The sequence below is a fragment of the Odocoileus virginianus genome, chromosome 5, assembly GCF_023699985.2.
Source record: "Odocoileus virginianus isolate 20LAN1187 ecotype Illinois chromosome 5, Ovbor_1.2, whole genome shotgun sequence".
Classification (NCBI taxonomy): Eukaryota; Metazoa; Chordata; class Mammalia; order Artiodactyla; family Cervidae; genus Odocoileus; species Odocoileus virginianus.
Window position 1 is genome coordinate 6,257,623 of NC_069678.1, and position 144,179 is coordinate 6,401,801.

Consider the following 144,179-nt stretch of genomic DNA (forward strand, 5'->3'; position numbering starts at 1 on the left):
CCCAATGCTGCTCTGGGGCCAGGGCTGAAAAAGGACAAAAATCACTGCCCAATGGAGCCAACAGCCTAAGGCAGCAAGTGAGACAAGAAGTAAGAATAACAAACCCTCTTGCTGTGTGCCAGTCACTGATCTCACTGCTTTCATATTTCATTTGCACCACTCTGTGTTGTTTGCTGTTTTAGTCACCAAGTTGTGTCCGACTCTTTGAGACCCCATGGACTGCAGCCCACCAGTCTCCTCTCTCCATGGAATTTCCCAGGCAAGAAAACTGGAGTGGATTGCCATTTCCTTCTCCAGGGGATCTCCCCAACCCAGGAATTGAACCCACATCTCCTTCATCAGGTAAACAGCCAACAGGGCAGCCTGCCCACCTATGAAGTAGGCACTATTGTTAAGTACAATTTACATACAAGAAAAGTGAGGCACAGACAGGTCACGTCACCTCCCCAAGATCAGCAGCCAGGAAGTGGAGGAGTCCTGGATTTGAACAGAGCCCAAGCTTTGGGTGATCACTCTCCACAAAATAAATGTCAGTTATATGTCACCGTAGGAGGTGATAAGTTCAGTAGGAAAGAAAATACAGGGAAGCAGGATAGGAAGTGCTAGGGGGTATGTGTGGGAGAGAGTGGTTTGCGGTTTTAATGATAGGGGTCAGGAACATCCTCATCATGAAGGGGACACTAGAAAAGACTTGAAGGAAGTGAGGAAGTGAGTTATACAGACATCTGGTGGTGGGGAGAACATTCTGAGGAGCAGATAGTGAGTGCGAAGGCCATGACGGGGAGTAAAGATTCTGCACCCCATTTCAGCATGGGAGAGTGAGGGCTTTCCACACCACCCAGCAATTCCCTGACACCAGCTCAGTCTTGTAAAATTCAACTCAAACCTGACACTATCTCTGCAGAGAGAGCCACAGAATCCATAGGCTAAAGGTTCAGTTCTACAAGACTCCTCTCCCCGCACAACCTCAGACCCCATTCATAAAACCAGCTTGTCTCCTATGCTTCTTCTGACCTATAGACAGGAGATTCCAACGACTCCTTCACTGGGTTTGATTAATTTGCTAAAGCAACTCACAAAACCCTGAGAAACATTTTTAGTTCCTGGATTATTGGTTTATTATAAAAGCCTGTAACTCAGAAACAGCCAGTTGAAAGAGATGCACATGGCAAGGTGTAAAGAAAGGTTGCCAAGCTTCCATGCCTTCTCCTAGGGTACCATTCCCCTGAACTCCATGTATTCACAACCAGAAGCTTTCTGAGCCCATCCTTGTGGGTTTTCATGGAGGCTTCATTCTATAGACATGACTGATTAAATCCCTGGCCATTGGCAACTGATTCAACCTCCAGCTTCTCTCCCCTCTGCAGAAGTCAGGGGTGGGATTGCAGGTCCCAACCTTCCAATCATGAGATTGACTCTCCTGGTAACCAGCTTCCACCCTTAGGTGGGATACAAAAGTCATCTTATTAACAAAACAAGAGACACCTTTATGACTCCCATCACAGGCAATTCCAAGAGTTTTAGGGATTCTGTGCCAGAAATGGGCCAAGGACCAAATATACATTTCCTATTATAAGTCACGACGTCACAGGGAGCCTGCCTGGAGTGTGCAGCAGCTGCAGCGCAGGGAGAAGGAAAGTGAAGGAGTTGAGACAGAGGTAAGGGGCTGGGAAATCACACCACACAGGGCTGGTGAAGGCATGACAGGGGCCTGGGATACTTTCTGAGTGGCGGGAGTTGTGGAAGCCATTATCAGTCAGTCAGTCAGTCATGTCCAACTCTGAGATCCCATGGACTGTAGCCCACCAGGCTCCTGTCCATGGAATTTTCCAGGCAAGAATACTGGACTGGGTTGCCAGGGGATTTTCCCAACCCAGGCATCAAATCTATGTCTCTTGCATCCCCTGTATTGGCAGGTGGATTCTTTACCACTAGTGCCACCTGGGAAGGCCGGGAGCCATAATGCTTTCTGACATATATTTCCCGTCTGTCCCCTTCTGGCCTCAGGATTACTCTTCCTTGTCCCTCTGAAGCTGTGTGTGGCCTTGTGCCTTTCTCAGTCAACAGAATGGGAGCGGAAGTGATGTGGTCACTTTCAGATAGAAACTTTGAATAAGAAGTAAGCTTTCTTGGGTTAAGCCACTCAGATTTTGGTGTTGTTACCTCAGTATAATCTAACCCAAACTGATGAGTACAGATTCCAAGAGGGAAGACCTATTCTGGCAGGATCACTCTGGCCACAGCTGATATTCAGAGACAGGTTGGAAGCAGAGAAAGCAGTTAAGGGAGCATTGTATCACCAGATGAGAGATGCAGATGATGGTCAACCAATTACCAGTAATATTGGAAATAATGAAAAGTGAGCAGATGCCAGATACATGCCATTGAACCATCAGAATTTGCTAATGAATTTGATACTAGCGGAGAGAAAGAAAGTTGAAGATGACCCCAGGGTTTATGGTATGGTCAACTAGAAGGACAAAAAAAAAACCCTCAACCCTCCAAACCAACCCCTTTGTGCAACACACACACGTTTCAAAAAAGAACTCTATTTTTCTTTCGGCAGGCAGATGCCTGAAATTTCACTATTAAAGAGTCATTCTTCTTGGATAAGCTTTTCCCTTTCCAGGCAGTTTATTTCAAAATGAAAATATCCACTAGAGAGGTTCTTTAATGTGGATGGGTTTATTTTAGCAACTCAGAGACACCCTTGAAATCATCTAGTCCAAGCCTCTTATTTCATTTGAAAAAAACAGAGGTCCAAAGAAGTAAATGATCTTGCCCAAGGTCATGTAGAAAATTAGAATCCAGCTGAGACCTGAAGAGAAGGACTCCTGATTCATAGCTCATTGCTTTCTCCTCTGCCTCTTGTCCAGGCTGAGTATGGGGCTTCTGGCTATGTATGCACTTTGGGGGGATACAGGGAGGAGAGCCAGTGGCTCTTTCACTATTCTGTGTGGACCAGTCCTGAGCAGGACTCAAGAGCATCTTCCTTCAAGGTTGAGAATCTTTCCGTCACATTAACCTTGACTTTACTGGTACTGAGGCAAAGCCCATACCTGAGAAGAAAAAGTATTAAAAGGAACTGAAAAGAATACATCCTGTTCAACTCTGCCTGTGAGTGTGTCTGACAATTAGCAAGCATGGAGCACGTTCAAGTCCCTTCTTCCCTCTGTCTTGTTTGCTGTTTTCCTGCCCTGCCAGCTTTGTGCCACTCTTCTTACAAAGCATTCTTTGCGCGGCTCCCCCTGGGTCGGGCACAGCTAAAAACAGACAGCGCCAACACTCCTCTTGGTATCCTGGCACATTGCATCCTGGCACGCTAACTAGAATCATTTGATGCTGCATTTTTATGTCAGGCTTTAAATCTGCAATGTGCCTGACTATAATTTTTATTAGATTTTTATTATTAGTTGTACCTTTTAAAACAGCTATTTGAAACCGTTACCACCGAAACTCTTCCCTGACTTTGGCAAATCTTGGACCATGGCCATTTTTGGTGACTTCTGTCTTAGATCCAGCCCAGGGTCTAAGGAAGCCAAACCACCTTTTTAGGTAGTTAGTGAAATCAGCCATTTCCCACGTGTGGCAGAGTGGTGAGAGTCAACAGGCAGGATTGGACCAGAATCTCTGCTTCTAAGAAGAAAGTAAAGAATAACACACACACACAAAGAATAACCCAAAAAGAAAAACATGGCAAAAGAGATTCACAGCTTTAGAGGCCAAATAGCAACTCTCAGAGCCACTGGCAGTCAAGGGACAGCTTGTAATGTTTATCAGGTCCCAGTATTGAAAAAATGTGTAGAATAAACTGAAATCATGTTAACTTTTCCTTCTGAAGTTTAAATGAATATCTGTATTATACAAAAGTGCCGAAAAGTATATCAAAGCCTATAAAAATAAGGCTAACTAAGACAGTGTTTCCAATGATTTTGCTTTCAATGGAAAAGAAATGTCCCCATAAAAAGGCATAATTTGTGCCTCATTCTTCTGTTGAGCGATCTACAAACACTGCACTTGACATCCTGGATAAACTTCCCTTTCTTCCAAGCAAACCAATTTTGTCTTTCCCTGCACTCATGCAAGAAGTTTGGAAAGATTACTAAAGCCACACTTGGAACAATGTGACATTGTGTGCTGCTCCTGGACACAGGGCCTGTTTCATATATTAACTGCTTTCTAAACTCCACTAATGACAATGCCATATGTGCTGTCTTCAGTTTTTACGCCCATTTATACCTTTATTCTCCCTCAGCAGACCCCAGCTGTTATTAAAGAACAGTATTTAAGTCCCATCACAATAAAGATTTCTCAATAAGAAATGATCCCAAACAGTGGCCCGTTTCTTGGAATAATTTTACCAAATTCAATTTGGTACAGTGTATACTCAGATCTGCCAATGGATGCAGAAATTAAAAAAAAAAAAAAAGCTGAATACCTGATCTCAGAAGGCTTGCTGTTTGAAGTGACAAGATTCCAACATAACCTCTTGAACTCAATTCTGATGGGACCACATATAGAATTCCAAATGGGAATGATGGCTTGGTCCTATAGAGATTTTAATGGGTTGTTTTTATTTCCACTCCTGCCACTTTTTGTTCTAGGCCTTGATGGATCCTAGGTTCCATCACAAGGATAAGATAACTTCAGCAACTGCCATTCCTGTGACAACAGAGTCTTTTCCAAGGGGGTTCAGGAGGACTTCTTAACCACACAATCACCTTACCCACACAATCACCTTACCGGCACAATCACCTTACCCGCACAATCACCTTACCAGCACGATCAGGCCTGACAGTGTGATACTGGTATTGACACTAGGTGGCTTAAGGAAGATTTACCTGGACCAAAGTACACATCAGAGGCAGAGTTTAAACCAGCTGTTTGCTCATCCTAAGAACTTGGTAGCAAAGTAGCTCCTTATTTCATCTCAATCCAGAGGGACGACATCACACATAAGATCTTTTCTTCCTAGGCCTCTTGGGCAAGCATTTTTCCCCTCACCACAAAATGCTTTTCTTTTTTTAAAAAAAAAAAAAAAAAATGAACTTGCTGCTCCAAACCGGCTTGGTATCTGGCTCTGGGTCCAGAACTTGAGGCTAAATGGTGAGGTTGCAATGTGTTTCTGGATTCTGTGGTTTCAGAGTTACTCTTTCCAAACCAGGGTGGGCTCTCTGAACAACGGTCAAGTTGGCGCACTCCGCATCTCCCTGCTTTGTCACCCCAGCTTCATCTGGGTAGAAGGAAATGTGTCTGCAGAAGCAATGATTCCCTTCACTGAGCACTCATCCTGTGCCAACAAACATCCCCAAGTGCTTTCCCTCCATTGTCTGGTTTAAACCTCCCAGTGTTCCCCTACACCCACCAGATCTTCCTCCCCCAGAGGGCATCTCCCTCCTCTGAGAAGTCTGATGCTCAGAGAGGTTAAGTAACCTGCCCAAAGTCACAACGGTAGTAAGTGATTGAGGTAACCTGGACTTCATCCTAAGATAAAGGAATTTTGAAGGTCACAGGCCCAACTCTCATGCCAATACAGTCTTCTATCAAACATCAATCACATGCTTTATGCTACCTAACACAAACACAAGCTACTTTCCCAAAAAGACAAAGAAGAAAATTTCTTAGAGAACTATCTAACTCAGCTTCAGCTAAGGTCTTCCCAGTCCTCCCATGACATCCTGTAAGCCCAGGACTGACTTTCTCCCTCGGGCTGGGACTTGAAATCCTGACAGGCAGCAGGATGTATACCTGCTCAGTAGGGCTGCAGAAGCCTGTCTGTCAGGAAAACGCCTTTCCCTCCTGCACTTCCTTCTTATTTAAAGCAACATTTTGAAAGTAAAATTAACCAGTGTGTAGCATAAACAGTACAACAATAGCTGTGATTAATCTGTCGGAGATGGTATAATGTGATGCTAATAGGAAGAAATAAACTCCTGCTGAAGATCAAAGTCAGCTCTGCACATGGAGAACTTTTAAAATTAGAATGCCAATAAATGAATCTCCATCCTGGGGAAAAAAAAAAAAAAAAGAGCTCTGCAGGCTGGCAGAATGAGGGAGGAAAGACTGCCCGGGGAAGCAGGAACCCTGAAGAAGAAAAGTTCCGGTCTGCAGCCCGGCCTCTTGTCCTCTAGTATCTGGCAGCCCCTCTTTCTCTAACTTTGTGATGGTCACTCAAACCTCTCCCAGGCCTCCCATGTACTGTTACAATCCATCCAGCTCAGCCAGGGCATGTAGGAGCAGCGCGGGGCGTGTCTGCATGGAGTGTGTATGCACGCAGGAGTGGAGGAGGGGGGATGCACCCAAGTCTGCGTTGAGCACCCACCTAACAGAGCTCCTCCTGTGCCTTATCATAGGTCCTACAGGGTCTCCCAGGTGGCGCTAGTGGTAAAGAACACGCCTGCCAATGCTGGAGACCTAAGAGACAAAGGGTGATCCCTGGATCGAGAAGATCCCCCGGAGGAAGGCATGGCAACCCACTCCAGCATCCTTGCCTAGAGAATCCCATGGACAGAGGAGCCCAGAGGGCTACGGTCCACAGGGTCGCAAAGAGTCTGACACCAGTGAAATATCTTAGCATACACGTGAGTGTTAAGTTACAAGTGAAGAAACTGGAACTGTGAGCCCAGATCCTTCAGGTTCTGAAGCCCAGGGGATTTTTTGTGTGTGTGCTTCTCTTTGGGAAAAGTATAAGCTAATAAAGAAACTGTGATGATGCATGTTCCACTTACATCCATGGAATGGCAAATGAAGAATTGAGGAGCATGCAGTAAACAAGCAGTTAAACAACAATGAAAAATGGAGTGCCTACTGTGTGCAGGCAGAGGTTAGGTGCTGAGGATGGCATGGCCCTTGCTACTCTTGAGAGAAGCTTGCTGGGAGAGAAAGAAGGGAGACTGACAGGCAGACAGGCCTTTATAATCCAGTGCAGAGCTGCAGAGCCGCAATCAGAGGGGATGAGGGGGCCACAGAGAAGGAACCTACGCAAGACTTGGGGAGTCAGACTGTCTCCAAGTCACGTCTGCGCTGAGACCTTGGAGACAAGGCAGGGTCAGCTTAGTGAAGGTGACACAGAGCAGGAAAATGTCCCAGGAAGAGGAAAGAGCATGTGCAAAGGCCCAGAGAAGTATGATCCATGGATGCCTATACAATATCTCCATGAACAAATATGAAATTATTTCAGCTCCCCCCACCCCAGACCTTGGGTCCCCTCAAGTATCCCCTTCACCCAATTTACAAGTTAGCTCTGCCATGTTCTGAGCCGGCTCTGTTGCCCACTAGAATGCAGATACCCCTGAGAGAACCAATGGATTTTAATCCATTTCAGCTCAGGGCTGGTGACTGTCCCAGGCCATTTCCTGAGAGTAGAAATGGACACCTAAGTATGACTGCTGGTCCCCCAAAGGGAGGCAGTGTGGGGCTGCTGGGGCTTGCAGGCAGCCCGGACCTGGGTTTCGGTTTCCCCTGAAATGGTGGGATTCCCCGCCCCCATCAGGTAACCTGGAGCCAGCCAATCAACATGCGCCTAGCAAGAAAAAGGGAACCTATCAGGGGAAAGCTGAAAAGCCCGCGAACGCCCAAGTTTGAAAAAAGCCGGCGAAGGTTTGGCCCAATAAGATTACTTTGCAAACATGCAACCAATCTGCTTAAGCCAGCTACCAACTGCTTATGCACACCTTATAAATTGGGTAACAGCTTGAGCTCAGCGCTCTCTGACCCCGTACCACTGCGTTGGACGCGCGGCGGGAGCCCTGACTTGAGTCAGCAATAAACTTCCCTTTTTTTGCGAGTTGCATTGTCTTGGAAGCCTTCTCTCTTCCTGCTCGGGGATTCAGACATCGGGCATAACAGGCAGGTTTTGCCAGGGTCACAGTCTGGCAAACATGAAGTCCTGCTGCCACCAAAACTCTTGTCATAAAGGTGCTACCAGCAAAGGTGATGTGTGTCCCCACCTGCTGCATCTCAACATCACAATGTTGCAGGAAGGGGGACCCCTTCCAGGGTCCCAAACTGGGCTCTTGTCTAACACTCGGAAATGAATTGTCCAAGGAGACACATGTGCTGACAAAGCAAGAGATTTTATTGGGAAGGGCACCCAGGTGGAGAGTAGTAGGTGAGGGAACCCAGGAGAACTGCTCTGCCATCTTGGGTTTTATGGTGATGGGATCAGTTTCTGGGTGGTCTTTGGCCAATCATTCTAATTCAGAGTCTTTCCTGGTGGAGCATACATCTCTCAGCCAAGATGGATGCTAGCGAGAGGGATTCTGGGAAGTGGAAGGACAGGCAGTGTCTCCTCTCAACCTTTCCCTAACTCTTCCAGCTGGTGGTGGCTTACTAGTTCCATAAGCCTTATCAGGATCTCCTGTCATAAAACAACTCATGCAAATGGTTACTATGGTGCCTGGCCAGGGTGGGCGGTTTCAATCAGTGTGCTTCCCCTAACAACAACAGGAACTCCCCGTCACTCCCACACTGCCACTCACTTAGCAGGAATACAGTCCAGGACTGAGTGTCTAAGGGAGCGAGACCAGGGTTATGGGGGAATTAAACTGTTAAACGAGCCAGCACACCTGAGTGGTCTACGGTTTTCTTAGCTTCTACCAGACCGACAAAAACGACTTGAAATACTTAAGTTTTGTTTTCTTTAAGGATTTTCCAAAATACTAGTCAGTAAGGTGCAACGGATTACTCCAATACTTGGGCCACCTGAAGCAAACAGCCAGTTCAGTGGAAAAGACCCTGATGCAGAGAAAAACTGAGAGCAAAAGGAGAAGAGGGTGGCCGAGGATGAGATGGTTGGATAGCATTACTGATTCAATGGACATGAACTTGGGCAAACTCCAGGAGATGGTGAGGGGCAGGGAGGCCTGGTGTGCAGCAGTCCATGGGGTCACAGAGTCAGACATGACTTAACAGCAAAAAGGTACAAGGATGAGGGCATGGATTTTGGAACCCACAAACTAGGTGTGTGACCTCAATCTGGTTATTTAAACTCTCTGAATTTCAACTGATTCATTCAATAATATGCATTTGTTGAGGATCTACTATATTCTAGGTGTTATGAGGAGTACTAGGCTCTGACAGTTCCTAAGATTTTATAGTTTAGTGGGGATGGTAGACTACTGCCTATTATGTGAATGTAACAAGGATGGGCACATATACTTTCTTCTCCACTCCCAGTATTCGACTTCCCCCTGTTCTTCCAGAGGCATGTGGTTTTCATAGGAGACTTTTGGGATTGTTGCAGAAAGGATGCAAAGAGAAAGAAAAAGCCAATATTCAGCTTTCCATCCAGAATAGGATGTTTGAGTCCACAGCAAAACAATGGTTTTGAAAGCCAAGCATTCTCAGAATCAAAAAGGAGGGGTGAGGGAGCTTTCTGAATTCCTTAAGCTCCATTAAAATATCAAAAGCCAGACTTGGAGCTCTAGATCCTAGCGTTTCACTGTAGGCCTAAGGTGTGGAGAGCCCAGGGTGTGACCTGAGAGGAGACTGGCTGAGGGAAGAAGGAGGACACAGATTTTGCCTTCAGCCCCGCAGAGGAGAGTGGGCAGGGGAAAGACAAGCCAGGCAGGTGACCACTGGCCAGGGTCCTCATTCTCCCTTCTTCTTGGGCCTACCCCAAAGGGTAGGATGAGTATTACAGAAAGGGGTAGGAGAGAACCAGAGAATACTGGAGCATGTGGCCTACTTCCCTGGGTTCAGGCCTCTGGGAGATCCCCCAGGTTTGTTTTGGCGCCAAAACAGCAGAGAAATGAGAGTATGGCATTGAGGGTGGGGAGTCCTCAGTAGAGACTTTGAGATAATGCCTCTGGCTCCCTTCAGCCTGCGTCCAGGGTGCAGAGATGGCCACTTTCCTGACATCTTTCCTGACCTCCAGACTTCTGTGTTGCACATATGCCCCTAAATGTTCCATAGGTCCCCCCCCCGCAAAATCCTAAACTGAAGATCTCAGCTTCCTAGCCTACCCACAGGCTCCAAAATTAACACCATCTCTATAGTTGGCACAAACATTTATTTGGTCAGGCAAATCGGAAAGCCAGGGGACATCCAGGAGACCCCTTTCTCTCCCTTTCCCCCTCATCCAACCACTCCCACATTCTGGCAACCTTATTTTTGCATTTATTTTGAATGTGTCTCCTCTCTACACTTAGTTCCTAGTAACAGCCTAGGCCATCACTGTCACTGTTCACTTGCACGTGAACTTTAGTTTCACTCCAAGTAGAGCAAACTGGGAGGAGAGAGTGGAAGACATTGGAGCATCAGGTTAACACTGTGTATGCAGCACAAGGTACTGGTGCTGCATACACATTGGGTACCCCCCAAGGTACCCCAAGTGCCTCAGATCTCACTATCCAGGTGCGTGCTGATGGCCTTTCTTCTACAAGCAGCTGGGGGCTTTCTCTGGCCGCAGACGCATGTTCAGATGAGAACAAGAGGCAGACTACTAGTGGTGGGGGACTATTCTCCCCTCTCCCCAAATAGCCTTCGAACAACTTTGAATGGGGGTTGGAGGATAAATACCCTAGCTCCTTCCCTCCTCAAGAGAGGTGACATTGAGGATGACCATTTTGCTTGAGAATGACTGTACCCCCAGGTGATCCACACCCTCCTTGACCTCACCTGTGACTCCTCCGGCTTCATCTCCTGCCACTTTGTGCCCCATTAATTTTGAACTGGCTGCAGTGTCCTGAATGTACCACACTGTTCCTGCACACCTTAGTTCAAGTTTTCCCTCTGTCTGCAATGGGGTGTTTCCCAATCTTCTTCCCTAGCTCTTACTCATACCTCAGCTAAGCCCATTTACATATATTTAAGCATTTGTCATGTGCAATACAGAGTGCCTCAGAAGTACCTAGGAAGGGCACTCAGTCTTTGCTTAGGGGGTCAAGGAAAGCACCCCATTAGAAGTATCATCTAAGATTCAAAGAGGTCAGTCTCAAAGGAATCGAATAGAAAGGGGCAAGATGGAACTGGGGGAGTGATGGGTTTTTGAAGCACTGAAAAAGGAATATGGGGCCCAGAGATGCCAGCACAGCTTGTTAAATGAACTGAAAAAAAGTTCACCAAGGCTGGAGCTGTAGGAAAGAAAAGGAAGCTGCAGGAGGGGGAGATGAAGAGGCATGAGAGGCCGGATGACACAGGGCTTTAAGGAACAGAGAATTTATGTTACTGCAATGGATGATAATGAAGAGACTCTGAAGCTCCTAGCTGGTCAAATGCTTCATTCCCAGAGCTTCCATATCTTCCCTGGGCTGTATCTTATCAGTTTACACATCTGCTTTCCCACAGGATAGCGGGTTCCTGTGCGGCAGGAAACACTTCTCCATGACCTCTGTTTTCTTGTCCCTCACACAGATTCTGCCCCAGGACAGGACTGTAAGAAGCTCACTGAGTTGGGCCACTGAGGTGACAGAGAGCCACCCAGCCCAGACTCCTCCACGGGAGCATCACAAAGAAGGCGTGAGGCCCCGGCCTTAGCATCACGGATCCTAACTGTCAACACGGCACCACGTGGCAGGAAAGAGCAGCCGGAACGCTCTACAGACAGACTTTGGAAGGCGCCACCGCAGAGTATCTCTGCAGTGACCCCAACAGAAATGCCCGACACCCAGGCTGGTGGGGGCTGAAGAGTGAAGACCCGGGCGTGGGCTCCAGTGCAGCACAAGACGTGGGGGGGCTCCTGAGGAGAACTGAGGACTCACCCTGGTGGGTGGGGAGCGGGAGAGCCTCAGAGGGCTCTGAATACAACACCCACGAGGAGGAGATCTGGCTGGACTGCGTGGCGGCCGTCAGGTCATTGAAAGCCCTTCTGGGGACAGAGCTGGACCATCTGCGAAGTTGGAGTCTCACAGTTGTTTGCATCAGAAGAGCAGAAGGGAGACTCCAGTCCCCTAGGAGACTCGCTCGACCTGCACCTGAAGAGGTCACTGCCTGCTACATCGTGGCTGATTTCTATGTCTGTCTCACACTCCTTTCCAAATCAGGCTCAACCAAGTGACAATTTTATTTTTATGAGCCTGGAATATAATGTATATTAAATAACTATTTAATAAGGCCTTCCCTAGTGGCTCAGGGGTAAAGAATCCGCCTGCCAATGTAGGAGATGTGGGTTTGATCCCTGGATTGAGAAGATCCCCTGGAGAAGGAAATGGCAACCCACTCAAGCATTCTTGCCTGGGAAATTTCATGGACAGAGGAGCCTGGGGAGGGCTGCAGTCCATGGGGTCACAAAGAGTCAGATAGGACTTAGACATGACTAAACAACAACAACAAAAGTGGGTGAAGCAACTTACTAGCATTTAAGTTCCACGCAATTAGAGGCTATTTTGTTTACTTGCTTAATCTCTGGCCCCTAAAACAAGACTGGCCCATTGTAGGTGTTCAGAAATTACTTATTTAATATATTTAACTCTATAACTACAAGTTATTATACTTATGGCTCAAAGAGGATAGATCTTTCTCCCAAGGTTGGGCCACCTTAGAGAAATGAAATCTTCCTAGTTGCAAGCTGGTGGCTTTCCTGGGCTGCGGTGCCCCCAATGGAGAAGAGCTGAACTGCTCTGAGCCCAGCTAGGCTCTCTGACTGGTTCCAAGGATGAGATCCGTGGGGCTGCTGCAGCTTGAGTTAAGAACAAAGACTTTGGATGGGCGTGCTGAGGGGGCTGGGGGGATGGCTGCAAAACCCTTGCCAGTGTCAGTATATACGGTCTAAAACAAGAACCCGGGGAACACCTGGCACGTAGGGACACTCAGTGTCAGTGACTGAAGGGCGTGCGTGAGAGGTCAGAGTTGAAGAAGGGGGTGGAATCATAAAACGAGGAGGGGACCCCTGCAAGAATGAGCGTGGGGAAGAAAGTAAAGTCATGGACTAAGCCTTGGGAGGCAAGTTGCATTTCGAGGGCAAACAGAGAAATCAGAGAGCTAGATGGCAAGCCAGGATGTCGTCACAAGAGCCTGGAAAAGAAAATGTTAGATGCCGGAGGTCATTGGAGAAGCCAAGGACTGGCATAGTCGGCTGAGCCTGGCCAAAAGGCGGAAGAGGCATGGCGTTTAACAGCAAGCGCAGCACAGGCTTGGGCACATCTCTGCTCAGCCATTGACTTAGGCCAAGCCAAAGAAGTACCTCCTAGGTCTTCAGCTTCCTTATCTACAAATGGAAGATGCTTACTGATTCCGGCCTGGGTTCAGGCCTGAAACACGGATGCGCTCAATCAACACTGCCATCATGATATTGGTGGCGGGGTGGTTATTGCACCTGTGACCTTGAAGAAGACAATATCAGCTCAGTAGGGGGAGGGGAGAGGGAAGAAGATGGGAACCAGACTGCAGGGAGTTAACGGGAGCCAGGGAAATGGTGAGTGTCGATGACTTCACTGAGGAATTTGGTAGTAAAAGGAAGTTGAGAAATCCAGTGATTCTGCCGCAGAAGGGCCAGTTGTTTCTTTAAAAGAGAATAGGCAAGTGAGTGTTCACAAGCAAAAGTGGAGACCTTGGAGATGGAGAAAGTGAAGAGATCAGAGAGGAAGAAAGGAGATATCAAAGAAGAGGTAGACAATAGTCCTCCAGAGGAGATAAGGGAGCTCCTCCCACCTGCAGTGTTCTCTGCTCCTTTATCAGCCTCCCCACTCCACGCAGGGTCGGGAGGTCTTTTCCTCAGCCAGAAAGTGTGATATCAAGAAGACTTGCCTAGAAGTCAAAAGACCTGAGTTATGGTCCTGACCCCAGTTGTTTGTACTTTGTCTACACCCTAGTTCTTCTGAAACGTGTCCTCCTTCTGCATAAATGAGGTGGCTAGAGCGATCATCTCCATGATTCTGTAACTGTGTCATCTCACTCAGCATTATAAGATGTTTCCTCTTCTGAAGTGTTTCTCCACTGATCAGCAGGAAGGGGAAAAAGATCTTTGAACTGAAGCTATCACTTCCTCCAGCGGTTGGGATAATATTTCTGTTTCACCCGTATTGCGAGCAGATCCAGTGATTCCATCAGTGCTATAGATCACTGATCAGCCTCCTGGTGTTTTAAATAGCATATGCACTTTGTCCTGGCCTTCTGGAATGAAGCAAGGGAGAGACAGGAGCTTTGTGCTAGGCTGAGTGTTGCTGTTGACAAGGCACTCAATGGCTGCAGGCTTCTGCATCCTCAGAAATAACAACAATTACTGTGCACGCCACAATCTGTCCTCCGAGGCAGCAAACGCATCAGCTGCTAGTTATTTTGATACCCTGGATAAAAAGCTTTCGAGAAAATCTAGTACAGAAAACATTCTTATCCTCTGCTTGTCTGCACCATTCCTTCTGCCTGCTGCCCTCTCAGCTGTTTGCATTCCTATAAATGTAGCTGGTCCAGGCTTCAAGGTCCTTGTCTCAGTGGCCAGGAGGAAGTTGTTTCTGTTTGGATCCTCATGAAAGTGGAAGAAGCAAGAGAAGAGACATCTGGTTCTGTGTCTGGGTGCCAAGGCCAGTCTGACCTGGAATCTGCTGGGAACCAATGCAGTGCGGATGCGCTGACAGCCGCAAGTGGCTATGAGCATTGCAGGCTTCAAAAAGCATTCACTGAACACCTACTGTGTGCCAGGCCTGGTGCCAGGACCAGGAGAGATGGTGATGAACACAGCCAGGATCTAATAACCAGCCCCCACAAGAACACGAGTGTCACGGTCCAGCCCCGGCAGGACCAGGAATACCCAAGAGATGAGTGGTGTTGGCGAGGAAGAAGACAGACAGACACACATACACAGAAGGTTGCATAGAAGAGGTAGCTTTTTTAAAAAATTATTTTTAGGATAGCTCAGTTTTTATAGAATGAGCGTTACCTCCCCCTAAAGTCACCACATATTGCATCAGATATTGGTTTTGTGCTTCCGTCAATATTTTTTCCCCCATGTTTTTCCCCTATGCATTCATCTAGAACGTTCCCGATAACAGAGTTTTTTCTTAAATGTCCCGTACATAGTCTTCTTACCTCAATGGCCTAACATTTTCACTCTAACAAAAACAATGTTCCATAGATTCCAGATATAGTATGAATTCTTTGGGTAATAAAACAATACATGGGAAGGGTCACAGTAACATGTTTGATGTTTCTGAGAATAGTACCATGAGAAAACCCTGATATTTTTCTTTACCTGAAACCACAAAATCTCAATTTACAATGATTAACTATTAAACAGCAAAACCACCTCTAAAGCAGCAAAGCACCTCTATTAATAGTGAGGTATTGGCAGTGAAGCTGGTTAATATAAATCTTCTAATGAAATCCTATGTACCCCATTTCCTAACTCTACAAAAATACCCATAATCTCATGTTGTTTAAAGAAAGAGAAACAATGAACAAATAGCAAGGAAATAGCAATGGTGAAAACCCTCTCAACCAAGGAGCAAGTAATCTGAAGCAGTACATCTACTTCTAAATCTAAATGCCCCTACTCTTTTCTGTTCTAGAACATTGTCATCTTTTATGCAAGCAGCCAAACTATGCCTGTGGCCTTTTCTTTTTTGACCTGATGTTTATGGTCGTGTCCTGAGCCAGAGCAATCATGAGCATCTCCAAAAAGGCTTCGACTTTTCCAGAGAGGCCTTATTACTATATATTATATTTCCAAAAATTAATAGAAAGCCCAACAAGAGTAAGACAAAAGGAGGAGAGGGACATACTGGGCCCCCGGGAAAACCTCGAGGGGAAGAGCTGCCTTGCAGGTTCCTTTCTCGTCCCGTGACCTTGTCACGGCCCGGGCACGTCCTGGAGGCTCCCGACACACAAGCTCTTTGATCAGGTACCATGGTCATCTCACAGACTCACACATAGTTGTTGTTCAGCCACTAAATTGTGTCTGACTCTTTTGTGACCCCCATGGCCTGTAGTCTGCCAGTCTCCTCTGTCCATGGGACTTCCCAGGCTAGAATACCAGAGTGGGTTGCCATTTCCTCCTCCAGGGGATCTTCCTGACTCAGGGATCGAACCTGAATCTCCTACTTGGCAGGCAAATTTTTTACTACTGAGCTACCTGGGAAGCCCCTGCACATGGTAGGTGCTCAATAATCAATCTCTGCAATGTGTGTTTGTTATTTACATGTTATAATTTACTCAAGATCCTTAAAACTCATGGACATTTAGGAATGGAAAGGAGTACTTATTAAACCAACATGTGCCATCAGAATAAGATCAACAATTTGGGGAATGGGGTATCCAGGCTTGTATCCTGTTTACATCACTTTTAAATCTCCCTCTTACATTCTACATAAAAAAGAACCACAAGTGCCCCAAAACCTTTTATCCTTCTGGGTGATAACACAAGGATACATACAAAAGGTCTGCATTCAACAACCAAATACTCTGTTATTCTAAAAATTTCAACTTCATCCCTGAATTCTTGGGCAGCGATTATGTAAGGCTTAGGGCTGGCGCTTTCAAACAAGTTTATACCTGACATGATTGATGAATGAATTTGTCCTATTGTCTGGAAATTCCTTTGTGTGACTGACTGATACATTACCTAATGGGTCGCCCTACTCTGATGCCACGTCTACATAAAGGGCCATTCACGGTGGCTCTGGTCACTTACACTCACCTCCTAGGTGTGTTCCTCCAGCAGTTTGTATCTGAACAACTCAAGCGGATAAGCCTTTGCTGGGAAATAACGAGGTCATATCAAAGCTGAAGCTCCCTTCCAAGTCTGAGGCTTTCTTCCTACATCATGCTTCTCAGGTAAATGGGTAAATCTAAGTATGGAGGCAAAGACAAAAACAGAGAGACGAGGTAACCTCAGGTCAGTGTATGTCAAGGGCCAAAGCAGAGCCTCACCTCGTTCAAGGGCCACCTCTGGACTGAGAGCAGGAATCCCCATGCCTCACTACGTCTGGCACCTGTGGGTGACCTTCACACTGATTGCGGTGGCATGGCTTCAGCCATAAAGGGAGACTCTGTCTCTCCCTTTCTCTGTCTCTCTCCTCACATGCCTTCCTCCTTTGTGGTATCAGGCACAGAGTAGGGATTCAGCATTCAATTTGCTCAAGCAAGAACTGAAGAAACATGTCTACAGCTCAACACCAGAGGGGTTGGTGGAATGAATTTCCAAAGACATATGAATCCCCCAGAACACTATTACAATTAATGATGCACATTTAGTGGAAATCTGACTTGGGGGTATTTCTGCCTTGCTAGTATGAGCCATGGGTCAGACACGCCTCCCCCGTCAAGCTCTGACTCCACAGAACCCAAGAAATCTTGGAGGGTAATCCAGGAGATCCCATCCAACAGAAAACACAGATGGTGGAGGAAAAGAAAAATTTGGGTAAGGCTTGGGGTGGGGTGGAAGGCTGTCTTCCTAGGTCTGTTTAGAGTCACAGAACTCTTGCAACATTAATGAAAGCTGCGCACCCTCTATCCAGAAAAATGCAGGCATCACACACAGACAAACATGCCTACAACTTCTGAAGGATCAGGGACTCCAGGAAGGAAGCTTCCTGAGTCAGGGCCTTAAGTGAAGGCTCTGATTCTAGGTCCTGATGCCTAAGTGCTCTGGGCCTTTTCTCTACAGAGGACTTGCCCTTGCCCCTAGGGTTTTTCTAGGGGGATAGGGTTCCCAGGGCCACGGTTCTCAGGGCCTTGTGTCAGAGAAACCTCTGCTCCTTCATCTTGCAGAGCTCCCCTGGCTGCTCTTTTTCTCCCAGGGTGACAGGAGGCGTCCCAGGGTCTCTGGACTTGTGTCTTTTGGCTGCCAGGAGCAGGAGGAGCAGAAGTCTAGGGCAGGGAAGGTGACGTCCGGCGGACACTCCCGCCGGGCTCCAGGCGCTGGCTGCAGGCAATGCTGGAGTCAAGCGTGGGGGAGGTGGGGGGTGCGTGGTCAGCCGAGCAAATCCGCCCACCCCGAGCCTGTCGGCCCGTGGGAGTCGGCAACCAGTACCCCGGCCTCAGAAAATCCCCAGCCAACCGGGTTCTGCGCGCGGCCCCTCCAACCGCGTGCGCTTCCTTTTGACCTCTGGAGGGTTGAACCCCTCCCAGGCCGGGTCCAGTCAGCCTTCCCGGGGCAAGATCTACCAACCTCTCTCGTCCCCAGGAGCCCCCGCTGGCGGGCACCTCCGCCTGGCCAGAGCAGGTGCGGGGCTGGGGCCGGGGAGGGTTGGAGTGGGGGAAATGATTTGGAGTGGGTGACTCAGGGAGGAGGGGCTAAGAATTCAAGAAGCCTGTGTTGAGCAGCTCGGCGCTCGGGCACAGCAGAGAGCGCTGGGAGCCGGAGGGGAGCGCAGCGGTGAGTCAGGCTGCCCCGAGCTCAGCCCGAGAGGGGTGCAGCGCGGGCACGGGCGCGGGCCGGCGTGGCTAGGCTCCCGGGGGGAGAGTATGCAGGGATCGCGGTCTGGCGAGATCTCCGGGCACCACCGTCCCCGAGGTCCCGCGGGCTGAAGTGCGGCGGTGAGAGGAGCGTCCCGAGTGGATGCGGGAGCGCGGGAGCCTCTGCTGGCGGGCGAGTCATGGGGAGCAGCGCTCTCTCAGGTCGTGGAGTTCCCGATCTCCCGATGGATGGTCGGAAGTCCCGGAGGCAACCCTGGCGCCTGCAGTCGCGGCACCGCGGTGCCAGAGACTAGCTCGAGGGTGAGAGGGGGGACAGCGCGCAAGTGAGGGAGAGTACAGGAGCCGGGCGAGAGGGATGCGCGGGCTGTGAGTGCGCGGGGCAGCAAGAGTGGTGGTCTGCACCGCGGAGGGCGAATGTGCGATGTGCGCCCAGTCTCGCGTGTGCTACGCTGCCCCCGGGACGCCGCTCCCAGGTTTGGGGACGAGCCGGGCAGGGGGGTCTGGACTTGGTGCAGCGAGTGGAGCCAGGGTCTCTGGGCTCCTCTGCGGGTCGCTGGAGGGCTGGGAGTCCAGAGTGATGGCCCCAGAGGTTGATAGAGGAAGCCTGCTGGTCAAGGGACTCCATGGAAGGTCCTGCTACATGGGTCACACGCCTCAGCTCCAGCTGTCTGCTGCCAGGTGTAGGAGAAGCTGGCATGAAGGGGTGAGGCGGGCAGCGCCTTAGGTCCGGGAGGCAGACACCCAGAGGAGGGAGAGACAGGACTTGGGGTCAAGGAGCGGCATCTTTGAGCAGTCATAAACAAGCGGCTTCACTCTATCACAACTCTCCTTTTGCTTTACCAAAAAAAAAAAAAAAAAAATTCTGAGATTCTCATGGAAGGTGTTTTCTGCCTGAACTTTCTCTTCTCTAGTGACTTGAGAGATTAAAAAAGAGCGTGCTTGCTAGGCTGGTTTTTCCAAGTTGTTCCAGGTTGGAAGTTGTAACAGTTTGTCGGATAATTTATGGGTGTTTCATGCATTAAAGTGTATTACTGCAAAGCCTTTGGGTGCTATGGGTATTAAGGAAAACTTAGTGCACGTTCCCAGCTGGAAACCAAAATAGGACTCTCCTGGGTATCTCTGCCCCCTCTGTCATCTGAGGCCAATGGAAATCCTGGAGAAAAGGCACTTGATTAATTGTCCTGGCTCCATCCTCTGGGTACACCCACTGCAGTGCCAACCCCCTCCTTCCCCACACATGCATGGCCAGCTGCATTCTTAAATTCAGAAAGGGCAGTGGCAGGCCCACCAGCGTCTTCTCTCCAGGGTCTTCAGATTCTTGAAGCTGTCACTTAAGTCTGCTGAAGGGGACTGTTTCTCCTTCTCAACGTGATGCAGAAGGACAACAGCCGTTGGGCCCTGCCAGCTCTTCTTGCGCAGTGTTTACAATTTCCTATCCAATGTCTGAAACTTTCCCCTTCTGAAGACCCACTGAAGAAAGACTCCATTAGATCTGGAAGGGTCTCTTTTGTGGAGAAGTCATAGGTCAGCCTGGGCAACCCGACTGTCAATCCGCCATGGTCAGTGTTCCCGGACATTGAGGTAACAGAGGACTGGGGTTGGGGGGTGAGTGACAGTGGTCTGGGGTCTCAAGCTGGCCCTGCTGGTGTTGACTCAGAGAGGAAATGAATGTTCCTCAGACTCTGGTCCTTGAAGGGGGTTGAGATTAACATCACATGCCACCAAAATCCTCCCCCAGGCTTTTGCCAACGTTTTTGTGCAGGTGGGGAAAAGGGCAACTTTGAATGGAAAAATGTTAGGAGGCACCAAGGGAAATGGGGAACCAAGGTCTCGGGGACTGGGGACACATGTATTGATAGGACTGTAGGAGTATCTCAGAGGATTTTCTGGCAGCCGCTGGTGCCACACCATCCCTGGACAGCCATCTCACCCTCAAGCTCCCCAGGCCCACTAGAGAATTGGAAAATTGTCTCCACTTGGGGCAGCCATCCTAGTACTAGGGACTTTCCATATCCTTAACCTTTGTCCACGGGTGAGGTTCTCACCTTCTCCTACCTCCCACCACAGATCTCCTCAACCTGGAGGGGCAGAAGGCGCAGGGAGTGAGGCTTCACACTCTCCTCTTCCAGAGAAAAATCTGTGCAGTGGCCAGGAAGGGGGCCCCAGCTGCCGACATCAGCAGGGAGGGTAGGGCATGGCAGGGCAGGGCTGGAGCCCGAGGGAAGTTTCTCATCATTGCTGAGATTAAACTGATGAGAAAATCACACAACTTTCCTTTTAAATGAGTGCTGAGCACTTCGGCTGCACATTCATGGAGTGCCTTATTTCAGTGGCAGTTGCACTGGAGCCACAGAAAAATGACACTCTGCCCTCAGCAGGCGGTGGAAGGCTTGCTGAGGACTCATATAAAGTCTGGATATCTCTGAGCAAACAACCCATGTTCCCAGAGGGTTTCTTTCTTTGACTGGCACCTCTGAACTTGCAAACCATCAACTAAACTGTCAGCTCCTAGGCTCAGTCAGTCCTGAGAAATCAACTCTGTGATGGGCCAGTTTCACAGAACAGCATTCGGTGGCCTCTAGCAAATAAAGGAAGAGGAAAAGACCCTTGCCCAACCCATTGCCAGGGACCTTGCTTTCTGATAGTGGGGAGACGGTTAACATCCAGTCTCCAAATAGTAGCAAAATCGAGATGGCCCTGAGGCAGAAACGCAGCTGGAGAAGCTGAGGCTTTGTGGTCATTGACCTTTAGGCTGGTTATGCATAGGGATGGAATTGTCCTATTGAAGCAGAGATGATAGACCTTGAGCCACAAAATTTAACCAAGACCAGAAGAGTGAAATCATATAATAAAAAAAAGATCTTATGCTTTGTGATTTTTTTATTACTCTTCTATGGGTTAATGTCTTACATGTTTTGCAGGAATTCCTAGAGGTTGTTTTCCTCAAGAGGAATTATACTGAAATGATCTCTTAATATTTCTCTCCTGTATTTTGAGTAAACTTCTTGTGGTAGTTTTTGAGTTGTAAGACAGAAGGGAAAATAGCTTTGTGATCTCGAGTGAGTCACTAAACTTCGCAGCCTTCACTTTCCCAATCTATGGGAGAAGGGTAGTGTATTAATAGTGTTTCTCAATGGGGCTCTTGGCATTTGTGGAAGATTCTTGGTTAAGGGTGCCTTATTTCTGTAATGCTGGAAGTTTAATATTCCTGCCTTATCTACCAAAATGACAGAAATGGTGACAACCCGAAATCCCCTCCCCACCATGAAATAGGCCAAATGCTTATTTAAAGGGTAATACGGCTCCCAGTTGAGAATTCCCTTGGCAATTTCCAATAAGGACCTTTCTTTCAGGCCTTATGGTCGGGCCATCTTCTACTTAATCACTGAATTGGGGTTTCAGAGATCCAGCCCTGGGCTTCATCCTCCAAAAGCCAGTGTATCAGGCTTCAGGAAACTCAGTGCTGTGGTCCTGCCGGGCATCATCCTTTGCTTTTGTCAGTGGAGTGTGACTACAAATGGCCCACATGAAAAGAAAACCAGAAAGAGTTGGGGGGAAGGGACCGGTGGTATCAGAGCATGGCAGCTTCCTTCTCTGCCATATGCTATTAAAAATACCGGCAGACTGCCTGCCCCGGGTGTCCACAGCACTGGGAGGAAATCCTGCTCTCCTTTACTAAATGGATCACACTGTAGCACCAGGAGGTCCCTTCTCTGAATGAGAGAACGAGGAAGCTGAGCCCTCCCCGTCACTGACAACACTTAGTACAACATGGGCACATGTTGACATCAAATTAATACAGCCGTGCCCAAGCTGTGAGAGTAAATGGGAATCAATAATGTGACATTTAATTGAAAAAATAGGCTAGCAATGTACACTGAAGGGATGGTGCATATAGCACTGGGTTTATTCTCACTTATCCTTACCTCTGCCACAAGGTCTCACTGGATGACCAAAAATAGAGCCGTTTGGGTTATTCATAGTGTAAAAGGCTAAAACGAATAATTTCTTTGAAGGAGTTTATTGCTTGCTACCCACTCCCAAACCCCTGGAGTAGGGAATGGCAACCCATTCCAGTATTCTTGTCCTGGGAAATCCCATGGACAGAGGAACCTGGTAGGCTACAGTCCATAGAGTTGCAAAAGAATTGGACACAACTTTGTGACTAAACAACAACAACATCCCCAAGTTGCAGAAGAGAGAAAACTATCAAAGTAGTAGAACTGGCAGGGTTTGTAGTTGATTCCTAATGAGGCCAAAAAAAAAAAAAAAAAAATGGACATCAGAGATGGAAGGAGATTCCCAGATGAGACTGAGATGGGTCTGGTGATGCAATCTGTCAAGTAGGACTAGCAACAATGCTTTTTGAATTGCCCAAGTTTGGCCAACCTCTTTCACATGCGGAAAATCTTTTTATTAGTAGTAGTATTAGTCAGTCAGACAGTCAGGGTTTCCCTGAAAATTCCCCACTGGGGTAAGCAGATGGAGAGGTTTTGGCACTGCCTGCGGTGGCCTCGGCAGGTGGAGAGTCTGCAAGTGGAATGATCTGGCTCTGAAGTTGGTGAGGATGAGAGGCCCAAGCTTCCCCCAGAAGCTGTCCCACACTGAGGGCAGTTTAAATCCACTGCCACAGAACAGGCTCCCAGTAACCACAAAGTATGTGCTACTTGGTACACAGATGGGCTGATTTTCCCATTTCCTTTGGCTGTCCGCTCAGTAGCCAGGTTGGTGGAATATATCATCTGTCTGAACACCACACACATTCCCAAGTGAGCCCAGGGAGGGCTGCCTGCTGGAAACCATGAGGGCTCAGCCCGGGTCCAGAGAGGGAGGTAGTGTTCAAGTCCCTAGTCACTGTGGATCTGACGCGGGGTTAAAGTGACTTGCATTTCTCACTTGTCCAAACGCCATCCCGTGTTTGGACCCGAGCAGACCTGACTTGGAAAGATCCCCTGGAGAAGCGCAGGGCAACCCATTCTAGTATTCTTGTCTGGAGAATCCCCATGGGCAGAGGAGCCTGGCGGGCTACAGTCCTTGGCGTCTCAAAGAGTCAGACATGACTGAGCGACTAAGCACCACACAGCACAGGCTTGGCTTGGAGGTGCCGTCTCATCCTTGTCAATAACCAGGTTCTGAGCCCCCGTGCGCAGGAGATGCTGAGAGAGGCAGACTCCCTTTGGACTGTGATTTCAAAGGGAAGGCGGTCGTGCTCCTGAAGGCTGCTGGACTCAGTAAACAGGGAGGAGGGAGATGAGCATCGGGAAAGCAGAAATGCAAGAGGGCGTCTCTTGTACCTGGCGCTCCTCTTCTGTGAAACAGAGGTGACAGTAGGACCTGCTCTGCTGGGCCGGGCACCTCAAGCGGGGTGATATTGGGGGCACTGCAGCACAGGCCTGGCACACAGCTGAGCAGGCACTCAACAGACACAAGTTCTTTTCTCCATCCTCTCTTTCCGTGGTACTGATCTGAGGCACGCTTTTCACTTCAGATTGAGCAACATCATCTTTGCATTTTCTTATGCCTCTGTATGTGTACAGCTTTGCTGCCCTGGGAGAAGAAATCTTTCTGGAAGCATCGAACCTTCCCTAGGAATTTACCCACCTTCATTTTGACTTTCTGTAATTAACATTCTCATTGGGATAGAATTGTAACCAAACATTTCATCTTCTGAACTACCTCGCCTCATAATATCAGAGGGAAAGGAAACTCGGAGATATTCTTCTGCGATTTTCTTTCAGAGGCAAACTTCTCAGACTTGTATCTAAGAGATGTTATGTAATGCTCTCTAAATAAGGCATTTCTTGAGAATGGCCATTTGTACTGGCAGCTTTAAGAATGTTTCAGTTCCTTACCCCACATAACAACTTCTCCTCCCTCCAACAACTGGTTTCCTTAGGATTTTATGTGTCTTATCAAGTTCACAAGAGAAGGAAGAAGAGGAAGTGAAATTTTCTATGTCAGCCGGGCATTCCTGCTCTCCCACCCCAAGGGTCAGTGGCTGGGCAGCTGTTGCTAAATAGGACATAATCTGTGGTTAAAGAGGGAACAGTCCCCACCCTGGGAAGGCAACATCAGGCCATGGATGGATCTGCCTTCTCCCAGTGAGCATCTTGATTAATATGCTAACTAGGGGCCTGGGCCCTGTGGAGAGTCATAATAAATATAAATCCTGCCCAAGGAGCTTGCTCTCAAGTCAAAATTTAAATGGCTTTAGAGGCTCATCAGATAATGCAAATGAGGCAAAACTTAGGCTGGTGGGGGCTGCAGAAAACTAGAGAGGGCATGCCCCATCGGAAGAAGACAGGCAATCATGTTGCTTTGCAGGTTTGTAGACCCAATGTGGCCAGATCTTCCAACTTTTCCAAGAATCCAAACTTTGTGCTTGAGTGTATAGATCCCTCACTCTTCAAAACATCCATGCAGATCAACAAAACCTGCCTGCAGTTTCATCTTATTATCCAGATAGACACACATGGAGAAATTGAGAGCACTATCGAACTGAAAACTAGCTGAAGAAGTTCCCATCAACTCTCAGAGAAGCCTGGATGACCAGTGTCCTCTAGGAAGGCTTCCTAGAGGAAGGGAATGTCTTGCAGGCAGGTAGGATTGTATAAAAGCAGCCCTGGCATAAAACAGAACCAGCTTCAGACCCAGTCTCTATCTCTTACTGGCTCTATAACCACATGATGACTCGAAACCTCAGTTTCCTCATCTGTAAAAAGGACTTATAATGCGAATCTCCGGGGACAGTTGTGAGGGTGAGAGAAAGGAGGGCTGGAAAGCCCCTACTTAGCCCAGAGCCTGGAACATTGTCAGTGCCTAGTGAGCCTGAGTTCTGTCCTAATGCTGGGCAGGCGGGGTTTAGTCAGTCCAGAGGGCATGAAGGACCAGAAACACGAAGAAGGGCCGTTCACTGAGCTTTGTGAACAGTGGCTTTCCGAGGATTGAGATTCAATTGCTTTTCCTGTCCCCAGAAGAGAACAGCGTTTGTAGGCTGTTTTTCTCCCCTCCTACCCTCTTCCTGCTTCTCCCCAAGGCCTGAGACTGCGTTCCCACTTGGTCTGTCAGAATCCCACACTTTAAAAACCTGACCTGGGCCAACAGCAGAAAAACAGAACTCTACTCCATAAGAAGGAAAAGTACTCCAGGAGGCTGTATAGACACGCATGGCAAATATTCAAGGAATTCTTAGGAATAAAAAAAAAAAATTTGTAAATCTGGATTTTTGCACGAGGCCATCACAGGAACATGTTTTCTCAATTAGCATGCACATTGTTTGGAGTGAAGTCACTGAGTCTGTGGCTCCTCAGGGCTGACTTGTGCTGAAGCCACCTGATCAGGACCTTACTTTCCATGATCGAAATCTGATTTGATCAACCCTGTCCCTGCCCCTAGCTGCTGAAATAAAATCACCCTAAATTCTAAACCAGGGTGGAGACATATGCACTCCACTGCAAAGCAATCAAATTTCAGATCCTGGGTGTACTCACCCAAAACTGAGAAAGACAACACTACCCTTGATGATGGACTGACAGTCTTCACAGACCCTTGCGTTGTTCTTTTCCTTGGGCACTTATTGTTAGATGGTGACTGTGCATGGCCCCGTCAGAGCAAATGTGTCTTGTAAGTTCTGAAAGCAGAGAAAATAGTTTCTTTTGCAAAAGCATGCATCAATTGCTTAAAATATTACTAGTCGGTGCCTGAGATCAGCGATTATGTTTTCTGGATGGTTTCCTGGACTGACTCTTTTCCAAGCAAACGGCTTTGTCAGATAGTTGTAATTTCTGAAATATTTGATTAATGATGTCCCCTCACCAGAGGGATGGTCCAGGGTACATTATTAGCAGCTTGCTTCAGAAGCAGAGATACAGCCTAGCATCCAAAGGGATCAAGCAAGAAGTTGAAAAAATTTCAAACCCACTGTCATAGAATAAAGTAAGGGAAAATGGTTTTCAAACTACAGGTTGGGACCTATTAGAGAGATGAGAAATCAATTAAGTGATACAAATTTTTTTTTTTTTAAAGAAAGAAGTAGAGTAAATTTTTTCAAAATCAACATGTGTTGCATGGAACAAGGGGAAATATGTGTGAAAACTTTAATTGTATATAAGTTTACACAATATGTGTGCAAACTGGATCATGAAGGAAAATGTATTTTTTCACTATGAGTCATGGTTAAAAAAGTTGAAAAGCTCTTGGCACAGACAACAGCATGGTTTAGAAAAGGGCATTGCTCTGAAGCCAGACAAGCTTGGGGTTAAGTCCCAGCTCTGTGATTCCTAGCTGTGTGATCTTAGGGGATTTAAGTTCTCTAAGCATCGGTTTCCTCATTTGCAAGGTCAGGCTAATTGCCTCCTCTTAGGGCTATTGTGTAGATTAAAAGACAAAGGTGTATGAAGAGATTGGTACTGGGTCTGCCGTCAAGGAGATCTCAGTGAGCAAGAGCCACTGTCATCAATGGTCTTCTCCTTTCCCCCTCTGCCTACTCCTTCTTTATCTTCTTCTTTGAGATTACTCAACCTCCGTAGAATGACAACCTCCCTAAATGTTTTTGTCCCCGAGATCTCTGGCCAGACTAGCAAAGGAACAATAGCATGGTATGTTGTCTGTATCCCTACCTTTCTACCCTCTTTCTTCTATTTCATGTTGGCAGAGGCATCTTACTGTGATATTGTTCCCTGGACATCATCATGACAGTAATTGTCCCAAGGGCCCAAGACATCCCCCTCCCTGTCACTGAGAACCATCAGCGGGGTATCACAGCATCACAGCCTTCCCCAGCCTTGTGACCGGGACAAATTCTTTGGTCTTAATGTGGTGGTACAGTGACTCTGGAAGGAGCTTCTGTTCCCACAAATCACATCCTTTCCTTCTCAGTATATTTTTATAAGGACAACAGGGCTAAGATACTATTAAAATGTTGACATTGTCAAATTCTTAAGAAGTCCCTGCCCAGAGCAGGGAGCCTAACATTTTCTTGTGAGTGAGGCTCCAGGCTGCCCCAGTGCGGAGGATTTCAATTTCTCTCCTGCTGTAAACAGCTTACAGGCTCCGAGTGTCGGCCTTGGAGCTGACAGCTTCAGGTAAGCCAAACCCTAATCCTGACTCCAGCCCTCAACCTGGCCCACTGTCTGTCACTGACCCTAGACCTCCCCTCTCCAGAGGGTACGTGGAAGAATGACCCATACCAGGGGCCACAAAGGTGACATGTCCCAATTTTCTTGAGAGCCTGGCTAATGCAGTCCCCTGAGGACAGATCAGCGATGACAAACTGCTGCCTCTTTATTCAGGCGGAAGCTTCACCTTCTCCCTCTTGTGTTTCCCCGTGCTCCCCTGGGGCTCATTCCAGTGCTCTCTCTGTAAAGTGCAACTCCCCACCCCCACCAGGGCCCCATTTTCACCACTCAGATTCAAAGAGGATTATTAGTGACATCTCCTCAAATGCTGAATTCCTGTCCAGACCAAAGATTTAATGCTCCTTCCTAGGCAGTTGTTTCTAGGCAGTTAAGACATCTCTATTTGAGGTTGCAGGGCAGGGGGGCTTATGGGGAGAAAGTGGGCATGTTATAATTTTTGTCTCTGTAAGAGTCTTCTTTACCACAACTCATCCCACCATTCCCTGTAAAATTCGTGCCATCAAGCCAGCTGCACATGTCAAAGAACATTTATAGGGATTTCCCTGGCGGTTCAGTGGTTAAGACTTCGCCTTCTAATGCAGGGGCTGCATTTTCCATGGGAAAATGGTTGGGAAGCTGAGATCCCACATGCCTTGCGGCCAAAGAACCAAAAGAGAAAACAGAAACAATATGGTAGCAAATTCAATAAAGACTTTAAAAATGGTCCACATCAAAAAATCTTTAAAAAAATAATAACATTTATAGCAGAAGAGAGACATTTGTCACGTCATATACAGCCCCTTCTTCCTTAAGCAGGTGGGTTATATTGAGCAAAGCATCGGGATCTTGACTGGATCATAAACAAAGCAGCTAAGAGGCTGTTTAAATCCATCACTGTTGCACCTGAGTTGTTTTGTTTTGTTTTGTTTTTAGGAAAAAGCAGATGCTGACTTACATTTTCTGTGCCCAAAAGGGGAGGAAAAAAAGCATATTTCCACCCTTTCTGAAACTTGCAATGACAAATGGAATCAATTGTCCCAGAACATGACACACCACCAAGAATGTTTCTATGCATGAAATGAATTACCTTTCTTTTCATCTGGGTTCAAGGGTATTGCATCTGTCCTTTTGCGGGGAAAGTGTGAACATTTAGAAATGTTTTCATTTTCTTTTTCGAGGAGATCAGACACCAAAACCTGACTCCAGATTTCACACCCATGTGTCAGCACCTCTGTATCTTGGAAATGAAAGAAAATATTCTGGGAGTGGAACTTTTAAGTATTGTTTTGAATTTTTCTAAAAAAGAGTGGGACGTGTCAAAACTAGAGGGCTTAATAAAGCAACAAATATTATTTGTTGTAGGCTATTTTTAAATCGCCTTTATGATTAAGCATAACAAAAGTAACTTTAAGTTGGCACAGTACACAGAATATCCGCATTCTACTCATTTTCACTTCTTTAATGATTATGAACCAGAATTATGACTGGCAACACTCATACTCGTGAAAATTCCAGAAACCTGTCTGAAGCTTATTTCTTTTATGGATTGGGAAAGTTGTTATGTAAGAAAGAAATATGGTTATCAGATATAGATAATTTATTTCAGCTCTGTCATACTGAGAGCTAGGAGAATGGGGATTTATTTCTGGGTCAGCTTCTTCTTAGCTGTGTGACTTGGACAAATCACAGAGCCTCTCTGAGCCTCTGCTTCTTAATCTGTAAAATGAGAATAATAAGTTTGCCCCTGGATACCGGAACGACCTTCTGCCTTGAATACGGTTGCCAGCTGGGGAGACACCTTGACTGTAGGTATAAGAGGTGAGATGTGAGAACCCCGGAAAAGAACTTTGAGAGTCCAGGCACCAGTGTTGTCTCTGCCCTGAATTAGGTGAGGGACTTTGACCATCACTTGCTCTGTGTGTGCCATCCCAGCTCCCACCTGCCTGTCTCAAACGCAGGAGCCGATGTGAGAGCACTTTACATGATCCTGGGAAGAAATGAGCTGCTCCTGCCGTGGTGGGAACAGAGGCCTGTGCCAGGCACTGAGCGGGCTCCTGCGAGGCGGAGGCCAAGGGCACCGTGGAAAAAGCGTTAATGTAGAATCAGACTCTCCAAAGCTGCAGGCCCAGGAGTGGGGCTGAAAACACATGTGACCAGGGCAAGTTCCAGCAGCTCTCCAATTTCTAGTTTCCTCAGCTGTGAAATGGGGCTAGTAGCACGTACTTCTTCGTGTAAAGATTAGACAACGTGACTCCTGCCAAGTCCTTGGCTTGTCCAAAACTTGGCTTTGTAGTGGTCCTTGGCACTAATCATGGATGAGTACCTGAGGGGCTCTCTGCTTAGCTGGTGACCTGGCTGAGGACAGTCCAAGGCAGATGTGGTTGCAGGATGCTTCCAGGACATGAAGCTCTCCCAATGTCCCCTCTGTCTCCTCTGCCAGCTTTTCCTTCTCCTGACCTCTAAATATAGGAGTGCCTGGAGCTCAGCCCAGGGTCCTTTCTTCTTTGTATTCCTCTCTTCCTAGATGGTCTATCTCAGCCTCTCCAGGCATTAAATAGGTTCTACAACTTCTGGATGTCTATTTCCAAGCTGGTCCTCTCCCCCGGGCTCCAGGCTCTCAGGTTCTACTGTCATGTCTACTTGGACATCTAATGGACATCTCAGATTTAGAGTTGTTGACCCCTGAACTACTTTTCTCCAAGTCTAATTTTAGTCTTCCCTATTTTAGACAGTGATGTCATTATTCCCAGTTGCTCAGACCCCAAATCAGGAAATTATCCTTGATTAGACCTTCCTCATCACCTTTAATTTTTCTCATTCACTTGCTCATGTTTATTACTTCAACAAACATTCTCCAATGTTCTTTCTGCTAGCTTGTAGGGACACAACTAGAAACAGTATATGGTTTCTCCCTTGGAGAAGCTTACTCTTAAGCCTACTAATATTATATTCTCTATAGTTCTTGGCCTATTTAGCCAAACAACCTGAAAGTGAAAGTCTCAGTTTTGTCTGACTCTTTGCAACCCTATGGACTGTAGCCTGCCAAGTTCTTCTGTCCGTGAAATTCTCCAGGCCAGGATACTGTAGTGAGTAGCTGTTCCCTTCTCCAGGGAATCTACCCAATCCAGGGATCAAACTCAGGTCTCCCACGTTGCAGGCAGATTCTTTACTGCCTGAGCCACCAGGGAAGCCCATCCAAACAACCTAGTGCTTTTTTAAACTGGAGTTTAGTTGCTTTACACTGCTGTGTCAGTTTCCTCTGCACAGCAAAGTGAATCATCCATACGGACACATTTATCCCTCTTTTTTGGATTTCCTTCCCATTTAGATCACCACAGAGCACCAAATAGAGTTCCCTGTGCCGTATAGTAGGTTCTCCTTAATTATCTATTTTACACGTAGTAGCTCATCAGCTTTTCTATTCAATCGACCAGCAAGTCTTCTTGGTTTCAAACTAAATACCCAACCTGGGCACTTCTCGCATCCCACTACTGCCTCTCAGTCCAAATTACCATCTCTCAGCCAGATTACTGCAGAGACTTCCTCCCGGATGCCCTGCCTCCACGCTTGTTCCCCTACAACCTTTTAACCTAACAGCAGAGTGCCCTTTTAAAGATGTAAATCATGTCACTTTATGTCCTAGCTCTTAACCCTCCAATTACACATAGAATAAAATCCATACTCTTGCCATGGCCTTACTTCAGTGGTTCTTAACCCAGATCTTCTTCACATAGTTAGCTTTTGATCATCATTTAGGTCTGCTTGGGTGTTACACCTCTTGAGCACTATGACTTAATACATCTATCCCCACTCAACCAAACCCTGCCACGGTAGGCTCTCCCCCCTTGCCCCGCCCTATTTATGTCATACTACTTAGTTTTATTATTTGTTTTTTGTTTGTTTGTTTATTATTCAACTCCTCCACAGGAATGTGAGAATGGGGACAGGGACTTTGTGTGTTCATCAAGGGCTTCATCACATATAGAAGCTCAAGAAGTATTCACTGAGTGAGTGAATGAATGGTTGATGCATATGGCACAGACAGCGATTACTGCAGAAGGTTAGGAAAGGAGACCATCAGTGGGATCCGGCTTGTGGGGAAAGGCTTCCTGAAGGGCTGTTTTGCAAGTTTGTGGAGTCCCCACCTGTTCAGCTAAGCTGGCCCAAAATGGAGCAGGGCATTGGAAGCTTGGCCTCCTCTGAAGCATGAATATACCTGGGAGCACCTCTTACAGATTAGAGCCAGCCGTGGACTTTAATATTCAATAGGATAGAGAGCAAAGTTGGAGAGCTCAGGGGTCTTAAATGAACGATTGAAGAGAGGAGCTAGAAAAGAGAGGCAAATGGGAGAAAGGCAGCAACAGGAAGGAGAAATCTAGGCTCAAGTTGGTTCAGATCAGGAACAGAGGTCAGTATAGAGGGAGGGAGGGGGTGGGGTGGGGGAAAGGGGAAGAAAGGTCTTCTTCAGGGGAAAGTCTCTAAGTAGCTCATCCTGAAGGGCTGATTGTATTAATAGTTTCTGGAGAAGAAACTGGAAGTTCTTCTGCTATCAGTTTTCCAGGAGCCAAGTGAGGCAACTGTTGAGTTGGGCCTGAGAAGCTAGAAAGGCCAGTAAAGGGTAGAATCAGATTTCGCAGGCAGAGACTGTGCCCTGAATAAACACTGTACTGCCCCATGTAGTATCCAGCTGATACTACATGAGATAATTATGAAAATCGTGGCTCCAGGACAGTCTTAGTTTCCAACATTCTGACCCATTGCCAAACATTGTTCTTGTGCTTCAATTAAAAACAGCAAATCCCACAAGGCCACATGCGATGATGTACAATCTGTGTGCAGCACATCCAGGTGATGAGTGGGTGCCCCTTGCCCCAGGTTGGCCTCCCCATGATGCCTCACAATAAGGATGATCATGTCCAGTTCTTGAGAGGGGTGGGTTCAGATTGTGGATTGGTTTTCCAGGGTCTCAGGATTCCAGGGTTTGTAGATTATAGAGCCTTTGAGGAGGGGAATGCTTGGTCCCAGTTACACAGCTCCACTCATCCTAATGTCTCCTCCAAGTGACACGTATGGTCAGGGTCTGTGCCCTCGGGGCTACCTCAGGACACTTACTCATAACTCTGGTTCATTCTGCTGCCTGGATACTTCCGAGGGTATGACTACAGGGGATTAGCCAGCCAACACCTTATTTTATGAGTCTGTTAATGTAGGTTTAAAGTAACACACCTCAGATGTAGACAGCTTACTCCAACCTACCAAAAATATCATTAGGAACATTTACAAGGTCTAAAGAGTGATTTAATGGTGATGAAATTCAGATGTGTTGCATTGCCATGTTGAATTTAGCCCTGACTCAGTCCATAGAAATACGGATTTCCCGCAGACGTAGTCTCATAGCCTCCTGGGTCCCATGTGCCTTGTGGAGCTAAGGTGATGAGCTTGTCTGTCACACAGCCTCAGAAGTCATAAAACACCCCTGAGCTAACCGTATCTCCCCTGCTTCTTCAGAGAGCCACTGACACTCAACTTTCACTTTTTGGTCACACAATCTTTCTGTCAACTTGTCACTGGAGCTCCCTTCCATCATTAAGTCTCCTTGGTATACAGAGGCTTGATGCTCTCAAACTTCTACTCCATCAAAAGGTGGTCTCTGACCCTTCACTCACACTAGAGATACATAGCTGACAAAGACTCAGACGGATGCTTATCCGAGGGGCAGATGCTCTCAGCGGCCATCAAATTCCCTTGGTCAGAAGGCAGTGAACCACTCACAGACAACAGAGCAAGCAAAAAGAGAGCCCTGGCCCTTCTTTCCTGCTGATTGTGTGACTTCACATACATTACAAAAACTCACTCTGATTCTCGGCTTCCTGAACTGTAAAATTGGAATAATAATAATACTTCCTTTGTAAGGTCTTCCCTGGTGGTTCACACGGTAGAGAATCAGGAGCCCCGGGTTCAATATCTGGGTCAGGAAGATCCCCTGGAGAAGGGAATGGCAACCCACTCCAGTATTCTTGCCTGGAGAATTCCATGGACAGAGGAGCCTGGCAGAACTGTAAAATTGGAATAATAGCAATATCTCCTTTATAAAGCAGTAGCTAAATGAGAGCATATATGTAACAGTTAGCACAGTACTTGGCACCTAAAAGCTGTTCAACAAACGGCAACTACTCACATTATGTTATTAAAATCTTGGAAAGTAAAATTTCAGACTTCAGCCAATGACTCATGGAAATATTTTGAAGCTTAAGGTCTTTGTGGAGTGAGGGGAGAAGGGAATGGAGTTTAAAACGCTGGGAGAAAATAAGGCAGAAGTTCAACAACGTGGTGTCACTGTGGCTACTGTTTAGTTGTGGAGGTAAGCCTCAGTTAAGCCATCTGTCAAATGGGAGTAATAAAGTTGTGGTGATGATTAAATACAATAATGCTTATAGATGGTTAACATAGCACCATGCACGTGGGCTCAAAAGGTTTACCCTTGTTGTCACGGTTTTTGTTATCACAGCCTGTCTTTTACATGCCAGGTCCTCTCTCAACTCTTTACTCAGGTCAAGCTTATATATAGACATGTGCAACCGAAGCACCATCCCAGGATTTAGGCTGGAGCAGCTTTCCCCCATGTGCAAGTGTCTGTCCCTGTCACAGGGCATTTATAGCCAGCTGAAAGTCACTTCCATGGATTTCTGGGATCTTCTTCTCCCTGCCACCACCTGGCTTCATTGTGAGGAAAGGTGATGCCATGCTATGCATAGACAGAGGGCAGCTCTTTTCCTTTCTTACAGGACTTTGGAGGTGCTGCCACCTGGCTCTCACCGTTCATCTCTGGGATGGTCACAAAAGCAAGGGGCCCGTGGCCCTTGAAATAAATTTCTGCAGCAATCAGGAAAAGGGCCCAGAGTTTTTTCAAAATAATTTTAATTTCTTTATCTATTTATTTATTTATGACCGTGCTGGGTCTTTGTTGCTGCACAGGCTTTTCTCTACTTTCGGCAAGTGGGAGCGCCTCTCTAGTTGTGGTAGGCGGGGTTCTCATTGAGGTGGCTTCTCTTATTGTGGAGCACGGGCTTCAGGCACGGGGGCTGCAGTAGTTGTGGCATGTGGGCTCAGGGGTTGCAGCTCCCAGGCTCTAGAGCACAGACTCGGTAGCTGTGGCACACGAGCTTAGCTGCTCCACAGCATGTGGGATCTTCCCGGATGAGGGATCGAATCCGTGTCTCCTGCATTGGCAGGAGGATTCTTTATTGCTGAGCTATCAGGGAAGCCCAGGGCTCAGAATTTAGCTTTTGCCTTTCTTCTTGCCAGAAAGTGCTAGACTGGGACAGAAAAGAAATCCCAGAGACGAGGGTCCTTTAGCTTTCTTGGACTCGAGGGGAAGTCAATTTTAAGCTGCCTCATTCATGATCAAAGCTACCAAAATTTATAAAATGTCCTGAGGATGTTTCTGCCCGTGTGTTCCTGAGCAAACCTATAAAAATGGAGGAACATTTTGGTCCCAACAAACTTGGTGATTAGGACTAACTCTTACTGCCGAGGTGAGGTCTGCTTAAAGCTAACTATGCATCAGGTGTCACTGGGTTCTCTCTGCACTGTTCAGGGCTTTAGCAGGATATAAGCATGTTTAAGACTTGGACCTGCCTACAAGGGACTTAGGAACTGATTGGAAGTTCTTACTTCATTTTAATTCCAAGGAAGCCTTCAGCCTTTGGGAGAAAGAATCACTGGGATAAGTCTAATACCACAGGGCTGGCTATCATATGGATTCTTATATGACCCAGTGGCCTTGGACATGTAAAGGAAATGGAAACATTTTATTATGAGATTTTCTTCTCCCTTTTCTCAGGCTTCCGTTGTCTGCCCCTGTCTACCCTCCACACCACACATACACACACATAGACACACATGCACAGGCACTTGTAACCACCCCCCCCACACACACACACACAAAAGTGGAGACATTGCTGAAGCAGCTGCAAACACTCCAAAACTGCACTATGTTTCTGACTCAAATATCCATAAACTCCTAGCATTAAAGAATCATGCAAAATCATGCAGTCTTTATATATAGATACAAATTTTTTTAAGGAAGGGGAAAAAAAGCCAGAAAGCTAGTAGGTGAATTGCCTTGTCTAAAATCGAGGTTAGTAGGCAAGTCCAGCTCAGGTCTTAGCTCTTTTCTTTTTCTCACTCTTTCATCAGCTATTTCAAAAGCACCAACTTTGTGCGAGGCACCTGTGATACAAGGTGGACAAAAACTGTACGAAGTTCCTCCCTCCTAAGGCTAAGACCAGACAGGAAGACAGCGGCAAGAAGCAGAAAGGAATGAACAGTGTCCACTCTGAGTTCTTATGTGAAAGATCCATGTGTCATCATAGAGGGGAGTCCTAGGAAGGCAGGGGAGGTTCCTGGAGAAAGACATGATTCATTTGGGATCTGAAAGGCAGGCAGGAGAAAGAGAAGGAGAGATGTTCCCAAGATGAAGGGAAGTCTTCCTACCTCATCCAGGAAGCATATTTTTGAAAGTGGTATGCTGGAGTTGGGCTCAAGCAGGCTCGTACCTGCTCCACCGCAAACTTCTCTTCCCAACTTCACGCTCAGTGAAGTCACGCTAGTATCTTGCTATTGGCTGTGGTGGGAGTATTTACATCCCAGAGAGCAGGAGATGCTACAAATCAAGGTCCCTTTCCTTTGGAGAACCGTCTTTACCAAGATGGTTCTACGTTCCACCTGCCTCCTGCTGTGGGCCGCACAAACCCTGCCCTTTAAGACAAATGCCTGTCCCCTGCCTGCAGAGTCTCTACCAAGAGCCTGTTCCCAGAAAGGCACTGTCAACAAGCGACTGAGGCCTTGGGGCTGTTTATATCAGACCCTGGGCCATCTGGCTTCTAAGAAAGAGCCCGTTCTTGTGGTCTTCGTCACCCCCTTGCCATCTAATGATATTTATCAACCACCCACGCCTGCCCAGTGCTGTATGAGACACTTGGCAGGCAGATCTCAATCAGGCTGTGACCCCTCAGGAATTCGGAGCCTGGCTAAGGCTGCTAGGCCGACATTGTTCTTCCTTAATATAACTCGGGCTGCTGGGGGCACAAGAACCCGGGGCTGAAAGCCCAGCTGAGGGCACGAGGTTAGGAGATGGCACCACTACTGTTTTCCCCAGTCTGCTTGTAGGTGCAGGAAACACCATGTGAGTGCAGGTCAGAGTTCACAGTATATATGATTTGGTGAAGTTTTAAAGAGGCAATCTCTTCTCCCATCCTTGTACCCTCCAATGTCCTCCCAGTTTTCTAAAGGGATTTGCCAAAAGAAAAAGTGAGCTTTGAGTTCTTAACAAAGACTGGCAGGAAGCAAGGCAGGTGGGACATCACAGAGGGGATGTTTTGCAGTGGAAGTACCTTTGTTCCCAAGGCATGTGTGCACCTGTGTGTGTGTGTGTGCGTGTGTGTGTGTGTGTGCGCGTGTGTGTGTGGTGTCTGCTGTGCATACAGAATACAGGGGAACAAACAGTGGCTGTGGATGGTGGTGCAGGTGCAGAGGAGGAGGTTGAGCAGGGCTGTGACATGGAGAATCCTGAAGGAAAATACTGGCCATAGGGTCTGGTTGGGAAAAGAAGCTGGACACCCTACTTGAGGCCCTCTGATCATCTCCCAGCTCCTGGATGGGAGCCCGTGATGATCACACTTGGCTTATGCTGGAGAAGGCACCCTCTGTGTTGTGGAAACTCAAACATTTTACTAGCTTAATCTCTAGTCAGATGTAAAAGCTGCGTGACACCAACCAGCGAGTCTGGCTGGGATTCTACCCAGAGCCAGGCATGAATGTGCAAGGACCAACTTATGGGGTCCTATGAAGCCATTCAACATTAACTTCCCATAGCCCATTGTGGGTATCAGCACCTAGTAGACTGTGAGTCTCCAGCAGGCTTCCCTTAAAAGCAAAACCCAAAGTGATCAGGGCAGCATTGCTGACACCCAGTCTTGAATTTGATTATCTGATTAGCAAACTGCACACGCAGGGTGGCAGGGGCTGTGCTGAGGGATGGAGGCTCCCCAAACGGGATGAGGCTGGCAGACCAGCAGGTGGACCATCAGGGTGGCAGAGACATGGAGATGCCGGAGCGGCAGCTGTCTGTAGGCGCTCTGTGTTTAGAGCAGGGAGGAGAGGACGAAGGAGAGAGGGTGGCTAGAGGTCAAAGAAGATGTGCCAAAGGAGGTTGGCACAGGGTGAGCTGCCCACAGTGATGCAGACAAGAGGCAGGTGGATGTGAAGACAGTTCCTGGCTACCATGCAGAGGAGCTACATCCCCTCCCCGTCCCTCTCCTGCCACTGCCCTGGAGGCCAAGGTACCTACTGACCCTTCTGGCAATGTGCAGTAATTCCAGGGTCCTGGCCCAGATCTTGTGAGTCGGTGAGGAGGTCCAGAGGGAAGTCCTGTCCACCCATCAGTAGAGGGACTGATGCAGGCATGCAGGTTGTGTCCTGTATCACAGCAGTCCGCAACCTTTGGGACACCAGGAAGTGGTTTTGTGGAAGACAGTTTTTCCATGAACTTAGTGAGAGAGGATGGTTTTGGGATGATTCAAGTGCATTGCACTTATTGTGCACTTTATTTCTATTATTATTACATCAGCTCCACCTCAGACTCGGCAAACACTAAACCCCGCCTGTTTACCAAAAACATCAGGCATTAGATCCTGGAGGTTGGGGACTCCTGCTGTATCGGGCATCCAGCTGAGGTGGTGAGTGGGGGTTCAGTTCAGTTCAGTTCAGTTCAGTTCAGTCACTCAGTCGTATCTGACTCTTTGCGACCCCATGAACCGCAGCATGCCAGGTCTCCCTGTCCATCACCAACTCCCAGAGTTTACCCAAACCCATGTCCACTGAGTCGGTGATGCCATCCAACCATCTCATCCTCTGTTGTCCCCTTCTCCTCCTGCCCTCAATCTTTCCCAGCATCAGGGTCTTTTCCAATGAGTCAGCTCTTCGCATCAGGTGGCCGAAGTATTAGAGTCTCAGCTTCAACATCAGTCCTTCCAATGAACACCCAGGACTGATCTCCTTTAGGATGGACTGGTTGGATCTCCTTATAGTCACTAATTCACACAAAGGCTCCACATGACCAGGGTGCAACCTGCTCCTGGGAAGCCCCCTTGGGTCCTAGAAGAGAGGCCAGAGAGAGGATGGGAAACCCAGAGAAGGGGAAAGTTGTGTACCAGGGGCCAGGGGAGAGGCAGCCTTTGAGAGGGTGAAGACTCATATTGCCCACTTAGCATCTCCTGGAGAAGCACGGACTATCTGCTCTACTGAAACCCACATGGTCTGAAGATCAAGGGGTGTTTTCCTTATTAACATAAAAACAATTAACTAGTTTATGTTATTACGTTCATTGTCTAAATATTGTTAAATAAAATGGCTTAATGCCAATAATGACCCAAACATTTCAGTGACACAGGACTCTTGCCCATGCAGGGATGCGTTACCAGTAAGACAGCGAACGCTGAATACTTACTTTGCTGCTACATGAGTCACTTGACGGGGGTCCCCTGACTGCAGTCCCCAGACTGTGGCTCTGCTTGGTGGAAGCTCTTTATCAGCCCCAGGTGAAGGGAGCTTGGATAAAGTGCAAACTATTCTCTGTGGTCAGATCCCAAAGTATGTGGGTGACAAACACAGTGGCGTTGTTTCCTTGAGTGAGTCTTACTTTCCATATGTGGGAGGAATTCCAGACTTGAGATTTCTGCATCCAGACTTCATAGATTTTTTTTTTTTTTTTCTAATTGAGACAACACAACTAATGATAAAGAACAATACCAGCCGGGCTTCTAAGCCCTGGAAGGCTCTGGGTCAAAACTTGACCTCCATAACGATTGGACAGGCTCCAATAGCAACTACTGTCTTCTGTTGTCAAGCAGGACCACAGGCTCCACAAGACCAACTTTTCACTGGCTTGTGGAGTGTGGAGACAGAGCAGATGTGCCTGCTAATGCGCTGTGGGATGGAACCACTCTCTGGGCTTATTGAAATCAGATGCCCAGCCATCAGAGCTGCCCTGCAAACAGATGGTGGCTCCATGCAAGTGCCATCACGTTGGAAAATTACAGAAGCCATGACTCCTTTGCCTCACCCCTGTGCAAGGCTTCATTTTTACCGACTGGGCAAGACGAAACCCCTCCTTTCTCCACACACTCCAAGGGGCCAGGCCTGTGTCACAATTAAGTACTTCTAGAAATGAAATTGGTATGAAAATTTGAATACCAAAGACAATTCCTTGTCCGCATGATGTCAACATGGTATACCCACAATGTTGACATTAGTTATCTCTGAGTAGTGGGATTGCAATAGAAAGCACAGAGGCCTATCTGGAATTGTGTATGCCTGTTCAAGAAAATTAGACTCAATCTATACATAATATTCCACTTGTAAACAATTCTTGAGGTTATGGGGAAATCTTTGTTTTTAATATGCAGTATCATTTGGGAAAAATATGTCTTAGAAGGCTAGTTAGTTAATAAACTCTTTCAATTGCTCTAAGATTTAAAAGTTAAATCAAAATTATATTGACTCTCTTTGAGGTTTTTAGGTTAAAATTCTATAATCTGAATAAAACATGGTTAGAGTGAGTTGGTTGATTGGTTTTTGAGATTTATCTGTGTGTGTGTGTGTGTGTGTGTGTGTGTGTGGCTTTGGTTTCCTCCTCTGTACAAAACAACTCTACTCATAGACCTATTCTGAGCATTAAGTGAGATAATCCATGTAAAGTATTTCCAGCAAGGTCTTCCCTGGTGATCCACTGGCTAACACTCTATTCTCCCAATGTAGGGGAACTAGATCCCACACGCCACAACTAAAGACTCATGGGCTGCAATTAAGACCTGGTGCAGCCAAATAAATAAATAAATAAAGTATTTTCAATACCTGGCACATATGAGATATTTGATAAAACACAGCTATCATTATATACATATATTTCGTTTTCTTTTAAAGATGACACCCAAACTCTGCAAAAACAATAGGTAGGCAATGAGCATATATCAAGTGTCTTCTTTTTTGAACTTACCTGAGATACATGAGTGTGAAAAAACATCTAGAGCCCAACTTGAATTTCCTAACCTTCATCATGTCTTGGAGGGCTCCCCTGGTGGCTGAGTGGTAAAGGCTGATCTGCCAATGAAGGAGATCCCTGAGTCAGGAAGATCCTCTGGAGAAGGAAATGATAACCCACTTCAATATTCTCGCCTGGGAAATTCCATGGACAGAGGAACCTGGCAGGCTACTGTCCACAGAGTCGGACACAACTTAGCAACTAAGCAACAACCATCAGGTCTTAGATCTCTTCCTAGTTACTCCTATAAATAGTGCATAATTTGGTGAGGCAGAAATTTAGGACTGGAAGGACTCTTAGAGGTAATCGGCCCAGATCATTTTACAAATGCGATATTTGATGTGTGATGACTTAGCCAATGTCAGAGAGTAACAAAGACCAAACCAGACTTTAGGTTCCTGACCACTTTCCGACTGTTTGTGCATCTCCTTTCAGTCTTACAGATGGCCTCTTGGTTTCTTTCCTGGTTGATGTATAATGATACTGACTCCCAACTGGTGTCCTATACTACTCATAATATCACACAGCACAGCCCTGGGTGTATAGCAGGCATTTGATAAATGGTTTGCTCAGCCCAAATCAACAAGGGTTTGCAGCCTCTGACATGCCAGGCGCATGCTGGGCAGTATACGGAATAGGAAGCTAAATAAGGCAGTCTCTGACTTCAAGAAGCTTCCAGAGACTGACCAGGGAAGGCACAGAAAGGGGACAAGGGAGTCTCAGAGCAGGAAGACTTAATTTCATCTACAGAAGAATGAAGGTCAGAAATTGAATCATATAATAAACCTCAGTGAGTTAGCTCTCCAGGCTCCTTATCTTAGACATTTTCAAATCCCAATATTTCCAAAATTCATACATACAGTTCTTGACCTCGCCCCTTAACTCCAAATTTTGGAATCAACTGCCTACTCGAACTCCCATCCGATAGGGATCGCAATTTACCACGTCCATACCTAAACTCTTGATTCTGCCCTTGAAACCTGCTCCTTCCCTGGTGTTCTCCCACCTCAGTGAGTTACGGCTCCCTCGTGCTGGATGCTGGAGAAGGCAATGGCACCCACTCCAGTACTCTTGCCTGGAGAATCCCATGGACAGAGGAGCCTAGTAGGCTATAGTCCATGGGGTTGCTAAGAGTCAAACATGACTGAGCAACTTCACTTTCACTTTTCACTTTCATGCATTGGAGAAGGAAATGGCAACCCACTCCAGTGTTCTTGCCTGGAGAATCCCAGGGACAGAGGAGCCTGGTGGGCTGCTGTCTATGGGGTCTCACAGAGTTGGACATGACTGACTCGACTTAGCAGCAGCACCTGCTGGATGCTAAGACCTCGGAATCATTCTTGATTCTCCTCTTCCTCACTTCTCCCACGTCAAAGTCCATGAGAGAATCCTGTTCACCCTGTTCTTTCAGCACCTCCCTCTCATAGTGTCCTCCCACTGCCATGCTAGTCTTGATCATCACCATCTCTTGCCAGGTCATCACAGGAACTGCCTCACAGATCTTCCTGCTTCTATTCTTGGTCCGCCTTGTGCAGGTTCAGTCAGAGTGCTCCTTTCAGAATATATCACATCAGGTCACTTTCCTGTTCAAAGCTTTGTCATGGCTCCCCCTGTCCATAAAAAATAAAGTCCGAAGCCCTCACTATGGTTCAGAATGTCCTGCAAGGACTGTCTCCATTGCCTCTGACATCTCCTCTTCTGTTGCCCTCCACAGGGATCTGTCTGCCCCAGCTGCAGGGGAATGTTTACTCTTTCCAGCCAAACACATTCCTGCCTCAGGACCTTCACACTGGCCATCTCTCTGCCTAGAATGTTTCTCCCACATTTCTGCATAACTATCTGCCACACTTCATCAGATCTCTGTAAACATCACCTCATGGGACTTTCCTGTTACAAAGTAGCACTTCCCCAATTTGTGATTCCCAAATCCTACCCATCTTTGTTTTTTCCAGCAGTCACCATCAATTGACACTCTGTTGGTTATTTGTCCTTTCTTTTTCTTTCTTTAAACTTCTAACTTTTTATTTTTTTGTTAAAAATTTTTAATTTGGCTGCCCTGGGTCTCACTGTGGCACAGGGGCTCTTTGCCGCGGTGCATGGGCTTCTGTAGTTGGGGTTTGCAGGCTTAGCTGCCCCACGACATGCGGGATCTTAGTTACCAACCAGGGATATAAGCCATGTCCCCTGCATTGGAAGGTGGATACTTACAAACACTGGACCGCCAGGGAAGTCCCTATTTGTCCTTTATTTTCTGTCCATATCCCTTCAATTTAAGATCCTTTAATGGAGGGAACTTTTGTACCCTGTCCACTACTGATTCCCTATGTCTTGAATCATGCCTTGGCAGGTAGCAGGTACTCAATGTATATTTGCTGAATGAGTGAATTAACAATATGCTTTCATTCTGCATTTCAGATTAGCTGTTTGTGTACTTATTACTCCAACTAGACCAGTCCTGTTCCTCTTTGTAATTCCTACAATTCCTAGCATGGTGCACCTGCACGGAACAGGTGCTCATCACATGGGTGTTGAATTAAATTGAACAGTTGCTCAGTGCTAGCCACAAATTATGTGACTCAAATCCAGTTCATATCATCTATAAGGGGCACTGTGCCCAGACGGTTTGTTCATGTTTCTGAGAGACGGTCCCAGTATTTTACTAGAACTTAGGCAGCCACTCTGGGGAGAAGGAGTAGCACAAACGGAGCTTTGTGTGCTGGCGAAAACAGAGGTGCAGTCACAGCACAGCCAGCATCCCGAGCCAAGCTCTGAGGGAAGCAGCAGAAGCAAGTGTGACCAGAGGGCTGACTGGCCGTGAGCCACCAGGGTCAAGGGTTTGTCTTGGGGGGAAGGGTGTACCGTACGTCCTCCACAGCACCATGCAGACAAACCTTGGTGAGTTGGACACACCAGGATTTTTGCTCCTGTCCCATTCTGCTACACTGCTATAGGACCTGACAACTTTGTTCCTCAACTTAGGAGCTGCATCCGTTTGTTTGCAGTATGCTCAGTCACTAAGTCATGTCCAATTCTGCAGCCCCATGGACTGTAGACTGCCAGGCTCCTCTGTCCGTGGGATTCACCAAGCAAGAATACTGGAGTGGGCTGCCATTTCCTCCACCAGAGGATCTGCCCAACCCAGAGATTGAACCCGAGAGTCCTGCACCTCCTGCATTGGCAGGCAGATTCTTTACCACTGTGCCACCTGAAAACCACACATGGCTTGGGGGTCTTTCTGCAGTGTCATCCACAGGACCTGTGCCCCCAGGCCCTGGTATAGATGAGGATGAGCTATAACAAGGCCCATTCCCAATAACTCACTCCTTTAGAAAGTCCAGGTACAAAATTCCGGGCTATATGTTGGGCTAGCACATGACACAATGCACTAAGAATCATTTTACAATTTTATCTTAAACACAAAGCTACTTGCAGAAATGGATTTAGCACTGCCTTCAACTGTATCCTCAGGCTCAAATGTTTAAATAGAAATAATTCACAGAATGTGTCACTTGTCTGCTGTGTTTTCTCCCAGTGGCAATAGAATGTTACTCAACTCCCCAGTTCACCATCAATTATTTTGAAACTGCTCTGTCTTTTAATAAAAAACCCTTTGGGAGCTGGAAGACTTGTTTCAAAAGTTAATTAGAAAAGGGAAAACAATTCTACATTTGAAAGCTATATTAAAGTTAGATAAAAGAAGCTTTTAATAAGGTAAATAAATTTAATAGGTATTTTTGCTTTTACCTTTTTGTAGACTGGTGACCATAAGTGATCCTTATAATTGGAAACTATGTAAGGAAACCCACCAAAATCAAAGCAAGTGCAGATTTATAGGAAAACAAACAGCAGCTGTCCCAGATCTTCTAGGGCTCTGGGGCCAGCAGTCTGCTGAGAATTTATCAAGCCCAGTTGAGCAGTTCAGGGCAAAAGACATTGAAAAAAATAAAAGTACAAGCCCACTGGGAATATTAAGAAAAGACTCATCCAAATTTTTAAAGAATGTCCATCCAAGGCTTAAGCCATTATAGTAGGCCAAAACTGGACTCTGTAAACCAAAGATGCAGAGAGGCCACTTATGAGAGTTCCTCAAGGGCAGCATAAAAATTATTCTGGTCTTCCCTTCACACAGCATGGTTTAGAAGGACAGGACTTCTTTTCTCCTCTCTCTCAAGATTCCCCAAATGATAATTTTATGGCTCCATTGTACAGTTTTTGAAGCATTGATCAATTCAAGAAACCATTTTCTTTGGATAATTTATTCTCAAATGTCTAAATGTATTGATTCAAATTTATGTTACCAAATCTTCAGTAAAAAAAAAAAATGTTTCCATGGTCAAATAACTTTGACCTCGAAAAAGTGAGTCCTTCTAGAGATTCCCAATGCATATAGGCATATAGAAAGCTCTGATTAAAGAAAACTGTTTTTAAGCCAACAATTCCCAAATGCATCTTACCATGGAACCCTGTTTTACCAAATCTCTTTTGACACCCCAAGGGGTAGGAAACACTGATTTAGACATTTCTGTGATTTCAAGGTCTACTTCCTATTGAGATCATTCATTCATTTATTAAATGGACATTAATTTGTTGGCTTCTATAGACCAGGCTCTGTCTAGACATCAAGATAGACTCAAAAAGAAAGTGTCAAGGTCCCTGTACTCTTAGTAACTGTCAGTGTAACAGGAGAGGTAAACATGTGGACAAATAACAATTTCATGTGAACCCTGTCATTGCTAACAGTCTGCATGACACAATTTAGAACCTGTTATTCACTAAATATTTCCTGCGAACTGGTCTTATCTCCTCCCCAATACTGTTTATTACTTTGTGCTAAGCTTGTGCTTTATGCTTGTCTAGTATTCTCTCTGATACTGAGCATGGGATTGGACATATAGTAGGTCATCCAGAGAAAACTAGTTGATCAATTCAAGACTAAACTAGATGATCTCTGAGTCCTTTTTAGTTTTGCAGAGTTTCTAAGAGTTTTTCTCAAATACCTGCAAAATTATGGTGAACCACAAAAGCATTAAATAATTCATTAGCTCTAGTTATCCAGGGGCTATATCAATGCTATCGAAGTAACAAAATTAATGTATGCTGCCCCTCTGAATGGGCAAGCCATAGCAAACCAAAGCAATTTTCTCTGCTTATAGATCCAGCTTAAGTGTTAAAACTTAATGATTTGACCTTGTTATCAGAGAACAGCCAAGTCTCTGATTTTCCGTATGGGAATCCTGAGACCCAAGAGAACGTTTAGCTGTTCATTATAGAATTTAATACAGATTAGGTTAGCCACAATTGGTAACACTTGGGGAGCTGTTAATTTCTTGCTGGCAATTTCACTGTAAACTCCCTTAATAAATTTCAGGTTTGAACTTGGCATTGTCATCTAGATTTTATGCACATTTATTTGATTTATGTATGCTGAGTGGTTCCTAATCATATGATCAGTAAGCAGACAGCATCTCAAGATGCTTTATATATTTGAGAAATGTTCAGAAGCAGAGAAACTTCATTTCAAAAGTGAACAAGGAAGTGAATGTAGGGTGGTTAAGTTACTTTGGGTTATATTATGATATGGCAAGTTTTCTCAGCCTTAACACTATTAATATTTTGGCCCAGATGATTCTTAATTGTGGTAGGTGGACATTTAGCATCATTCATGGCCTTTACCTTTGAGATGCAAGTAGCCACTCCCCACCCCGTTATGACACCAAAAATGTCTCCAGATGTTGCCTAATATCCCCTGGGGGTGGGGTTGGGGGTCGAAATCACCCTTGCTTGAGAGCCATTTACTATAATAGAACCCATGGTGATTAAAGTCAGTTCTAGACTTTTTTTTTTTTTTTTCATTTTGTGGATTATCTGTGTGTGCACAGAGCATGGAAATCAAGGCCTACTGTGCTTCAGAACTAAATAATTCCTTTTTTCTAGCCTGTGTGGTCTGGGACAAGTTACCTAACTTCTGAGTCTCCATTCCCTTGTCTGTCTGGGACGTGTAAGTGAACCACACACTAGCAAGCCCCTAGAATTATTCCTGGAGAGGGTCAGGCATGTTTCAAATGTCAGTGGTTCCCTCCTCCTTCTCCTCCTCCCACTCCTCCTATCCCTCTTTCTCTCCACACCCTTCCCCAAAGCCTGGGGTGAACACAAACAAAAGATATGCGCTACAAATAGCTTGGTGGTTTGTTTCCAATATTTTCCTTCCATAGAACAGATAATCAGGAGCTGCCATTATATCCAAACCTTATGTGAGCTTTGGGGGAACAGAATCGCCTAAGTCAACAATAGATAAAGGAGAATCCAAGTCTCATTACATGCCCAAGAACTTCCAAGTATAGAAAGTGCGTCCATAGGCCCTGGAACCATTCATCAGTTTCTCATTCTCTGTTCAAAGCAATAAAACTGTAACTTGAGTGAACAGCGAGGCTGCTCACAGACTAAGCATGTCCCCTACCTGCAGCCACCCAAAGCCATAGGGTAAACCTGGTGGCTTAGTAACATTAGCTGCTCCATTGCAGAGTGCGGAAGCCCAGGCTAGGCTCCTTGAGGGGAATGCTAAGAGAGAAACAAAAACTAGTGTCACATGAAACCTGGAACAAAACTGGTATCACCTGAAACCTGACAAGATTCCAAAAAGAACACATGGGAAGGTTTATGGACCTTATTTTTATTATAAAGGCATTGCAGTGACATGACGATTCATTTGGAAAATGGGCGAGAAGGGAAAGAGATCACCCTAAGTTCTAACACTGAATACAACTGTTTTTATTTTAGATATTTACTTCCTGGCCTGGCCCCTGTGCACATGTGAGTTCCCTTGGCTGCAAAGATGTCATACATAGTCTTCCTAATTTGTTTCTGCCACCACCTCACCCCACCCCTCATCCCACACTACAGTATAGGCATTCCTCCAGGTTCTTACTGTCTCTACCATTTTCATATTTAATGACTCACAGAAGTTCTAGAAAAAGATTTCCACCAAGTAACTAATGACCTATCCCATTATTGAGATATGGGATGATGATATGAGACATGAGATATAACCTATCCCATTATTGAGGACACTTGGCTTTTGATTGTACAATTATAAATAATTTAGGGGAAAAAATCATAAGTATAGATTTTTCCTCAGAATTATTTTTGTGGGATAAAGTCTCAAAAGTGGGATTAGTGGGTGAACCCTATGGACATTTCCACAGTTTTAAGTATACAGCTGTCAAATTGTTTTAAAATACATTATTCTGATTAAAAAAAATCCTTCATGGCTCACTGAAAACTATTTAGAAAATGGTAGTGGTTTAGTCGCTAAGTCATGTCTGACTCTTGCAACCCCATGAGCTGTAGCTCCTCTGTCCATGGGATTTCCCAAGCAAGAATACTGGAGTGGGTTGCCATTTCCTACTTGAGGGATCTTTCTGACTCAGGGACCAAACTGCATCTCCTGCATTGCAAGTGGATTCTTTACAACTGAACCACCAGGGAAACCCACCCAAAAAGTGTAAAGAATAGAGGGCTTCCCTGATGGCTCATTGGTAAAGAATCTGCCTGCCAATGCAGGAAACGCAAATTCAGTCCCTAGGTCATGCTTTGTTAGCCTCAACTAAGACAGATGAGTAATTCTAGTCGGCATAGCAAGGGGTCTTGTGAACGTGCAAAGAAGCGGCTACCATGAGCTCAATAGGACACCTGCAGCTACCTCCACATCATCCACCTTCTGTTTAAGACCATCTATCTGCCCTTCAGCAGGTCTGTGTTCTAAAGTCAGTGTACAAGACAGCAGTGAAATGAAGCCAACTTTACCTTCAAAAGCCCCTTAGGAAGGCCCCATGCTGAAGAATAACAATGCCTCTCGATAAGTTTAACCAGCTGGATTTTCCTTCAATGTGGGAACAGATTGCTCTTTCTTGGGTGGAGCACTGGGTGTTGTTGGCTTCAAAGGGGCCATATTGTTTAAAACATACTAAATCCACACCGGCTCACAGAAGGAGAGGTCGATGGAAAGGGACACTGATGGAAGAATTTTATCTTCACCTCCTGTGCTAGCTTGATAGGACTACAAGAAGAATCACCCTCCTTATTTACATCGTTACTCTCCTTTCCTTCTATCATGCCCTCCTTCCTACTCTCCTTCCTTTTCTCCCTCTCTCCCTCCTTTTATTTGTTCTAATTGTTGATAATTTACACAAGATTAATACTCTTAGAATGAGAAACTTCTCCAGGGTATCTTCTGGTCCAGGGACTGAACCTAGGTCTATTGAATTGCAGATAGATTCTTTACTGTCTGAGCTACCAGGGAAGCCCCAGAATGAGAGACTATTATATTTTAAATATTTTTAATTTTATTTTCTCTTTGGCTGCATCAGGTCTTAGTTGCAGGATGTGGGCTCTTTGCTGCGGGGTGCAGGCTTCTCTCGTTGTGATACTTGGGCTCCAAAGTTGCTCTGAGACATATGGGATCTTCGTTCCCAGACCAGGGATCAAACCTGTGTCCCCTATATTGGAAGGCAGACTCCCAGCCATGGACCACCAGGGAAGTCCTGAGAGGCTGTTATCTTTATTCAGCCTGAATTGAATATGGCTCATGACAGGGAATTCTACTGCAGCAGGTAGTAGCTCCCCTTTGCTTGGTATCATTGGCAACCTCATGTCGAGGTAGGACCAGTTCTGTGCATTTCCCCTAGTTTTGTCTCCTGGAACAATGGAGAGCAGCTCTTCTCCCCTCCCCTCCCTGTGAAAGTGTTCCTAAATTTGTGACACCTCTAATTCATCCAGTCATTTTTATTATGGCATGGTTTCCAGATGCCCTGCCTTCCTGGTTTGCCTTTGTCATTTGCCACCCTGGGAACAGAAGCATGGTGGATCTTGCACAGAGCCTGTGGTTGCCCTCAGCTCCTTCACTGGCTGGCTGGGCTGCAGTAACCAGAAAATGGCAGTGGCACAAGTCTAGTGGTGTGAGCGCACCCCCAAGACAACCTCTCTGCAGCTCCAGCCCCAGAAGCCTGCACCCCAGATTTATGCATGGCACCTGGTGAAGCAGTGATGCAAGCTCAAAGTGAATTCCAAGTGCATCATCACTTATCTGTGTTTGGATTTGGTTAGGGGGTTGATTAATGAGGATTTGATTAAACAAAGTTTACACTCTAACTGACTCCAGCTGGATCTACCCATCAAGGGGAAGCCCCAAATCCCCTGATGTTGTCCTCTTGTCCTTTCTACTCACAATTTCTCTTCCAAGGCGTTTTCTCTGCATCTGATAATGGTGAGGTCATGATCATATTTATTTTAAGGGGTCAGTCTGGCACACCCAGCATGGTGGCTCTGTGATGAGGAACTTTTGTGTTCAAGGCATGGTGTACCCTGGGATATGGCCTTACCCTAACCTGTGAAATGAAATCATTGTGTCAGGCTGCCAAGGCAATGCTATCATTGGGTTTGGGCTCAGATTTGGAATTTTTCCAGCAGAAATTGTACTCTCATAGACTATTAATTGAAACATCATCAGGATTATTTTGTAGTCACCAGAAGCCAATTCAGTGAAATCTGGGTTCTTGATGGAAGGAGCTGCTAATTGTAAGTGGCTCTGATTACCTTTGCTTGGACTGTTTCTCCAGGGAAATCCAGGAATCACATCTCATCAGCACAGGATGAAGAGCATGTCTGTTTATAATTTGTGCGAGTGCTTCTTTCGCCTCACTGGCGCTGAGGCCAAGGCCATCTTCAAAGTCCTCTTAGTTTGTGTGTCTTTCTCTCATTTCTTTCTCCCTCTGGTTCCCCTCTACTTGCTACTGCTCCTTTGCCCTCTGGGTCCCCCTTCCCCTCTTTCCACTTTGGCCACTGTCCGCACCCCCCACCCGGGTCATTCTCCTGCCCTCTCTCTCTCTCTGCTCTCTTTTTCTGCTCTTGCACTTCCTCCCACTCTCCTCCTCTCTCAAGTGCTTCTTACTATAGTCCCGTCGTTCTCATTCCTTGTCTTCAGTTTCCCTCTATGATGACATCAGATTTCCTAAGGGCAGGGCGAACCCCAGCTCACTGAGTTTGTCCCAGTGCCTGCAGGTGTTGGGCTGGTCTGATTCCATCTGTTCAGAACTCATTCATTCGTGCCACAAACACTATTCAAGCTCCAAGCTGATGGGAAACGAGAGAGGCGTTTCTCCCTCTGTCCCTGACCTGGCCCCGGCCCCAGGCTGGCCCCTAATTGGAAGCAGCAGATTGAGCACCAGAGCCATCCTCAGTGCCAGCATTACTCAGATGCCCCATGGTGCCCAGTGGGGATGGGGCCAAGCCACATAATTCATGGCCAGTGTGTGTGCTTCTGCTGTGTCTGCCAAAATGTCACTGTCAGCCTGTCGGTGACAGCTATTGCTCACCGGTGAAAAGCCTTCTTGTGATTTGCAGTCTTCCTGCTCACACTGTTCTTGAGAAGTTAGAAGACAGCAAACCCGTCTCCTTCAATGGGAGTTTCTGAAGGTTGTAGACTGGTGGGCCAAAGAAATTGCCAGATTTTCACTCCAGAACTTAAAATCATTAATCTGCTGCAACATAGCAGCCTGACCCCTAATGGCAAGCCATTTACTCAATTCAGTATAATTCAATGTGGTAAATCAGAAGGAAATGCTTCTCTTCTGTCTAGGTGTCCTGTCTGTTTTTCATAGCATGAGATTCTCATTCTTCTTGGAAAAGACCATTTAATTTGCTAACAAAGAAAACAACCAAGTCTTCTTTTAAAAAAAAAAATCACTGATGGTGACTCACCCTCTCCTTTGCCTTTGCTTCCCTACTATTATATACATGAAGTACTCCCTGCTGAGAGCATGAATCCTGGACAATTGAACCCTGATTGAGTAATTTACATGGTTCTGGGAAATAAAGTCAACAATACACAAACTGAATCCACTTCTGGATGCTCATCCACCAAGGACCCTTGACATTCGATCTCTCTGACTTTCTGTTCAGTGTTAACCACTTTCACCCATCCCTCAAACCAAAGTCATAGCTTGGTAATTTCTTGTTTTAGAAAGTGACAAACAGAACAGGCAGAGAAAACACTGTATATCTTGGAGTAAAAATGAAATCATTAGTGTAAGTTTCTATTCTTGGTGACTTGAATTTTACTCTGGTTCTGATTAAGCACAACAAAGATATTATATGTGATGTTTTCCTGTAAATGTATGAGATGGTTTTCTATTGCATGTCCATGAATGGAAATATTAACAGACTCCACTTGGCTCCATCAGGCTCTGGCTTGGTCTTCACACCCAAAAAGCCAACCAACAGAGAATCACATCCCAGCCCAGAGTGAGTAGTTTCTGTCTTGCTGTGGTTTTTCGGCTTTTTTTCACAGTTTCACAATTAAGAGTAAGTCTTATCCACAAAATATGAGAGTACATGGAATAGACACATTCCCTTGTCTATAAATTGCTCAGTAAGTAACATCTGAGCATACTAAGCATCTGTCTTCTATGCCTACATTACTGTCAAAATAACGGGTCCATCCAGACTCTATTTCTTGGTGGTAGTATTTAAGTGAGGAGGGTATTTCAGTGTCTGTGGACTCCCTCAAGGTAGTAAAGAAGGAGAGTCTCATGACAGAGAAGTGGCAAAGTCAAGGCACTCCATAAATCAGGAGGTCCCCATTCGATTTTTAAAAGTGATTAGGTAAATTCAAGAACAGAGAACATGCAGGATCCCACCTATACATTATCCATATCACAGAAACAGAAACCAGCTCTCAGTACAAAGCCCAGAGGGCAAGCTGCTGCTCCTCTGAACCATCCGGTTTGTGAGCATCTGGAGAAGGGTGATGAGCAGTGACCACAGAGCAGGAACCCTGTGCTCCCGTCCTTCCTGCCACCCTCTAAGCACCTGCACTTCCCCACTTCCAGTGGAAGTTTCGTTATCTGTAAACCGGGGATAATATTGATCTCAGAAGATTGTTAATAAGTACTTGAAAAGGTAATCTCTAGAAAGCCGTTAGTAGAATGTCTGGCACATAACGCACAATAAATGTTACTTATTATTAGTGCTAGTAGTTGTATTCACTTTTAGCCCAAGGTTTATGCTAGGAAAGTACATATATCTATGGTTTTGATGGGTCTTAGCTGTGGCCTGCAGCATCTTCAGTTGCAGCATGAAAACTCTTAGTTGTGGCATGGAGGATCTAGTTCCCTGAATAGGGATCGAACCCAGGCCTCCTGCATTGGGAGTGTAGAGTCTTAGCCACTGGATCATCAGGGAAGTCTGAAGGACTTACATTTTAATGCATCATATTACATTACATTTAATCTTACACCTAAAATAGTGGTAATTCCATCCTTTTTGGTGCCTCTCAGGCAGCCTAAGGGAGACGCCTAGGGATTCTGGCGGGGGGTAGGGGTTCTATCCTACCAGAAACCCTTTTCCCCGTAAGCCTAAACTCAAACTTCTGGAGTCTAAACAAAGGTCTGGAGGAAGAAGAGTGCCAGGGAGCCAGGCCTCTTCTGGAACGCTGTGGCCCTTCTCCGGCTGGCGCGGAGGGGCCACGAGAGAGCCACCTCAGGCTGGCTTTAACTCCTGGGGAACTGCCCCATCTTTAAGCGGGAGCCTCACTGCACAGTCACACTGGCCTGAGGAGCGCCTCCCGGGGGCTGAGGGCAGGGGTCAGGGAGAGCTCTCCCCCCTGCGGGCGCCTAACCACAAAGCCCGCTCGCCTTCAGGCTGCTGCTGCTGCTGCTGTGAAGTCACCTCCGTCCTGGCCGATCTGTGCCACCCCACAGACGGCAGCCCACCAGGCTCCTCCATCCCTGGGGTTCTCCAGGCAAGAACACTGGAGCGGGTTGCCATTTCCTTCTCCTAACAGTAGTGCACTGATCCTCAAACACCGCACAGGCAAATGGAAGAACCGGCCTCATTTTGGAAGACAAGGCACACAATTAATTCCTTCTTTACCTTTGGAAGTGTACATGTGTTTATTTACAATGTCCTTGATGGTTGTAGATACTCATATTTTGAGAGAATTTTATCAAGGTCTAAACTAATGTCATCAACATTATTAGAAATACAAAGTTAACAACAATAACAAAACTCAGGAGAGAAAAAAACAACTTCCAGACTGGGTGCTGGGAAATAGTCTGATGGAATACATAGATGGAAAGCAGGAATACTGATTTCTAGACCCAGCTCTGCTCACTTAGTTGGGAGTTACATGGAACATAAATAGCTCACTTAACTACTTGCAACGGACTAAATGACCCCCAGCTTGGCCCTCTTCTGGCTCAGCAAGAGCAAGCCTTGAGAAACATTGGTCAGACTTCCCTGCCTGACTCCAGAAAGTTATTTAATCCTTTAGTGATGGTGGTGGTAATGGTGACGGTGGTATTGATAGTGGGTGTGATAATGGTGATGGTAAAATGATGGCAGTGGTGATGCTGGTGGTGGTGATGGGTGAATGATAGGCTGGTGGTGGTGAGGAAGTATTAAGGGAATGATGGTAGTGATGATTGGATGGTGGTGGTCATGGAGATGAAGAAGATCCTGGTGGTGATGGTGATGCAGGTGGCGATGGTGGTGGAAGTGACAGTCATAGCGGTGGAGGTGGTGATGGTGGTAATGGTTGGAAATGATGCTGCTGTGCTCTATGGATCTGAATAAGAGACCTGACTTGTATAAACGCTGTGATCTATTCGAAAGGTGGGCAGAGAGCCATGGGACACTTAGGTACTAGGCCTTCATGAGCACAAATGCACAGTACTGGGTTCTGCCTGTAACTACAAAGTATGTAGTTCAAGATGCTTCCTTTCTTGGGGACAATGCAAGCAAAACAAAGATGCTTAAGCAGACTACTGTTCTGTTGTTGTTGTTTCATCATTAAGTCATGTCTGACTCTTTGTACCCCACGGACTGTAGCCCGCCAGTCTCCTCTGTCCATAGGATTTCCCAGGCAAGAGTACTGGAGTGGCTTGCTGTTTCCTTCTTCAGGGGCTCTTCCTGGCCCAGGGATGGAACTCCTGTCTCCTGCATTAGCAGGTGGATTCTTTACCACTGAGCCACCAGGGAAGCACATATTCTGTTCTACTGGCTGTAGATTTTGGGAAGTTTTGCTTATTGAAAGCTTTCTGTTTGTTTGTTTGTTTCATTTTCATTTATTTTTGGTTTTTATCCTTAAAAATGTTTCAATCTTTATTTTGGGAATAGCGAAATCAGGTCTGTGGAGAGAAAGAAAAGTAGAAATATTTAAAAAGAAAGTAGAGGCTGCAACCCTGGACACAGATGGGTGGACACTGCAGGTAAAGAGGAGAGCCCTTCATACGCAAAGTGGACCACATCTGGTTCAGGCAGAGCTTAGAGGTCACCAAGGCCGTGCACAGTCACGCAGGATGGGGAGAGGCCCCAGGATAGAAGGTGAGGACCAGAGCCAGGCTTGATGGCTGTGGCCCAGAGGGAGCTGGGGCCGCCAGGCAAGCACCTGTCTGGGGACAAAGGGTGACACTCTAGGCCAGACGTGGTGTCAGGAGTCCCTGGAAGGCCTTGGAGGTGCAGCTGCCTTTTACAGACAGAGGCGTGGTGCCAGGAACTCAGCTGATTCACGAAGAAAGGAGTGAAATGCTAACAAATGGTTTTCATTATCATCGTGCGGCCTCCACCCTCATTCTGTATGTGGGTGCTCTGCTTTTTTCTTCTTTTTTTCATCTTTTCAAGGGTTGTAACTAAACAATGAGGTGATTGCCATCCCAGTGGATTGCACAAGAGGACCAATGGATGGACTGGAGCATAGCTTTCTCCAAAAAAATTCTGGACAAGAAAAATAAGCAAGCCGGAAATAAGGAGTTTGTTTTGCCCGACACCTGTGTGCTTTTTACTGCTGGTAATGAAGGTGGAATGAGGCTTTGCTCAGAGCTAAGACAGTTGGTTCCTCAGCAGTGCACCTGTCAGCCCAGCCACAGGGCATTCTCCTTCCTAAATAAAACATCACATTGTCACCATGACGGGGGGCTCACCCAGTAATCCAGGAATATAAATTGGGACCTCTTGTTATTAATCAATATAATATTTTTTAAAAGATTTACTTTGAATAGCCTGGTGCAGCTGTGGGAAGAAGTTTCAATTCTGTTCCATAAACATTCTTTCAGGGCCTGGGGCTTCCCTGGTGGCTCAGATGGTAAAGAATTTGCCTGCAATGCAGGAGACATAGGGTTCGATCCCTGGATCGGGAAGATCCCCTGGAGAAGGGAATGGCTACTCACCCTACTATTCTTGCCTGGAAAATCGCATGGACAGAGGAGCCTGGCAGGCTATAGTCCATGGGATCAGAGAGAGTCAGACACGACCAAGCGACTAACACACATACAAGGGCCTACTCTGAGACAGCCCCAAGGAGAGAAAAACACCTAAGACCTCAAGAAGTTAATGATCCAACCGATGCCAAAATCTATCCCCAGTCCCTAGATAAGTGAGCATAAATTTGACCGTGAAGATACCTTTGCATTGATATTCTTCTTGTGATCTACTTTTCCTGTAAGGCAGCAATCACCATAGGCAAAGACGCTCTGAACTCTACAGGGCCTGGCAAGTTTTAGTCATAGCTGGAGTAGCTTCCTTCCTCTGACTTGACAAGGCTGAAGAAGATGGATCATTTCGAAAACAAATGTCTTAGTTCGTTACTCAGCATCTTTGTCAGCAAATGATTGCAGATAATCATTCTGCAGCTGCAAACAGTGTTCCCGCACTTGCTCAGACGGGGCCACTGAGCATGTGCCTGGCCAGCCATTCCAAAAAGATTGGGATATAAACAACGACTGTAACATAAACAGGGTTTCTTCCTGCTGGAGACAGCCAGACAAGGGCATGGGATGGACGGGGGGCATCACTTTCTATTCTGCACCCAACCTGCCAGTAACCCACTGCCAGATTACAGCTGAAAGTCTTTAATGGTATTAATAAGAAGATCTAGCATTTATGCAGCACCAGCTAGGTGCCAGGCCCTGGGCTAAATGCTTATTTCTTTTAAGCCTCTCAATAACTCAATTCTGACCTTTGAGAGGAGACACTGAGGCAAAGAGAGGTTAAGTCACTTGCTAAAGTTCACACAGCTGATAAGAGATGAGGACTCAGGGCCTTGGTTAATTCGGCCATCAAGGGGCGTGCAGAGTCACTCTCTTTACAGCTCTGAAGTGAAGTCGCTCAGTCGTGTCCGACTCTTTGTGACCCCATGGAATGTACCAGGTTTCTCCGTCCATGGGATTTTACAGGCAAGAGTACTGGAGTAGGTTGCCATGTCCTTCTCCAGAGGATCTTCCTGACCCAGGGATTGAACCCAGGTCTCCCGCATTGCAGGCAGCCGCTTTACCCTCTGAGCCACCAGGGAAGCCCCATTACGGCTCTAACAGCTTATAATTCTGTAAAATAACAATTGAGATTCTAAAGTAAATAGTTTCTATTTCTCTGAACCTTAAACATCTAAACTTGCCTCTTGAGTGACTGAGTGCCTGGTCTCTCTCTCTCTCTCTCTTTTTGTGTGTGTGTGTGTGTGTGTGTGTGTGTGTGTGCAGTGATAGAACAGGGAAAACCATCTGCCTTCATCTTTGGAATTCCTAATTACCCACAGTGCCCCGGGCCCTGGAGACAACGCACTCTGTGGGTCCCTTGTTAGCTCTGGAGTAAATTTCCTCAGTGCAGGGTTTTGCTTTTGTTCATGATGTCATGGTCAAATAAGGCCTAAAAGAAGAAACACTAGAAGACTGAGAGTGTTGTGAAATACAATTGTATGAGAATCAAGTGACTTTAGGGGGACAGCAGTTTTCATCTCCCCTGATCTTTCCTCCTGAGGAAATGAAGGAGCTAGATGAAACTCCTTAAAGGGAGCTTTAATACCTGTCAGCCCCTTATTACAGTTAGCCAGGAATTCGCTGGTGGCTAAATGGTAAAGAATCTTACCAGTGCAGGAGACATGGGTTTGATCCGTGGGTCAGGAAAATCCCTCGGAGAAAGAAATGGCAACCCACTCCAGTATTCTTGCTTGGAAAATTTCAAGGACAGAGGAGCCTCACAGGCTACAGCCCACGGGGTTGCAAAGAGTTGAATACTGCTGAGCCACCAAGCAATAGTTAACCAGCCCATTGACATTCCGACAGTCCCCATCAGGCATATATGATCTGTATAATAAGTGCCCAGTTGGGGCTGGGATTGTTAAAGACATACACAGGAAGTAGCTATAACAGCCCAAAGCCTCCTGGCAAACACATACATGGAAATAAATTTTTCATTTCCAGCTCTTATCTTAGCCTTGGGTTACCTAGGATTCGCATGTGTTGCATGCCTGGGCAAAGCTGGGCTGCGTTATCTCTTTCATGCCTTGAGTCAGATTTTCTGAGTGTGAAGTCAGCAGACAAGCCAGGAAATGTCAGCACAGAAGAGCAAGGGAGCTGTCACTCACTCCCTCGAGGGGCCATGGAGTGGGATGGCGTCTGATGTGCCCCTGGGACTCGGTATCCCCAGAATGTGCTGGCTGCCTGTGATCCATGTTTTCCTGGAAGCAGGGTGTTTGGGGCTCAACAGTTTTTGCAGTGAAATTGAAGTCCAGCTGCTCAAATAGAAATAGCCAGATGGCTCAATGGCAAAGAATCCTGCCAATGCAGGAGACGAAGGAGATGCAGGTTCAATTTCTGGGTCGGAAATATCCCCTGGAGAAAGAAATGGCAACCCACTCCAGTATTCTTGCCTGGGAAATCCCATGAACAGAGGAGGCTGGCAGGCTACAGTCCATAGAGTCACAAAAGAGTCAGACATGACTTAGCGACTAAACAACAGCAACATCTCATGGACTCTAACGAGTAAGGGTGGCCTTCTACAGGGATTTTTACATTCAAGTCCCACAGCTTGTCCCTTATCCCTCGTTCAGGGAAGGATGAATTGCCTGCCTTTTATAAAGCCCTAGAACACTGTGTGTCTGTTTAGTCAGGATTTTTCCCAGGTCTTTTTCCAGGGCTGTGGATGTTTAGCTGGTCTTAATTTCTGAAGTTACATCTGAACTGCATTATAGACTTACGTATTGTACCATTGCTTGACCTGTTGCTTGGAAAACGTACCACACACTGAGAGGAAAAGGCCAGCTCAAGAAGAGCTGAGGATATTTAATCTGATAAAGCAAATGGAATAAAGCGCTTGGATCCCAGTTAGCTCTCATTGGCAGCGTTTTGTTTTCATTCATGTATTCCATCCCAGGAGGTCATCTCGATCTACAGTAGGCTGGAGACCTTGGTAGGCACTGATGTTATTGGATGTAAACCTTGATTCCAACCAACCCTAGAGTTCCCCCTTTTCCCCAATACTTCTGTCTGCTCTTAGTCCCAAGTATGCAAACAATAGCCAGGAAAAGCCCAGCACAGAACTGAAATGGATCTTTTTCGTGTGGTTTAAGAATCAGCCAGTTGGAATTGAGGAGATATTTTCTTAGGGTTGCAGAAAAGTCTGAAAAACTATTGGATTGTTTTTGGCACTCAAATGTAGATCATAGATATATCATTAGTATTACTGAGCTGATGGGCTCCACTACAAAGACTCTTATTTAGTAGCACATTCTTGCAAAAATGTATTGGCTTCAGCTCTGTTATGGAAGGCTGCTGTGTGTTTAGATGTCTTACCTTTTACACATTCGTGTCATTGTGATTACCCACGTTATGAAAACCTCTCTATGGCACTGACATTGCATAGTTTGTGAATCCACAGCTCACAGGTCCAGTCGGCCAAATACAATGACAACTGTGTCCCACCACACACCCCAGAAGGCCACACACATTTGTAGTAAATGCTAATTGATTCTGAACGCCAAGGTCAGCACCATGATGATTTCTTCCTTGAGCTGCCTCTCTGGGGAATTGCTAGGAAGAGTTTGTAATTTATCTGAGAATCTCCAAAAGAGCCATAGGACTATTTCTCTTTTAGAGAAATGTGGCAAGACACTTCAGAATTGTCAGCATTGAAACTTTCATTCAAAAAAAAAGAATAGTGGTTTTGCTGAACCTGAATATCTTCCTAAGTCCTGTTGCCAGATGCACTATTTTCCTATTGGTTGTGCCAAAACCACTAAATAGTTAAAACACGTCAAATCATTTCAAAACGGCCAAAACTGAATTTTTTTCCCCAAAGAAAGAGCTCCCAGTCAGCAAACCTCACAGTCATATTCCATACTAAAAAATGTCTGATTAGGCTAAAAATTAGGAAAAGAGACTTTCAGTGTAAAAGATTTCAGATTGTCTTTGTGTACAGACTCAGAGTGAGAACTAACAGAGAGAGGGAAGCATTAACGGGAACAGTCACAGCAATGAAAACCACAGCAACAGCACCAACAGTTATTATTATGCCCTCAGAAACATGTTCTTGCTGCTCAGCCTCCCTAGTTTTCCCAGCTCACAGAACTCCAGCAGGTGGAATCCAGGAGGGAGGGGGACTGCAGCTCACGCCAGCTACTCTAGCATTCTGCTCTGATGTAAGCTGGTTTTAGGACTAGCCATTGGGTCCCAGCACCTGTGAGGGATGAATGGTCTAAGAAGTTTTTTCGGTCAAGCATCCCCCAATTTTTGGAATTAAAAATGTCAGCAAATAGTCCTTGGACTTGATAATAAGCTAATCATAGCTCCAAAACCAAAGAACATTTTAAGTGGTGTGCAAGGAGTTAAAAAAAAAAAACTTTCAAAATTCACAAATGTCAATTATACCTAGATAATTCTGGGGATGGAGTGTGGGAAGGGGAGACAGGGACAACATCCCCTCAAGAGTCTGCGAGCTATATGCTCACACATTCTTGTTGCCTATGGTGTGACCATACCTGCACTTCATATTTTCTGAGACATATTCATTTCTTAATCATTTTTCTTCATTACTAGCTCATCAAAACCAGTGTCAAGTTTCCCATTCATCCTGTGCAGCCATGATTCTCAGCCCTGACTTTTCCTTGGGGTCACCATGGAAGCCTTACACAATATAGCTTGTATTTCAAAACTGACCAAAATATCATTGAGACCTAATGAGAGTGAAAGGGAGGCTGAGACAAGTGTCAACAGAGAGGGCCATACAAACATGCTCAACTTCAGGGAGTCTTCAGAAGAACCTTTAGCTCCAGCTGAGTCAAGGCTGGTTGATCTTGGGTTCTGAGGCATGATCTAGACATAATGTTAATTGTGATGTGGAAAGTTATGGTCAAGCAGGTAGCCTGCAGAAGTACTCTGATTCTGAGTTGTCACTCTCTCTCAGCCCTGGCTCCCTCACCCCAGGGGGAGGTTGCATTTGGAGGGGGTCCAGAGTGGAACCCTCCAAAACAGTGCTTCTCAAACTTAGGTATGCATCAGTATCAGCAGTAGGGGTTAAAATTCAGATTTGCTGGGTTTCACTAAGCATGGCTAGGCATATGGTAGAGCCTAAGCATATACATTTCTAAGAAATTCTGAGATATTGCTAGTATTATGGTAGACCTCACTTTGAGAAACACTGCTTTAAAGCCTGAGACTCAGCCTTATCCTGGTCTAGAAGGAATACCAGATTACAGTAGTATTCCTTCATGCCCTGAAGAAGGAATAGAACATGGTCCTGAGATGAGCTGAGATTTATTTCCATGCATTTATAAAAGTGAAAAAGCTCTCTGATTAATTGATTACTGCAGGAGAAAAGACAAGATTTTAAAAATAGATATGCATTTGGGGCTGTTTGTTCCTAATATCATTGCATTAGAAATTGGTAATATTTAAATCAGATTTAATTTTAGAGCCCCAACCTTCACTAGCATGAGACTAAGAACAATGACAATAATATCTATGACAATCACTTAGTGTTTCAGCATTCTGGGCAGGAAATTGTTGTCTCCAGTAGCAAGCTACCTGTGCCTACACTGAACAAGACAAGATTAAAGGAGATACAAGACAGGGCAAATATAGCAATCAGACATCTAGATGTGGTTGGCAGGGGACCCTGGCATGCAAAGGGGGCCATTGTGGTTGATCTACAGCCCATCTCCCAAGAAGGCAGTTCTGCCTAGGAGTCGTGGAATGTTTGATTTAGATCGACCATCCCTCACCTTCAAATCAGCTAGATTGGAGGCCACACTGGCATATAGTGGAATATATAGAATGTTTTCAGAGAGAGTCACTGTTACTTCCCATATTGTTCCTAGATTAAAGTAGGCACTTTTGTGTCACGTTGGAAGGTATAGTCAGCAGATAGGCCACAGCAGTGAGTTCTGCAAGCTCATAAGTTCCTGCTATTGCTGCATAAGACCACCACATACTCTTCTCACCCTCCCCAACACCCCCTCCTAAGCCATGTGGAACTGCTGGGGCTCTGCGATAGCTTTCCTTCCCTTCTTCCCTGATGCACCCCTCCTTATCCTTAAGAACCCTGCTCAGATGTTACTTCCCCTATGACCTGGCCAGATAAAACTAATTCTTCCCTCTGCTATGTTTCCCACATCATGTCAGTATTATCTATCATACTTAGCACATTGTGCTTTAAATGCTGTTCAGGTATTTGCTTTCCTCACCTCTAGCTTCTTTGCTCTTGGACATTGTGCTTATGTCTCATTCTTCTTTGTGTCCCTAGTACCTAGCACAGTGGCTGGTGCAGTGCCTGCAAGTCTAGTGTTTAATCAATGAAATAAATGAATCCCAGTGCATGGACAGGAAGGAAAACATTCCTTAGATGCTCAGTATGGATGCAGGCTGGAAATATTAGTGCCCATAGAATCATGGGCGATCAGAGCTGGAAGGGACCTTAGCTAGCATCCCTACTGGTTCCTTATCTGTGTAGAAAGATCAGAGATGCCTAAAGATCCTTGGCGACTTGAGCCAGGACAAAGTTCTGTAGTTTCCAGTCTGGTGATGAGTGAGATTTGGCCAAACACCCAGTTGAAGGGTTTGTGGACCCTGATCCATCAGATCCTGCTCCCGTGAGCGATGGAACCAGATCCCGGAATGAGCACCTCCTTCCTGGAGGACCTGCTGTCCTCCCCCTCCTGTGCTCAGTTCAACCCTGATTCAGGGTAAACAAGGTCTTTGCTACAAAATCTAACTTTTTTTTAGTGTTTGAATAAATGTTCATCTCTAGGCCTGAACCCCAATTGAGGTTTGGAAGCTATTTCTGGTACTTCTGAAGAAAAAGGGTATTTTAAGTAGAGTGGGTAAGAAAGAGAAAAGATAACATCCCAGTCCTTAACTTCACAATTTCCAGCAGCAGGAAAATCACTCCAGGCCCTTTCTACCACCTTGTCATCCAGCTCCTCTGCATGATCAGGGGTTTGGGGGCCATGGTGGTCTCACTGACCTTGCTTCGGTAGTACAAGCGGAGAGTGGGTGTTGCAGGAGGACTGAGGCAGGGATCCACAATGGAGAAAAGGCATGCTGGGAAAGAGGGGTTGAGGAGTTGAAAAGATAATCTAGATAGGAAAGATAAAGGTGTCATTTCGGAATTTTTGGGGGGGGGAGATATCCCCACCTACAATAAAATTCTACAGTAGACATTAATAGTTGACTCACTCATTTGTAAAAAATCTCATGTCACCCTCCAGCTTAAAGCCTTCTGCTCCCTTCCCATTGCCTATAGGGTGAAACTGTAGTTGTTCACTACACCCCTGCACACAAAGTTGCTCACTGCATTCTTCTCTCTCTCCAATTCATTTCTTAGGTCTCTTTCAACATGCTTAGCATCTTTGACTTGTTTCTACCCCCCAGGACCTTTGCACTTACTGTTCATTCTGCCTGAAATGCTGTCTCCCCCATTCCTTCTCATCTTTCAGATCTCAACTTGAAGATCATTTATTCAGAGATGGAATACCACTTCCACTGAGCATCCTGTCTTCAGTGGCCCCTCACTACACCCCACCATCACCCTCTATCATCATATCCTACTTACCTGCTGGGCGTGTAGAGAACATAAGACGTTATGTTTATTTATATAAGACTGTAAACTCCATGGAGTATAGACCTTGTTGATCTTAGTCACTGCTGGGTCCCTAGCACCTAGGACAGTATTTGGTACATAGCAGAAATATGTGCTCAGGAAATAGTGTTGAATGAATGAATGAAGTGCCTACTTATACAAGGTTTATAAAGGTAAAGGGGGAATAGAAACCTACCATTGCTTCTAGGAACTACAACCTATAACTGAATAGAACTTTTTCTCTCATTGTAGCAACTCCCTAGCTCCTGATTCCTAAAATGTGTCTTTGCTAAACTTTGATCTCTGAGATTGTCCTCCTTGTTCTGTAAGAGCTCTCTGTTATCTGTCAAGTGGTCAAGTTGTCTTGCTTTCCACCATGACTTGGTCTGGAGTTTCATCAAGGCACCAGCTTGTTCTTCATTGTCAGGCCTTTATCTTCTGAATAATTTACCTTAGGTATACTGGTCCAGAGTTGGGTATGTTATATCTGTGTGTATAATGTACAGAAGGATTCCATTCTGATGCTGGGTTAGGGACCTGTTAGAGCCAGACTCTGATGTGGGACTAGAAGCACCTACACGGGGCATAAGATCAACCATAGACTGTGTCCAGGGAGATACCAAGAGCTCTGGCACCAGACCGAGAGGTGGGTGCCGCTCCAAGTCTGGGCAAGGTCAGGCCCCTGGTAATTTCGGTAGCTAAGCTCTGGCTTCTTTGGCTCTGATGCTGGCAGAGTCCCAGCACTCAGGAAAATGAGGTTTCTCCTCTTGCTTGAGGCACAGCTACCCATCTGCTAGACAATGTACTGAAGCACCCATCTAATGCCAGCTCTCTCCTCCCACAGAGTCCTGGCCCAGGGTCGTGCAGTCCAAGGGGCTGGATGGCATGCTGGACCCAAGCTCAGCTCAGCGTCTGGGCCCAATAACGGCTTTTCCAAGGGAGCAGCTTTCTGTCCTGGCCACACTAAGGTAAGTACCCACAGGGCATCTGCCTCACCAAGGTTGCTAGTTCTAGAAATGCCGGGCTAGCTGGAAAAAGGCCTGTGGCTGAGGATGGGACTTTGGTGCCAGCTGTCAATCAGAAGGGGCCCAGGTGGCACCTAGTGACGCCCCACATGTGGCCCTCCTAGCTTGTCTGGAGAGGATGTCACTCTTGCTTTCAGGCTGGTCCCATAGTTTTCAGGGACATGATTAGAGACTGAGCCACCCCTGTCTAAAGGATCAGAACAGAGGACCTCTGTCGAACAGACAGACAGCACCAGTCAGACCCTCCACACAGCTCTTGATCTGCCTGAACAAGTAATCTTAGGAGACTGAAGGTCCCTGATCACTCTTCATGCCCTTGTCTGTGGAGTGGAGGGTAGGGAGAGCTCCAAGTCTGGAAACAAGGGTAAGGTCCACTTCCACCAGGCTTCTGCCTGTGGTCAAGTTATTTACTCTTACTGTGTCTCAGTTTCCTTCTCTATAAAATGAGAAGAATAAGACCCACCTGCCAGATATGTCGTGCTGGGTAATGAGACAATTATGCCAAATAACCTGATAAGATGTAATTATGATCTGTCCTCATTCATTTTAAGATGTCTTTAAGCATTCAGACAAGTAGATTCTGTTTCCATTCTGCCCTGAAGTAGATGACAAATCCACAGGTGCCCATACCTGCTAGTGGTTTCTGACTGCATACTTCTGTTATGGGCATTTTAAGTGCTTTTGGATCAAGCCTGCATGATGTTGAGAAAACCTGATAAACCAGATAAAATAATTAAGCATCTAATTCCTCCCTGGTATCTGGATTTATGGCTTCAGGAAGGTAAAACTTACAACCTGCTGAACGGAATTTTCATTTTGATGTTGGAGGCTGAATAAATGCAGCCCAGGACCCATCAGTTATAGTGTGTGTGCAGCCTCAGCCCTCTCACCTCCAGAACAGCTGAGGCAGAGCAGTGCCAAGTGCCCACATGCAGAGCCTGCCACTCACTAGCTGCATAACCCCAGGTCACCGTGCCTCTCCGAGATCCATTTCTCTCCTCCCTAAGATTCAAGGATTGGACAGGATGTTGTTTTTAAGTCACTAAGTCGTGTCCAACTCTTTGCAACCCCATGAACTGTAGCATGCCAGGCTTCCTTGTCCTTCACTATTTCCAGGAGTTTGCTCAAACTCATGTCCGTTGAATCATTGATACCATTCAACCATCTCATCCTCTGCCACCCCCTTCTCCTCTTCCCCTCAATCTTCCCCAGCATCAGAGTCTTTTCCAATGAGTCAGCTCTTTGTATCAGGTGGCCAAAGTATTGGAGTTTTAGCTTCAGCAATAGTCCTTCCAATAAATATTCAGGGTCGATTTCCTTTAGAATTGACAGGTTTGATCTCTTTGTGTCCAAGGGACTCTCAAGATTCTTCTCCAGCACCACAATTCATAAGCATCAATTATTCAGCACTCAGCCTTCTTTATGGTCCAGTTCTCACCTCCATGCTTGAATACTGGAAAAACCATAGCTTTGACTATATGGACCTCTGTCAGCAAAGTGATACCTCTGCTTTTTAATATTCTGTTTAGGTTTGTTATAGCTTTTCTTCCAAGAAAAGCTGTGCGAAATGCAAGTTTTGGGGCCCCACACCAAACCTACTGAATCAAAGACTCTGGGGATGGGCCCTCCAGTCTGTAGTTTAATAAGCCTTCCAGGAGCTAAAATCAATGCAGATTCTAATGCACTGAACCTCTGGACTTGATCGGCTCTGACGTGCCTTCCAGTTCATGCTTCCCCATAATAAATTCAGCCTGGGAGACGCTAGCAGAGGAGCTGGATTTTATGCTGTCAGTGCCTTTCTCTGCGGCAGCCTCAGGGATTTCTCCCTGGGAAGCTGAGGGGCCCTAGAATTCCTCTCTCACTCCACGCAGGCCCCAACAACCGACTGTGTCCCAGTCTTTAGAGCTGAAGACAGCAGTCAGTTTACATTTGGAGTGGAGGCCAAGTGTAAAACATGAAATGACTCCTGACCCACACTCTAATGTGGCGAATGAGATGGAGAAGGAGGCTGGATTTTCTCAGCCACAGGGATTTCCTCTCCAGCTAGCATTCCGTGACCCTGGTTCACCAATATAATCGCTAGTCTGAGAATCACTAACAGCTCCCTCTCAGCACTCCTCCAGCCAAGACAGGGATTCCCTCACTCCTTACGAGGCACGTCCAAAGGCACGCTTACCAGGCTTTCCAGAGCCATTGGCCGTCCCGGCCACAGAGATGGACCAGTTACTTAGCTCTGCCCAGCCGCTTCACCACCTATTCAGGTGAGAACACCTATGTGAAATCATTCACCTGGTGCAGGAAATTTCTCTTATTACTGGAGTGTGTGAATGACTGGAAAACCACAGAATGTACCTCCAGCCCAGGAGAGGGCAAGGAAGCTGGGTGGCCCCTGAATAGATGGAAGAAGGCCCCCGGTGGGTCCCCGCACTCTTAGTCATTTATCTTCCATTCTCGTGGGAGCAGGACAAACACAGAAATTCACACATTAAACAGAACATGTTCCATCCTGCAAGCCCCTAATTGCATCTTCCCCAGGTAATCATTCTACTCACAGGTCTCTGCTAAGTGAAACCCCAGTGAGGACTGTCACCATTTCAGAAGTAAGGCTTCAAAGGTTGTTTTCAAAAATAAATAAATAAAACTCCTCCCTGGTTCACATCAACCAAGGAGAGAATATTCTTTTGTGAACTGCGCCTTGTACTTTAAATCACTAGAATAAAATATGTACTAATTTTTTCTTTTCTTTCTTATCTACTCATTATTTTTTAAACAAAAGATTTTTTTTTTTAAAGAAGATTATAGGGGCATACTATTATGAGTAAGTCAGTTTAGAAAAAAAAAATCCTTTTGCTCTAAGGCCCAAATGAGAGATATATTTGCAACATTTTAAAATCTTAATGAAACAATGACACAGTCTCTTCATGATGCAAATCTTCATTGTGTTCAAATACCCTCAGTGAGGACAGGTTAGGGGCTTCCCAGGTGGCCGAATGGTCAAGAATCCGCCTTCCAATGCAGAAGGTGCAGTTCGATCCCTGGGTGGGGAAGATACCCTATAGAAGGAAATGTCCAGCCCACTCCATTATTCTTGCCTGGGAAATCTTATGGACACAGGAGCCTGGCAGGATTCAGTCCATGGGGTCGCAGAAGAGTCGGACATGACTTACCAAATACAAACCACCACAACCACGGGTTACCTTGACAGTGTATTGAGGAGCAGCATTAGACTTTAAGAACTCTGTGTAGTCAGTTGAGTAGAACAAGCAGCATTCTAGGCAGAGCAGAAAGCTTTATAATTGCTTACACTCAGAGGGTCAGAGTTGAAAGATATTATAAACAGATGGAGAAATGAAGGGACACAGAAGGAAGAGACTTGTTCACACTCAGACTCTTAAGAGGTGGAGCTCCTTGTGAGGGTTAGGTCACCTGCACAGGAAAAGATGAACGGGATGCATTTCTGCCTCTAGGGATTTTGCCCTTTAGGAGGGAGGATAAGAGTAGAATACAATGCTATAAGAGAATTTTAAGGAAATGCTTCTCCTTTATGGAGGAGGAAGAGAGTTGGTCCCTATGAAAATAGGAAAATCTCCCCAATGGATGTGGCATTTAAATTGACTCAGAGCCAGCAGGAAGGACTCTGACCAGCAGAGGTGGGGAGCAGAAAAGGCACTGATTGGTGTGGGGAGGGGTAAAGGGGAGCATGCCTGGCACAGAAGAGTCTGAACTGAGGGCAGCGGAGGGGAAGCACCGAGCCAGCACATCCTGTGAGGAGATGTTTGCCAGGAATGCAAACTATGTGGAGGGAGTAGATGGAAGGCAGGGTCTATCTGCCAGGCTGAGCAGTCCTAGTGGCTCGCTAGACAACTGCTCACGTCTGGATCTTCTGAGCATGGTGATGTGATCAGAGTAGTGCTTTAGGAAGTTACATGGAGCAACCAGGGATGGTAGGCAACCAGGGCATACGTTGGGAGACTGTTGCGTGACCTGAACCAGAAACATAGAGGGGAGGACCAAAAGCTCAGTTTCAAAAGATGACACTGAAACAGACAAGACGGGCTGGGTGAAAGGCAGAGAGGAAAAAGCAGAGTCCAGTGAGGAGCTGAGGCTTGGAGCTGGCAAACGAAGCAAATGGTGGTTCCAGGAATAGAAAACAGAGATGCAGAGAAACGTGGTTAGGAGGATGGGGAGAGAGGCTCACAAGAGATAGTAGCTGTGAAACTACTTTCATAAATCATCAAGTGGCCCAAAATGGGGCAGCTGCTTTTGAGTAAAGAGGAGAAAGGAGAGGATGGTGGTCCTAGTGGGGACTATGAGAATGAAGGTTCTTGTTTTGGACAGCTTGGTTTTAAAACGTCGACACCCATGGGGAATTGCCTATCACGAAACTGGAAGTTCAGAACTGGCTTTAAAGGGAGGAATTAGACCAGAGATCCTGGCATGGGCATCAACTGCACAGATATCTCAGTTGACTGTAGAATAGGATGAGCTCAGCAAAGGGGAGACTGTATAATGAGGTGGGAGCCTCTGGTAATGGGAAATAGTGGTATGTCCCTTATTATCATCAAATACATTTGATGACTACATTGTAGTCTTTTCATTTCCCATCTCTTAACTGTTACTAATATGGATATAAAGGGATAAATTTCCATTTCATTTCTTCTCCCTTCATCTACCTGATGAGAGATAATGTTTCTGAGAAGCAGAAAGAAATAAAACAAGAAAGGGAGCAAAAGCCAAAGGCTTGAATTAGCAGCTAACTGACTAATCAGCTGGATATTTATCTGTAAGACCACTAGCCTGCAGAACCAGTGACGGTCAAAAAGCCAGATGTGTCACTACCTCCTCTGCATGGCTGGCTGGAGAATTGGAGAAAACACAAACATTTTTTGAAGTAACCGAAGAGAAAAGAATTTGGTGGTTTTATTCTTGGTATCTCACCAAAGAGCTGTCTAGCAGCTGAAGAGAAGCACATTACCGAGAAGAAGAATGCATTGCTTTAAAACAGATTAGGAATGCAACATGTGGTCATATGCACATCATCCAAAAGAAAACAGGCGTCATGGTGGAAAGAAGGCAGATGGTGAGCTGCTGCGGACATCCCCATTCACTCTCTCACTCACTCTCCTTGTAGAGTTTGAGGACCTTCTACATGCCAGGCACTGCGCGTGGCCACAGTAAACGCAGATGGCACCACTTCCAAAGTGCTCTGAGGGAAACAGACAAGTAAACCATGATTCACAACACAAGGAGAGGTAATAGGGTTAAGCATAAACCACTAGAGCAAAAAGGGGTAGAAAAAACATATTATTGTTTATTTTTTCATAAACAAGTATCAACGTTTATTCAATTAAATTAACTGGTGGGAGAACCAGTAAGATGTTATGACCAATTCCAAGGAGAATTCAAAGAACAGACATGTAAATTTATACACTTAAGAACACTGAAATGAATTTGCTGAAATGCTACAAAATTGGTCAGCAGCCAGAGACGATCATGAACAGACAATCACCGCCCCCACCCCCACCCCGGACAATCACATACATTTATATCATTTTTCTAAGACTTACACAGTTGAAAATTAGTTTAACAATAATCAATTACAGAGAACAGATGGGGAGCCCCCCAGCAGGAACACCCTGTGATTGTATTTTTCTCATTTTCAATGCCTCTCATGACATCAAAAAAGTATATCTATTAAATCTCATCCACTAGCCATGCAGGTGGATGAGACAGGCTCTGCCCTCCAGGACCTTGCACACAACTAGTGGGGGGATAGTCTCAAATCATTAGGCTTGAAAAGAAGCCTGACAGAAGTAAAACTATGTGCTATGAAAAGATGTGGATGAAGTGTGCTCCAAGAATGAATTAGCAACAATATAACTGAAGAAAACAAAGTCTTGATCACAGGACATTGGAATGACTCAGAATTAAATAGGTTTATGAGCACTTATTTAATCCTAACAACAGCCCTGTGAAATAGTGTTTGTAGTGGTTTAGTTGGTAAGTCGTGTCCAACTCTTTGCGACCCCATGGACTGTAGCCCGTCAGGCTCCTCTGTCCGTGGAATTTTTCCAGGCAAGAATACTGGAGTGGGTTGCCATTTCCTCCTCCTGGGGATCTTCTTGACCCAGAGATCAAACCCGTGGACCCATGTCTCCTGCACTGCGGGTGGATTCTTTACCCCTGAGCCACCAGAAAAGCCCTGAAATAGTGTTTATTGCCTGCTTTTTATCACTGAGGAAATCTGAGCTCAGAAAAGATTAAGTGGCTTTCTTCTGCTAACAAGTAGCAGGACTAGGAATCCAAATGAGTTTTCCTATCCCTAGATCCAGTGCAGAGTTCTTTTCATAACACTGATTTAATAGAAAAGAAGACACACACTTCTGAAGTTGAGAATGGGGAGAGATGGCTATTGGTTGGGTGATCTGAGAAGGTCTCAAGGAAGAGATGGTACTCATACCAGGCTGGAAGAGATGGTACTCATACCAGGCTGGAAGAGTGGGCAGAGAGCAGAATGACCTGGGGGAGAGAGATGGGGAGGGACTGCATTGGAAGTTTAACACCCTGTCTAGGGGGTGCCTCTAACCCTACCAGGAAGATCTGGGGAAGCTTCCCAGAGGAGGTGACATCTGATACACATCTGCAAGTGTGTGTAGGAGCTCACCAAATGTGAGCTCAAGAACAGAGCTAGTTTCACAGCAGGTTGCCCTGGGGGTGGTTAGTGGTAGGCAAGTCTGTACAGTTAAGTGCAGGGTCCCATCTGGCATGAGCTCAAGAGGGGCCTGTACCGCTAGTGGGGACAGATGATTTACGCTATTTGGTCTATTCTCACTTAAGATTAAATAATTTTTGAAAAGACACACTTAAGAATGAAAGAGAAAGTAGAGGAGGAAGGAAGGATGGAAGGGTAGACTGGCTTAGTAAGAGGTCAGGTTTGGATTCTATTTCTGGTCCAGTTTTTGTAACTGTCAGCCTGTTAGTTCATTTCTGTGGATCACTTTCCTTGCATATGAAAGGGACATGATAAATCCTAACCTAAGTCACAAGCTAACAATAAACGTGAAGTGAATGCATTTGAAAAGCTGAAAAACATCACTCACGAAAAGAGAAAACATTATCAATATCATGTCTACAGGCATGCACCGATGGCTGAATAGCCAGACTGGCTCAGACGTCCCAGAGCTGTATACATTTTTTTTTTTTTTGCCAGACATGGATTGGTATGTTTGTGGATTTTCAATCATCAAATCTCAGAGCTGACCTGGTGCTCCTGCCTGCAGAGGGTGGGTTCAAGGCTGAGACTTCAAGACAAATCCCCAGCAGCCCTTCCCACTGCCTTCCCAGGGGATTCAAACCATTGGGCAGGGCACAGCGCTGGGAGAGGTGTCAGACTCACCCTCCCCAAGCCATTCTGCTGCACACACACCACCTGCCCATGGTGACTGCCTCACTGGCAGATGGAGAACTCAAACGATTCTTTAAGCAACACCACCAAGTTCATACCACATCACTAGGCAGAATTTCTGGGACTCTGTCCATACCTTCCTGGAAAAGCCCACCCCTTTTAGATGAGGTACCCAGACACCCAGGTTATCTGAGCCAGCCCTGTTTAAGCCTGTCATCCTGGTGTAACAGGATCCTAGTTATAGTGTCACCTTTCACTCTCAGAAGGGTCCCAGTTTGAAATTCCAGGGTCACCTTGCGCTTAACTACCAGGGGAAGCCTCCTTGTCATCCTCTTGGAAGGTCAACTCTGAGGGACCCAGAAACCACCCTCATCCAACACTCAGCGCCCCGTGGAATAATCCTCATTTCTGTTTCATTCCAGGTGCATAGCGTAATGTCCATGTTGTTCTACACTCTGATCACAGCTCTTTTGATCGGCATACAGGCAGCACCGCACACGGAGAGCAATGTCCCAGCTGGACACGCCATCCCTCAAGCCCACTGGATTAAACTTCAGCATTCCCTTGACACAGTCCTCCGCAGAGCCCACAGCGCCCCGGCTGGGCCGATAGCCGCCAGGGTGGCAGGGCAGACCCACAACATCACTGTGGACCCCAAGCTTTTTAAGAAGCGGCGACTGCGTTCCCCTCGCGTACTGTTCAGCACGCAACCCCCGCCTGTGGCCGCAGACACTCAGGATCTGGACTTGGAGGCGGGCGGGGCCGCCTCCTTCAACAGGACTCACAGGAGCAAGCGGTCGTCATCCCACCCCGTCTTTCACCGGGGGGAGTTCTCGGTGTGCGACAGCGTCAGCGTGTGGGTGGGGGACAAGACAACCGCCACGGACATCAAAGGCAAGGAGGTGATGGTGCTGGGAGAGGTGAACATCAACAACAGTGTATTCAAACAGTACTTTTTTGAGACCAAGTGCCGGGAACCCAACCCCGTGGACGGCGGGTGCCGAGGCATCGACTCGAAGCACTGGAACTCGTATTGTACCACGACCCACACCTTCGTCAAGGCGCTGACCATGGACGACAAGCAGGCCGCCTGGCGGTTCATCCGGATCGACACGGCCTGCGTGTGCGTGCTCAGCAGGAAGGCTGGGCGGAGAGCCTGATCTGCAGCAGCCCCCAACCCTTCCCTGCTCCCTTCTACACTCTCCTGCGCCCCTCCCTACCTCAACCTGTAAATTATTTTAAATTATAAGGACTGCATGGTAATTTATAGTTTATACAGTTTTAAGAAATCATTATTTATTAAATTTTTGGAAGCAGCTTGTGTGCTGGACCTCCAGTCATTCTGCCCAGGGTGACCACCCACAAGTCGTGGTTCGGAGGCTGCAGGGAAGAGGGTCCATGGTACCCCCTGGCTCTCTCTCAGTGTGTGTGCTCAGTCGTGTCTGACTCTTTGTGACTCTTTGTAGCCCACTAGGCTCCTCTCTCCATGGGATTTCCCAGGCAAGAATACTGGAGTGAGTTGCTATGCCCTCCTCGAGGGGATCTTCCCCACCCAGGAATTGAAACCCCGTCTCCTGTATCTCCTCCATCACAGGCAGATCTTTACTGCTGCACCACCTGGGACACCGTCCTCTTTCTCTCAGACACATCTGTAACCCTCACCCACCCGTCACTCCCAGCCAGCCATGCCACTTCAGGGAAAGCTAACTGGGTTCAGATATTAGCCTAAGCCGAGCATGATTAGGAAGGGACGTCTGTTGGATTGCAACTTTGTTCTGCATTCCAGAGCCAGAGATACCTAATCCTTGGATTACCTGCCCCACAGCCCAGATTCTTGAGCCTTGATTGCTTCATTTGGGGAAATTCATGGAGCCTCATCAGAAGGCAGATCTCTGCCGGGCACAGAGCTACCTCCCACCTCAGAGGGGCCCAGGCTGGGTCCTGGAAGGACTCACTAGATGGATAGGAGGAGATTTGCACCAAAGACTAATGAGGCAGGCTCCTTTTTTGGAGAGGAAGATCTTTTTTTTTTTTTTTTTTTTGCTGAAAAACTCTCTCAAAGAGTTGTAACAAAATAATCTCAGGAGGCCTGTCACGGTAGATCTGATTACATGTTAAGATTGCTTTAGTTCTAATGGCTGGCTCTCAATTTATCCCCCGGTGGCTTCCTGCAGAAAGACTCCATTCCCCCAGAAAATATGATAACCTCTAACACTCCTGCCACCCATTCACGGCCCCACAGCAAGTTCCAGTGGCCCCCGCATCAGTCCAGAATCACAGGAGCCAGAGACCAGACCAAAAAGAACTTTTTAATTCCTACCTGGGTGACTTCCACAAGTGACCAAAGGTGGATGGGGTCATGGGACCTGCAGAGAAGATGACAAAGATGAGTGAAAACCAATACAAACCACGGGGTGAGGGGCGGAGGAGGGGTGGGCCAAGCCAGAAGGAGCAAGGACTCTACTCCTCCCTGACAGAGGACACTGGACAAGAGAAAGACGGGGTCAAGGGGTCTGATGATGGGGGCACAAGCAGAGGAGGAAGCTGTGTCTTCACCAGCATCAGGCTCCCTGGGCCTCTAAGAAATCCAACACCCTGGGTAGTTTCCTGCGTTGTTTTGGTTTTTTGGATGTGTGTGTGTGTGTGTGTGTGTTTAAGCTGGGGGTGTGCTCATCCACACTTTGTATCAGGAGAGTCTTAGAGATAGTTGGAGATGACAGGGACTCCAGGTACAGTCTACAGCAGGGCTCTGTCCATCCTCAAGTTGCCACTTTCCCCTGCAACATTTTTGTCTGTTTTGTGTTTTGTTTTTTCCCCAAAGGCACAAAATTTTTTCGCTTAGACAGAGCACTTACATAGGGTTGAAAATTTTGCTTTTCTACCCTTCCCCTTTCCCCCAGGGTAAAATGCCGATCTAGTTTTTGTAACAGACCCAAACTGCCCCTCTGATTAAAAAAAAAAAGAAAGTAAATGGAGGTATCCATTTATCTGTAACTCTCCTTGTTCCCTGCCCGCCCACCATCCTCAACCCAATCCAAACAGGGCAAATTAGAAACATAGGGAGCTTTGGCATGAGAGACATTTGATTAGGGTGAAAGCATAATGAAATGGGCCCTATTTTTCCTATCAAAGCTACTGCAATTGGAATAAAGATTTATGTACAAGAAACACCAACCAGAACATTCTGTGCTGAGATACTTGCTCAGATAAAGGCTGCAGGGAGGCAGCCCTCCCGCTGACCTATGACTGTGGCTTTTTCCTGGGCTCCAAAGCCAGTGGCCTTGGCCTTTCTAGCCCCTCCTACAAACAGTTCGGGGTGGTGGTGGGGGCGGGTGTGACATCCTTCCTCTGAGGGCCAGACAGGCCTCCTGGGTCCTGAATGTGGGGAGAAAGGGAGGCATTCAGGAAGCTTCCACAGGGAAGCAAGGCTATGTTTGTGAGCAGCCGCACCTTGTGGAGAGTCTGGAGAGCCACCAGCAGCCCTGCAGGACCCTGGGGGTGACTGGGACCCCACTGCCTGCCTGGAGGGAAGGCAGCCTCCAACCCTGAGGAAAGACGGAGGCTGGCAGCCGGGTAAGAGAAGGTGTCCCCTCTCCACTAACACTGCGGCCTCCCCCAAAGGCAACATTTGCTCTAGGCTGAGTTCTGGAGTCCCAGCGTGGGAGCCAAAGTTTTCACACAATAAGAGGGGATATGAGTTTGGCTGAAAAGACTCAGAAAGGTCCAAAAACAACCCAGAGCCTGGTGGCTTCTATAGTTTGTACCCGCCCCCCGCCCTCAACAACTACACAGCGGGGAGCTCTGGCTTCCAGACCCACCCAGGCTGACCCCCAGGGGCTTGCTGGGTCACCAGAGCCCCAGACACTTGAATATGTTGAAAAAACAGCTCAAAACTGTCCACTACATTCTGCCCAAGCGCAGCATCTGCAAATCCTGCAAACTTCCCCTTCACTTGCCTCACTGAGGGCTTCTTAAGTGGGGTCCACAAAAGCCCAGATCCCTCTCCCCTCCAGCACATCTGCCCCCAAAATGAGTGCAAGAGCCTGGCTTGCCCACAGGCTGACATGGCCCAGCCCTGCTGGTGAGGCTCGTGCTCGCCTCAGCTTGAGCCAAAATTCCCAGTTCTGGGAGACAACAGGGACGTGGTAGCCGATTTTAGTTTATATTTCAAATCTGTCCCCGTGACTTCCCCCTCCCTCAAGCACAGCACCAGCCTTCCCTGGATCTGCGTTCCCTGCTAACAGAAAACTTACAACAGGGACTCAGATGTTCAGCAGACCAGAGCAGAAGTGTGGGCAATCGAGACCACAGGGTTCCCCTCAGTGGTAAGCTCGGTCTTTCTTTCACAGGCCTGACTGGAGCTGTGGGCACCCCAGTGCCCTGGTGCTGAGGAAGCAGCCAGTGTGATGGTCAGAACACTGGGCTTGGTGTCGGCAGAGCTAGCTTCTAGGCCCAGCTCCCCCATTCCTATCTGTGCAACTTTGGCAAGCTCCTCTTTGACCTCAGTTCCTGCAGCTGTGAAATGAAAATAATCATTCCTATATCCCAGAGTTGTGAGCATGAAGCCAAACCAAGTATTTGAAAGTAAACAGTCATGTTCTGTACAAGTGCAAGGCAAAGTAATTTGTTCTAAACTTAATAACTTCTGTGTTAATTGTAGGAGAGTGACAATAATGCTGGCACTCGGTAGATATCTGTTTGTTGTCGGATACATAGATCGGGTGAAGGGAATCTGGCTAGTGGACATCGTGGAATACAGGCGCAGCACAGCCAGGCTCCAAAGGGTAAGAGCAAAAACAGCAGTTCTTCAGCTCAGATTCTTCTTGAATCTGGGCTCAGAGAGGCCACCTAGATTCTGGAGGTTCTAGTGTCACAGTTAAGAGCATGGGCTTTGGAATCAGACAAGCAAGTTACTTTTGCATAGGCTATGTGACCCTAGGCAGCTTGTTTCACTTGTTTCACTTGTTTCTCTGAGTTTCAACTTTTCATCTGTGAAATGGGGATAACAATACTTCCCTGGTAGCTCAGTGGTAAAGAATCTACCTGCAATGAAGGAGACTTGGGTTCAACCCCTGGGTCAGGAAGATCCCATGGAGGAGGAAATGGAAAACCACTCCAGTATTCTTGCCGGAAAAATCCCATGGACAGAGGAGCCTGTCGGGCTACTGTCCATATGGTTGCAAAGAATTGGACACAACTGAGTGTGTGTGTGTGTGTGTGTGTGTGTGTGTGTGTGCCTAAGAAGTGTATAATAAATTTTAGTGTTGAAAAGTAGAATTGGTAGAGAAACTCTAAAAGTTTGTTAGAATGGAGTGGACAGCTTTCAACAAGGCAAAGGAGGTTCATGAACAGACAGCTCTGCAGGATGTATCACAGGTCCCTTTTGTGACAAGCAATGCTGATAGTGATCATCAGCATTTACTAAGAGCTTGTTCTACATGAGCACCGCATTTAGTAGTTCATTCCAACCAGCTCCGAGCAAGTCTATGAGCTCTAAAACCAAGACCACCTTAAGGAGAACACCAGAAGGCTGTGCTTTCTGTTTTATGCATCCCTGCCAGAGAACTGCTCCTTGGCTATCTGGGATGTGTTTACTTCCCCATCCCTTGGCAAGTTTATAAACCACTGGCTTTAAGAGTTTCCACGTGTCAAGCACGTGGGCTCTGTTTTGCTCCAATTCACTTGGGTCTGCAACTGGAAAGCTCTGACCTTCTCAAAGTTCACCTGGGTTTGTGGAAATGATTCAGGGACCTTGGGTCCAAGATGAAGTTGGGAAGATCCTCCTGCAGCAGTTGCCTGAGGAGAATCCCTCCAACCCAGGGCTGTTTCTTAAAATGAAGGAAGTGCTCCATCTGTGTCCCCTCAGCACCTGGCCCAAACTCGCATGTGGCAGGCACTCCACCAGTGTCTAAAGGTAATTAAGACAGAAGTTAATGCCCATCTTTTTCTCCAACACCATCACCACCACCACCATCTCCACCCTCTCTGTGTCCGCACTGTATCAGCAGAAAATGGGTTAATGGTCTGAACTGAAGGTCATTCCAGAAGCCAGTGCCTGGGAATCATCCAAGCAGCTTTCCGAGGTTGGTGTCTAATGAAGAGCATGATCAGACTACCACAGTTAAACCTTGGCCTCTCCACTAGCTGGGCCAAGTGATATCGGACAAGTTACCTTTATTATTATTACCTTTATTCTCTGCACATCAGTTTTCTTATATGGAAAATATGGATGATGACAGTAGCACTTTGTTGAGTTGAAAGACGCTTAGTCCAGTGCTTGGCACATAGTAAATTATTATGTATAAACCATATGTAAAGATACATACATCTATATATTCCTAGATGCACACTTAAAGACACAATATACAGATACACTGGGGGCTTCCCAGATGGCGCTAGTGGTAAAGAATCCACCTGCCAATGCAGGAGATGTAAGAGTCCAAGGTTTGATCCCGGGGTTGGGAAGATCCCCAAGAGTAGGAAATGGCAACCTGCTCCAATACTCTTGCCTGGAAAATTCCATGGACAGAGGAGCCTGGTGGTCTACAGTCCATGAGGCTGCAAAGCGTCAGACGGGAAGGAGCACACACAGATACACTCACAAAGAGAGTCCCTGCGAGCTATGAAGCAGCCAGGAAGTGTACATTCCACGCTTATACGCACCCACACACTGACTTAAAATCACAGAACAACAGACAAATCACTGCAATGATGCCACAGTGATTCTGAATTATGGCCATAGTGATAAGAAGCAATCAGATGGAAATAGTAAACCCAGGAAGACTTCCTGAAGGAAACAGTTTATGAACTGTGTTTAGAAAATGTTGAGTGAAATTATCGTCTGTGCTGGGACTTCTTCCAGATTCAGAAACAAAGTAAAACCCAAATACAAGGTTGCCCAGCTCTGGATGACAGAGAGAGAACAGATGCCCCTGTTCTCTCACCTCGGTCTGAATCACTGGATCAGCCAATAAATTCATTTGGGTTTTCCATCTCATCTTACAGAAAAACTCGAACTTATTGGCCAACCCAGTACAAACTGGCAAAGAAACCAGCTTCACCTGTAAACACAGACCATGAGCAAACTCAGATAATAAGAGTGTGAAATCCTACTGGTGAACGCAAGGTCCCTGTATGCGGTCCACCCAGTCTTTGTAGTCAATCAAATGTCGAAGGTCTAGTCAAATAGCTTCTGAATATGGGACTTGCTCCAGCCTTATCAGCTGGTTTCCTTGAAGCTCAAAGTAAATAGGAAGAAGAGGGGCCCTCAGAGTGGGCACTGTGCTCCCCTGGCTCCAGGGGTGGACTTGGGTGGGAGGCCAGCTTCGACGCCCTGGCTGACACTCGGTGCCACGGCTAAGTGCAGTCTCCAGCCTGGCGGCCTCTCCCCCTTTATCTCACCCTCACCATTCCTTTCACTTTGACATAATGAAAGTGCAACTTGCACACTGTCTCGAGATTGCATATGATAATTGGAAACATGTGTCCGAGCTGGCATCCCTTCAAAGGACTTTGGAACTCGGACTTGGGCCGTCTTCTGATTGCAATAGCAATCCCCCAAGCTGGCTTTCCAGCCTTCACATTCCTTCAGCTGCACCTTAGCATTAACTCTTGCCAGGAGAAGGCTGCTGCAAGCCGAGCTCATTCCAAAGGCTCTGCAGAGGCTGGCAATAACAATTCCCAGGTATGCAACGAGGCTCCAGATTTGGCATCTAGGCAGGAACTTTTCAACAGTAATAGCAAGAACCAGCAACCTCATTCTCCTCTTTGCAGAAATGGCACATTGATGGGCCAACACCCCAGTGGGAGCCTGGGTCTTCTGGGGGCACTGCCTGGATTCTCAAGGGATATGATGCTGCTTCCTTTCTGATTTATCAGGGTGATTTTTGCTACAAAATATACCAAAATGTCTTAATCTTATCAGAAAACTCCTGCCAGATACAGAATCTCTGTATCTCCAGCCTCTGTGGCAACTCTCCATTTAATCACCCAAGCTGTATACCTGCCAGGAGAGGCTGAGGGGACTTAATCGGATGAGCAGAGACCAACTGCAGAACAGTGACATGAGGAGCCATGCTGGGCCCTAAGCCGACAGAGGATAAGTGGGGTTCCCTGTCCTCCCAACTCTATGTCTGAATTGGAGGCTAGACACAGAGGTTTGATCTTTCTTTCAACTCTTAGTCCAAATATATCTACAGCCACACACCCATAGCACATCAAATACCCCCTGGTATTGGCAGCAATCACCCCGCCCCTCACCTTGGCCTCCACTTTCTTGTTCCTGACTTCCTCTCACTCCTATCTCATCCTCACTGAGTTCTAAACCCTTGACCTCGTGCCCTTGACCCTGATCCTGACCTGAGTTTTTCAGGGAAGTGTTTCTCAAACTTTAATGTTCACCTGAGTCACCTGGGGATCTGATTCAACATGTAGTGGGTAGGAGGCTGAGATCCTGAATTTCTAACAAGTGCCTAGATGTTGTCCATGAGGCTACTCTGGGGACCACACACTTGAATAGCAAGGTCATAGACTACACATGGCCTCCCCTTGGTCTAGACCTCAGTTCTCCCTTGGGAACTCTAACCAGACTCATCTCTAGTTCTCAGAGTCCAAATTGGCTTTGGGTACAACAGTGCTGGTTCTGCTCCAGTCACTGGGAATTCAACCTCTGTCTTATGCTCCTGAGTTGCTGTCCCACAAGGTCAGTGCTGCTATCCTCCCTTGAGAAGGGAGAAGTCAGAAAGGGCAGACTCAATTTACATCATGCTGGGAAGAATGCAATGGGAGCTACAACCAAGTCTCGAGGAGGCAGAAACTTATTGCAAAGAGAAACCCGGGGTGGAGGCAGGGTTGCAAGTATCAGGCCTCAGAGGTGTATTTGGTGTTGAGACAGAAAGAAAGAAAGGCACCAGTCACACAACACCAGGCTCATCCTAGTTGTAAAAAAGTTAGTGACAAGCAAACACCTAGCTCCCTCTCCTCTCTGACCTGTAGTTTTCTTGTCTTGATAACAGAGGGGTGAAAAATCATTTTCATCAGCCTTAGACACTGTGAACTGTCCTAAAACTTCCCAGAGGGGTTGTTTTTTACTGCACCCAGGACAGTTTACATAACACTTGATATAACTATTGGCAATGGCTGTAAAAATGAAAAATGTCACAATTAAATGTGTAAAACAAGTAGCCCTTTTCCATCTCAGAGTTTGTCACCCATCAGCTTCAAGTAGATGAATTGCATAGCCAAACCACATCAGCAGTCATTGAAGCACTTGAAAATCTCAAACTAGATCCCTTGGTGGCCACATGTAGAGCTTCCACGTCTGGCTCCCATCCTTAAAGGGTGATATACAGTTTATTTACGGTTTGTTATATTTGAAGAATGTCATTTAAAAATAACAACCAGTTCAATTTCTTCTCTATTTAGTCAGCTCCCTTCTGTATCTACAACAGTTGCTGCTGCCATTATAATCTCTCTTTTATCCATTAAGTAAAAATATCACTATTTGGAGCAAAATATCATGGACATACACAAAAGAGTGTGGCTTTCAGTTGCCCTAAGAGATTCTTTGCTGGAAGCAACTGTGAAGAATTCAAGCTACTTAAAGTTTATCAGAACAGATGGCCACCTAGTTGTCTCTGAATTAATATTTGATGGAAGCAATAAAACCAAATGAATGTTGTGTTCATATATCAGAAATCATATATTTATATAACTCAAGGAAGTTCTTTGGTTGGCATCATTCAGTGCCAGAGATTTGTAGCTCTAGGTGATAAATATAAATTTATCTGGAAAATATTTTGTTTCAGAGATTGTTTGAGCTGTGGTTATTGTTGTTGGGTTTTTTTAAAACAACAATTTTCTACACAGAACAAGAGCCAGAAGATGGAAATGTGAGCAGTATTTCCTCTAAATCAGTCTTGCTCACTTATTCTGGCAGCCTCCGGATTCAGTATAGGCAAGGATTACAGCTGGGAAAGCTATCTGTTTGCTGCTGATTCTTTTCTTCTGAATTTACCTTTCACTTGGGGCATTTTCCTGACTTTTCTCCATGTGTTCCAGGAAGCCCTCCCTATGTGCCTCCTGTTAAACAAGACTCTTATCCACTGAGAAATCACACAGGCTTAAGATTCATGGCTGGGGAAAGTGATGCTAGGGACAGAGGTCTATGAGCAAGAGGGCCCAACATACATCAAAGGGTTTGGATGACTTGTGGTAACAGAACTCAAAACTCTACTCATTCAGAGATTTATTCTACATAGACTTTAATCATGGCTTTATTGAGTTGTGGTTTGTGTGTATGGGATGAGTCATAGAGGCTTTCAGGAGGGAAAAAGGCATTTCAATTTTCTTATTCATTATAAAAGGCTTTGTTCTATGTAAAGCAATAAATATGCAATGAAAATGGAATACCCAGATCCCAGTGGAATGAGGGGAGAGTGTCACAAAAAGAACAGCAATGTTTAAATCAGAATCCTGACTGTGCCATGAATGAAGAGGGCTCTCAGCCTGGTGACATGTGCAGACCATCTGGGTGATGGAGTGGATCTAAGTACTACTTTCTTTTAACAAAGACACTGTGCACAGCTCAAGTGGCAAATAATGATAAGTCCAGGGGAACACACTGAACATCTCTGCTCTTGTCGCAAGCATACAAGTTACATGCTTATCTTTGCCCTTTATCCACCGTAAAAAAACCACACAAAAACAACAACCCTGCTCCAATAGTCCACATTGGTCCAAACTCCTAATCCACCAAAATTCTTTTATTTATATTTTTTAAGAATTTGTTTTTTGGTAGGGAAGAGGCAAGCATAGCAGGATAGTTAGAGTAGGCTATGGAACTAGAATTACTGGGTTCAAATACTGACTTTCCCACTGACTGGGGTATTAGCCAATTCAGACTGCTATAACAAAATAACCATAGATTGGCTTTAAAAACAGAAAGGTATTTTCTCACAGTTCTATAAGCCAGGAAGTCCAAGATCAAAGTTCCAGCCAAGGGCTCTCTTACTGGCTTATATATGACTGCCTTCTCACTGTGTCCTCACATGGTGGGAAAGAGAAAGACAGTGAGGAAGAGCTCTCATAAGGACACTAATCCTGTTGGGTAAGGGTCCCACCCTTATGACCTCATTTAATTTTAATTGCTTCCTTGAAGACCCCATTTCTGAATACAGTCACATTGTGGGTTAGGGCTTGAACATCTAAATTTTGATTATTGTTGGCAGTGGTTTGGTTGCTAAGTCATGTCCTACTCTTTTGACCCCATGGACTGTAGCCCACCAGGCTTTTCTGTCCATGGGATTCCCCAGGCAAGAATACTGGAGTGGGTTGCCATTTCCTTCTCCAGGGGATCTTCCCAACCCAGGGATTAAACCCAGGTTTCCTGCATTGCAGGCAGATTCTTTACTGACTAAACCTCCAGGGTAGCCCTGTGGGCACACCATTCAGTCCGTAGCATTAGGTATTTGACTTTGAGCAAGTTGTTCAAGCTATTTCTCTGCTTTTAAAATAGACAATTATATATAATTGATAATTTTATCTACCTCGTGCCTTTTCAGTAAGCATTATCACCTCTGTAGAGCGCTTAGCATACTGTCAGTCGTCAAGAGCTAGTTTCACTCACATAGAAGCGAATTCTGGGACTTCATTCCATTAGAGTGACCAAAAAGGATCAGAGATTTGAGACTCTTAGAGAAGAAACAGGAACCTGTAAACCAGTTCTGACCTTGAGAAGGAGAGGCAGAAAAGCAGACAAGAAAGTCAAGTGCTAAGAAAAGAGGATTCTCATTACACCATTGGACAGCCTAGATGTTAGAAAGTTTCTCCTCATACTGAACTAAAAATATTTCCCCAACATTTATACCCATTCACCCAAGTATTGTCCCTAGGAAGTGTTCTCTGGAACAACACATAGAATTGGCACATGCTCTTTTCCATATGACAAATCTTTGAAAATAGCTATTATGTCCCCCACCTAAGTCTTTTATTTCCCAGGCTAAACATTCCCAGGTCCTTCAATCAACTCTGTATGAAAGGGTTTTCAGCCCCTTTCCCATCCTGGCCAGCCCTCTCTGGACACACTCTAATTTATCCATGTTCCTCTTCAAATGTGGTGTCCAGAAGGAAACACAATACTCCAGATGTGGACTGACCAGCACTAATTACAATGGGACTATTAACTCCTTTGATCCACATGGCATACGTCTATTAATGGCGCCTAAAATTACACAACCTTTTTCAGTTGCCACATCACTCTAAATTTTCCTTTTGAGTTTATGGTAAATTACAACTGCTTGGGGGTTTTTTTGTTTTGTTTTGCTGTTTTCTTACTATTATTAAACCAGGACTTCTCCATCTCCCATTTTTGCCAGTGACTATTTAGCTTAAACACAGACGTGTGGTTTACTGAATGGTGAGACTTAAAGTCTTTGTGGGCAGGAGCTGTGTCTAACTCTTGATGGAATTTCAGAGCCTATCACAGTGCCTGGCTCAGGGATGTGTTAGCTATACCTTCTGCCAGCTGCTTCCCACTATGATGACAGCCCAAGGAATAAAGGCACCAAGAATGCACCAAGCATAAGCTTGATCTCTACTTCTAATTATACATTGGCTCCCAAATCCGTATAATGTCTCCCACTCCAGCAACCTGAATAGGAGCACCTCTGATCTTTGTAGAACTTTTATGAACTCATTGAAACAAGCACATCTGATGACAAGCAGAGCAGGGACAAAAAAGAAAAGAACATGAGCGCAAACTGGAAAGGGGTGAATAAAATAGCAATTGCTCAGTCTAATTCCACTTATAATTGCATTATTCCTCTCACTGAGAGCCCCACCCCTTCCATTTTGTGAGGAGGGGGAAGCCTTGAGCTCCCCCTAGAGGTTAGAGCATAAGACTAATAAGAGACGCTCAATAACTCGACTGATCACTGATCATTTGTGTTCTTTATGAATCTTAATTTCATAATGCAACATACTGATCCTCTTATCTATGAGGAAGGATAAGGCCAATCTGGAACTTTTAAAGAAACACCAACAAATGAGACCTTAGTCCAAAGAAGTAATTGCAAACTCTCTTGGTCTGAGCACTGATTCCCTCACCTGGTTTATTTGCTGGCTCCTGTTAGCTTTGGACCCCAGGCAGACTTCCACAGACTTGCAAGTTAAGCAAATGCAAATACCTGCATTTGCTTAACTTGGACCTTAACTTTGTTATTCATAAAGTTGTTCACTTAAGCCAACAGCTGCATAGAAGCTGGGAATACAGTGGGGAAAAACATCAGATATGGAAAAAGAAAAACTACATTATGGTCTAGTGAAGAAGCAAGATAGCCCACATATAAATGAAATTCCATTCATGATGACAGCTACAAATAGAAGTTTGTGGGACCATGAGCACCCCCCACAGAGGGATTTGATCTAGCTGGGGAGAAGAAAGTCACCTGTGAGGTGAGGGATGAGTGGGATCAACCAGGTGAGGGTAAAAGTGAGGAAACTCCCAGGCAGAGACAATGGCCTTATGAGAAAGGTCTGGTGGAGAAGAGCCCAGAAGGTCCTGGTAGTTGACAAGAGGCCAGTGTGGCTAGAATAGAACCCAGGAGAGGGAGCTGGGAGGAAGGTGAGGCAATGGGAGAGAGTCTCTTGGCCTGTCACCAAGACCTGCCTCCAGATTAAGTCCAGTCTACAGCCAGTTTTCTTTAAACTTGCTTGTCAGATAACTCTTAATCCACCTTTCCCCATCCTGTCTGTAAGGCTTTCATGAGCTACACTGTCAGTGTCTTGAGGAAATCAAAATGCATCATGTGCAACGACTCTGATTGGGTCTATCATGGATCTTCGAGATAGAACTTCAAGCCTAATAGATGGTTTTTGTTTGATTTTCTTGTTTAACATGGAAGTTTTGAACCTACTGAAAAGCATAAGGAGGCAAGAAAAAGAAACTGTGGGTGCTAGAGAAGATTCGATGAGGATGAAAAACAAAAGTCCTTCGTGAGAAAACACTAGCTACCACCCTGACATCTTTCTCTACATGAGTTTCACCATTCCCTAAGGATAACATCATTCAGCAATGCTTTTCATTTGTTCAATGTTTTTCCTTACTGGTAAGAAATCAACCTGGTGACCATGCAATTTTAAGCCCATTTTCCTTTCATTCCAGTACTATTTAACACTGGTTACAAATCTGTAACCAAGTGGTAACATCCTTTACTTTTATTGTTCTTTCATCTAATCATCATTCTTTCAACAGACACATACTAAGTTTTTGCTATGTACAAGACACTGAAGACAAAAAAATATGAATAAGACAAGAGTATTTGCTCACAGTCAAGTGGAAAAACCAGGCATGATCCAATTATTGAGTAAGTAATGGAATAGATATGAATATGATAAATGATAGTGTGAGGTGAGAAAAAACTCTTAGCTCTGCCTACAGAGGCAAGTTGCAGGCAGGGTGGGTGGCGCTTTTACAGGAGGAGCATTGAGCTGAGGCTTGGAGAACCATACAAGGACAAATGGAAATTCCAAGCAAAGAAAAGCAGCATTTGCAAAGGCACAGTGGTAAAGGAAAGAATGGAATAGTGTTTAACCATAAGAAAGTGGTTTGGACAGAGTCCATGATGTCCATAGGAGTCAGGAGAGAGAAAAGACTGGAAAAGCAGGTAGGAGTCATTCATGATGAGCTTGGACATTATTCTCCAGAATTTAGATGTTGTTGCACAGGCAATGGTAAGCCTGTAAAGCTCCAATTTTCACTTTCAGAAAGATCACTGGACAGTCGCATGAAGGATAATTTGGAATCATGAAGAGTCCAAGAAAATTTTAACACATCTGACATCAATGACTAATTGGTCCACATACATTTGGTGATTTACAGGTGATGTTACCTTGATTTCTTTGGCAGAAAAATCTAAACCTTACTGACAATCACAAGATCTCTGGAAAGACAGCTGGAGTGAGCTCCGTTTCTCCCAAAATGTTTTCTATAGAACACTAGTCTAATGGGGTGTTAGTAGGTATTAAGTAGAGGGAAAAATATCTGCCAATTATATTTAGGATACTACTCGTAGGGAGTAGAGTTACCTTATAGGTAACCCAAATGAGATAAAGCAAAGAAAGTGCTTCTGTGTTTCTTCAAGAAACATCAAAGAAAATAAATAACAGGTAGCTACAGACACAGACATAATCACTTGCTTCTCTTTTTGTGATATTTCCTTTGGACTTGTGCTAAAATGGGCTGACAGTGGTACTCTCTGAGCACTCAGCTGCTAGTAGGAGGACGAATGCAGTTTCAACCTCAGCCAGGCAGCAAGGAGAAATTAATTTATAATTCAAGAACTGGACTGTGATGCTATGTAACCTTCCCCTGGAAAAGGAGTCAGGTGAGGTAAGTGGTACCAGCCAGGTTGATCAAGATAAGGAGGAGGTTCAAGGAGCCAGCCTAAATCATAAAAAGGCATGGCCAGAGTGAAAAACGAGCAGAGATCTAGGATATGAGTATGAAACAATGACCACAGAAGAACGCTTGAGTATCAAGATAAAGAATCTGAGTCTGACATCAAGCCTAGGCCTGAAGAGAAGATCCAAGAAGAGATCAGGTCCCAAGAAAATACAGAGACAGTGTAGAAAGTTGGGATCAAGAAATGAATGAAACAGAAAGCTCTAGGCCTTTCTCTATACACGGAGACGGGTAGCTCAGAGCATCTTATGAGATGTGCGGTTTTGTGGTTTACCTTATGTTTACCTTATCCATTCAACACAAGAGAAGGAGTGCTGTAGGGTGTACTCAGCACTCAGTACTCAGTACTCAGAACTCAGAGAAGACTACGAGCAACCACTGGCCACATGTGATCTGCAGAGCCAACGGACCAGAATCGGGCCACCACTGGGTGGAAAGCCTGGGCTGTCTTTGCACTGCCTCCAAGGCTGACTGACACTCATTTTTGCTGGCTCTCTCCTCCCCTGACCCATGCATGTGGGCAGGGTCTGAATAGAGGTGTCCTGGAGCCCAGTGACAGGCAGAGCCTTCCATATGCTCACATGCAAGGTTTTATCCACAGAAACTCTATCAGTTCCGTGTCAGGGAGACTGTGCAAAGAATCCTCAGCTCAGGGACACTCCTTGTCCTGCTCAAAGATGGTGACAGCAGTAATGGTGCTTAACGTCTGAAGAGGATTTCACAGGAATAGACTTGCAAGTACTCCTTGGTCTAACATTAGTGACAGGACAATCTCCAGCCTGGCTAGGAAGAGGGCTCTTCAGGCCCTCTCTCTTCTGTAAAGGTGGTCTCCCTTCCAACTTAACAAACACTAATCAGGGACTGTGTGTGTGTGTGTATAAGATTCTGGGAGCACTAGGAGAAATCAGGTAAGATCCTGTGGTCACATCACTGCCAGCACTCAGCCCTCAGGCCTGCGGGCTCTGGCTCTCCTAGGAGGAGTCTAGAGCCTCTCCTGGAGGGCACAGGCTCCAAGCCAATCCACTGGCAAACATTAGTTCCATTGTCTTATTCATCCTGGGCTCCTACCAGCACAGTGCCTTTCTCGTATCCCTTTGCATCCTCAGAAACCTCGTTACTTTGTACTCTGCCCTGCTGGCCTAAGCTGAAGTCTGACACTTTCTGAGGCACCATCTCCACCCCCAACCATCTCCAGGTTTCTCCTTTTCCCATTCCCCCTGTATCCCGGGTGAAGGTGGCAATGGACAGGGAGTGGCCTCAGGCTCCCATCATTGCTCATCTCCTATGAGTCTCTCCCCATTTAGGCCTTGGCCATGATGCTTGCCCCTTCTCATGACTATGGGAAGAATATAAGCAGCCTTAAGATACAGCTCAGAGACATTGTTCATTCTGCCAGTTTTAGCTCCTGGTTTTCTCAGATCTGTCCTCTTTCTCCCTGAAACCACGGCCCTGTTGTAGACCATAATCATCTCTTGCCTGGAATACTGCAGTCAATTCCTCACTCATGTATCTGTGTCCAGTCTTGTGGCCCTCATACCTGCTTTCCTCTCCCTCCCAGCCTATACTATTTTTTTCTTGTAGAATTCATTTTTAATTTTTAAAATAAATTTATTTTTAATTGGAGGATAATTGCTTTCACTACTGCATTGGTCTCTGCCATACAGCAACATGAATCAACCATAGGTATACATATATCCCCGCCCTCTTGAAACCCCCTCCCACCCCACCTCACCCCTTAGGTTGTCACAGAGTACCAGGTTGAGCTCCCCTCATCATATATCAAAACCCCACCAGCTATCTATTTTACATATGGTAATGTACATGTTCCAACACTACTCTCTCAATTTGCCCCACCCTGACTGAACTGAACTGAACTGCTTTCCCCACGGTGTCCACAAGTCAGTTCTCTATGTCCGCATCTCCACTGCTGCCCTGCAAATAGGTTCAGCCTATACTATTTAAAACAAATATTACTCTAATATGTCCCAAGTGGTTGTGACCTCAGAGATGTAGCTGAGACTTACTGAGGGCTTACATGGTGCCAGACCCTAGGCTAGGTGCTTACTACGTTACTATTACCATCCCCACTTAACAGAAGAGATATCCGCAGTCCGCAGTCGAGGGAGGCTAAGTCAAGATCACATAGCCAGTAAGTGTCTTAGATGGAGTTCAAAGATCTAACCGTCCTACTCCAGAGCCTAAGCACCTAACCATTTGCCACTGAAGAAGACATCATTAATACTCACAAAAATTTCCAGTCCTTTGCTCCCCCCAATTCTCCGCTCACCCCTTTTAAAGTTAAGAGAGGTCACCTAACTTGCTTCAGTCAATGTGAAGTGAGTGGAAGTGATGGGGCTCATGTTCTGGTGGAAACATTTAAGCACCAGTGTGCAATTATCCGTGTTCTCCTCCCATGCCACAGTGAACTTCAAAGCTTTCTGTTGAGATGGTGAAATCATAAGAGAACAGAACCCTTGTCTGCCTAGATCCTGAGTGGCCAGATAGAGTTGCATGCATGCATGCCAAGTTGCTTCAGTGAGTCCCCCATCAACCTTCAGGGTTGAAGGATAAACAAGAAATAAACCTTTGTTTTATGAAAACTTTCAGCCACTGAGATTTGGTGATACATAGAAACACACACACAATATAACTTAGCCTGTCTTGATAGATACGATATACTGCCATGCTTCAGTTATAAAACCAGGCTCTTGTCTTCTTGGAAAAGCCTTCTTATATTCCAGGTTTGTTCATTGCATTTACTAGCTATGCAGATTCAACCAAATCACTTACCCCACTGAGCTTCAGTTTCTTCATTTATGAGAGTGTTGATGTAGAACTTAAGTTAAATTTTATTCAACACACCCCTACAGACAGTAAGTGCCATCCACCATGCTGGGTGTTAGTTGATATGGAAAGCCTTTTCTACAACTGGCTCTGGGTCTGTCTTAACCAGCTCCCTAAGACTGTCCTCCAGAGCTCACAGCTGGAAAGAAACCCAGGGTCAAGCCCTGGCTGTGCCACTCACAAGAATGTCTATGATTACACAGGGTGAAACCACAGGCAAGATATTACTTAATCTCTCTGTCTCCATGTCTTCATTTAGTAAAGCAAGGATGTTTATTCATACCTACCAGGTCTGTGGAGAGGGGTAAATGACATAAAGTGTGTGTAAATAACTCTAAGAATAAAGCCACAGGTGATAGAAACATATCTGGAACCTACCATGGTGTCACCTCTTACTTGCTGTGTGACCTTGAATGTGTTACTTAGACACTATATGCCTCAGTTTCTCCATCTATAAAGAGAGAATAGTGATGGCACCTCTACCTCCATCGGATTTTAGTGAAAAAATACTGAATTCTTCACATACAGCAGCACTCAACAAATGTTAATTATTCCTTAGAAAGCTGTTTTATACATATAAGGTTGTTTATATTTTTTATGTGTGTGTAATATGCAATCTCACATTTTATATTTATTGAATGGGCAGTGCAATATACAGTTTCAGATTTTACAATTATTTATTGAATGGGTATTTCCCCCACCTGGAAGACAGGGACTGAGTTTTATTCCTCCTCACAACTCCAGTGCCTGGAAAGCAGACTGGCTGAAAAGTTGTTTGGGGGAGGAACTGAATGTTATCACATGTTTCTAGTCCCTTCTTTCTATCCTCTTGAAGAAAACTCAATCTCTTGGCCTTAGAAATTCACAGGCTCTTCTGGGAATGGTCTGGTTGTCAAGTAAGTTGCTTCTCACAAATGTCCACACACAGAGAGAGCGGCCCAGGGCCGGGTGGGAAGGCGTGCGTAAGCTCTCCAAATTGCCTCAGTCTCTGGGTGTGTTTTTCTGCAGTCTGAGAGGTTTTGTTTTTTATTTAAAGAAACAGAACCGTTTCCAAGGAAAACTCATTTTGTTATGGTTCAAAACCATTTCATTTGTGATATTATTTCCTCTGCTGAGCTTTCAACTTTCTAAACCCCTCTGAGGCTGGAATAGCTACAGGGCAGGGAGTGCTCTTGTTGGGGGCCGAGGGGACCGGTAACCCCTCGATCCTCTGCAGAGCCCACCAGTGGCTGCTGAGCCTGGATGTGCATCTCAGGGAAATAAACCACTATCCCCCAGGTTTCTATTCAGATCCTTCCAGGGGCATCCTTGCAAGTGGACCCTTCTATGACTCTTTAATCATGGAACTTTCCCGAGAGAAAGCATAGGGTCTGTGGCCAGACACAACGCAGCTGAGGTCAGGGTCGGTGAGATGAACGTCTCTGAATGGTTTTGTGGTCAACAGTTGGGGTTGCTTTATCATGTCTGAGGGAAATATCAGTGGAATCCCACATAGTGACTACTTGTCCGCACAATTCATGATCACAGAGCGCTCCTAATTTTCCTCCAACCTCCGCCAACGTGTTGTGCAACTAGAGGGTGGCCAAAGAAAAGATCTTCCTTCATGTGATGGAATATGTTTAAAAGCTATTCTGCAAGTGACCTGGGGCCTTTTGTGGCTTTTCTTCAATAGGGAGGAAAATTCAGTCTGGGAAACAGAATTCACTGTGAATTCTCCCAGGTAAGATCTGCAACAACACAGTGAGGAGCAGGACTCAGGCCAATGTTTTCCTTACATCTTGAGAGGTAGTTCAGACCAGGACAGGATGCTACACTGAGATCAATTTTGAATCATTATGAGGCTGAGCTTTCTGGCATAATTTTCCAAAAAAATTAAATGGCCTTGGATGGAGTAAGTCTACTGTCCCTGGAATTGTTTAAACAGACTAAACATCAGGCAGAAAAGTTATAGAAAAGATTCAAACAAATGAATGTATTAGAAGACATTAATTATCCCTTTCCAGTGAAAGGTGTTGTGGTGGGATTAAAACATGTTCACTGTTAACACTTAGAGACTGGTATGCGTGCTCTTTAAGGTCTCACGAGACATGTAGAAACAAGTGAAAACCCAGTCCTTGTGCCTAGACTTGTGCTCAGGAGACAAGACCCTGGTGCCAGTTAGGATCACCTAGTTACACTAATTCCAGGAACTTGAAACAATCAATGCGTACGTTCTCCTATATGGTACATGTCTTTCATAAGTCATGGAGGTGGGACTCTGCTCCACATCATCCTCAGGGATCCAGGCTGACAGAAGGTCGACTGGAAGTGTCAGGGTCACTACAACAGCAGGAAGGGAAAGAGAGGGAGTCATGAACTGTCTCTTCAGCTTCTGTCTATAAATGACACATGCCATTTCTGCTTGACCAGATTGGCTAAAGCAAGTCACATGGTGTGACTAACAAGAGGTAGGGAAGCGCAATCCTACTGTAGGGCCCACGAGGAAGAGAATCAGAAATACTGCTGAGCAGGACTAATATCCATCATATCACAAATGCATGCAACAACCAGACAACCATATAAGACAGTATGCATCACAATAAAGACTAAATGAGCAAAGTGCTAAATGACCTATTAATGAACGAATGAATGAAAAATCTAAGTGAGTTGGATAATAGGAAAAGATTTGGTGTCACAAGTAGGACATGAACACAGCATTAAAAGTGAAGTAAGTGAGTAAGTATGCAGTAAAGAGAGGAAAACAGCATCTTCCAGAGAGATGAGAAGAACAGAGAAAAATGGGAAGGGAAGAAAAATTGTCTAAAGCAGCCCTGGAGAATAGTGAAAGATGATCTTCATGGAGGATTTGACTGTGAGCTGAGTTTGGAACTAAATTTGATAAGACAATCAATGGGGACTCACTGAAGTTCCGTTTAAGTATGTATGACAGACTTTTGGATCACTTACTCCTATAATATTGCAGGAGGCATAAATACTGGTTAAACATTCCCCGTCTTCTAGGAACTAACAAAATTTTAGAAAGTAAAAGTTATACTGTAATACAGGCAGAATCTGCTGTTTCACAGCAGAAACAGAAGGACAAAATGTAAAGATGGGAAATACACAGTAAGTGTAGGTGGAGGTGGCAAGGGAAGAAAGGGAGACAGGTGGCCCGATATCCTCAGGTGATTCAGAGAATGGCCATACCCTGAAGTATATTTGTGCTTCCCCAGCCATACCAGCCACAGTAGGACCCAGTGCAAGAATGAACTGGTATTGCCCACCAGATTCTTCTCAGTTATTTCATGAAATCACCAGTGAGTAGTTCACCTTCTTTCTTAGACAGTCCTCCTGTCGGCCACAGATGGAGCCACTGGCTCCTTTCCTGCATTAGCTGTTTATAGTGAAGGAATTTCAGGAGGCAGCTGAGCTGGCGTAATAACAACAACATCCAACATTTACAGAAGACCAACAAAATGGATCAGTCAGGTATGTTATTGCCTGTATTCCTTACAACACTGGATGAGAAACCCGAGGGTTAAAAACTATGCATGTTCTCCAAGATCACCCAGTTGGTAAACATCACAGCCAAGAGTCAAACCCAGATCTTTCATTCTCTATAGTATTACCTTGAGACTAAGGACTACCTCTTATAGATCTTTACAGACTTCATCAGCACAATGCCTGGCACAGAAAAATTAATAAATATTTATTGAAACGGTTAAAGGAATGTAAAATCAGATTGCTGCAGTGACAAATGTATTTTCTAAGAGCAAGGAATGCATGTTAATGAATCAGGAGAACTGAGGTGGCAAGTAGGGTTCTAAGAAATATTGATGGTAGGCATTGGAGACTAGAAAGAAGAGGTAGAATTGCTTGGATTAGTAGTAAGCAGAACCTTGTATTTTCACAGCCCTTTACCATTTCTAAGGGCTTCCGTGGTGGGGAGGTAGCCAAGAATCCTCCTGCCAATGCAAGAGATATGGGTTCGATCCCGAGTATGGAAGATCCCCTGAAGAAGAAAATGGCAACCCACTCCAATATTCTTGCCTGGGAAATCCCATGGACACAGGAGCCTGGTGGGCTATAATCCATGGGGTCACAGCAGAGTCAGACACAACTTAGTGACTGCTGCTGCTGCTGCTAAGTCGCTTCAGTCGTGTCTGACTTTGTGCGACCCCATAGATGACAGCCCACCAAGCTCCCCCATCCCTGGGATTCTCCAGGCAAGAACACTGGAGTGGGTTGCCAGTTCCTTCCCCAATGCATGAAAGTGAAAAGTCAAAGTGAAGTCGCTCAGTCGTGTCCAACTCTTAGCGATCCCATGGACTGCAGCCTACCAGGCTCCTCCGTCCATGGGATTTTCCAGGCAAGAGTACTGGAGTGGGTTGCCATTGTCTTCTCCGAATTTAGTGACTAACACAACACAATAACAAGCATTTCTAAATTGCATCCATTAAATTCATTCAGTCTACTTCACAAATGAGCCAAGTAAGACTCAAAGGGTCTCAGATCAGGATTGTTCACCCCAAAGCCCTCTTTTCATTTTGATAATCAATTTTCATTGTGCAGGCAGATGGCTGGGAGCAAAGAAATTTAGGTAGCAGGTGTAACTTATTAACTTAAAGGAAAAAGTTTGGGAGGAAGGACCCGGGTATCTTGGGCTCCCTGTTTAAGACTGGACAAGATGTACATGCTCAGCCATTAGGGGGACAGTACCCTCTAGAATACCAATCAGCAGGCTCTGAGAGAAGGATGTGAGGCCAGCCTGAAACCAGGGGCTATGGTCCCAACAAACACCTTCTGAAGAATGAAAGTCATGGGGGTAAAATCCTGACAAAGAAGGAACAATAGCAGCAAGCAGCACAATGTTGTAATCTTTAATAACAAAATATAATGGTTACACATGCAAACCTAACTTCCTTTCTGCAAGCCCTGTCTTTTAAGCAGTGGACACAGCAGGGAAGCCTTTATATAGTTAAGGGGGTGAGTCTTAATATTCAATTTTCCCCCAATACACACATTTTTACTATGTTGAAAGCATTGTCAGTAGCGAGGTTTCTAAGGATTGGGCAAATAATGACATAGTCCCTTCATATGGGTAATTATTACTGCAAAAAGAAGAGGTATTTTCTTTCTAAAAAGTGTCCATCACTTCCTATCATTTTTCTCCCTCTTTTTGTCCTTTAAAAAAAAAATCACCACGTACCAGAAAAAATAAAGGCATTTCTAAGATTCCATTTGGAACACCTGACAAGCAAAGCAGTCCTGGAGAATTCCTTTTGTCCTTTGGAAAATAGGATGCCTTGGTTAATTCCTTACATCTAGCATATCGGAATTTTGGTTCAAAAATCTGTCTCCTCCACAGGAATAAGATCCCTTTTGCAATCAGGTAGTACACACTTAGCAGATGGTAGGTCTATAAATGATAGAGGTTCAAAAAATTAAATCTTGAATGACTGTGTATCAACTCATCTGAAGAGCATGAATAAACCAGGATTATTGAATGCAGTTATCTGAACTATTCTTACTTTCCATCTCTGCTCAAAGCCAAGTAGAAGATACACACAATCTCCTGCCAGCAAGTTCATACCAAGTTCCTCCTTGATATTCCCTTTTAATTTGCGTCCTGAAGGACAGAGGCCAAGTAGAGCATTTGTGTTAGCTATGGCATTTCAAGATTTAAGTAACAGATTTTGGAACCACCCCTCTCTGTAACTGTGTTTCCTAAGAAGCTGCCATAATATTAGTTGCCTTACCAAAAAAAAATTGCATTGCACTGGCATGTGCAGATGGTTTGCCTCTATCCTGGCCATAGTCAGAACTGCTCATCTGTTCAGTTTTTTTTAAATTTATTTATTTGACTGCCTCAGGTCTCAGCTGCATCATGCAGATCTTTCCATACCGCACTAATTTGTTGCACACAGGCTTAGTTGCCCCGTGGCACGTGGGATTTTAGTTCCCCAACCAGGGATCAAACCAGTTTCTCCTGCATTGCAAGGCAGATTCTTAACCACTGAACCACCAGGGAAGTCCCTGCTCATCTGTTAATTGCTTTACAATTATTCTCAAGCCACTTCAGGTGGGTTAAAACTATTTCCCAATTTGAATTTTAAGCTTGTTGAAGACCTAGGCCCCATTTTTTTGGTTTAACTATATTATCACTCAGGATCAGGAATGTAGACACCTAATTAAATCCACCCAGAAACAAGAGAAGGCAGGAGAAAAATCCTCCAGAGTGGAAACAAAGGGTTGCTGTGAGCCAGTCCTACTTTGTTGTAGAATCAGTTCTCTGTGGCCCCAAGTTTCAATGGTGCAGAAGCTCTGATCATCTTCACGAAGACATTATGTTCAGGCCACGGAGCTGAAACTGTTCTTTATACAAACATGGACTGTTTTAAAATATTCCATTCAAATGGATTGCCACGTTACTTAAAAACAGTTCTTCACTTTAAAAAGCAGCTTCAGACAGCCTGTTTAGATTTCCAAAACATCTGTGCCTATAGCGCTAGGAAACTTTCAATTGAGAGCATAGAAGCCGTCTCCAGTAGGTCTGCTGGCAGGCTATTCAGAAAACAACCACAGGAGAAGAATAAAACAAACTTTCCAACAAGCAATCCTTTCTGCAGCACACACACTAGCCTCACTTCTTTTTTATTTTATTTTTTTCCGAAAATGGCTTTGTCTCCAAGGCATTCCCCCTGATGTGAAAAGAGATGGACTCCCAGCGAGCAGGCTGGGATGTAAAGGCAGGCAGTGGCCTCTTTTATGGCCATCTTTCCAGGAACCAACAGACAAGCTTTTCCCATGTCCCCACGCTTTTCCCTCCAGACAGAAACTCATAAGATGTTTTTCTTCGTAGAAAATTCTCCCAAACCCACCAGACCCTATTTCCAGAATGGCAACTCTCAGAGTCAGCAGGGACCTTAGAGCCACCTAGCAAGATATTCCTCCTGGTGTAGGAATTTCCTCCATCACCAGGCCCTCTAGGTTGGAGGTGGGGGGGGGTGGGGTGGGGAGGAACTCTCCTCTATGTGTGTGTGTGGGAGGGTGGGGTGGGGGGTGGGGGTCTTTCAATGACAGGCACTTGCCACCTCTTACTTATTAATTCTCTCTCACATACTACACACAAACTGCTTCCCTGTAACTCAAACCATCAGACCTGTGAAGCCTTAAAGGATAAATCAAATCCCTCTTTTCCACAGCAGACAATGAAATAAGTTCAGACAGTTGTCAGGGCTTTCTTTGGGCTAAACAGTCCCAGTTTCCTGAACCTGGCCCATACCCAATGGAATTGGGACGCTCTTCCCCATTCAAGCAGCCCCAGTGGACATGCTTCTGCTTGAAGATGTCTTGCAAGCAGGCAGGGAGCTCTCAGATAGGAATAAAATCCTCTGGATGTGATCTGTGGAGCACAGAGGACACTGGAATCATTACCTCTTGTATCCTTTGTTCCTTAAAGAATGGGACAATCATAGCATTTTATGGTATAATCTCTGTGTGTGTGTGTGTGTGTGTGTGTGTGTGTACACTAATTGGCTTCTAAGTCACTTTACCTCATCCTGGACTTTAATGATTCTTTGAAGCATAGACCTGATCTAGACATTTACCTCTGAAATTTTTATCTTCACAGTTTCAAGACTTCATTTAACCTATTGAAATCTTTTTGAATCTTGACCTTGTCCTTTAACATATCATCTGTTTCTCCAGGTTTTATGAGGAAAGTGACTTCTGCATATTAATCAGAGACCCAGATTAAAAGGTATATATACATACAGTCCAGGATAGAATATACAACAGTTAACAATGTTTATTGAGTGTTTAGCATGTGCCAGGCTCTGTTCAAAACACTTTCCATGAGTTAATATATATAAGCTTCACATCTATCTAATATATAAGCAAGATTAGCATTCCCACTTTATTGATGAGAAAACGGAGGCATAGAGAGGTTAAGTAACTTGCCCAAGGTCACTCAGTTAACAAATGGCAGAGGACAGGTAGCAGGTTCAATCCCTGGGTCGGGAAGATCCCCTGGAGGAGGGCATTGAAACCCACTCCAGTATGCTTGCCTGAAGAATCCCATAGACAGAGGAACCTGGTGGACTGCAGTCCATGGGGTCACACAGAGTCAGACACAACTTAGTGAGCTGTCACTCACTCAATTCGGTGGTGCTATCCAACCAACTCATCCTCTCACCCCCTTCTTTTGTCTTCAGTCTTTGCCAGCATCAGGGTCTTTTCCAATGAGTCAGCTCATTGCATCAGATGGCCAGAGTATTGGAGTTTCAGCTTCAGCATCAGTTCTTCCAATGAATATTCAGGATTGATTTCCTTTAGGATGGACTGGTTTGGTCTCCTTGCAGTCCAGTGAACTCTCAAGAGTCTTCTCCAACACCATAGTTCAAAAGCATCAATTCTTCGGTGCTCAGCTTTCTTTATAGTCCAACTCTCACATCCACACATGACTACTGGAAAAACCGTAGCTTTGACTAGATGGACCTTTGTTGGCATAGTAATGCCTCTGCTTTTTAATATTCTGTCAAGATTTATCATAGCTTTTCTTCCAAGGAGCAAGCATTTCATGGCTGTTATCACCATATGCAGTGATTTTGGAGCCCAAGAAAATAAAGTCTGTTGCTGTTTCCACTGCTTCCATTGTTTCCCCATCTATTTGCCATGAAGTGAGGGGAGCGGATGCCATGATCTTTGTTTTCTTTTTATTTATTTTTTTTAATTGAAGAATAATTGCATTACAGAATTTTGTTGTTTTCTGTCAAACCTCAACATGAATCCGCCATAGGTATACTTATGTCCCCTCCCTCCTGAGCCTCCCTCCCATAACCCTCCCGGTCCCACACTTCTAGGTTGATATAGAGCCCGTTTGAGTTCCCTGAGGCAGAGAGCAAATTCCCATTGGCTGTCTGTTTTACATACCGTAATGTAAATTTCCACGTTACTATCTCCATACGTCTCACCCTCTCCTCCCCTCTCCCCACGTCCATGAGTCTGTTCTCTATATCAGTTTCTCCACTGCTGCCCTGCAAATAAATTCTTCAGTACTGTCTTTCTAGATTCCATATATATCCATTAGTATATGATATTTACCTTTCTCTTTCTGACTTACTTCACTGTGTATAATAGGCTCTAGGTTCATCTACCTCATTAGAAGTGACTCAGATGCATTCCATTCCATGGCTGAGTAATATTCCATTGTGTATATACACCACAACTTCTTTATCCATTCATCTGTCAATGGACATCTAGGTTGCTTCCATGTTCTAGCTATTGTAAATAGTGCTGCAATGAGCATTGGGGTTCATGTGTCTTTTTTCAGTTTTGGTTTCCTCAGGGTATATGCCTAGGAGTGGGATTGCTGGGTCATATGGTGATTTTATTGCTAGTTTTAAAGGAATCTCCATACTGTCTTCCATAGTAACTGGATCAATTTACAGTCCCACCAACAGTGCAAGAGAGTTCCCTTTGCTCCACACCCTCTCCAGCATTTATAGTTTGTAGACTTTTTGATGATGGTCATTCTGACTGGTGTGAGGTGATGATTTTCATTTTTCAAATGTTGAGCTTTAAGCCAGCTTTTTCACTCTCCTCTTTCCACTTCATCAAAAAGCTCTTTGGGGCCTCTCCGCTTTCTGCCATAAGGATGGCATCATCAGCATATCTGAGATTATTGATATTTTTCCCATCTATCTTGATTCCAGCTTGTGCTTCATCCAGCCTGGCAGTTTGCATGATGTACTCTGCATATAAATAAGCAGGGTGACAATATACAGCCTTGATGTACTCCTTCCCCAATTTTGAACCAGTTCATTGTTCCATGTCCAGTTTTAACTGTTGCTTCTTGACCTGCATACAGATTTCTCAGGAGACAGGTAAGGTAGTCTGATACTCCCATCTCTCTAAGAATTTTCCACAGTTTGTTGGGATCCACACAGTCAAAGGCTTTAGCACAGTCAATGTAACAGAAGTAGATGTTTTTCTGCAGTTCTGTTGCTTTTTCTATGATCCAATGGTATTGGCAATTTGATCTCTGGTTCCTCTGCCTTTTCTAAATCAAGCTCAAACATTTGAAAGTTCTCAGTTCTTGTACTGTTGAAGCCTGGCTTGGAGAATTTTGAGCATTACTTTGGTAGGGTGTGAAATAAGTGCAATTATGTGGTAGTTTGAACATTCTTTGGCATTGCCTTTCTCTGGGATTGGAATGAAAACTGACCTTTTCCTAAGTGATCAATGCAAAGTAATAGAGGAAAACAATAGAATGGGAAAGATTAGAGATCTCTTCAAGAAAATGAGAGATACCAAGGGAACATTTCATGCAAAGATGGGCACAATAAAGGCAAAAAACTGTATGGACCTACCTGAAGCAGATGATAGTAAGAAAAGGTGGCAAGAATACACATCAGAACTGTACAAAAAAGATCTTCATGACCCAGATAATCATGATGGTGTGATCACTCACCTGGAGCCAGACATCCTGAAAAGAGAAGTCAAGTGGGCCTTAGGAAGCATCACCATGAACAAAGTTCATGGAGGGGATGGAATTCCAGCTGAGCAATTTCAAATCCTAAAAGATGATGCTGGTAAAGTGCTGCACTCAATATGCCAGCAAATTTGGAAAACTCAGCAGTGGCCACAGGACTGGAAAAGGTCAGTTTTCATTCCAATCCCAAAGAAATTGTCTAATGCAAATCATGTTCGAACTACCGCTACTTGCACTCATCTCACACACTAGCAAAGTAATGCTGAAATTTCTCCAAGCAAGGTTTCAAAAGTTTGTGAACTGAGAACTTCTAGATGTTCAAACTGGATTTAGAAAAGGCAGAGGAACCAGAGATCAAATTGCCAACATCTGTTGGATCATAGAAAAAGCAACAGAATTTCAGAAAAACATATCCTTCCACTTCATTGCCCTGTTTGTTATGCATTCTAAAATTCCACCAAGGACACAGAGAAATTTCAACAGTTGGTCAAAGCCAGAATCTATTTCCTATTTTTTAAGAGACAGATATTTATATGTTTCTGTTTCAGTGTGAGTGATTCTATACACATTCTAGGATGAATGTTCTCTAGGCTTGGAAATTTGAACTGAAAGTAACTACTTCTTCTTAACCAAATTGGGCTCAATTTCCCCTTAACTGTATCTGCACTTTCCTTTGTAGACTGATATTTTTCTTTTCTTTTCTTTTCTTTTTTTTTTTTTTTTTTGTGGCTCCTATACCACATTTGAGCTTCCCTGATAGCTCAGTTGGTAAAGAATCCACCTCAATGCAGGGGACCCTGGTTCAATTCCTGGGTCGGGAAGATCCCTGGAGAAGAGATAGTCTACCCACTCCAGTATTCTTGGGCTCCCCTTGTGGCTTAGCTGTAAAGAATCCACCTGCAATGTGGGAGACCTGGGTTTGATCCCAGGTTGGGAAGATCCCCTGCAGAAGGGAAAGGCTACTGACTCCAGTATTCTGGCCTAGAGAATTCCATGGACTGTATAGTTCATGGGGTCACAAAGAGTCAGATACGACTGGGCAACTTACACTTTCACTTCACTTTTCACTTTCATACCACCTTTGAACCTCACTCAAATGTCACATTCTTAAGGAGACAAAACTTTTGCTGAATTCCTGTTCTAAATTCCAACACCTCCCAATACTCTCTACTCCTCCTTTCCTGCATTACCATCCTCAGTAGATCTCAATGCCTTTCAATGTAGTATGTAAGTCACTTACTTGCTTGGTTTTATAGTCATACCTCTACAAGGAGATGCTGCTGTGTCTCCAGGACCTGTAATAATACCAAGCACAGAGAATATCCTTGATACATATTGTTGAATGAAGAGAGAAGGCAGAAGTAGCAATCGCTCAAAAGACTTACATTAGGTGCTTTCCATGTGGCAGACACTGTGTTAGTAACATTCAACTGAAGTAGTTTATATGAAACGTCCATGAAGGGCTCTCATTACACTCTCATTGCTTGTTTTCCTTTCCTTTCCTTTCACAGCACTTAGCACATTTTGTCGTTATATATGTATTTGTATAATCATTTAATTTTGTCTTTCTTATTGATCCATAAGGACAAATATCTAATCTACTTTGTCACTTTTTCCCCTAGTGCCTGACCCAGAGTAGGAACTCAGTAATGAATGAAGGAAGGAATGTGCATTTCTTCCCTGAGGCTTTGGCCTCAAACCCCAATGTGGAACCCCAGCACATCCAGTTGGTACATGTAACTCTTTTACCAGGATTAAAGGCAACCTAGAGTCTTGGGTCTTTTTATCTTTATGAAGATTAAATCAAAGTATTTGTACTCTTTCATGACTTTTATGATTTTTCCAGTAGTCATATAAGGATATGAGAGTTGGACTATAAAGACAACTGAGTGCTGAAGAATTGATACTTTTGAACTGTGGTGTTAGAAAAGACTCTTCAGAGTCCCTTGGACTGCAGGGAGATCAAACCAGTCAATCCTGGTTTCGGTCCTGAATATTCATTGGAAGGACTGACACTGAAGCTGAAACTTCAATTCTTTGGCCACCTGATGCGAAGAACTGACTCACTGGAAAAGACCCTGATGCTGGGAAAGATTGAAGGCAGGAAAAGGGGATGACAGAGGATGAGATGGTTGGATGGCATCCTTGACTCAATGGACATGAATTTGAGCAAGCTCCGGGCATTGGTAATGGACAGAGAAGCCGTCCATGGGGTCGCAAAGAGGCAGACACAACTGAGCGATTGAACTGAACTGAACTGATGACTTTTAATTTTAACTCAACATGAAATTTATGTAGTGCATATAGTTTTGGTTCACTCATTTTTACTTTGGTATAGTATTTCATTACATGAATGTATAACAATTTATTCATCCATTCTAGTGTTGAGGGACTTTGTATTGTTTCCTGTCTTTACTGTTACAAATAAGGCTATAATCTTTCTCATGGTTTCTGGGGCACTTGTGCAAGTTCCAGAGGAAATATATACTGATGTGAAATTCTTACATCACAACATATTCATGTCTTTATACCAAGGAATGCCAAAGAGTTTTCCAAGGAAGTTTATACTAGAACTAGCAGTGTCTGAAGGTTTCCATTCTTCCATATCCTTGATAGTACTTAGTACTGGAATATTTATTAAGTTTATCAATCTGGGTGATAGTGCTTCCTAATTGTGACATTCCTTATGAAGTTGAGCTAGTTGACTGGTGTTATTTCTGTAACATGAAATGCTTGTTCATGTCCTCCATCCATTTTTTTCTAATGTGATATTCAACTTTTTTATTAATTCACAGGAGTTTATGATGTAAGTGTCTGTGTTAGTCACTCAGTCGTGTCCAACTCTCCGCGATCCTGTGGACTGCAGCCCACCAAGCTCCCCCATCCGTGCAATTTTCCAGGCAAGAATACTGGAGTGGGTTGCCATTCCCTTCTCCAGTTTATGATATAAGCTAGATACTAATTCTTTATTGGTTAATAAGCTGCAACTATTTTCTAACAATTTATGACTTCTTAACTTTCTTTTGAAAGAAAAAGTTCTTTGTTATAATGCAGTCCAATTGATCAATCTAATTTTTATAAAGTCGGCTTCTTTGAATCTCTTTTAAGAAATACTTTGCTATTCCCAAAGTCAAAAAACATTTTTCTATATTTTTCTCTAACAATTTTAGTTTTCCTTTGAAGTCTTGCATCTGTGTATATGTGATAAGATTCAGTTCTTTTTCCACATAAATAACAGTTGTCTCAGTGATATCTCTTAAAAGGTTAATATTTTGCCAGTTGATCTTCAATGCTGACTTGTCATATAATGGTTTATTTTCTTTAATCAGATACGTAAACGTTTGCCTGGGCTTCCCTCATAGCTCAGCTGGGAAAGAATCCACCTGCAATGCAGGAGACCTGCGTTTGATCCCTGGGTTGGGAAGATGCTCTGGAGAAGGGAAGGGCTACCCACTCCAGTATTCTGGCCTGGCGAATTCCATGGACTGTATAGTCCATGGGGTCGCGAAGAGTCAGACACAACTGAGTGACTTTACTTTACTTTACTTTCCTGGAGTCTCTTTTCTGTTCCATTTGGGCTATTTCCCCATCCCTTTATCCAAACCATTCTGTCTCAGGAACTTGTCTCATAGTTTGAAATAAGACTTGGGCTGGTAGAACAAGTTCTCCTACCTTATCATTTTTTTTTTCCCAGAAGTGTATTCGCTATTTATGACTTTTAGTTTATCCACATTAATTTTAGAAATACCTTTTCAAATTCCTCAAACCCCTGTTCATAGTTTCATTACAACTACATTGAACCTGTGGATTCATTTTTAAGGAAATTAGCAACTTTATAATGTTGAGTCTTCTTGTCTGTGACCATAATATGTCTCATGTCAAATAAATATGGACAATTATTCAAGTATTCCTCAATGTCTTTCAACAAATTTATATACATCTCTACATAAAGATTTTGTATATCTTTCACTAAATCTCCTCCTAGGGGCTGAAATTTTTTTGGTGTATGCGGGAAGGGTAATATAAAATCATTTTTGTGGGGAGGAAGGAGCAACTCCTTTCTTGCTCTGAGAATTTCTATGAGAAGGGAACTTCACCTGTGAAATAATCCTGGCCTGTCTCCACCCCTCACTCATACTGGCCCTGAGGGAGAAGAAGCAACATAATCTGATTAATGATTTGGAAAGATAAACTTAGCTTGTTTTTCCCAGTCCCTTCTTTTGCTCCTGGGAGCTGCTCTATCTATGAGAACATGTGGTCTTGATTACCCTAAGCCATGCATAAAGTTTAACAGAAATAACTCTTCTCATATAGAAGAGGCCTTTGGAGTTCCTATGCTATTAGTGACTAACTGGATAAGGCTGTCTAATTCTGGAATTCAGGGTTATGAATCTCTCCATATACACAGATATAAACCATATTTTCCACAATCAACATTTTTGACAATAGTGTTTCAGCATTTATCTGCCTACTCTTTTTGCCTGGTTCAGAACTAGGTTGGGAAGAAAGGTGCAATGAACTGGTCTCCCTTCAAACTTCAATGCATTCCCTAACTAGATATTGCTTCCCTGGTAGCTCAGCTGGTAAAGAATCTGCCTGTAATAGCATTGCCATTGTACAGACACACAATAGACATTTACATATTAGGCAAACTTCATAAATTTTTTATTAATTTCAATATTTTTCCAGTAGATTATATATTTTGGTTTTCTATATTGATAATATTATCATCTGAAAGTAGTTCCACATGCTCCTTTCTAAACCTTGTAAGTTTCATTTATAATTAATGTCTTATTTACTGGCTGTGCTGCTGTTGTTCAGTCGCTAAGTTGTCTCCAACTCTTCGCAACCCCATGGACTGCAGCCCGCCAAACTCCTCTATCCGTGGGATTGCCCAGGCCAAGAATACTGGAGTGGGTTGCCATTTCCTCCTCCAGGGGATCTTCCCAACCCATGGATCAAACCTGCATCTCCTGCTTAGCAGGCAGATTCTTTACCACTGAGCCACCTGGGAAGCCCATTTACAGGCTAGGCATCGGCAAAATACTGAAAAGAAGTAATGATAGAGGCAACTTTAGAGGACTTGCTTATAAAATAGTCTGAATGTGGTGTTTTTAGGAAAACCCTCTAAACTTAATTCCTTAAAGGGTTATAGGAACATTCATATTTTCTGTTTTTTTCTTGGATCAGTTTTGGTAAGTTTTCACATTGAGTCCAGAACTTTTTCCCACTCACATAAGTTTTCAGATTTTATTAGAAACATTTTTCATTGTATTTTAACTTTTTATGTTATTACTTAGATATATCATCTTTCCTTTTCTCTTGATCAGTCTTGTCAGAGATTTTTAAATATTATAATTCTTTACAGTGACTAAACTTAAGCTTTATTGATTTACTCTCTTAACTTCTAATTGCAATAATTTCAGTTCTAATCATCATAATATATATGTATATATATGAATTGTTTTTCTCCTCAAGGATACAGAGAGTAATAGCTCAATTCCAGAAAAATAAATGACCCAATCAAAAAACGGGCCAAAGAACTAAACAGACATTTCTCCAAAGAAGACATACAGATGGCTAACAAACACATGAAAAGATGCTCAACATCACTCATTATCAGAGAAATGCAAATCAAAACCACAATGAGGTACCATCTCACGCTGGTCAGAATGGCTGCTATCAAAAAGTCTACAGACAATAAATGCTGGAGAGGGTGCGGAGAAAAGGGAACCCTCTTACACTGTTGGTGGGAATGCAAATTAGTACAGTCACTATGGAGAACAGTGTGGAGATTCCTTAAAAAACTGGAAATAGAACTGCCATATGACCCAAGAATCCCACTGCTGGGCATACACACCAAGGAAACCAGATCTGAAAGAGACACGTGCACCACAATGTTCTTCGCAGCCCTGTTTACAACAGCCAGGACCTGAAAGCAACCTAGATGTCCATCGGCAGACAAATGGATAAGAAAGCTGTGGTACATATACACAATGGAATATTACTCAGCTATTAAAAAGAATGCATTTGAATCAGTTCTAATGAGGAGAATAAAACTGGAGTCTATTATACAGAGTGAAGTAAGTCAGAAAGAAAAACACCAATACAGTATACTAACGCATATATATGGAATTTAGAAAGATGGTAACGATGACCCTATATGCAAAACAACAAAAGAGACACAGACGTAAAGAACAGACTTTTGGACTCTGTGGGAGAAGGTGAGGGTGGGATGATGTGAGAGAATAGCATTAAAACACGTATATTATCATATGTGAAACAGATCGCCAGTCCAGGTTGGATGCATGAGCCAGGGCGCTCAGGGCTGGTGCACTGGGATGACCCTGAGGGATGGGATGGGGAGGTGGGGGGGGGGGGGTCAGGATGGGGAACACATGTACACGCATGGCTGATTCATGTGAATGTATGGCAAAAACCACTCAGTATTGTAAAGTAATTAACCTCCAATTAAAATAAATAAATTTTTTTTAAAAAAGGATACAGAGGGTAATATAATTACAATATCCCATTACTGCTCATTTGCTTTATCTCATATTTCACACATACTTGCCTCAGAATAAAAATATTACTACCACCAGCAATTATGATTTTAAAATATATTTTCATATGCTATCATTGACCATGAATATTCATTGGAAAGACTGATGCTGAAGCTGAAGCTCCAATACTTTGACCACATGATGTGGAAAGCTGACTCATTAGAAAAGACCCTGATCCTGGGAAAGATTGAAGGCAGGAGGAGAAGGGGACAGCAGAGGATGAAATGGTTGGATGGTATCACCAACTCAATGGATGTGAGTTTGAGCAAGTTCCAGGAGATAGTGAAGGACAGGGAAGTCCATGGGGTCACAAAGGGTTGGACACAACTGAGCGACTGAACAACAAAAACGTTATCATCATTCTAACCCAATTGTTGTGGTCATCCTAAATATCGATTGTCAAAGGTAATAGGTCAGGAAGTAACAGTTAGAAATGGACATGGAACAACAGACTAGTTCCAAATAGGAAAAGGAGAATGTCAAGGCTGTATATTGTCACCCTGCTTATTTAACTTACATGCAGAGTACATCATGAGAAACTCTGGGCTGGAGGAAGCACAAGCTGGAATCAAGATTGCCAGGAGAAATATCAATAACCTCAGATATGCAGATGACACCACCCTTATGGCAGAAAGTGAAGAGGAACTAAAGAACCTCTTGATGAAAGTGAAAGAGGAGAGTGAAAAAGTTGGCTTAAAGCTCAATATTCAGAAAACTAAGATCGTGGCATCCGGTCCCACCACTTCATGGCAGATAGATGGGGAAACAGTGGAAACAGTGGCAGATTTTATTTTTTGGGCTCCAAAATCATTGCAGATGGTGGTTGCAGCAATGAAATTAAAAGACACTTACTCCTTGGAAGGAAAGTTATGACCAACCTAGACAGCATATTAAAAAGCAGAGACATTACTTTGTCAACAAAGGTCTGTCTAGTCAAGGCTATGGTTTTTCCAGTGGTCATGTATGGATGTGAGAGTTGGACTATAAAGAAAACTGAGTGCCGAAGAATTGATGCTTTTGAACTATGGTGTTGGAGAAGACTCTTGAGAGTCCCTTGGACTGCAAGGAGATCCAACCAGCATCCTAAAGAGATCAGTCCTGGGTGTTCGTTGAAAGGACTGATGTTGAAGCTGAAACCCCAATACTTTGGCCACCTGATATGAAGAGCTGACTCACTGGAAAAGACCCTGATGCTGGGAAAGATTGAGGGCGGGAGGAGAAGGGGACAACAGAGGATGAGATGGTTGGATGGCATCATCGACTCAATGGACATGGGTTTGGGTGGACTCCCAGGAGTTGGTGATGGACAGGGAAGCCTGGCGTGCTGCAGTTCATGGGGTCACAAAGAGTCAGACACGACTGAGTGACTGAACTGAACTGAACTTATAGTCGTTACATAGTTGTGTAGTCACAGAGGTCTATGACTCAGATTCCCTTCAAGGAAGGACTTGCTGCCCAGCTGCAGGGAGCTCGATTGTAGACAGCTTACAGCTGGATCTACAGCTGCCGAGAGCTGCTTTCCTGAAGTTATGCCCTTCCTAATGCAGGCTTGGGCCTTCCTTGGTGGCTCAGGGGTAAAGAATCTGCCTGCCAACACAACAACAAAAACAAATGCAGGCTCAACCTGCATTAAACGAGGTTGGATACAAAGCCCTGGCCTCTTTGAACTAATGGCAGACACTCTGATGGTCAGGACTAGCTCCAGAATATCCTACCACCAGAATTTCCTGCCAAGTTGAGCAAGACTTTGCTGGGCTTGCATATTTAGACTTTTTCCTACTCCCAATTCTGCTTTCTCTCACTTCCTTTCACAGGTGTTGATCCCTAACAAGTACTTTGTACCCCTATCTCTATCTCAGTGTCTGCTTATGCTTCTGAAGAACCCAACCTACAAAAGTTAGTATTAGAAGTGATCAGAGAAAGCATGCAAGAAAATGATACTCTGAAGTTGAATCACTCACTGCTCATCTGGAAATGAAGATCCCATCACTGATGGTAGGTTTTATACCAACAGCCCCTGGCACAGGTGATATTCCATTTGTTAAGAATTTTCAGTTGTGATGAATTGGGAAAATGTACTGAGGAAATGGGGGCTTCCCAGGTGCCCTAGTCTTAAGGAGCCCACCTGCCAGGAGACACAGGTTCGATCCCTAGGTTGGAAAGATCCCTAGAGGAGGGCATGGCAACTCACTCTAGGATTCTGGCCTGGAGAATCCCACGAACAGAGGCGCCTAGCGGGCTACAGTCCTTAGGGTTGGAAAGAGTCAGACATGAAAAGTAACTTAGCACACACACATGCACCGAGGAAAGAGAATGCACTAGGCTAATAATGTATCAGTTGTTTGGGATCTATGGAGAAATTAGCAACTATAAGATTACAGGGCTGGATAGCATTATAGGATTGGATTACAGTATTAATGGTCCATGGACAATAAGGAACAGCTGAGGGTAACAGACACTTGAAAATCAATCATAGAAGTGAGAAGGCCTCTTTGGACACTTACAAAGTTCTCATCTCTTCTTAACAGTCAGAGATGCTGAATTTCAAAGATAGTTAAATACATAACCAGGTAGATCTATTATGACAAAATTAAGGCCATATTCAGGAAAATCTGGGGCTTGAAACATGGGGTAGGGACATCTGAGTTACTGGGTGGGTCTAAAGATTTTGACTCAAGACTCCTCTGAAGTTTCTGAGCTTGCATATATAGGCCACTCCTTCATATTAAAAGTCAGCATGGTGGCCCTTAGCTTCTTCCCCACCCCCTTGCTGGAAGAGGGTACAGAGCCCTTATCTGCAAAGCAACACACACGCCTCTCAGTAGCTGCCCTGTCTCCTCTGCTAGCCATTCACTATGCCTAGAACTAGGATTGTTAGTGTTACTTGCTCAGTCATTGTCCAACTCTTTGAGATCCCATGGATTGTAGCCCGCCAGGCTCCTTTGTCCATAGAATTTCCCAGGCAAGAACATTGGAGTGGGTTGCCATTTATTTCTCCAGGGGATCTTCCCAACCCAGGAATTGAACCCAGGTCTCCTGCATTACAGGTGAATTCTTTACTGCCTAAGCCACCAAGCAAAACCCAGGAGGGGTTAGATGTGCTAGGCCTGGTAAGGGAAGAAGGAGAACTTCAAGACCTAGCCAGAGTATTCTAGAAGAAGCTTACATGGGATTGAATTCTGAGAGTATTGTTCAGGAGTCTAGAATATAAAATTGAACAGGGAATGATTCGATGATTTGGAAGCATTCTACTGAGACACAGGACTTAAATATACTGGCAAGGACCTCAGGAGGTGTTCCACACTCCTTACTAAAAGGGCTTCTGTTGTTGTTGTTTAGTCACCAAGTCATGTCTGACTCTTTTGAAACCCCATGGCCTGTAGTGAGCCAGGTTCCTCTCTGTCCATGGGATCTCCCAGGCAAGAATACTAGAGTGGGTAGCCATTTCCTTCTTCAAGTGCTCTTCCTAACTCAGGGACTGAACCCATGTCTCCTGCTTTGGCAGGTGGATTCTTTACCACCAAGCCACGAGGGAAACCCAGAAGGGCTTCTAGAAGCACTGAAAAAGCAGTAGTTCACATGAAAGTGAAAATTGCTCAGTCATGTCCTTCTCTTTGTGACCCTATGGACTATGCTATATAGACCATGGAATTCTCCAGGCCAGAATACTGGTGTGGCTTTTCCCTTCTCCAGGAGATCTTGCCAACCCAAGGATCAAACCCAGGTCTCCCACATTGCAGGCAGACTCTTTACCAACTGAGCCACAAGGGAAGCCCAAGAATACCAATGGGTAGCCTATCCCTTCTCCAGCGGATCTTCCCCACCCAGGAATTGAACCAGAGTCTCCTGCAGGATTCTTCACCAGCTGAGCTGCTGAAATGCAGACAAAACATCTCATGACAGATGGCAGACAAAGAAATTAGAAGTCTCAAGGAATCAGGCATGCTGGAATGGATACACTTTGAACAACTAGAAGGCCTGCTAGATGATTATGTTCCACTGAAACATAATTTATATATTTTTGACAAAGGCCATAGGGAATACACTTGTGAAAAATGCACCAGCATAGACATAAAGTTCATTGGAGGCTCTTCTCTGAGGCCAGGACTGATAGTAAAAGAGGTTCTTATGGAGCTGAGCTTGCTGATAGCAATGAAGATGATAGGACCTTCATGTAATAGAGGCCACGTGGCAGCCCTTCTATCAGTGTTTCTCTAATCATTTAGATTTTCTTCTAGAAGACTCTTCAGGAAGAGCTCATAAGAACAATATTCTCTGAATTCTTGTCTGTTTACAACACTTTTTTGATATTTTTACTTGAAAGTCAGTTTTGCTGGATATAAGACTTTCCTTCTTATTTTCCTTCCTATAAAACTAAATGGTATCTTAAATGTTATTCTTTTTTCAGCATAAAGATTTGCTGTCAAAAATTCTGATGATACTCTAATTTTCATTATAAATCATAGGCTGTTTTTGTCTGGATACCTAAAAGATTTTTCTTTAAAGTACAATGATTGTATTTGTATATGTCTCAGCATTGGTTTTGGAGAAGGAAATGGCAACCCACTCCAGTGTTTTTGCCTGGAGAATCCCAGGGACGGGAGAGCCTGGCAGGCTGCTGTCTATGGGGTTGCACAGAGTTGGACACGGCTGAAGTGACTTAGCAGCAGCAGCAGCAGCATTGGTTATTCTGGGTTAATATTCTCAAAACATGGTTTACTCTTCTCATATATATTTTCAATTTATTTTTCAGAAAAGTTTCCTTGATTTATAGTTTTTAATATTTATTTGCATCCATGCTTTGGGTTTCTCCTTAAGGGACTGCAATTATTAATATGTTGTATCTTCTTTGTGCAGCTTCAATATTTGTCACAAAATTCTTTTCCTCTTCTTATTTTGAGATAGTTCTGAACTTACAAAATGGTTGTGTGTACTGTACAAAGATTTTTTTCTCCAAAGCAATTTGGCAATAAGTTGGCAACCTGATTCTTCAGCATGCCTTAATTCATTAAATTTTACTTCCTTTTAAAAAGAACTTTGTTTAACATAACCACAGTATAACCATCAAACTCAGGAAATTAAAGTTGATACATTAGCTCATAGTACATTAGCTCATAGTAGGTTATAGTTTTGGTTTCATTTCATGGGCACATCACTCTAGTGTGCATTCAGGGCCTGTAGGTTTGCTATTCTATTTTCTATGTTTTCATATAATAACTTTATGTGAGTTTTGAGCTCATTACTTTCCTGTTGCTCATTTTTATGTTCTGGAATTAAACCTCAGTGCATTTCTGTTGTTCAGTTTCCAAAGATATGGTTCAGGGCAGATTTTCTAATTTTAAAGAGCTTCCTCTTTTATTATTTTCATGTTGTGGTTAAAAATATGGTAACTTGCTCTGAGAGATTTTTCTGGATCCATTTGTCTCTCTTGCTCTTGTCTGAGCCTTCTCTTGCTTTCATCTCCATTGCTCTTATCCTGCTCAGTTTTGATTGCCGTCCTAGCAGTTCCTCCTGAGCGTGGGGCCTGCCTTAAAAGGAATTCTTCCAGGTCTATTTTGAAAGTTCTGCTCCATGTCTTTCAGACCTTAGCAAAACTTCGTGAGTTTTTTTTCTTCTTTTTAGATAGCCACTGATACCATCCTCATCTTGTGTTTGGAGTGGCGGTACTTGTAATTGTACTTCAGGGTTTGGGGAAATATTGTTTAGCCTGGTTGCAAACATTATTCTTGGGCTTTGGGTTTTACTCTTCAGTTTCTTTCTCTGCTCTTCTATGCGAGCATTCAGTATCCTAAAACTCTACTGCCACCAATTCCCATAAATCCCCTCGACCCACACATTTTAATGTGTATGAGTTCAATATTATTCAGTTCTAAGTAACTTTTAATGTCCTCTTTATCTTTGATCCATGGGTCCTTTTCCCCCAAATAAACAATATTAGTTATTGATTTCTAAATTATTTTGTTCTTAGATTGTGTTCTCTAGGATGCTGATCCTTTTATCCTTTTTGAGTCTTGCTGTATGGCATCAAACTTTCAAATGTGTCACAAAAGTTGAAAATAAATAACCACTCTGTAGTTCTAGAGTGTACTGCTAATTGTTAATCAGATATTTCATATTCTTACTTAATTTTTGTTGGCTTGACTATCAATTACTGAAAAAATGCTTACATTCTATTTTTGACAATGCCATTATACTCCAGCTTTAACCTCTGTTTTGTGGTTCTTGTGTCTTCTGATACTAGCACATGCTGATTTCTTCCTGTGCATGTGTGTATGTGTTTAAAAGTTCATATTCCTTGGGATTTATCTACAGTAATTTTTGAGTTCTGAAATTTTTAATAAAATCCCATAGAGAAGATTTTCATTTGATTCTTTCAGGGACCTAGTTGAACAACTAATCTTGAGTCTGCTTTAGAATAGGTATTCAACCTGGTGATTAGTTTTCAAATCTTAACAGTTGTTGCTAATTTTGGTCCCAGATACATGTGAAGGTAAGCTTGCGGTTAGGAATTCCTGCAAAAGACTTATGCCATATAGTCAGAATCAAAGCCAAGACATGAAAGGATCCCCTGTGGTGGTGTTTTTTCCCTTAATTTATCACCTAGAATGTTTTCCTTCAGCGATGCTTGGTTTGTACAGGAGTTTCAGATCTGACTTGCCTCCCAACTTAAATGGGCACAGTCTTCTGGTCAGTGAAAGTCTAAGCTCTTAGACAACTAGGGATACACATATGCCTGTGTAAAATGCTGTCCAGAACATTTTTGTCATTTCTAGGTTTTTATTATTTCTTTTACTTTCCCACTAACTCAGCAAAGCATTTAAATAAATTATTCAGCATCTTTAGGCATTCTAAACTTGGAGATTATCTCCAATCTCTGTCATGTCATGGGAAACAGAAGTCCTCTATCTTGAATTTCCACAGTTGTGTTAAATTTTCTCTGTTCTCTAGTATTTTTTTTAGAAAATCTCCTTGGACAACCTCTCCTTCACTCATTCTTATATAAGGCAGGAGATACATATTCTGAAACTTTGCAAACAACAGGTTGTATGAATTGTCTGGCTATACTCTGACCCCCAGGCTAACGGATGACTCCTCTAATCAGTTTTATAGCTGAAGAGGAGGTTCATATTCATGGTTGAAGTTGCTACAATTTTTAACAGACTTTCATCTAGTTCAGCTTCAGTGGCATTTTCACCTATAATCACTGTCCAAGGCTCTAATACTTTAAACAAATATGGTTCAAGAAAATCTATAGTTTTTCTGGCATATACTGTTTTCAACATTTTCTTCTGGCATGTACTGTTTTCAACATGTTTTTTCCTTTCTGACTACACCTAATTTACTTATGAGAACACCTGTTTAAATGTATATTCTACCACCGAGTTTCCCAAATCTCCCCTTTATTCTTATTCTCCTTTCTTATCCATTTTTGTCATTATAACTTTTTTAGGGGTTTAGTAGCTTTCCCCAATATACTCACAGATACCATTTTCATAACTGATGAAACTATATCTGCCTTTCTATGAATAGAGGAAGATGGTTGAATTTAGAAGTTTTCTTAGGAAATCTCAAAGTATATTACCCCATGCCCTAAAAGAATGTTTTCCTATTTTCTGATTTATGAAGGGGTTACAATGTGACTTTTTCTGCAAGTGCTCTATTTCATGAAGTTAAATGAAACCTGTATGCTGTGAAAAGAAAACTACACAGGACTCATTCCTCCAATTTTGTTCCATTTCCCTGATACTTAAGGATTCTTAGAGTTGGTTCAGGTTGTCCATCATTTTTAGTTTTAGTTTAGTTGGGGTACTTTTCCTGGTGTTCCAGTGGTATTTATGTCATTGGCATACCTTGAAAAGCTATATTGGGACATGTACACATTTTCAACAAGAAGTGCCCTTCCTTGACTTTTACAAATTATCTGAAAATATGATCCTCACACTCAAAGTTCCCATCTTCCATACTTCTAGTAAGTTGGCAAGTATTTCCAAAGGAGGCTAGGACCCTTGTAACTGGTTTCCCTAGTACGCTGAAGGAGTCCAAATATTTGGAGTCAGATTTGAGAGTGGTAACTGCTTTGCCCTGGTCTCTTGCAATAATGCATACCAGCTGAAGGGGAAAAGAATCAGCTCAACTGTCCAAGCTAAGTCTGTGTTCTTGGGAAAATATTCAGATATGCAGATGACACCACCCTTATGGCAGAAAGTGAAGAAGAACTAAAGAACCTCTTGATGAAAGTGAAAGAGGAGAGTGAAAAAGTTGGCTTAAAGCTCAATATTCAGAAAACAAAGATCATGGCATCCGGTCCCATCACTTCATGGCAAATAGAAGGAGAAACAGTAGAAACAGTGGCAGACTTTATTTTTTTGGGGGGGCTCCAAAATCACTGCAGATGGTGACTGCAGCCATGAAATTAAAAAACTCTTACTCTTTGGAAGAAAAGTTATGACCAACCTAGACAGCATATTAAAAAGCAGAGACTACTTTTTCAACAAAGGTCTGTCTAGTCAAGGCTATGGTTTTTCCAGTAGTCATGTATGGATGTGAGAGTTGGACTATAAAGAAAACTGAGTGCCGAAGAATTGATGCTTTTGAACTGTGGTGTTGGAGAAGACTCTTGAGAGTCCTTTGTACTGCAAGAAGATCCAACCAGTCTATCCTAAAGGAAATCAGTCTTGAAGGTTCATTGGAAGGATTGATGTTGAAGCTGAAATGCCAATACCTTGGCCACCTGATGCAAAGAGCTTACTATTTGAAAAGACCCTGATGCTGGGAAAGATTGAAGGCAGGAGGAGAAGGGGATGACAGAGGATGAGATGGTTGGATGGCATCACTGATTCAATGGACATGAGTTTGAGTAAACTCTGGGAATTGGTGATGGACAAGGAGGCCTGTTGTGCTGCAGTCCAAGGGGTTGCAAAGAGTCGGACACGACTGAGCAACTGAACTGAACTGAACTGAACTGAACAACCCCCTTCTCCCTCTGCCCTCAACCCCTGGTCCACTTCCCTCAACATGGATCCCAGTGTTCAAAACTCCCTTTGTATTAGGTTTCCTCCCAATGACTATTCCTTCTCCTTCCCCTATTGTCGAAGTCCTTGAATTTCTTATCAGTTTTTCATAGTTTCAGAAATCTCTCATACAATTGCTGGACTATGGGACAAAGCAAAAGCAGAGAAGCCCTTGAAGACTGCGCATAGCCTTTGGGTGGGTCAGATTTCCTTTTGCCGTCAGAATTAAGTCCAGTCAGCTCTTCTTCAATCTTCTGAGACAACAAGGCAAGTCAAGATGTCTCATGTGCATCTCACAATGTTTCTACTGCTCAGTGAATGAGTGTATTGCCTCCAGGCCAGAGCAATGATTCCTGCATCAGTCCACCCAGATAGATAGCATTATAGGCATCCAGAATCTTCATAATGGTTAATATTATCTGCCAAGTTCATGCATTTTAAGCACCCCACTCAGATTATTAACAAATGAACTTTTCCTTACTAAATAAATAACTATGGAAGCAGCCAGTTATGGGCACTCTCAAGATTGTATGCTAAATGACAGAACTAAATAATTTTAGTTTAGCAAACTAACTTAGGGATGACTGTATAGATGCCAGTTTTAGAAAAGTCTTCCGTGTTGGGCTAAAGGGTTCTGTCATTGGACCTGCTTATTCAAACTTTCAGATGATTCAAAACTAGAAAGAGCCACTTATTTGTGGATTGACAAACTATGGGTCAGTGAAGAAACAAGAACAATGGCTGAAACAAACAAAAGGAGGAGAGAGATTTTAAACTAATAATAAATTGATTTGCATTTAGATTAAAATATTCAATTGCTTGATATAATAGTCTAATCCAGGAAAGGCCTAATTGATAGCAGTTTCTGTGAAAATGTCTTAAAGTTTTAATTTATCAGAAACTAAATATTAATCACTTATGTAATCTGATGGTTTTTTTTAAAAAAATCTATAACGCTATCAGCCTAAATTCAGACAAAGGGAGATTTTAACCTTCTGACTGACCTCCACACTATTAGAACCTTCCAGGGGTAGCATCTACATAATGCATTTGGAAAACACTGGAAAATGTGAATATCCTCAGAGAAGAGCTCCTGGGTTGTGAACGATCAAGAAATTGTTACAGGAGAAACAATCAGATGAACCGTGTTACAGAGGTTTGAAAGGGCTTCCCTGGTGGCTCAGATAGTAAAGAATCCACCTATATCCAATCCGCAAAGACCCGGGTTGGATCCCTGGGTCAGGAAGATCCCCTGGAGAAAGGGATGGTTGGAAGAGGGAAGATCTCTATCTTTCAATATTTAAAGTACTGACAAATGAAAGGAGGAGCAGATTTACCTCTGTCTGTTCTATTTCACAAAACTTGGGCCAATGAAACAAAGTTTTGGGGAGTTAGACTTACTTCAACTTGTAAAAGGACATCAAATCAATTTCAGATGTACCACAATGGAATGGGTTACCTTGATAAAATTGTGAGCTTTTTATTGTTAGAATTATTTGAGAAGAGTCTGGATGACCCCACGAAATAATTGGGGGTGGTGGTGGTGATAGTTGGATTAAATGACCTCCAATCTTAAGAAGCTATGTTTTTAAAATTATTTCCCATTAAGATTTTAATGACTAATATATATAGTATGATACCAGATGACAGAAACAATGACTAATGACACCACACCATGCATTATCACCATCATTATCACAGGGTATAATGAGAGATAAAATTTTTGTCTGGGGTAGGGCAAGCAGGGTATTCTTAGTGCTTTTTTACCTAGGTAATATCATCATTATATAAGACTGGCTTCAGTTTGCATGCTTGAGTGCATCAGTATCTTAGTAAGATTGGAGAGAGGAAGCAAAGGAAGGGAGGAAATTTTATCCTATGAAGCGTAATCATGCACCTTCACATATATTATTTTCATTTAGTCCTTGTGACAACCGAGGACAACAGAAAGTATTACACCCATTTTACAAATAAAGATACTGACACTTGGATAAAGTAAGAGCCCTAGGTTACTCAGCGAGTAAGTGAGGCTTCCCAGGTGGCTCAGTGGTAAAAGAACCTGCCTGCCAATGCGGGAGACATGGGTTCAATCCCGAAGAAGGAAATGGCAACCCACTCCAACATTCTTGCCTGGGAAGTCCCATGGACAGAGGAGCCTGGCGGGCTACAGTCCATGGATCACAACAGACTTGGACATGACTTAGCAACTAAACAACAAAGTGAGGATTACAACATAGTGACAAAGAAAGAAAAGAGGATACGTTGGCTTTCTCAAAGTCCTTTTATGGAATCAAAAAGTTTCTGAGCCGGAAAGAACTCTAGGGGTTCTTGATTCCAACCACACAGCAGCAGCATGAAGTCCTTAGCCTTGAGGAATTAAGTACGTGCACTTGGTCTGAAGGTCAACCCACTGAGAGAAGAATGGAGTTGACTTTTAAAACCTAATGATTCTAACACTCTGCCCTCCTCAACCCCTTCCACCTAGTTTAGATCAGGTCCCTGCTGTGGACACCCAGTACAGGTTAGTGGGTGCCTGGCCTTGAGGGCAGAGACCCTGAGACTACCCCCCTAGTGTCCCGGTATTATTCACCATTGGCCTCTGAAACCAGATGGAGCCCCAGGCTAAATTTTAGTCCTTTCCAGCTCAAGCAGCCAGTGAGCTGTCTCTGTTCCAACCACTCCACAGGCCTGCACCCCAGGGAGCAGGGCTCAATGGGAAAGAATGTATTCCTAATGTCCATGTCGTCAATTCCATTCCTTTCTCTGAACTTCCTGACTGGGCTGTAGATGCTTCCAATCTGCCTCAGAGAGAAGGCTCCAAGATGCAATGCTTCCTGCCCCATAACTTCCTCTTGTTCCTGCAGGCAGTCCTGGGAGCAGTCCAGCCAAGGACCCAGGGCAAGCAAGAAACTCGTGTGGCCTCTTGCTATGATTCACTGGCCTCTCATTTCCTAGTTAGTGACACATCCTGGCGCAAAAATCCATTTTTAATCTTCATCACATCTTTTAAGAAGAGCCCAGAGAAAGACATTTTGGCATGAGAAAGACAAAAAATAATAATAAGAGAGGAAGGAGAAAGAGAACTGTCTTGGTCTCCAGAATCCTTCAGAGTAGTGGTCAAGAGCAGGTGGCACTAGCTCTCTAAATTCTAAGATAAGAAGCTCTCCAAGTTCTCCAGTGACGGTACCAGTGCAGCTCTCCCAGCTCCTACCACACAGCATTCTCTGTAAAGAATTCAAAGTTGTATAAGGCGGTTGTCCTGCCCATAAGGCTTGAGCCTCATGGCAGAGCCTTCTCGAACTCTCCAGATCACAGTATCACCTTACTTTTTTTTTTTCCATTTATTTTTATTAGTTGGAGGCTAATTACCTTACAATATTGTAGTGGTTTTTGTCATACATTGACATGAATCAGCCATGGATTTACATGTACTCCCCATCCCGATCCCCCCTCCCACCTCCCTCTCCACCTTCTACCATCATACCATAGCACTTGACCTCTTCCCATCAAGTCTCACATTAAAATGCATTTCTTCTAATGTCCCTCACTGCACTTAGAAGTTCATAAAATCCAAGAACCATATTTTAATCATCTTTACAGCCACAGAGCAGCTAGCATAATTCCTGCCCTGCAATAAATGCTCAGTGAGTGTGAAATGAATGCAGTCTTATTGGGGAGATAGAAGATACATAGGAATAAATGAAAAGTGCACGCCAGGCAGTGTAAGTGTGGCCTAAAGGGGCAGAACCCCAGGTGGTGAATCAGCTCACTTGGCTCTCATCCCAGCTCAGCCATTAATAGTTGTGTAAATTTGAACAAGTTGCTTCCTCTTTTTGGACCTTGCCAGCCCAGGCATCCAAGCTTCCATGTCTGCCAAGTTCAGGGGCTGACAAAAGATTTCTGGAAACTCTTCCAGAAAGAGGTGCAGAGGTGACAAATCCCTAAGGGATGGGCAGCAAAGGTCTGTGTGAACTCCCTGCGTTCCCGGAGCCAGACCCCGAACTTTCCCCTCTGGAGGGAGGGCTGTCCCCTCAGGATGATAGTTCTAGTTTCCTTGCCATGAGGAATTGATGGGCCTCAAGTGGAGAAAACCTGAGCAAATTTCTGCCCCAATGGGCTTCTCACCAATACTTTAAGAAAGAAAGCAAGTTGTCCGGTCTCCTAAATACACTTTTCCCAAAATTTTGAAAATTAGGACATCTGCCCATTTCAAGTTGTGAAGCACTAAGGAAGCTACAATTACATCTCCAATCGTATCCATCCCCAGGCCACGTTTCAGCTGCCTAGGGGGTTCTTTAGGAGATGCTGCCTGTAAACCTCAGACTCTGCTGTAACTGTGATTGATCTAGATGTTTTCTATGTAGAAGATAACCCTCCTTAACATAGAAAATGAACAAAAATAGAAACTGAGTAATCTGGGTTCCTTCTATAGTTTATTAACATTTCACCAGCCGTCCCAAGAAGTAGGCCTGTGGCTCATTTGATCTTCCTTTTCTTCTGATCATAGTTTTAAAAGCAGGTTTGATTGGGTCATTCAAAAAATGGGCCAAAGAACTAAACAGACATTTCTCCAAGGAAGACATACAGATGGCAAAAAAAACACATGAAAAGATGCTCAACATCACTCATTATCAGAGAAATGCAAATCAAAACCACAATGAGGTACCATTACATGCCAGTCAGGATGGCTGCTATCCAAAAGTCTACAAGCAATAAATGCTGGAGAGGGTGTGGAGAAAAGGGAACCCTCTTACACTGTTGGTGGGAATGCAAATTAGTACAGCCACTATGGAAAACAGTGTGGAGATTCCTTAAAAAGCTGGAAATAGAACTGCCATATGATCCAGCAATACCACTTCTGGGCATACACACCGAGGAAACCAGATCTGAAAGAGACACATGCACCCCAATGTTCATTGCAGCACTGTTTATAATAGCCAGGACATGGAAGCAACCAAGATGTCCATCAGCAGACGAATGGATGAGGAAGCTGTGGTACATATACACCATGGAATATTACTCAGCCATTAAAAAGAATTCATTTGAATCAGTTCTAAAGAGATGGATGAAACTAGAGCCCATTATACAGAGCGAAGTAAGCCAGAAAGATAAAGACCATTACAGTATACTAACACATATATATGGAATTTAGAAAGATGGTAACGATAACCCTATATGCAAAACAGAAAAAGAGACTCAGATGTATAGAATAGACTTGTGGACTCTGTGGGAGAAGGCGAGGGTGGGATGTTTCAAGAGAACAGCATCGAAACATGTATATCTAGGGTGAAACAGATCACCAGCCCAGGTTGGATGCATGAGACAAGTGCTCGGGCCTGGTGCACTGGGAAGACCCAGAGGGATGGGGTGGAGAGGGAGGTGGGAGGGGGGACCGGGATGGGGAATACATGTAAATCCATGGCTAATTCATTTCAGTGTATGACAGAGACCACTGCAATGTTGTGGGGTGATTAGCCTCCAACTAATGAAAATAAATGGAAAAATAAAAAAATAAAAAAACAAATAAAAGTAGGTTTGGTTTTTTTTCTTCTTGTTCTCAGCACTATCTGGTAACTTCATTTCCTTCAGCAGTTTGGAATTGTGACATTCTTATTACAAGTCTGCTAACATTGGGTAGATCACAACCTTGCACGTCTCTTGATGTGCCCTTGGAAAACTGAACACAAAGAGAGCTACTGTGACAACCACATTATTTCTAAAGTTTGTTTCCCGTTTTCTTCCTTATTGGGTTCATTTGTAGTTGAATCGTCACAATTATAATTTTTTGATTCTCCCAGTTTTTTAAATCAGTGCTTTAGAGCCCTGGATTTACATCTGATTTTCTATGACCTTTGTTTCCCTAAACCTAGGGATGGTACCAGGATTCCCATCCTTGGCTACTTCTAAGACTATATCCACCCCCTGCCAACACACACAGAGTTTTCTGTTATTTTCTTGTCTTCAAGATCAGCTGTTTTTTATTGATCACCTGGGAGTCTAGAGATTTGGAAGAACTCTCCCAAATTCTAAACCATGGTAGTCTCTGTGGAGAAAGCGGGGGACACAACTGAGGTGGGGGATACTTGATTTAAGGAAAGTTTACTTCTCCAATAAATGCCTAGAGCAAATATCTCAAAACAGTAATATTTCTTAATTCTGAAGTTAGCCAGAATTTTTGTTAGATGATTCTTGGTGTTTTCTCATACTTTTTCTAAAAATTAAACAACACATTAAAAAAAATGAAGTCCAAAATTACCTTTTACCTCATTTTACCTCATAAAGTAATACTGGAATTGATCAGAGTCTCTACTTTTTCAGATATTTCAGCATCACCTTTTCTCCTATAAGTCACATGGTTTTACATAGAGCCCACATCAGTGAGGATGACCCCTCTGTGACAGCTAGCTGAAAACAGATTTACAAGGAAAACGATCCTAAACCCCAAATTATTACCTGGGGAGGCAGCAGGAGGTCACTGGACACCTGGAAGTGTGTCCCGCCTCCCACCCCCCTGCCTTCCCAGGTAAAGGACAGAGAAAGGGAAGGTAGAAGGGCAGAAGGACCAATGTAATGGCCTTTATAGTTTTCCCAGTGTCAGTTCTGTATGGACACACCATGAAATAGAAGTCATTAAACTAAGCTAAGAACCACACTGACAACATTTATGAAGGAAGTTTTATATGCAAAACGTACAGAGGAAATGAGGTCGTTGAACAACAAACACTCAGCCAACTTCAGTGGGTGAAGAGAAGAGACTTGAAGGCACACAGAAAAAAAAAAAAAAACATAAGAAATGGGAGAAAATGAAGGTAGCATCATTCAGTCCTGAATTCATTCTCTTCTTAAGAAGCAAAGTCCTACAAATAAACATATTTACAATATAGAAACAGAGTCACAGACATAGAAAACAAACTTGCAGTTACCAAGGGGAAAAGGGGTGAGGGGAATAAACTGAGAAACTGGGACTGACATATACACACTGCTGTCTATAAAATGGCTAACTAGGAAGAACCCACTGTATGGCACAGAGAACTCTTCAGTACTCTATAATGACCTATACGGGAAGAGAATGTAAAAGAGTTGATATATGCATATGTATCACATCTGGAAATTCTTAGTTCACATACTGTTGAAGCCTAGCTTGGAGAATTTTGAGAAGTACTTTGCTAGTGTGTGAGATGAGTACAATTGTGCAGTAGTTTGAGCATTCTTTGGCATTGCCTTTCTTTGGGATTGGAATGAAAACTGACCTTTTCCAGTCCTGTGGCCACTGCTGACTTTTCCAAATTTGCTGGCATACTGAGTGTAGTACTTTAACACCATCATCTTTTAGGATTTGAAATTGCTCAGCTGGAATTCTATCACCTCCACCAGCTTTGTTCATAGTGATGCTTCCTAAGGCCCACTTGACTTTGCACTCCAGCATGTCTGGCTCTAGGTGAGTGATCACACCATCGTGGTTACCTGGATCAATATGACAGAGATAGAGGCCCCATGCTAGAATCCACCAGAAAATTACTTATTAATCACTCTTGGCTCAGGATTTCACTAGTACTCTACAGAGCATGGCGGGGTGGGGGGGTGTAGTAAATATCAGAACCAGAAATATACTACTCTTTTTTTTTTAACTTAATAATTGTGTGTTTGGGGATACACAACATGTACATTCACCATGTTCTTAAATTTACTTCTTAATAAATTCTACATGGTTCATTCTGTAATGTAAGCTCAGCTCCTATCAACTCATCTTCTTGTAACTTTGAATTCAGTATAAAAGAGCTTGAGGAGATGATGTTAAGGAACATCTGAAATTGCTGTCTTGCATACAGGGTCATTGTTACCATCTTTATAAATCCCATATATGTGTTAATATACTGTATTGGTGTTTTTCTTTCTGACTTACTTCACTCTGTATAAGGCTCCAGTTTCATCCACCTCATTAAAATTGATTGAAATGCATTCTTTTTTTTTTAGCTAAGTAATATTCCATCATATGCATGTACCACAACTTCCTTACCCATTCATCTGCCAGTGGACATCTAGGTTGCTTCCATGTCCAAGCTATTATAAACAGTGCTACAATGAACACTGGGGCCCTGTCCCAAACCCCCCTCTCACCTCCCTCCCCATCCCATCCCTCTGGGTTGTCCCAGAGCACCAGCTTTGAGTGCCCTGTTTCATGCATCAAACGTGGACTGGCAATCTGTTTCACATATGGTAATATACATGTTTCAATGCTATTCTCTCAAATCATCCCACCCTTGCCTTCTCCCACAGAGTCCAAAAGTCTGTTCTCTACATCTGTGTCTCTTTTGCTGTCTTTGTGTCAATGTATGGCAAAAACCACCACAATATTGTAGAGTAATTGGCCTCCAATGAAAATAAATAAATTTTTTAAAAATAAAATAAAGAAATATCTGAATTTGACCCCACTGACATTTGCAGTGAAGACAGTAGTGCCAAGAGAAGAAAGCTCAGCAAAACTGCCACTCTTAAATAATTCTTACATGGGTGAGCCACATGTGACACTAAACAGAATACTGAACCTTTTAATTTTCTACCCGGATGGCATTTATAATATAATTTGAACAGGATGCATTATTGTTACATAAAATGATGAATAATAAGAGCTAAAAATAATATTTAAGATATCATGAAACAATATATGATTTATTGCTAACTGAACATTATTGCTATAGGATATCAGAAATGGAATAAAGAAATAAGAAAATAAATAAATGGAAAGATATCCCATGTTCATGGATAGAAAAGCAACATTGTTGAGATATTAGTTATTCCTAGTTGATCTATAGATTCAATGAAGTCCCAATCATAATCCCAACAAGTTATTTTATGGATACCAACAAATTTATATGGAGAGACAAAAGGCCCAGATTAGCCAATATAATACTGAGAACAACAACTACCCCAACCTCAGAATTTACTGTAAATCTACAGTAAACAAGACAGCATGTTAGTGATGAAAGGATAAAGAAATAGATCAATAAAATAGAATAGAGAGCCCTGAAATAGTCTTACATAAATATAGTTAATTGATATTTGACAAAGGAGCAAAGATAATATAGGAGTGAAAATAGTCTCTTCAACAACTGATATTGGAACAACTGGACATCCACATGCACAAACTGAATCTAGACACAGATCTTATACCTTTCAGAAAAATTAATTTAAATGGGTCATAGACCTTAATGTAAAACACAAAACTTTAAAACTGCTATAAGATAACATAGGCTAAAACCTAAATAACCTTGGATATGTCGACAACTTAGATATAATACAAAAGACAGAATCCTTGAAAGAAACAATAAGCTAGACTTCATTAAAATTTAAAACTTCTGCTCTGCAAAATACAGTATCAACAGAATGATAAGACAAGCCCCACACTGGGAGAAAACGTTTCCCAAAGACATATATGATAAAGGACTGTTATCTAAAATATACAAAAAACTCTTATCATTCAATGATAAGAAAACAACTTGATTTAAAGTGGGCAAAATACCTTTAACAGATACCTTGTCAAAGAAGATGTACAGATGGCAAAGGAGCATATGAAAAAATGCTCCACATTCATGTCATCAAAGAAATGCAAGTTAAAACAACAAGGAGATACCAGTATGCACCTATGAGAATGGCCAAAATCCAGAAATGACAACACCAAATGCTGGTGAGGATATCAAGTAATAGGAATTGCTGGTGAGAATGCAAAATGGTACAGCTACTTTATAAGAATGATGGACAGTTTCTTACAAAAGTAAACATACTCTTACTATACAATCTAGCAATCCACACTTCTTGGTATTTACAAAGGAGTTAAAAACTCACGTTCACACACACACACACAAAACAAAAGCCTCACATGGATGTTTACAGCAGCTTAATTCATAATAGCCAAAGCCTGGAAACAATCAAGATTCCTTCAGTAGATGAATGGATAAACAAACTGTGGTACATCCAGTCAATGAAATATTATTCAGTGCAAAAAAGATATAAACTATCAAACCATAAGTTGACATGGAGGAAACTTAAATGCATATAGCTAAATGAAAGAAATCAACCTGAAAATGTTACACACTGTATGATTTTAACTATATGACAGTCTGGAAAAGGCAAAACTATGGAGACAATAAAAATATCATTGGTTGACAGGGGTTTAGGAGAGCAAGGAGAGATAGCAAGGCAGAGCAAAGGATTTTTAGGGCAGTGAAAACTGTTTGATTTAATAATGATGGCTTTATGTCATCATATGTTTGTTCAAAACCACTGAATGTATAATACCAATAGTGAACTCTAAGGTAAACTATGGATTCTAAATTATTATGATGTATCAACACAGGTTAATCCTTGGTACAACTATACATACATACATACATATATATGTATATATATATATATGTATGTGTATATATATGTATATATATATATATATATATATCCATTCTGATGAGTGATGATAATGTGAGAAGCAATATATGTGTCGGGGTGAAAAGTACATGGACATTCCTCTCAATTTTTTTGTAAATGTAAAATTGCCCTAAATATAAAAGCTTTTAAAAAAAGACTTCTGTACTAAACAATGAATAAAAGTTAATTGAATACATTGAAAAATAAGGAGAGATAGATTTCAGGGTCAGACAGTGAGAAATGTATATTGCATGACTATGAAGCTAAACACATGTATTATAAGTAGTGGTAACTTCCATTTATTTTATATAGTTTTAGGATACCAATACCTATTTTTGGTATTGATATTAAATAGGTATTGATCAATACCTATTAGGTATTGATACCAATACCTAATTTCCAATATCTAGTTACATGCATTTCATTTGATACTCACACTATCCATGTACAACAGGCAAAGTCAGTGTTATCTCCCTTTTACAGATACCAAAACCTATTTTTGGAATTGGATTTTGGTATTGGAAATACCTAATTTCCAGTACCTATTTACATGCATTTCATTTGATACTCATACTATCTATGTACAACAGGCAAAGTCAGTGTTATCTCCCTTTTACAGATGAAAAAAATAAAGGCTCAAAGTCTAATTCTTCTGACTCCTAATTAAGGCTCAAAGTCGAATCCAGTGCTCCTTCAAGGGCAAAAGGGTCAAAATAATTTAACAACTTTCTTGATAAACTCTTTAACCTTTACTGAAAGTTTTAATACTTAAGGTCAAGCAGACTCACAAACTGTGGTTCAGGAATCTTGGACAATAAACAGGAGACAGAGGTACAAGATAAAAAGCATAAATGCTCTGAAATGACAAAACTCTACAAAATGCTAGTGATGGTGGTGATTTTCTTTTAGGTACCATTTCCCAACTTTCTGAACTCAGAGATGGAAATGCCCTTTCAGTCCCAACTACAGCATAGCCTATGAAGCCTGCCAAGCCTGCTGAGTGAGGAGTCAAGACCTGCTACAACATCCCCATCCTCCATCAATTCCTTATGCTGCCAGAGCTGGTGTGGAAGGGAGGAAATTGCAGCCTTCCCATTTTATGACCTTCATGCTGTGACCGAAGGATTTAAAACAGCCAGCCTAACCACTCAGGGAGGGCAAGTGGTTGGAGGAACCACTTGGGGGAAGCTTTCTCTTCATGTTTTATTTGCTTCTGTCACAGTCTCTGTGAAAGTAATGAAGACAAGTCCTTCCTGGCAGCTGACTCTCCAGGCCTGCTCAATTGCCTCAGATCTGAGTCCAGGGGTTAGTTGTTGGGGGCGGTGGGGAGGGCGGGCAGGGGCAGGGGGCAGTGGCTTGGGGTAGGGAAGGATGGGCCTGATCTAAGGTGGCAGGATCACAGTAGACTTACCCCTATATATATTGTGTGTTTTATAAATCACCATGACCAAGAGGGGCTCCCTCCAGAATCGGTCAAGTCTAAATTCAAATCCAAGCTCAGCCACTCACTGGTTGTGCAATTGTGAGAAAATTACTGAACTTGTTTAAGCCTCTGTTTACTCTTCTGTAACAGGAGGACAGTAATAATCCCGACCTCACACCAACATAGATCCCTGCACAAAACACAAATTGCTAGCCATTGCTATTACTGCTGTAACAACTATTACTGACTATTATTACAGGCTTAATATGCCAATAAACCAGTCAGAGATGAATGAAGTGAAAGATCTAAGGAAGTTTGGGTTCAGGATCTTTGGGTCAATAGATCAGAGCCTTGGCTGTCCTTCCTTCATTGGAGTGGTTGGAAGAGATTTTTGGAGGGGAGTGAGTAAAGTACATTCATTTTTCTGCTATATATTTATTTACATTAAAAAAAATATTCACACACACAAGGGCTTCCAAGGTAGCTCAGACAGTAAAGAAACCACCTACAATGCAGGAGACCCTGGTTTGATCCCTGGGTCGGGAAGATCCCCTAAAGAAGGCAATGGCTACCCACTCCAGTATTCTTGCCTGGGAAATGCCATGGACAGAGAAGCCTGGTAGAATACACTTCATGGGGTTGCAAAGAGTCGGACACAACTGAGCAACTAACACTTTCACAAACACACACATATATATATTAAGTATTATATTTATATATACATATGTGTATGTATTATATTTATATATGTACATGTGTGTATTATATTTACAAACGTACATATATGTATATATTATATATACATATATACATTTTTTTAAGGAAAATGAGAAAACCCTCCCTTCCAGCACCCAGTGACCACTGGGCTTGGCAGGGGTGGAGCCAGGGCCAGCCCCCCAGGAGACGGTGCAGGAGCAGAAGGCAGGCATTGATATTGTGGTCTATGGCGAAGAGGTGCCAGTGCACCTGGCCCCGAGGCTGCCCCTCCTGCCAGGACACAGGAATGCAGCCTCATCAGGGTGAAGCTGGAGAAGAAGTTCTGAGCCTGGATCTTTCTGTTCTGGGTCAGTGCTGAGGGGAAATCTTCCTTTAGCAGCTCCCAGCTCTTTCCCACAGAGCCCACACACAATGATGAGGCCAAACGGTGCGGGGAGGAGGAAGGTTCATGAAGCACCTCCAGTAGGTAGAAAATTTACCTACAATATTTATGTAATCCTCACCACACTGTAGTACTACTAGCTTCATTTTACAGATAAAAGGACTGGGGTGCAAAGACCAGGGTTACAGTGCTGGTGACTGATTCACCATAGGTGTGTGTGACTGCAAAACCCACTTCTGAAAAAAAAAAAAAAAAAAAAAAACCCACTTCTGTCTAAGGTTCCACAGGGCCCAGGTCCAAGAAAGAGATCATGAATCTGGAAGCCTGGAAAGCTGGATTCTAGCTATCATTCTGCTGCTTACTAGCTGGGTGACCTTGGGAAAGACTTCCAGGGGCCAGAGACTCCTCATGGATAAAAGGAGACACTGGCCTCGCTGCACCTACAAGGTCTCTCTGCATTCTAGGAGTGTGATCTGGTGTGTGCCCAGGGCCTAGCACACAGGCAGAGAACTGCTCCCCAGAGGTTGGATCCATGAGGCACCCCTTTCCCACCACATCAGCACTTCCCAGAATCGATCAGCGCAGCTTTTTCCCCAAGAGCATTTCTTCAGCTTCGCCTTCCTCTCCCACCCTACACACAAGGTTCCATCGCTCTGGGAGAAATGCCCACTCCCTCTGCTCTAAGAGGTACATTCAACAACAATCAAGTGGCCAGTGCTGAATTTAATAATGTCCCCAGGGTAACATTAAATCAGAGTAATTGCTATTTATTTCTCTGAGATTCCATTATTAACAGTTCATGCCCTGAAGGCATGAGGAATCCTCACATCCTTAAATGTTCTGGGGCTGAGCAAGGCATCATTTGGCGTTTGGCCTAGAGTCGCCTGTGGCCCTTTCACTCACCTCCTCTCCAACTCCAGCCCCACCTGGGAGAGTGAGCCAGCAGGGGCCACAGATAGAGCCCAGGGCTCCCTGGAGAGCCGTTCCTGCAGAACCCCGCTCACCCTGAGAACCTCAGAGAAGGTACTGTAGCTTCCACTTTTCTCCATGATGCTCTGAACTAATTCAAAACCTTCCCCAGGAGTAGCAAACGGTCAGGAGTCTGGGGAGAGAGACAGACAGCTCACTGCTGCCAGTAATCACTTGAGAAGGCTCCACCAGCGACTCAGACCTGGGTGTGGGAAACGGAGCCGGGAGGTGTTCACTGCTCCAACACCACAGGGAACCCTAGGGGAAAGGGGAGACAGGAGTTCTCTCCAAGTGAGGGATTCACCTCAAGAATGGGTTCCTGGGAAGACAGACATGAACGTTCTAGGTTTCCAGGGGCTCTCCCAGTGTGGAGGCTAACGCAGTTTTGAATTGGCTTATTTCTGATTTGAATCTGGGCTCCTTAACTAACCAGCTCCTTCATTCACCACTGGAAAGCTATTCGATCTCTTCCTGTGTCTTTGATCTTTTCTGATGTGTAAAATGGAGCTAATCACTTGTCACATAATTCTTGTAATTAAGAATTAATGGCAAGAATTAAATGAAGTAGTGCAAAGGTCTTTTCAAGTAGTAAGTACTATTAGATTATAACTATGATTGTTTGGAGGACACGTGATGAGTCCTGCTGCAAAGCCTATATTTTTTTGTTTGATAAATTCAGCTTAGTTTATGTAAAGTTTTCTTAAATAAATCTTGAGACCAAACAATTTCCCACCAGAGGAAAACTTGCTTTCTTTGAAATAGGTGCAGTAGGCATATGGGAGAAGCACTGTTACTGTTTAAAAGTAATGGATGACACAGAATCCCTCTGAGTCCTCAGAGAGTCCTCAACAGTGCTTCCTTGTCCGAGGAGCAGGACTAGGGGCAGGGACCCCAAGGGGAGAAGGGCTAAAGTGGGACAGGTTGGATGTACAAAAACCAGTGCCCCAGAACAGAGAGCATTGAACTAGGGTGTCTTTCTACTAACGAACAATCGCTGTGACCACGATTGAGGGGTCTGCTGCCCTCGGGCAATGTCCCTTGCTTTCCTGGCCCCTTGGTGCTGCTACTGAGTGAAGCGCTGCCGTGGACACGTCTCATGAGACAGGAGGAATAGAGGGAGCCACACAGACGCCTCTTTTTCCCTTACTGCCCTCTCTCACCGTGACGGTCCTGAAAGACCCTGAAGCATACTTCGGTGTGGAGAGGTGATAAGCACGTGACAGGATGGAAAGACAGGTGACAGGGGATGGTCCACAGCCGCTCTGCAGCTTCTGCTTGGACGGCCCTCATGCAAAACTGGAAACAAACGGGGAAGCAGACACAAAATATGACGTGAGACTCTGGGCAAGGCGAGAGCGAGGACTGACCAGGAGGAAGCAAGAGCTGTTCTCTCCCACAAGGACCAAGAAATTGGAAAGTAGAACCTGTAGCTTAAACGGTAAAGAATCTGCCTGCAATGCAGGAGACCAGAGTTCAATCCTTTGGAGGAGGGAATGGCAATCCACTCCAGTATTCTTGCCTGGAGAATTCCATGGACAGAGAAGCCTCACAGGCTACAGTTCGTGGGGTTGCAAAGAGTCAGACACGACTGAGCAACTAACACACACAGGCATCTTTGAAATGAAAGAGGCAATCAATCAACGAATCAATGAACTGAAATTATTCCAGCTGGTTTGCTTCAACCAGCAAAGGAGAAGAGCAAGAGAGAACCAGTGTGGAGGTTCCAGGGATCTATATGGGTTGGTCTTAGACCCACTGCAGTCCCAGAACAGGAGGTCATAGTGTTTGAACATTTGAAAAGTCCCACAGTGGAAAACCCCCAATGAAAAGACCCTGTTGTGCCATTTGGCTCCAGGGCAACATACGCCAGAATTACTTCCTGCACCGCCCCCTGTCCAACAAACACAAAAATGTGTTTTGTTCTGTGAAACTGGCTCATATAAATGATATGAGTTAACCTCACCACATCCAGAAATGTTTGAAACAAAATAAAAATCAGAGTTGGCCCTGGACCAGCTCTAATCACTCAGAATGTTTAATCCCAGGCTTTTCACCCACTTGTGGGTAGCAATGGTATTTGCCAGCCGAAGCCCCCTCCTTGTGACTGAATTTGCCACCCTCTTTCCGCTTCTCGTGACATCCGCTCCCATGGACCCCCTTCTGGCCTCATAGATGGAAAGCTTCACAAGCATTTTTTACTCTTTTATTCCTGATCCCAACGACATCATATCCTGCTATTTTTTCCTTTGAAGAATGTTTACGTTGATTTTATGTTGATTTTCATCTATGTGGCTACATCCCCAGCCCAGGCCTTCATCCCCCTGCATCTGTCTTAGAACCCTCCTGCCACCAGTGTCTTCCCCGCTACACTGTCTGCAGAATAGGGTCTTCTCTCACACCATGCTGCCGTACATTTCCGTGACGCTCCATCCCTGACAAGTCTTTTCTCTCCTTAATTACACTGAATTAATGATCAGGGGGATCTGCTTCATCACCAAAGTGTTGAACTTCAGGCCCTCCATCCCTACCTGCTGGAGACCAACTCAGAGCCCACTTCCTCTGTGAAGCTTTCCCCAGTTCTCCTGGTAATAAAAGTTCTATGGTACTTTGTTCATTCCTTTTATTTAACGCTTATCACATTTCATCCTTTAAGTAGTAAATATAAAGCTAAATTATTAGCTATTTATCCAGCTTACACAATCCCCTTCCTTGCAGCTCCCTGCCTAGAGCCTTACAACAGTAAACTCTGAAAAATACATTACTCACGCTTACCCCTACTCTTACTGATCCTCTCTGCTTATTTATATCCTACCTGCACTTCAAGCTTCACCTCTATATCTAAACTTCTGCATGGGATTCTGAAATGCAAAGTCCTGTCATATCAATTTCATCTTCTTCTAGGACAGGATTATTCTACACAGGCATATTAGGGAATCTGACCTGGTAATGAATATGATGGCAGCAAAGCATTTGATGAGCATTTCAAGACAGCCTCATGAACAAGCATAGAGAAACAAAGGCTGGACACCAGGATATAGGCTGGATAATATAATGAGGACAATTACAATTAATTGTATCATCATATTCAAAGGGCTTCTCAGGTGGCACTAGTGGTAAAGAATTTGCCTACCAATACAGGAGATGTGGGGTCTTGCCCTGGGTCGGGAAGATCCCCTGGAGAAGATATGGCAACCCACTCCACTATTCTTGCCTGGAAAACCATGGACAGAGGAGCCTGGAGGGCTACAGTCCCAGGGGCCGCCAAGAGTAGGACACCACTGAGCGCGCGCACACACACACACACACACACTTAACGTGGCATGATAGAAGGATAGACGAAGGAAGAAAGAAGTAGGTGTGAAAGGAAGAAGAGGGGAAGAGAAAGAAGAGGGAAAAAATTATATCAAAACAGAAGGTGAGCAGTTCTTCCCAGATCTTCAGGCCGACCAGGGAGAATTATGTGTGATACTTTTGCAAATAGCTCTGTGGTCAAATAAAACTGGGAAACCCTAGGTTAGGTAAAGGTAAACAGGACTATTTAGATCTTTTAGTACTCTCACGTGCATTTTGAAATCTCCAAGAGGGGAGGATAATCTGCAGGATTTCCCAAATATATTTGACTGAAACTAACTAACTCCCATCCCTGACCCCAGAGCATGTCCCAGGAGCCAGGATGAATGGAACTCACTTTGGGAAGTATGACTTACAGCAAAGGAATCCAGCTCCCTGGGCTGACCAGAGCCAAGTCTAATGTGTGGTGTACAGCGCTGGGCACCTCAAAGGAAGAGGAATACAGTCAGTTGGACAGGATTAGGAAGAGCAATCAAGTTGGCACAAATATTCAAAACCATAATATCTGAGGAATGTTGGAAAATCTGACATGTTTTGCCTGAGGAAGAGCTGACTTGGCAAGGGTATAAGATGATAACAGAAGGTTGAGAGCTTGATAATTGTAATTAAATATGTGAAGAGTCATCTGATAAGAAAGGAATTAAACTTGTTCATGTGTGACCTCAAAAGGGAAAACTAGGACTGATGGTCGGAACCCTCAGAGAGCCATATTTTAACTCATCTTATACAGTGTCCTGTACACATACTCCTTTTGGCTAAAATTCTAGTACAATATTTATTGCCCAGCTAGGAGTATTCAAGAGTTTCAAGTTCCCTTGCTTTCCATTCTTTTCTGCCCAACAACAAGAATTAAGTCATGAAGGATCAAATGGGGCACTCAAATCCTACCTGAGATAGTTTGAAAAGAGTTGAGTCCATGAGTGGGTCCCAGCCAAGACCTTGACGGGAAGCTAAGAGTCAAGCCAAGAAGAACAAAGAACAACCCCACATCCAAGGACAGGAGACAGTAAACAGCAGCCAGGGCCAAGAGTCAGGCCCAGGCAGAAAGAACACTAGAATGGAAACAGGTCAGGGACCTGGCCTAGGATCATTGCTGTACATAGCAGTTCATCTGTAGGGAACTAGCATATGAGATATCTGGCTGGCATAGAGATGATGGGGTGGCAAAGATAAAAAAAATCTGCCTGCAATGCAAGAGACCTGGGTTTGATCCCTGGGTTTGGAAGATCCCCTGGAGAAAGGAATGGCTACCCAGTCCAGTATTCTTACCTGGAGAAATCCATGGACAGAGGTGTCTGATGGGCTACAGTCCACTGGGTCACAAAGAGTCAGAGTGACAGAGTGACCAACACTTTCACAAGGGGTCTCAGACGGCCAGGCTGAGAGGCAGTAAGGAGTCTTTCTTAGGTTATCCCAAGTAGATACTCTACCATAGACAACAGGAAGTTAAGTGACACTCATACAAAACACCAATTATTTGAATGAACTCCAAGATCTTCTTTCATTTATTCTCCTTAGACTAATATTTTAAGAATCTTTCCATTACTTTTAATTTCTTCAGCACTTGTACGAACTGGTCCAAGCTCCTTGTTTTACAAATGACAAGACAGAAGCCCAGAGAGGGTGATGGTTTGCAATCATGGTATAACTTGATGGATTATGGTTGGGCAGGGCTTGAACTAAGATCCTCTGGATTGCCATCCCACTCTTGTCCCTTTGCATTTATCACGGTGCCCAATAGAATGAATGACTCCCAGTCTCTGCCCTGTAAATGTTGTTTGAAGTCAATCAAGTAGGCGTCAGCGTGTCGAGGGCTAGTGTTGACTTCTCTATTTAAGTACTTCTCTACTTATGTAATATTAAGAAGACTAAGGCACAAATGCAGCTCCTGTCCTGGGTGTAGGCTGATGTCTCTATTTGGCACAGGGGAGTGAGGGGCCCCTAACTAGGGCACATTCCTCATAAGAATGCTAGCCTATGCTCTAAGTGCTAACCCAACAAAGCGCCTGTGAGGGCAGATACACCACATCAGATTCTGAGGTGATGCTGAAGACGGGCTCTGAAGAGTCTTTGGTCCCTGGCTACCTATAAAGTACAATTTTAAGTTGAAGTATGGGCTACGGGTTTTTCCTTGCCTGGCATTTGGGAACTCCCCCAGGCCCCTAGAGTCATGCCGCCAGAAAAGGCCATTAACTCCCACAACTCAGGGGTAAGTGCTGCTTCCCAGCCAAGACTCATAAAATTTCAAACAGAAATCCTTCCGAATCCAGGAAGATCAGCCTGTTGACAAGAAACATATGGGCAGGGCCAACACATGGAATGCATTTTGCTCTGAACAACTCCTTTTGATGCTGTTTCTGAGGGCTGAGACCACAGCTCTCTGCACCTTGATGGCAAGCACTCAGCTCTTGTTTCTCTAGGCCTTGGCATCTAGTTAGAGCGCCTAGTCACTGGGACTGTTGACTCTCATTACCTTCATGGTGCCACTGAAGTGGCCTCTGGCCTTTTGGGCGTGAACACATCACCCATTGTCATTATCTCAACCAGACCATATCCTCCACATAGACACAGATCAGCTGTAGGACAGACAGACTGATATGGAATGCTCATCCTGGCTTGTACTGAAGACCATCCCTCTGCTTGTTGCACTTCCCTAAATAAGCCGGCAATACATGACTTCTTCATTGGAGTCTCAACAGCAGCCTGGAAGTTTCCACCATCTTTATCTATCCTACTAGCTCTCCCCCAGCTGTCATTACTGAGTGCCCAACCAGTGGAAAGCCCATTACAGGCCCTGGACCATGTCCACTAGTCCCTTCATCCCAATCTTCAAGCATTCTGTACATCTTTCTCCCAATCTAGGATGCTTTCCCTCTTCCACATGGCTTTTCTTCTATCTCAATCAATTAATCCTCTAGGAGAATTTCCCAAGTTGACCCCTCCTCACCCAGGTCATTGTCTTTCTCCTTTCGCCTTTAGCCCTCTAAACTTATAGTCACATTGCAGTGATTCAAGTGCAGGTAGATGAAGTTTAGGGCATGTTATCCCTGTTTATCTTCTAAAACTTTCTTCCATTTCACTGTGGTTAATCAGTCTGGGTAGATGAATAAATAGATGAAAGAATGGATGGATGGATGGGTGGGTGGGTGGGTTAGAGAAATAAATAGTGATTTCCACCAAGCCCTGGACCTTTTCTAACCCCAAATTCCTATATTTACTACAAGAATCTTAAGCACAGTACTAATAAAAGTACTTAAGATAAGTATCTTTCTCTGGCCATGAGGCCAGTCAGTTTTTCTACTATAGGAAACTGCCAACCTCAAGGTCCAAATCATAAAGTCTATTCTGTTCTAAGCAAAGCAACCAGAGGACCTTGACCTGGGCCTGATCTGTGTTCTGGTCTCCACTCTCAGTAAGACCCGGCAGACCCCTCCTTGACTAATCTCTCTTCTCCCTGGCAATCCCCAGCTGCTCTCAGGAACCTGTCAACGGCCATCAAAATCCTCCTGTCTTAGTTAGTCAAGCTGCTATAACAAAATGTCATAGACTGGCTGGCTTATAAACAACAGAAATGTATTTCTTACAATTCTGGAGCCTGGGAAGTCCAAGGTCAAGGCATCAGCAGACTGCATGTCTGGGGAGAACATTCTTCCTAATTCATAGATAGTTGTGTTCTCCATGTGTCCGCACATGGTGGGAAGGGCTAGGGAGGTCCGTAGAATCACTTTTATAAAGACACTAATCTCATTCACATCAGGGCTTCCCCGATGACTCAGTGAGTAAAGAAGCTGCCTGCAATGCAGGGGACAAGGGTTTAGGAAGATCCTCTGGGGAAGGAAATGGCAACCCACTCCAGTATTATTGCCTGAAAAATCCCACAAACAGAGGAGCCTGGCGGGTGAAAGTCCAAAGGGTCGCAAAGAGTCAGGTGTGACTAAGCTCACACAACCCCATTCAGTAGGGCTCACCTCTCATGACCTGACCACCTCTCAAAGGCTCCACCTTCTAATACCACTTGGGGGGGGGGGGTGGTCAGGATTTCTACATATGAATTTCTGAGGGACACAAACATTCAGACCGTGGCACCTTCCATGCCTCATTTTACCTTTTTTTTCCCCCCGGTTTACAGAACAGCAACCAATGTGTTCATTTTAAAGAGTTTTCTGTTGGCATTTTTTTAAGAATGAAGAGAAATGGGGGGTGTAGAGAAGTTAAACATCAAACATAAGCCATTTAACCACAGAAGAAAGCAGAGAATTTTTTTAAAAGGAAAAAAAATCAAAAAAGCCCCTGCCTAGAGGCCTTGTGGTGTCTATTAGACACGTGGAGGGAGCATGACAAGACAGGGCAGGCACGCAGAGGGAGACAGGTGGCAGCCAAGGATGACTGTCTTTGTTCTCGGCCAGGCCAGCCTGTCACCTGCCACCTTGGAGGCAGCTCAGGGAAAGGCTCCAGAGAGAGATTAGACAGGGGACAGAGTAGGATGAATTACTTCCAGGAATGAGTGGACATGAAGGATGGCTGAGAAGGGCCCAGACACGTGACTTTTGACTCCTGTCCTCTCACATTCCTGTGCCCAAGAGGGAGACAAAAAGAATATCCATGAAGCTGCTCCCCAGCTTTCACAAGACTAAGGAAAAGGCAGCCTTGAGAACCAAACAGAGCTGCCCAGGACTTGACAGTGGCCTTGCCGTGTATCATATGTGTATGCGTAGGAGTGTGTGTGTGTGTGTGTGTTTACTGTTCCAAGGTTAGTTTATTCTTCTAACATATGTTATTGTGATGAACCCGTGTGTGGAGGTGACATCTTCTAGCCTCACCCATGCCATAACCCTGCAGCATTCTCTATTCATAAATTCCAGGGCTAGAGCCCAAAGGCATCTCAGTCCAACACATCTTGTCACAACGAAATAAAAGCAAAATTAAAATTTAGACATCCTGGAATGCCTCATAAAGCTCCCCTGACACAGAATCCAGGCTCAGATTTCCCAATGTAAAACTGCGGCTCCTAAGACAGCCCTCTGAATAGGCCTGTGGAACATGCAGATGAAGAAGGACAGACCTTAATCCTTTTATTAAAAGAAATTACATCAGTTCAAGGCACGATATTAAAAGAGACTGTCTTGAGGAAAGCTGATGAAAGCTAAAGAAGTCTGTCCAACATGGGACTCAACCCTAGTTCACTCAGGACACATCTGGGACTTTGCTGAGGCCCACAACACCCATTTGTATCCTGAGAATGCTCCCCTCCATCCCTGGACCGGCAACCTCGTAAACTAAGAAAAAATGGGGGAGGCGGTGAGCACTCCGGCGATAGTCCTTAAGGACATGACTACTTCGTTCATTTTTTTTAAATTTATTTTTAATTGAAGGATTATTACTTCACTATATTGTGTTGCCTTCTGCCATGTAACAACATGAATCAACCATTGGTATACATATATCCCCTCCCTCTTGAATCTCCCTCCCACCCCCCCACCCCATCCCACCCCTCTAGGTTCTTACAGAGCACCAGCTTGAACTCCCTGTGTTACACGGCAACTTCCCACTAGCTATCTATTTTACGTGAATGTTTCAATGCTACTCTCTCAATTCATTCCACCCTCTCCTTTTCCCACTGTGTCCAAAGCCTGTTCTCTATGTCTGCATCTCCTCTCCTGCCCTACAAATACGTTCATCAGTACCATCTTTTCTAGATTCCATATACATGTGTTAATATACGAAGTCTGTTTTTCTCTTTCTGACTTTCTTCACTCCCTTTTGAGAGAGTCACCTCCATTTATTAAACGGCAACTCCTCCAGCTATACAGCAATAAATTAAAAAGTGTTAGCTGGAATTGAGTTTTTACGTTGTTTCCTTTCCTCAGTGATTTCAAAATTTGTGGAGGATGAGTGTTTTAGAGTGAGGCAGCCAGAAGAAGGGAGAAGAGGTGCACAAGGTCTGACAGTTCTGATGAATAAACAGTTGAACAATCACAGGCTGACTCTTCAGGAGCCATAGACATAGCCATAGACACAACCAGAGTGCGGACTCAGAGTGCGGAGAAAGCCTTTCTTGGAGAGGAAGGACTCTACTAATGGGTAAGAGGGTGACAGCTTTCAGCCCCTTCCAAGCTCCATCTACAGCAAAGGGAGTGAGAAATGCTAAACCAAGGGGTAAGAAGATGGTCTCTCTATTGGTGTCTGGGTTTCAAGCACTGGCTCCCAGAGCTGAGGCTGTGTGTGACACTAGACCCACATCCTCAGTCGCTGAACTACTGGGGGAAAATGGGATGGAGACACCTTGAGCCTGTGGTTCATTTCCCTTTATCCCCCACTGTGAATGGGGAGAGTTTGGGACAAGCCCTGATGTGTGTGATAAAAGCTGTCTTTCTGGATTTGCAAGTAGATTGATGAGGTTGAGTTTTACAGAAAATATGTTTCAAACACATTAGCCACAGGCCAAACATCTCCTTGGAGGAATTTTATTTTTAAAAGAAGCTTAAAACTATTTTCTTTACAGTACCTGAGACTACAATAAATCCCTGGGATTGCTTGAAATTTTACTTACTGTAAACCTTCTGGGACAAGAGAGCCATTTGACAAATTCTCACAAAAGTGGTGTTGTAGGCTCCACTAGCCTCACTCGTGGAAACCTGGGGGGTCAGGGGGTGGGAAGCACTCTGGCAGTGACATTGGGCCATCTCCTGCTTTTAAAGTTGTTTGACAGAAGCTGCCAGATCGGAGAACCAAGTTACTATTTGACTTTGTCACAGTCTTGGGCATGTCACAACTTCTCTAAGTCTCAGTTTTTCTATATATCTAAGAAACAATTGCAAAAACCATTTCCTTCCTAGCCTAGGAACTGCTTTCAGAACTATGAAAGCACACCTCAGATTCCCTCATCTTCACTAAGAAACATCCCTACCAATGCACATTTGAGTCAAATTGTATCCAGAGGTTTTACATTTAAAGTGGAAACAATTTCATGATGGCTGTTTCAATCCTTCCAACAGCCCTATAAATAAGGTAATATAGATGAGAGGTTTGGATTTGGAGAGGTTATATATTTTTCTCAGTCCCAGAGTTACTAAGTGATAAAATTGCACCATTCATTTCTACTGCAGCAATTCCCCATTACCTTTTCTAGCTGATTTCTGTGACACGTTGCAGAGAATTTACCTGTCTCAAGAGTCTAAAATTGAATAATTATTGTAATAGTTGCTATCAACTGAGGCTCTACTATGAGCCATGTGTTTGGACAATTACTAACTCGAATTCTCACAGCAACCCTGCAAGTAGGTGGTATTGTCTTCATCTTATAAATCAGTAAGTCTCCTCCTCTGCATGCTCAGTTGTGTCTGACTCTTTGCAACCCGATGGACTGTACTGCACCAGGCTCCTCTGTCCATGGGATTTCTTAGACAAGAACACTGGAGTGGGTTGCCATTTCCTCCTCCAGGGGATCTTCCCAGCCCAGGGATTGAACCCATGTCTTCTGCATTGGCAGGCAGATTCTTTACTGCTGATCCATTGGCGAAGACCCTCAGTAAGGCTAGGATTATCTAAATAAAAATAATGGAGTAAGGATCCAGAACTTTGAAGTGCCACCTTCCATTCCACGATTAGGAGAGAAAGAATTCCATCAGGGGACTCTGGAAAGTCTAATAACCTCCCCAATATCACGAGAATCCCAGGGACTTCTACTCTGTTGCTAATACCAGGGCCAAGTCTTTAAAACTCACCCAAATCTATATGCTGTTGACTGTGGAATATCCAGAAGGTATGGTAACTACATCAGTCTACTATGAAAACTTCCTATGTGAGTGAGAAAACTCACTCATGTTCTGGGGAAATCCAAAATTTATTAACTTTCCACCTTGGACTACAACATATTATGGCCATTTTTGGAAAAGCAATTATTTGTATTTCTTCAAAATATATCATCCTCTTCATGGGATTATAATCTCTGGGTGAGCAGAGCCCATAGTGTATGCTTCACGTCTGCCTTGTCCACAGAGAATATAAAGCAGATATCTCCATAAACACAACCAGCCGAGTGGATGGGTGGGTGGATAGGTTGAGTGATGGGGCTGTAGGAGAGTTTAGGAGAGACTCAGCTTATCATTCCAGATAGTCCAAAAAAAAAAAAAGAAAAAAACCAACTGTAAAATAAGAAACTAGAGGACACAAAACTACACTAAAAAGAGTCTAAGTAAGCCAGGTACAGACCACTTTAACAGGCTGGAGAATTCAATCCCACAGTCGACCAAGTTGGGATACAGTTACTACTATTTAAAACAATATAAAAAATAAACAATGTAAGAGGAAGAGGATCTTTCTCCTTCAGGAGTCTCCAAAATTGCAGTACTGGAAAATGTCTTTTTTTTTTTTCCCAACACTGTATTGGTTTCTGCCATAGAAGAATTAGCCATAATTATACATATATCTCCTTCTTCTTCAGCCTCCCTCGCCCCCCCCACCCCACCCCTCTAGGCCATCACAGAGCATCAAGCCGGGCTCCCTGTGTTATACAGAAACTTCTCACCAGCTATCCATTTTATACATGCATGCCAGTCACTCAGTCATGTCCAGTGCTTTGTGACCCTATAGACTTTAGCCTGCCAAGCTCCTCTGTCTATGGGATTCTCCAGGCGCGAATACTGGAGTGGGTTGCCATGCCCTCCTCCAGAAGATCTTTCCAACCCAGGGATCAAACCCACGCCTGCATCTTCTGCATTGGCAAGTGAGATCTTTATCACTGTGCCACCTTGGGTTTCTTGGTTGGTGGTGATGGTTTAGTCACTAAGTTGTATCTGACTCTTGTGACCCCATGGACTGTAACCCGCCAGGTTCCTCTGTCCATGGGATTCTCCAGGCAAGAATACTGGAGTGGGTTGTCATTTCCTTCTCCAATTTTACACATGACAGGGTATATATGCTGATGCTGGTAGCAAGAAGCAAGCATGTGGTCCCAGGGGGTATGACGGCCCTGTTCTCAAGTCAGGGCTCATAAAATATGTGCTCCTTTGGGGACTTCTGCCAGAGTTCTCAGAAGTTCATCTGCACTTCTCCTACTGGAAGGTTCCCTTCCCAGGAATACATCCATACATCAATCATGCTAATCACCAGCCACCTCCTGGACAGGGCTTATCCTCGAGGACTCTTCTTAACATACAGAAGAAAGCCCCTTCCCTTCCTAGACCACCTGGAGAACTCAGAGGAACAGAAGCTTAACCATGAGTTTACTTTATGTTCAATTTTAAAAGAATCCTCAAGTGCAGTAAGCACTTCATTCATTACACATGGGTAACTTCATTATTTTACAAATTTTGTACCGCATTTGCCATCACAAAGTGACACCACCCCTGTGCCCCAAAATGCCGCATTGTGTCCTAGCACCTGTCATTAGTCTGTGAAGATCCAGGGAATGTTTCTGTATTTTAATATCAGCTAAATCAAGCATAATACTCAGTTAAACCTGCCATTCTCTTTCCCTCCTCTATCCCTGCTTGCTCTACACACACACACCACACACCACACACACACACACACACACACACACACACATTCCAAAGCTAATTACAGGTGATTTGGGGTTTTTCCAGAGCTGGAGATTATCCACCTTACTGTTCCCCTAGGGTCAACTGCACTGGGGCACATTTTATCATCCTGCTTAAAGAAACATGTCTGACATCTCATCCTGTGACTCTTTTTAGAAAAGGGAAAGCAGCGGGAATTTCACACAACTGGACCCGACCCTCAGCAGCACAAATCTGGGATGGGTTAGGGATGAGAAGCCAGTTCCCCATCTGCATGGCGCCTTCCGTTCTCTGACCTCCAGATGGACCAGAGACTTGTCCCTGAGGCCTCTCTAGTGAAGCAGGGTTCCATCCAGCCTGTCAACCCAGGCCTCCGGGCCGCACCCCCTGACCACAGAAGGCCTCCCTGGCATTTTGTTCTGCAGACAGTTTGGACCACATCCCTTCCACATTCCAGACTCTACTGTTCCCGGCCCAGTTCCAAGCTAATAATCCCATCTCTGTCCGTTTCCCTGCTCCATCAAGTTTTAAATGAGAGATTTATTGCTCTTCATGTCCTGTTTCACTGTCCCCACTGAGTTTTAAACAGTCCACCCTCAGGGATGGATTCCCTGCAGGGACCCAGGGGGCCATGCTAAGCGACTACACAAACTCCAATCGGGATACTGAGCTGATAACTCAGTCTCCACCTGGAGTACTGTCTCACTGTCCAGATCCAATTCCACCACATCCAGAGGTTGATGCGTTCTGACCTCTCTGAAGAGGGGCCCTTCATGCAACTCTCTCTTCCCACCTCTACCCTTGTACTTTCTCCTCCCCCTTAAGAATCATATCTTTGAGTCTCTAATGTTCTGTGCTGAGAAAGGGACACGCATTATCCCCCTGTTCCCACATCTGCTAATCACAAACAGCAGGGAGATAGAGATGTTGCCTGCCACGTTTGTGGGAGACAAATGTGTATACACACAGCTCCGTTCTCCTCCCTGGAAGGCAGCATTCTTTTTTGGTTTGAATTCCCAAGGGAAGTGGCTATTTTGAACCAGCCTGAGGGATATGAAGATAGCTGACCATTCCCGTTGTCCAAAAGAGAGAACATCCAGAAGGTGAGAGGACGTCTGTGGCTGGTTTGAAGACATTCTTTAAGTTTTATATTGAAGTTGATTCTTTTCCCATACAATTTCCGTAATGTTCCTTTTCTTTATTT

The 144,179-nt window shown here is 44.4% G+C and overlaps 1 protein-coding gene across 4 annotated transcripts; it reads left to right on the forward strand.

Moving 5' to 3' along the window:
* Positions 1-17,859: 17,859 nt before the first annotated feature.
* Positions 17,860-73,154, forward strand: NGF (nerve growth factor). 4 transcript variants are annotated; one of them, XM_020873848.2, is made up of 3 exons: positions 17,860-18,097; positions 64,253-64,376; positions 72,261-73,154. In XM_020873848.2, exon 3 carries the CDS (start codon positions 72,273-72,275, stop codon positions 72,996-72,998), a length of 726 nt encoding a protein of 241 aa, XP_020729507.1. In that variant the 5' UTR covers positions 17,860-18,097; positions 64,253-64,376; positions 72,261-72,272; the 3' UTR covers positions 72,999-73,154. The 4 variants fall into 4 exon arrangements, with proteins under 4 accessions (XP_020729507.1, XP_020729517.1, XP_070323356.1 ...); XM_020873858.2 differs by lacking the exon at positions 17,860-18,097 and adding an exon at positions 18,175-18,250; XM_070467255.1 differs by lacking the exon at positions 17,860-18,097 and adding an exon at positions 18,344-18,591 and having other exon boundaries at positions 72,324-73,154.
* The last annotated feature ends 71,025 nt before the right edge of the window (positions 73,155-144,179 follow it).

Coding starts and splice junctions, on each gene's coding strand:
- NGF (XM_070467254.1), top strand. CDS start 18,434: ATGCGGGAGCGCGGGAGCCTCTGCTGGCGGGCGAGTCATGGGGAGCAG. Junction 18,592..64,252: donor TGCCAGAGACTAGCTCGAGG/GTGAGAGGGGGG, acceptor CTCCTCCCACAG/AGTCCTGGCCCAGGGTCGTG. Junction 64,377..72,260: donor TCTGTCCTGGCCACACTAAG/GTAAGTACCCAC, acceptor GTTTCATTCCAG/GTGCATAGCGTAATGTCCAT.